We start from the raw sequence: 144,179 nt of genomic DNA, 5'->3' as shown, positions 1-144,179 counted from the left end.
ACAACATCTATAAACTACAAATTAAATTGCTACTAACTATGAGCAAGTTTAATTCTGTTTTTTGCCCAAATGCACCATAACAATTGACAATTTCCTTACATACAGTGTGTCTGTGCTACCTGGGGCTAACCTTAGTCAAAACCAAAGTGGATATTTTCCACAAAGGCATTCAAAGACAGTTACAAAATACGTGTTTAAGAAAAATTCTCCTTGTTCCCAGAAATACGTAAATTAAAACTTCAATCTTCTCCCTTTCCTCTCAAAATACTAAAGTTGCCTTGCTTTTCTGAAACAAAGAACACTAAAGAAGGGAGAACTTATCACCCTCTACAAACAGATGAAGGGAGGTTGTGGTAAGGTGGGAGTTGGCCTCTTCTTCTGTGTAGAACGAGAGGGAATGGCCTCAAATGGCTCCAGGGCAGATTCAAGTTGGCTATTGGGAAATAATTCTTTTCTGAGAGAGAGGTCAGATGCTGCCCAGGGAGGTGGTGGAGTCACCATTCCTGGAGCTAGTCAATAAGTGTTTAGATGTTGTACTGAGAGACATGGGATAGTGGGAAATACTGGTGATAGGTGGATGGTTTGACTGGAGGTAACCATCCATCCAACCATCATATTGGAGGTCTTTTCCAAACTTGGTGATTCCATGACTCTACCATTCTAAACTGAATGTGTGTTGGTTAAAAAAAAAAAAGATGTATTTTCGATGTTGTAAAGCACTGGCCAATTTTTCCAGATTACTTTAAAAATTGTCCTGTTTGTTAAAGATTTGACCAAGCTGAAGGTATGAATCAGTTTGCTCAAGATGGTAAGTAACATGTTATTATAAAAACTTACAATTGCTGCTTCCTTTCTATTCTCCATTGTTAAATATTAATTTATTTCTTAAATTGCACTCTTAATTAAAGATGTCAGGGCTTTATTTTATTACTCCAACTTTACAACCCTTTCCGTTTCAGAAAACTCATATTATTCAGGAAGAATTTCTTTAAAGTGGATCCAGAACTTGCATGTGTTGTTAACCTCAGTTCTCTAGTGTGAATATATATTCATAATATCAGAACAGTAAATTGAGATTCATAATACTACATCTCATTTGTAAGAGTATGTGTTGTCTTCTGCCAGGGAATAAAAGTTTGAAAGCCAGGGAGGTATGCAGGATGCAGCAGTGAAACTGCTGTGATACTGTTCAAGAAGTGCTGCACATGAAGTTGTGAGTAATTTTCTTTCTATAGGATGTGGTAGGTGCTTAATCACACCAAGATAAGCAGCTCTATCAGACACATGGAGGAAATGTTGCAGCGTGTTCATTATGTAAAGATGTTGGGCAATTCATACCTACCTACACCTCCTGGAGGATCGTCAGACTGCAAATCACCTCTGCTGTCCCAGTGGTGTGGGCTGCCACTAACGTCTCATGGTTAGACAAACATTTAACAGGTAGTCATTCTCATGAAAGGAATGAGAATTAAGACTTTTAAACAGCTGTTCCCTTCAGATATATAAATAAATAAATAAATAGATAAGCCAATGTATAATGAAAGTGGTATAACTTTATTTAAAAATACTGTTGATACAGAGGAATCTCCTAGGTATATCTCACTATCTTTTTGAAAGTTGTTCAGATCACAAGGTCAAAATGATTAAAAATAGCAGAGTGACTAGACTAAAGAGACAGCAAAGAAGCTAAGTGATTTATTTGTATGTGTTTTCACAGAGAGAACAGAGAGGAAATATCTAGGTTAGTGCTTATATTTAAAGATACTGGAGGTGAAGTGTCATGAAACACAAAGCATTAAAGAACTGGATAGAAGGACCACAGAAATTGTATTAACTTAAATTACTTAGGAATTAAGCCATATCTCTGAGGGAATTTATGAGTGTTTGGGCTCTGGCTTATGATCTCTAGACATTATCTGGATACAGAGTGACTGGTAACAGCCTCCAAATCTATTCTCTCCTTGTTTTGTCTGCCTACTATGGATGAGACTCTTTTTTTTTTTTTTTTTTTTTTTTTGATATAAGAGGGACAAGCCCTTCAAAAACTACAGCAAAGTAGATGCAGTGAGTAAAAATGGAGAAAAAAAAAAAATGTTTTCCTGGATAAAAATTACACACGATGACAAAATTGAACAATTAATGCTCTGTGGAGAAAACAGCTAGAGAAGTTGTTAGAGCTGAATACATTTTTCCTCGAGTTCATTTTAATGCTGCAGTTAGTTCATTTCAGGTCTATTAGCTTCCTTACTTCCTTTTATTTCACATGAATTGCAAGTTCACTAGAGAGAACTGCAATTATGAATCCCTTAGTATAAATCCACTCTTTGGGAGATATTTCAGCTCCAGTTTCAACTTCTACTTGCAGAAGAAATCTGCAGCAGTGCAGAGCAGAGCACCATCAAGCAACCAGAACTAGCTGCCACAGCACACTGCTAGTGTGCCTGATTTTCAGCCCAAGCTTCATTCCAGTCTTCATGCATCTTCTCATGCCCCGTTCCTTGGGGTGTTCAAGGCCAGATTGGATGGTGCCCTGGGCAGCCTGGTGTGGTATTAAATGGGGAGGTTGGTGGCCCTGCATGTGGCAGAGGATTGGAGATTCATGATCCTTGAGGTCCCTTCCAACCCCGGCCGTTCTGTGATTCTATGATTCTCCACATTATCAAAGCAACACTCAAGATCAAGAGGAGAAAGACCAGCTGGGGAGGAAACCCAGTTCCACTGCTTTGGTCAAAGGCAGGAGGTGCTCTTGACTCTCTCACACTCCACTGGATAGCTGTACCATGGACATTTTCTGCCAGCATCTCCAGCTTTCCTCTTCTCTCCCTGGACAGAAGAGTTCAAATCCAGATTCTTCTCTCCCTCTCCACAACACTAGATGGAGAGTTAGAAGCTGGCAGGTGCAGTGACTACAGGCGAATTTCTAGATCTTACATTGGCTGAACCAAACAAACTGAACCAAATCAAACTATAGCATGATCAGCATTTGTGAAGTCTTCTTTGAAATAAACGGTATGATTTCTTTTTTACCATAATTACTTTATTTCTTCTTATTACTCATTCATCACAACATTACAGATATTATTCTTTCAGAGAATTGTACAGATCTCAGTGAAAATTTTACTTGCAGGGAAAAACTTGTGAAAATCACCTAACCTTGGAGAATTTGTTAGCAAACAACTAAGTATTTGTAGCAGTATTTGAGTAGTGTTCCCCTGATAAAATTAAAGGGGTCTTAGGATGCTTCGCAACATTATCATAAATTGAAACAAAATAAACATCTGTATCTCCTGTGATGAGGCCATGTAATGTGTTTTGATTTGGCATAGAAAAAGATGTGCAGGAAAGAGTTCAGCTGGGGAATATTCACTTGCTCTGTTCTTGCTGCACATTATGTCTGGCTCACAATAGGAAACATGCTCTGATGTAAAATGATTGAATCTTGATTAACATCTATGATGTTCAGTCCATCAGCCCAGGGCAAAGGAGCCTAGAAACTTCTCTGAATGTACTTCACAACTCCTGTCTCTAAGCTGTGTAGCATATGAGGTTTGAGGCTGCAATATTGTAGTTGGTCACTCCTTCTGAATATGTAATACTTTCTTCAGCAAAATAAAAAAAAAGGTGTTTATCAGTCAGCATTCAAGGAAAGGTAGTAACAGTGAGATTAGTAGACACTTAAGTAAAGATCTTGCAATAGTCTGTTCCTTGTCTATATCCAAGATATTGATAAAAAGAGTCTTTGTGCAGCATATTAACAGGGCCTAATGTTAAGTCTGTGTTGTGCCAAGTACTCCTTTAGTAGTATAATGTTATGGCCCTGGACATCCTTTCTGCTATCGATGGTTTCAGTGTAATAATACCCTTTAATCCTGCCTTAGCTTAGCAATTACCATATCAGCCTTCATCTATTGTTGACATCTGGTTTGGAGAACATTACTCTACATGTATTAATGTCACCACAGTAGTAAACATTCTTGTTGTAAAATGCAAAAATATATTAATCTGTCTAAAACCATATAATAAGCATATGTATCTTCATAGGAAAATGATTCTCTGCTGGCATTTAACATCAATATTAAAGGGACAAAAATGAATTAAAACAGTATTTATTCTTGTATTAAAAGAAAACCAGCAATAAGCAATTACATGTGTTAATGATAATACATCAAAACATCTTGAATGTTTTTCTGATTAATGACTAACAAGCACAGTGCAGGTCCTTTTTATATTGTTCTCTAGTATGCACAACAGGATAAACCAGAATGCTAATTTGGAAATAAAGCTGAAACTTCCAACGTGCCCCCCATTTACTCGATTAAATCCATAGGTATAAAGGATGTAAAGCATAACAGACGTAGATGTCCCTGAAGTCATCATTCCCCAGCTAGCAGCTTTGCAAAAACCCCCTTTTCAGAAAACGTAATCCTAAAAGTTAGCCTAAGAAAGTTGAAGAGATATAAGGTTGTACATACCCATCATACTCATCCATAAAGCACAGTTGTATTTTTCTGACATCTGATGGTCTAATGGATGAAGTTTCTACTTCCAAGGATGAGGAGAGATGTGTGACCCCTCCAAAGCACTTAGCACTGTGGCATTGACCACTTGACTTTTGCACTTCAGGCCTTGTTGTGAGCTCCTCTTTAAACTATACCACTGCTTCTGAGTTTGGATATTTGATCTTTCCTTTATGAGCACTGTCTTGTATTTCCCTCTTGGTTATAAATTTCTGTTGTGCATCTGTCATGCAATGGTTAATTACTTAACCTGCATTGAGGATGTCTATCTATTGTAACAGTACATTGCATTTAAATCCTGCAATTATAGTATTAGTCCTGTATTTCTACATCTCTTACTCTGTTTACCTTTCTCTGGGAATATCACCAGTGTCATGCAAACCTATCTTAACACCTGATGGACTACACTGTCCCCATTAATTAGTTTATTATCTAGCTTCTTATTGGTTTCATTCTCAAGCTTCACCTTACAAATAGCCAGATGCTATATCTTTCCAGATTTCGTAACACATCTGAATCTTGTAATTCACAAAAGTAGGCTGTTGTTTAAATTCAGTGACACAAACTGAAAAATAATGGGTCACAAAAATCATACAGGGAAGTTTCCCAGAAATCAGGGAGCAATAAGGAGTAGTATTTTTTCTTCCCATTTTGTTTCTGAGACACTTCAATGTGAAACATAGATCTGAGATTTTGCTGTTGCTGGAGATCTTGCCATGTATCATGCAGATGGCCTTATTCCTGGGAAGATATCTCTGCCTGAATAGCATAAACTAAATAAGTATATAGATAAAAATAAATAGTAACAAGATATAATTAAAAAATACAATAAATAAATTTGGCTTGTCTTTCATGTAAGCTTTGTTTTCTGTGGGCTCTGTAGACAGCTTTGTCTACAAAGCAAATGCGAAGCAGCCAACAGTAGAGTGAGGAATATACTGTTATATAGCTAGGCCAACTAATACATGTAGTGCTGCTTCTAGGAAAAAAAAAAAAAAAAAAAAGAGAGAGAGAGAGAGAAAAAAAGAGAAAAAAGAAAAATAATAATAAAAAGCAGTTCCTGAAAAATCTGTGTTAGAGAGAGATTTCAGAACATTTTAGAACTGGACTCTCATATTGTTGGAAAAGCTTCCTATCAGTATCTCTTTGAGCTAGAAAAACAACCAGACATGGCACTGATGCCCTAAAGCATTTCCTACCTCTCAAAATATATTTGCTATATTCTGTTTATGCATTTACTACTAAGTGCAGTACTTCATTTTGATAGCCTGGTTTTGTATGGTATTAGATCTCTCCTTATACATAAGAGCACTGTTCTCATAGTTAATCTTATTATATATTTATTTTCTCATTCTTGTTGACAGTCAAAGCTAATTGTTTCCAGATGTCAGCTACAGGTTTCTTATATTTTTCAGTATCAAAATTATTTTATCACTAGAGCTATTTTCATCATTCTGAACACTGTCATTTATTCTACCAGACAAGATTATGGCTGGAACAAGGTGCTGTTGTGACATTTCTTGACCCAAATTCAAACATCATAGATTATCTAAGATGAAATATGGATGGTTTGTATGAATTAGGTAAGTTGTGCCACAAATCATTCATCATGTGATATCTTGATTTTTCTCTTTGCTGTTTTTGGATTTCATTGAGATCTTCAGATCAAGATTTATCAGATTTTTCTGATATGAAAAATACTAAATGGTAATTCATAGTCTTCACAGATATGCATCTATGGATATGCAGGCAAGGCAAAGTATTGTTCAGAGCATTCAATTTATCTAACTAGAGAAGGCAAATTACTCTAAATCATGGAGAAAATATTGAATGTTCAGGTGTTGGGTAAGCACTTGGATTGCAAGGAAGAGTAAAGAGAGATAGGAGATCACCAAAGATTTGAGAGGGTGTATATCACTTTCCCCATAGTTGCTACATTAATCAGACCATATCAGGTGGAGAACCATGTCAACTACAGCAAAGTTTCTTTATTTCTTGAATGACAGGATTTTCCTGACCATTCATTTGCTTACATTAATTTAATGTAACTAATATTTTAACTTAAAATTTCTCTGTGGTACAACCTAAAACTGGAGATGCTAAAGTCTGTGAAAGAAAGGACCATTCTTTGGAGCTACAGACAAGGGAGAGGATAGTGAAGCAAGTCAAGTGTTTGTCCAAAATGTTTCTCCTGAAATCATAGCCTACAGAATATTTTTGTTGATAAAAATTTTTTGAAAAAGTGTTGATGCTCCAAGCCACATAATTATCTGATTAATTCTGACCACTTAGAATTCCAGGAAAAATAGGAAGTAAAAAATTTCATCTTTCCAGGTAAAAAGCAAGCCAAGAATGAGGTTTGAAACTAGAAGGAAACAGGATGTTGACCAAAGCAAAAGGGAAAACAATTTTGCATCAGAGTAAAGATCACTGGCTGCTAAAAAGCTGGGCATTCTCTTAAGAAGATTATTCTTAGCTGTAAGAGTACTGAGATTCTTAGTATTTCAGTGGTGTAAAAATGAATGTCTTCATGTAATCTTATGATATGTAGCATGAGTGCATTTTTTTTAGATAAATTTCATCTTTTACTTTCACTCAGAGAAAAGAGTCCGTGTCTTCCTTTTCTAAAGAAACTCATCAAAAGCAAATTAAGGCTAATAGGATATATAGAGATTACCTAAAATGAAGTCAGGCTGTAGAGCCTGAGAAATTCCCTTGTGCATACTATTTCAGTTACAGATAAAAATGAATTAATAGTCAGATATTGGATTCAAACATGCACTAAATATTCAGAGGCATTTCCCATTTGTATTAAATCTTTTTACTACAAGTCAACACTTTTTCACTACAAAAAGTGAAAAAGCTTAAAGAAAATGCATATGATCATATATATTACTCTGCGTGAAATAGCAGATGAATTATGAATAGCCTCTGGCAGGTAGATCTGGTAATAAGTGCAAATTATTTAGAAAAGATGCCTGTACTCAGATATCAATATGTTCATGAATATGGATCTGTTCCTTATTTAACATTGTTTTAAATGTATTTCTTCAGCTTAAGTCTGAAACCAGAATCTGGTACTTAATATTTCAGTTGTGGCTAATTACTCTTTGTTTTCTCTGCAAGGTGAACCACTAGCAGTTGTTTTACATATAATTTCAACAAGCATCTAAAGGAAAGTTAATTACATTTACTTGTCCTGAGTGAGGACTTACCCAAAATTCTGCATTTAGTTTGAAAGCCCTTGGCTGTGATCCAGAAAAGTTTAGAGAAATAGGTAAAGGATCCAACAGAGGAATATTAAAATGATTTGCATTTAGGAGGAAGTGAAAAAAGCTGGACATGTGAACTGAACAAAATCTTCCAAAACAAATATTTTCAAGTTATAATTTCAACTCTGAGAATTGTTCTGTGTTGTGTTTGTAGCAAAGTTTCATTTCAGGAAACCACCAGCAAAAGTTTCAGAAAGAAGTTCCAAGGCAAAACTGTGAACACTTTTCTTTTTAGATAATTTTCTTAAAATCCTTTATGGTTGTTCGAAGCCACATCTGCAGGTAATACTAAAAACTGTGCAGCAGGACTTGACAGGGGAGTGAGCTCCTGACAGTAATAAGTCAGAAAGCAAAGAAATGTAGAAACTGCAAGTTTTGTAAAAATTGGGCACGCAGTCACACTTTCTGTCTGCTCTTGATAAGGGCCCCATGGAACTGTGATGTGATAAACCTCAGGATTCTTTCAGCTGTGAAGTTCTTTCTGTCACTGCCATTGCAAAACACTGCAATTAATTATGCCATACAATAACTATATATTTAAATGATCTGATATTGACACTCAGCTACAGAAACCATTCAATTTGTACTCCCTATATTTTCTGACTTTTATGATGGAAATTTTGTTTTTTTTCACTGTCACTGTTTACATTATTTTAAAGATTTCCTTCAAACACAAATTTCATCAATTTAAGTGTGCATTTCACTGGGGAAAAAAAAAAAAAGAAGAAGTGGATGGTATAAAGAAGTACTCCATCAGTGTTAGAACACTGAATCATAATTTCAATTTATTTACAGCTTTGAAAACATTTCACTTACTTTTCAGTGCACAGTTTGAAGCATCTTAGGTCAAGATTACAACAATGTTCTTTTTGTTATCATAATATGGGAAAAGTGCACGTACTACATCCTTAACAGCAGTATACTAAAACTTAAATCATGTCATAGATTGAAAGGGATTTCCCAAATGATAGTGTCAAATGGGGAAAAAAAAATAACCTAGATCAGTCAGTCACCTATCAGATGAGTGCACCTGGCTGGGACAACACAGTCTACTATATCTCATCAGACACATGGTGTTTAGCTATTTCAGGAGTCATTCAAATACATTAAACACTGAGTTTCAGTTGGCTGAAATGCAGTTCGCATATTTTGTTTTTCTGTCTTGTCTGATTTCCTTTTAAGTTCTAGAGAACAGCCAAATAAGGCACAGAAGATTTTCCTTATGCAAAATGAGTTACTGTCTTATGTGACCTGTGTTTCAGATGTATTTTTCCCAAGAATTATACAGAGAAAATTTGAGTAACATAAAAAAAAATCATGTGTGGGTCAGGCACAGAAAAAGCAGTTTCAGAAAACTAATATAAAGTTGAATAAAAGTTAGTAATGACCAGTCACAAGCCATAACTACATTATTCTTCCTAAACTGGCCACTGTCATGGGCAGAGAAGCTGTGGAGGGCAAACTAAGGAAAGGTTCTTAACGCTTTTGCTATCAACAACAGAATTGCTACTTGTGACGGAACAAAACTGCCAGTAAAGTCTATTATATCCTGATGAAGAATGCACCTTCACAAGCAGGGGTTGGAGAAAGGATTTCCTGCCTTTGGCCTGGAAGTGCATTTAGCCTCAATACCAAGCCTGCCTCACTGCAAACGGTTCGGAGACGTAAAGGCTGTTAATGTACCAAGACCTAACCTTCAGCAGCTTGTTTCTGTCTGCTTCTACTTCTTTCTTCTACAGCAGCAGCAGTGGAGGAAGAGACCTTACCCGAACACTGCAACAGTCTGCATATAGAACACAATGTATAACTGAAAACACAGAAATGGGAGACATGGGAAAGCATAATGTATTTAAGCAAAATTTCAGTGTAATGTTATCTAGGTCCATAACTGCCCTGCGGAAACTATACTTGGTTCATTTGATCATAAGCATAAATTTCAAATTATGAATATATTAGTCTTCTTCTTAACTGCAGTTTAAATATCTCAGGCTCCTGTGCATTCCATTCCAGATTTGCTAGGTCCTAGTAATCCAAACTATTCAGCCCAAAAATCATGGAAAGAAAAACAAATTTTCTCATAAGATTTTCTACTCTGTTCTTTTCCCAAAGATTAAGGTCGTCATATTTTTTTTGCTCATACAGAAGTTATATCACAGAATCACAGAATTGTAGAGGTTGGAAGGGACCTCGAGAGATCATCAAGTCCAACCCCCCTGCCAAAGCAGGTTCCCTACACCAGGTCGCACAGGTAGGTGTCCAGGTGAGTCTTGAATATTTCCAGAGAAGGAGACTCCACAACCTCCCTGGGCAGCCTGTTCCAGTGCTCCGTCACCCTCACCGTAAAGAAGTTCTTACGCACATTTGTGTGGAAACTTCCTATGCTGCAGTTTCTGGCCGTTCCCCCTTGTCCTGTCTCCACACACTGCTGAAAACAGCCTGGCCTCGCCACTCTGCCCCCACAACTTAGATATTTACAGATCTGGATCAGGTCCCCTCTCAGTCTACTTTTCTCAAGGCTAAACAGACCCAGGTCACTCAGCCTTTCTTCATAGGGGAGATGCTCCAGGCCCTTCACCATCTTTGTGGCCCTCCGCTGGACTCTTTCCAAGAGATCCCTGTCTTTTTTGAACTGGGGAGCCCAGAACTGGACACAGTACTCCAGATAAGGCCTTACCAGAGCAAGTAGAGGGGGAGGATCACCTCCCTTGACCTGTTGGCCACGCTCTTTTATATATATATATATATATATGTATGTATGTATGTATGTATGTATGTATGTATGTATGTATGTATATGTATATGTATACACGCTCTATATATATGTAGTTAGATCCTAATTGATCACAAACAACCATTTCAGGTAATCAAACTTTCTTGGCTTTCAGCCTTACGTACACAATGTATCTCAAGCATGTATTTATGGTTCACTAATGTACCATCTCCATATCTTACAGCTTTATTATTTTTATTTGTATTATTTTTATTTTATTATGCAGAAAATCTGGAGAAATATTCTTACATGATACTAATTCAGAAAAATTTCTGAACAGTGCTGAATTTCTATTAGGGGCTAAATATGTAAAATAGATTTTAGCAATACATTGAAATTGAGTATGTTGAAGAATATCTGTTGTGGTTTATAATCTTAGTCCGAGTTTGATAGTGTTATGAATCAAGGAAAACGCCACTAATGTATGCAACAGCAAAACACACTTGTTGATCTTTTTGTTTTTTCAAAGTTCTGTAAAGTCTCCTTCTTTTTCTATGACACTTCACAGTCGCACTTACAGAAACAGGACAAGTCAAACAGGAAACGTGGTATCAGTCCGACTGGTCACAGTCTCGAGCAGCTTTCAGTTTGGACTTGATTCATATTTTGAAGATTATCTTCAGAAGTAAGAGATAATTAACTACTTTAAGAAGTCAGAAAGCTTATGTTCCAAAGGCTTGAGTACAGCACTGAGTAGTATCAGGTCACCAAAAGTCAAGCCATTTAACTCCCTCCTCTGCAGTACTGGATACTTTGAGATTATATGCACAACGCTTTCTACCAGTAACTTACAAACTATGATATTAAAAGGCCTTTGAACTTCAGTACGCCTTTAGGGATGTTTATTATTAATTTTATGGGTCTCGTATTAAGACACCTGAGCCATTTTTGTAATCCGGATCAGCCCACTTACATATACTATCAGGAAATCATCCTTCCATATCATTTGATACTGTAATATTACTCTGCTTAATGTTATTCATTGGAACTGCTAACGCTAATCCAATTACTCTTGAGTTGTTTCCAGAACAATAAAAACTGTGAAGCAAGAGATATTAACTTCGTACAGAGCTGTCATTATGATTACTAGTGTGACTGTAAGTGTGACACAGACTTGCAGAGGTCTTCTCAGCTGTTAATCTAGATGGGTAAATTTGAGGTTGCTTGCGAATTGCAAAAATACCATGATTGTTCATTGCTCTCAATTCTTTTGTCCAAAATAAATTGAAAGTTCCTTAAAATTTGGGGCTAGGGACTACAAATCAACTTTGAAATGATTGACTTTTTTGTAGTATTCTGACTGTACTTCCTTGATATGTAAATACACCTATTGGTCCACTGTCCCAGCCAACAAAAGGCAGCAAGTTACGCTATGCTAAGAAGTTGATCAGACAAAGCCCTGCAGAGACTTGTACTTATCTCACAAGACACTAACACAGCAGAGAACTCTCTTACTGTTCAGTTGGCTAAAAGATCTTCAGACAAGGTGAAGGCACAAGGCAGTTTATTAGTTCAGCTCATATAAATAATACTTGGTCAGACATTCACAAACCATGTCATAAACTTTACAGTAAATAACCCAATTCAAGTACTTCAGCCAACAACATGACTCAGACCAAATCCCTATGTTCACAGTCAGCCACAGCAGAGGATGTAAATACACTCAGATTCTGAAGAAGTATGTAGCATCCTGCTGTACACCATGTCATATCAAGCATAGATACACTAAGGGCCTCAGGAAGTGTGAGTCTCCCAAGGCAGTTGAGGAAGACCGTAAGAAGTCGGAGGAAAACAGGCTATATTCTGATAGCAGAAGATAGGCTGTTGCTAGAGGGACCATGGCTGGAATGTGCCTCTGCACAGAAAGCACAATAAAGCACATGGGGAATCTGAGACAGACATATGTTCATGACACTTCAAAACTCCCAAGAAAAAAAGACAGACGTAACTACTACAAATGGGTGTAAATAAAATTTGGTTGTTATCAAGATAAAGATACATCATGCTGGTTTTCAGTCACCACCTTACTGAAAAACATTAGACATTCACTCATAATGCTCAAGAAGGAGTCATTTTTGTGCTCAATATCAGCGCCAAAACAAAGGAGAAGAATGCATGTTTTATCATTTCTTTGAAGCGTAGCCCAGAATGAAACTGTTGCTTGACTCTGAACATACACTGTGCAGAACATGAGTAACCCCACTGAGATTAGAATGAAAGCTGCTGTTTCCTAAAAGAATGAAGTTAGTGGAAAATATAATCTCTCAACTTCAAATTTTATTTTATGTTTTACATATATCCAGCCACTCCATTAGTAAGTTGACTTTCCCTGAGCCTGCAGAGAAAGTCAATCAACCAAATAAACAAACAAAAAACTTCTGTACGTGGGTGCTGTTTCTCGTTTTACAAGTGTATTTCCACAAAAATTTAATGCAGTGCAGCAGAAAGATTAAGTTCATCATTCAGTTAAATTAGTAGAGATTTCCCATGTGACAGTGTGACAGTGGTACTTTTGCCTAGAGCCTGAATGTGGTTATCTTATACAAAAAGTTCAGTAACTGGATACTGACCCTATTGTCACTTAGGTCTGTTTGGAACAGGAACAATTCTAGTAAAGCCAGAGGATTTTATTTGGACACACGAAAGGAACATCATTATTATATAGAGCAGCTGAGCAGGTCAACTGTTAAACAGCTGTAAATCAGTTCTACTTGCAAAGAAATGTTTTGAATCCGATAGACTTACTTGCATGTGTTTTATCTATATGAACTGTTACAGTGATTTTCATGCATTTTTGCTGGAGTAGAAATTAGATAAAAGAATGAAATAACAGTATTTAGTATTCTGTATCATTTTACACTTCCCTCTTCATGCCAGACAAGGAGAAGCGTACTTTGAAAATAAATAGTCGTTAATAAGATCTCACACATAACTGTAATGCTTTCTGTGAAGGAAGAGATCCTGAAGCTGATACATCTTTTAGTAATAGCTCTTTGCATTATCATAGTGCAAGTGGTAGAAGACAGGGGGAAGGGTGTTGAAACATGTGCTATTATTTTGCTTCAGAGGGCTCTTCAACTCATTTTCTTGCTGCCTGCACATTACAAAATACCCAGTTGGCAACTTCTCTCTGATTTATAGGAAAGGTCAGCTAAACCCAAGCAGGCATTTTGCTAAGTATCAAGATATCTTTCTGTGTGTATACTCTGTCTAGTTGAAAGGAAATTGAAAACTGAAGTATTAGCAAGGCTAAACAATAACAGTGATGCTATCTTTAATCACTGTCACTTTTAGTGATTTTACTTTCTAGAATTGAATAGCTTGTTTATCATTATTAAGATTACAAATTTAGAGGAGTTCTCTGCTTGTCACGATGCTTCCCTAAAAACAGACTGATAGGATGAAAGTTCCATCTTCATCTGGTGTGTTATTGCTATGCTACCAGGTTAACACTACAGAGCAGAGAAAGCATGTTGAAAATAACCTTGCAGTTCTTATCTACACTTTGCAGTTCCTCTGAGGTCAACATGAGACTTGCACCAAAGCCAGTCCTTCCTAGAAACTGCAGTTCTTTCCAGCTGTCACCTCTTTGACATCTAAAATATCAGTTTTTCAAGATGTGCTTAATTAGACTGCAGTAGCAGCACTCAGTGAATGTTTATTTTCTAGATGCAAACAGTATTAGCAGGTTTTTTTACAACAGAAGAAGGAAAAAAAACACTGTAAGGTTACTACAGGGTGCACAAAGAAAGTGAGGAAACCTTATGAAATTAATACTTGCATAAACTTACATGTTTATCCAATCATACCAAATAAATTGAAATATTGGCATCAACGTTTGTTTAAGTAAAGGCACATTAACAAAAATTGTAAGTATAAATAAAAGCTGATAAAAGTTTGGCAATATCCCTGAAGAAAATTGCTGAAGTGTCCAGAATCAACATACCAAAACCTTCTCTATATTAAAATAGTATATCACACTTGCCAAGAGACCAAGGGGAAAAGAAAATCATAGGAAATGATTTTTCAGTATTGGTTTTGTTTATTTTTCTCAATTATCTTCAGCATGGAGACCACAGCTGGACCTTGTGTGTGCACCCTGAAATTCATACAGGAGAAAAGTAGGTTAATCATACATTTATTAAAGCAGAAAACTCTTTTCTCCATGCAGTCAATTCAGTGTAGATGGCATATGAATCTAAGCTTAAAAATTAGCATATACATGTTGAGGTCAGAAGGCAAGATCTGCAGACCAGGACCCTCCACACAATTAATTTTCCATTAAGGCCATGAACACATCACAGTTGCAGCTTGAGAGAACTTCAGTCACCTGGCAGAGCAATAATGATCCTTTGTAAAAGTCCCATCTACAATGTCCTTCACTGAGTTTCACTTTAATCCTCCATTCCTTTGAAGTAAGCTGAGCTGAACATGCCCAAATGTCAGTGCAAAGTCCAGACAGGGCAGGCATATTTTTGAACAGAGAGCACAAGAAAGTCTTGGGAATGTATAAGCCTTTATTTGAATCCCATCTGTGTTCTCTTGTTTGCAAAAAAATAGAGAATTATCTCAGCAGCTTCTTGACAACTCAGCTAGAGCAGTGGGCAGAAAAAATAGTAATAATTCACGGCCAAATCTTCTGTTCCAAGCAATCACTGGAAATATTCCATAAACCACTTAGTGGTCAACTTTCACAGTGCATCTCCAATTAAAAGCACTAACTGTTTCAAGACAGAGTTTTGAACAAACATCTGCTGCTGATTGCAACCACTACACAGTACTTGGTCTTTTCCCTGAGAAAGAGATTTGGGGGTGAATTCCAAAATGTAGCCCTGCAAGTGGCAGGGGGTTGGAGATGCATGACCCTTGAGGTCTCTTCCAACCTGGGCCATTCTGTGATTCTGTAATTCTGTCTCTATATTATTCTGGAAGGGTCCATCAGAGAGTTTTTCTGGTAGGGGAAAAATCACCTCAAGAGCTCTGCTGTATCTTCCCCCAGTCATCAGGACACAACACAGGACATAGGAAGAAATTTTGTAGCATCTCTGGGAAGCAAGGAAACACCAAGCATGCTCTCATCTCTATCTTAGCAACACGTGCCACATCCATTTCCACCAGAGCAGGTTGAAGATGTTATTTCACAAAGTTGTTTTGCCACTCTTTATTTTAAAAGCATAATGTCTTCACAGTTCTGTGTTCTACATCTTATCATGTTTAGTAACAGTGGAACAGATCTAAAGGTTCTTCCCTTCTTTGTTGATTAAAATCCTTTAGTCTTCCCATGAACACTTAAGTAGAAATACAATACTGCCGAGTGGAAAAAGAATGTTGACTCCTCATCCCATGCCTTTGCCAGGAGGAAATCTTTTCAATAGATGTGGCAGAAAACTGAACATGACTTTCTATTCTATTGTAACAACAAAAAGCAAACCTCAGAGTTAGAAAAGTTTTCAGAAAAAGTTTTAAGAAAAATATCATTTTTTCCCCCAATTTCTCTTTTGCCTTATAAAGTGAAAAAGATGGACTTTGACGGTCTTTTGAATACAGCCAACAAGTCTATAGCAATGGACTAACTTTTCTAAACTTTTAACAGCTGCTGTCACTGGAGCAGATAAACAAATTTACAGCGGGTGACTCATAATGACACTTTGCTACTGTGAAATCTACAGACATAAAATTATCATGTTGCACATTTTAAGGACAAATATAATGTCTCCTGGCTGAGTTTTGAGATCCAGCAGAGTTGCATTTTACAGTGTTTGATGGTTTCCATAATTTGCAGGTGTCAGCTCTTTAATACAAGGCAGTCAACTGTAATTTTGCCATGTTATTTTTGATGTTGTCCATTATTTTGGAAAAAAAAAAAAACAAAACAATTCAGCTCAAATAAATCTTAAGATCATACTCCCATAGAATATTAGAGCATGTTCAAGAAAATGCAGCACAAAAATCTTTTTAGATCCCAGCTTTTCAGACCAATTTCAGAAGGCTTGAGATATTGCATTAACAATTCTTTTTATTATTGCAGGAAAAAAACAAAACAGATCAGGGTGAGAAGAGCATTCTAAAACAAGAATTTCTTCCTTGCCTACCCCACAATTATTCTTAATTCTATAACTACCTAAGAAAAAATGGGATAAGAGTTCATTATCTGAGTTAATTGAGCATCTGACAAAAGAAGTCTTACTCGTTAATAACATGATAATTGTTGCCTAAAATATATAAACAAAACTAAATTTAAAGCCATCACTGTGCTGTTTCTCAGCAGTAAGAGCAAATATTTGCTTTAAGTTCCCTTGCTTCCCACATAGACTGCACATTCTGCTCACATTTATAGCAGTTAATGCTTTTCCATCTCAGCAAAATGAAACCACAAGAGTGTAAGACGAACTTACCAGACAGATTGTACTACAAAGGTTTTGTAAAACCTGTGTTTGAATGAGAAAACAAAAATTGCATGACATTTGAGGGATTTAGCCAGTACAAATCCCAAGGCACCAGTTCAGAGTAGTGCATTAATTTGGTTGGCAACTTTAAGAGCAGTTAAATGGCAATAGGCATTTAATTAAAGAAAATGTAATGGAACGGGAAGAACATAATGAACCTAAAAGATACATTATTCTTTGGGGAAAAAAGGTCTTCAGAGATGAAATACATTAATGCAATTCCTTTTTACCTAGAGTAAACGTGCCCAAATTCTTCACTGAAATTTCCTCCTTGAAAGACAAAATATCTTGCACTTGCCTTTCTAAATACATTACCAATCTGGAAAGTACCAGTAAGAAATAATACAGTAGAAACATACTTCCTGATGACATTATAGGTAGATGAAGGGGGTGGTGGGAGATAGAAAGAGTGCAAGGCACCGCTACCAGGTGTCACTAATGATTGCCATTCAATTCCCATAATGAAAATTTGATTGCTTGACTCAAATTTTTCTCCCACAGAACTTAAAAGAAATCTAACCTGCATACCTACTCATGTATACCTTTAAACTTGTTTGATTTTTTCTCATAATACACTAACACAACCTTAATCTGTCTAATCTCATAAATATAGCTTCATTTTCTTTAAACCTTCCTTTATATTCTATCTTATCATCCCTGCAACTGGCAGATCCTTCTTTCTTAACAGCAAAGAACTGCTAAAAATTGCCCAAATGCATGACCAAGACGTGCACACATTCTCAGGAAGTTCAGCTTGCTGAAGGAAGTTTCTCAAAATTCAGTTTCTTTAGAGATCATAGGGTCAAGTGGCCCTTTTCCTATATGAAAACAAATCTTAATGGAAATATAAAGAAAAATATAGATGCAAACAGCACTACAAGCTTTAGGCTACTTCCCCCTCAACCTCAGAACCTAATGCATTCATCCAGCTCATGTCTTCCTCATTAAGTATTCCACAAAGAATCCTTCTGGGCACAGCATACATTTTCAGCACCCAACCACCAGCCACATAAAGTGTACTCAGAGGCTTAAGGGGACAAGTGCACTTAGAAGTAAAAAGAGAGGAATGCATCTGTGGGGAATCATATCCTTTTATCTCTGTTGGAAATAAAGAAGGATACAGTATGAATAGATAAACTTCCAGCAGCAGGTGAATACTTTTGTTATCTCTACTGTTAAATCATCTTCAGAAACAGAAATACCAGTTCAAAAATTTCTAGATTTTGCTGTATTTTTGATATTCACTGTTGAGTATTATCTGCTGTAACATTACTATTACAGGTACATTGTTTTCAGTGGAAAAAATATGATAGACTACTTAGCATTTCCAATTTCAACCTCTACTCTCACTTTCTGGGATTAGTTTCCTAATTGTTTACAGAGACCAAACAGCAGGGTAGGAACACAGTGTGGTGATGAGTGGTGCAAAGAATACATAGCTAATGGTGGCAACTATGTTGAAAAGTAATGCTTTTTAGCTAAGAAATTGCCCTCTCAGATAGTTGTATTATACTCTTTATATCTGTTGTATTTTCCATGAAAACAAATAGGAAATATTACTTTCAGATTGACCTAAGTACTTTGATATCATTTCCTTTTTACCATCACTTGCACTCTGAGAGGCATATAAATGCCACCTTTGCAGCAGTGTTACCTCAAATAAAAAAGTTACTTCTCCTGCTGACAGAAGTAAAATAGTCCTGCCAAGAACGCCAATTCTGAACTTGATGTACACCAGAACAAAAAGGCACATATGCACATGTTTTAACAAAGATCAAATAGAGAATGGCATTTGTTTGGATCAGTAAATAGCTCCCATGTACATTTTTCTGGCTTTTAGGCTCCATTTGGTACTGTGTGACTTTGTGCTCTCTTCATAATCATCCAGTGCTGGCCAGTGTTGCAAACTAGTTGCAGGACTGTGAGTTATATGTGCCTTTGATTAGATTTAGCCCTCTATCACATTTCAATATAATGATTTAGTCAAATCCCTTTTGGGATTAAACAGCTATAAATCCTAATTTCTTTATCATAGAATGACTTGAGTTGGAAGGGACCACAAAGATCATCTAGTTCCACCCACTGTCGCGGGCAGGGTTGCCAGCCACAAAATCAGGCACTAGATCTGTCCAGGGCCCATCCAGGACAGTCCTTGAATATCTGATTTCAGGGTGGGTCATCCACAGTTTCTCTGGGCAACCTGTTCCTGCACCTTACCACACTCTCAGTTAAAAATTTTCCCCTGACATCTAACCTAAATCTCCCATCTTTTAGTTTAAAACCATTCCCCTTTGTCCTACTACTATCTGCCCATTTAAAAAGCTGTTTTACCTCCTGCTTATAAGCTCCTTTCAACTATTGAAAGGCTGCAATGAGGTCTCCCTGGAGCCTTCTCTTCTCCAGGCTGAACAAAACAAGTTCACTCAGTCTGTCTTTGTAGGAGAGGTTCTCTAACTTCCTGAGCATCTTAGTGGCCACCCTCTGGACCTTCTCCTAAAGCTCCACATCTTCCCTACGCTGGGAGCCCCAAGCCTAAAAACATTACTACTGATGGAGTCCCATGACAGAGGGGAACAATCACCTCCCTCTCCCTTCTAGCTTGATGCAGCCTCGGGTAGCATTGGCCTTCCAGTTTACAAATGCATACTGCTGGCTCATATTAAATTGCATCCACTAGGACCTTCCAAGTTCTTCTCAGCAGGGCTGCTCTCTAGGAGTTCTCCTTCCAGTCTATACACATATCTGGGATTGCCCTGACCCAAGTGCAACTCCTTGCTCTTGTTCTTGTTGAAGCTCATTAGTTTCCCATGGGCCCTCTCCTCTAGCCTGCTCATGTCCATCTGGATGGCATCCCTTCCTACTGTCTTATAAACTCCACTCGGTTGTGGAGCTTGCTGTCCTCTGCAAATTTACTGAGGGCGTACTCGATCCGATTATCATCACTTGATAAAGATGTTGCAGAGCACCAATCAGTCCCAGGTTGAACCCCTGGTGGATACTACTTGTCACCAGCTTCCACACGCACATAAAGTCATTGACCACAGCCCTTTGGTTGTGACTCTCCAACCAGCTCTTTATCCACTTAATAGTCCAACCTTCAAATACACATCTCTCCAATTTAGAGATAAGGATGTGGGGTGGGACCATATCAAAGGCCTTGCACAAGTCCAGGCAGATGATGCCAGTTGGCCTTCATTTCTCCACCAATGTCATCACACCATTACAGAAGGCCACTTGGCTAGTCAGGACTAACCTGCCCTTGGTGATGTCCTGCTGGTTGTCTGCTCATCTCACATGTGCATTAACATATATTCCAGGAGGATCTGCTCCATGATCTCCCCAGGCTCAAACATAAGGTTTGCCAGCCTGTAGCCCCGCGGGTCTTCCTTTGTATCTTTCTTGCATATGGGAATAATGATTCCATTTTTTCAGTCATCCAAGATTTGCCTGACAGCTATGACTTTTCAAATAGGATGGTGAGTGGCTTGGCAACTACATCTGCAAGTTCTTTTTGAACACCAGGAGGCATGTCATCTAGGCCCATGGACTTGTATACATTCAGCTTCAGGTCGTCTCAGACTTGTTTCACTTTGGAGGCAGAATTTTATCCTCAATTTGTAAGAAGCTTCCTGACTAAAAGTAAAATAAAATCAAACGACCTATCTAATTAAAATTCCATTGGATGTCAGATAGATCTTACACATGGGAGTGATCAGTTTGACAGCATTTCAATTTCTTCTGAGGTAACACTGAAATTCAGGGCTGGATGGATATGGAACAGCCTCAGAATGGACTCAGAATACCTACTTAGAGGACCTGAATATACTATGAGATTTAATGTGAACTAGACAATGGTTCAGAGTGGCACACAATTAGCCTGGCAATTTATAAGATAATGTTTTGCTTTGGTCTAGTGTTTTACTTTGATTTTTTCTCATTTGCAATAAAATGATACCATCTTTAAATTCAGAAAACCCTCTTTGCTGTTTAACCTGTTATCTAGTTTAACACAATCATGTGGAACATTTGACAAATCACTTTCAATCATCAATTGCAAAATTACATAGAACTCTCTCCTGTTAACTCAAAAGGCTAGAACAGACTCCACCTTTTTTTTCCATCTCAAAGACAGCAGCAGTCAATAAATTCATCCACTTCAAATTCAAGATATATATGGATACATGGATTTTCATACTTCAAGTTTCCAAATGTGATATTTGTATTGCTTGCCAAGACGCAGTAACCACCTGCAACAAGTAATGGGATTTTCTGTGCTTAACAAAATCTGAATCCTATCCAGATACCTGTTAATTGACCCACAAAGAAAGCATTTCATTCTGTGTAGTCAGGCAGTGCTATTTAGATAAATCAATACAGAAGAGAGTGCTTGGGAGTCTGAGTTTTAAGCAGAGGTCAGGGTTAATCTGCAAATGTGTTTTATCCCTTGAAGGATTTATGTTAATCCAGTTTTGCTTCTGATGCTGCTGATTCAAAGCTTACATTATAACAAAAAATCTCTAATTATTTTTTTTTAAATTCTCAGCTGAAGTCACTGGATCACAGGGATTTCAAGTCCAACAACCTGCTAATGCAAGATTCCTACAATAGGTTACACAAGAAAGCATCAGGAGGCCTTTGAATATCTCCAGAGAAGGAGACTCCACAACCTCTCTGAGCACATATTCCAGTGCTCTGTCACCCTGAAAGTTCAGTTTTTTCCCTTGTTCCTATGGAACTTCTATTTTGTGCCCATCACCCCCTGTACTGTTGCTGGTACCACTTGATTTCTACTATTTATATATTTATTAAGCATTGATGACGTTTCCCTCAACCTTTTCTTGACTGAAAACCATGCTGCAATCAAGCATCCCATCTTTCTAAACCAGATTCTGATAAGGGAGATCTACTCTCCTGTACAAATTATCTCATTTCCTTGCTTTCTGGGTTTTTTCCTAAGAAGACAGCATCTTGAGCTACTAGTCCAGCCAGCACAACTATTCTGGAGCATGCCTTCCTGGGAACATATTGCCACACCAGGCAATTTCCTTACCTAGTGCTGGGCTGGCATGGACCACACGCAAGCTACAGATCAGGCATCTTCAGCAAATGGGACCCAGCTGACCTGGTTGTATCTGTGGAAATTATGAAGATATCTACATACATTCAGAGAAGGAGGAACAGGCTAACACATCAGCACTTTTTTTTTCAAGGGATTTAGAAGATGCAAGCAAAAAACTTCTATGATTGGACTGCTACTGATTTCCACACCAAGCTCTTGGAACTGCTTATGGCTAATGATGTCACACAGTATAAGAAACTGCAAAATATTTTAACGTTCCATGTTCAAGTTTTATGGCTAGGGGAAGGAAAAAGAGGAAAATCAGAACAGAGAGCCTACACTTTCTTTCTACAACAATCTAGTCTTTACAACAGACAAGATTTCATTATCTGCCACATATCCATGTTTTATTCAATCAGATCCAGTGTGCACTGTTTCATAACTTCAGCCATTTTAGATGAATACAAAGGAATGTGTGTATGATTTGGATGATATCCCTTGCCCAAGGCACCATAATACACTGAGAGTGTTCATGAAAAATAAATGAAATATCGCTGCCTTCTCACCATACAAGGTATCTCAGTTTGATATGATTTCAGACAGTCATGTCTCCTGACCATTATTTGACATTAATACCTTCCTCTATGATGACATTTATGGTTTCCATTATATTTTGCAGCACTCCATTGATTTTGAAATCTATAGCACCTACATGAATTGTCCTTGAAAACATTGTCATTACTCCTGCTTGTACAAAGGTGAAGACATGCCCAATGATTCAGGATCAAAAATAACCTACCTAGCAGCTGCCTGACAGATAAAGAAGTAAAGACTCCCAGCTCAAGGGGGGCAAGGGCGGTGGAGGGGGGAAAGAAAAAGAAAAAAAAAAACTGAAATTTTAATGGCCAAGAGATATAATTACTACCATATTATCATATCATTTTTGCTTTTCACTACTAAACACCTCAAGTTTTACAATGGTCTTTCAAAATTCTGAAAAACTAATGCCATACTTCATCTCTACCACAGCTAGTTCCCTCAAGTCCTGGATACCTGTCTCCGTGGCAGACAATTTGCCTGGTTCAAATACTAGGCCTTCCTTTCCTTCGTAACTGACAAGAGTTGCCATCACAGGGTGAAAGACTTTTCCAGTTGCTTTGTAATTGCCACTTTCCCTAGAAAGAGATCCCAGCTGCCTGGCTTCACTGCCCACTAAGTCCATTTTACTGAGTTCACCATCCCAGCATCAGAACAACCGGGTGGCCATGTGCTTACCTGGCCCACAGATACTATCTTTTCACAAATCTCGCAGCTTACTCAACATCAGGAGTTGGGTGGTTTCTGTTTCTTATTCCTCCTGCATTTGTGATGGCCCTGTTTAGTCTCTATCTTCTTCTCTGAACTCATAAGTTTATCTGTTTGCTAAATGTCCTGAATTTCATTGACATTTTTTCGTCTTACTCATAGGGCAGCTGATAGCAGTGGTTGGTTCTCTAGTTGAACTACGGGGCTTTCAACAGGGACTGAAGTGGCCATAGGACTGGTTATGAGGGTCATGGCACTTGCAGGGTCCACCAGAATGTTTAGAGTAACTGCAGAGTCTGTCAAAAAAGGTGAGAACAATTGTAAGACTCATAGCAGCTGTTGTAGCAGCTGCAGGGTCCACCATGAGAGTTCGAGCAAACACAGGGTATGTTGTGAGGGCTGGAGCAGTCACAGAGTCCACCATGGGGGTTGGAGAATCCATAGGATCTGTTGCAGAAGTTGGCACAGCTGCAGGATGTGTTGTAGGAGCTGGGCTCATTATAGGAGTTGGATGGAAGGGCTCACTTCAGGAGATGGGTCAACCACGGAATCTGTTGCAGGAGTTGGAGCAACTACAGGGCTCATTCTATTAGTGAGTGTGACTGCAGAGCATTTCTAATCTAATTTCTCACTTGTTTTTTGATTAATGCCACTATGAGACTGTGGTAGTCCCTGTTTCAGAATTTGGAGATGCCAGAGTCTCCTCCACAGGAGCTGGAGGGTCCATTGCATTGTCATCAGATTCAGAATTTTTCTCTTGAGGAAGCTGAATATTGTTGAACAGAGCTCAGTAGGCATAGGTCAGCATGCTGCAATGATTTGTGCTTCTTTAGCATTGCCAGGGCAACAGCAGGCCTTTTCCAAATATTCTGTTAGTTTTTCAGGATTCTGCAGTTGTTCAAAAGTGAAGTTTCAAATCACTGGGGGTGCCCACTGCTTCAGGCACCTGCCCATATTATCCCACACTCCCTGACAATCAAAATTATCCCACGTTGGGGCGTATCTCAGGGTGATATTCTTAAATAATTGTTTAATATTTAACATTACCTGAAACACACTCACAACACATATCATTAGCAGCATGCTGGTATGAACATCCCACAGATATTCAGTATTCTTAAGGGCTATTGCAAGATCTTGAGCTCTAGGAAAAGAAGGAAAAGTGAAAGGAAGGCTGAGGAGTTGGTGGAAAGCGTCGTCCCCTAGATCCTCCATAGCCAGGCTCCCCATGGAGAGAAAGCAAATTGTGTAATTACTGATATTATCAATGATGTGGTTTCCATAGCCCAAAGATGACTGCAATGCAGAATACACTTAAAATACCAGTTTCTCAGCTGGCAATTTTATCATAACATAAGCCAAGGCCACACAGTACAGCAAAATAAAAAACTTTACTGTGAATGGCCTTGGCTCTCTACAACACTGCTTAGCAGCAACTATAAACATTGGCATGTTATCAACGTTGTTTTTCTCCTAGAACCAAAATATAGCATCATATCAGGCATTCTAAAAAAACAATTTCATCCATGCCGAAATGCTGAAACTGTTTCCTATACTAACTCTAAGCTTCAGTGTCAATTCCAAATTAATCAAAGTTATTTTTCTGAGCAGAGTCCATGAAAAAAAGATTGCTTGTTTCATACATGCTGAAAGACAAGTGTACAACCATGTCCAGAGTTCAAAGGGTGACTTACAAATGTGCTCTTGTAAATGGAAGATAGTTGAATTCCTTTCCCCCAGGCAACAATCACTTTGGCATTTCCTAACCTAATTTCTCACTTGTTTTTCCATTAATGCCACTATGAGACTGTAAACCTTAGGATATTTCTTCTTATGGGTTTCTTGAGGTAATATTCTATTTGTGAGGAGGTTTGGTGGTCTGTTGGTCTGCTCACTGCTGGAGGCCTTTTTTTGGATATGAAACCTTGGTAGACTTGATGCACAGTAAATCCATATGCAAAGGTCAATTTGAAATTCATAGTCGCACATTGTCCTGGGACAGTTTCTTGGGCAGGCTGTGTCATCAACAACTTCAGCTGCCATAAAGGCAACTTTTCTAGGCCTTTTTTAATGAGCATTTGTTCCTACAGCCGTATGGAAAAGGAAGGAAAATCCCATTGCTATGCATTTTTTGTTATCTCTTAGAATACGTGGACTAGCATGAACACCTTATTCAATCACAAACTATGGAGATTATCTGAACGTTTCTCTAGAATTCTGAGATAAAATGAGTTTTGGCAATAGAGGAAAAACCGCCTGTTGTTTGCATAGGAGTTTGACTTGATATCAGAAAAAGAGCCAGATAAAGAATTTCAGGTCTTTACACTTGGGGAATATGAACAACTTCTCAGTCCTGCTTCACTTACAAGCTCTGACCGGAGGCAACTCAGAGTAGCAGAGAGATAAGGCTGGAGAAACCTTTAATCTAAAGTGTTCACTACCAGCCTCTGGAGGGTGACCAGAAAACAGCAACATGCCTTTAATCACACTACCAGAATGAAATGGCTTTTACCTGCTCGGCATTATGTGGTTAGGGAAATTGTTCACACAGGGATCTTGACTTCCAATTCCACCATTGCCTTGCCCACAGAGAAATACAAAATTGTCTATAGGAAAGAGAGTTATAAGCAGGTACTGTGGGAAGAGCTGGCCATGAAGCAGCGTGATGTAAGGCTGCAAAGGTGCTGTTTGTAGCACTGGCAGTTCCTTGCCTTGGCATGCTCTTCATACAAGTCTGTGTTGCACACTGGGTTATCTTTACAATTGGATCAAGATGCTGAGTCTGCCACTGTCTGTCTCTGACTTGACTCCAACTGCTGTCTGCAGACCAACGCCGATACCCAATGCCTGAATGGGATCTCTATGAAGCTGGAACTTGCTACAGTCAGCACCACCCTTCTCATGTTTTAGCACTGATTAGATCTGGAGCAGTCTTTTGGGAGCCATCAGCATTGCCTGAGATGAAGAGTTTTATCAAGCATGGATGGGAAATCTCCATTTTAGGATCCAGCTAAGCATTATCAGCCAACAACAGTTCAGATTATGTTAAAGACAGTTTGTTCAGTCTCCCTCATACAAAAATATGCATCTTTCCCATCAACTGCAGAGCTCTCATAAAAAATACACAGCAGAAAAGCTTTCACAGTGGGCTCCTTGTGATTGATGTGCTACACTGCTATACGTGCTATACACATGATACATGTGACTAATGTGTAGCAGCTTGAAACTGCATGGCGTGTTGTGCCATAGTGTCTATATCTGGATTATTCTCTCTTTCAGCAGCTATCAAATACGAGTTTCTCTGTTCTTTTTTTTTTAAGTAATTTTTGCTGACTGAAAGTAATACAGTCTCTCTTGAGGTTTCAGAGGCTTATTAAAAAGGTACTTCATTTTTTCCTTTGCATGCACACACTTGGGGTCCCTACAGTTTGTGTTTGATCAGTGAAAATGAATGGAAATAAAAATGAAAAAACAAAAGACATAAGTCTCATGGATTTATTTTTATCCTGAGAATCTTCAGGAAGTAGTATTTTTCAGCTCCTAATCTTAATGATATATCAGGCAGAAGCTGATTATCTCTGTAAGCTTTGCACATTAATTAAGCTGCACTGTATATTCTTATCTGAACTAGTTCACATTATAACTGTCTTCCAAAAAAAAAAAAAAAAAAAAAAAAAAAAAAAAGTCCTAGTTATAAAAGAATTGATTTAAACAAGGTAATGAGAAGAGCCAACAGTCCTTGGGAATAGCCGATTTGATAGTCTATTAAGAGCAAAAGCTTTTACAGAAAAGTCGTGATCTATTTGTTTATCGAAAAAGTAATCTGAAAGAGAGGATTACTTTTACAGGGTTCTGTACAGGCCTTCTGACTACTCAAATACAGTCAAAGACTCACTACATAATGTTTATAGATATGCAATTAAACACAGATTTGCATTTACTGTAAAGATTTTTTAAGTTACCAAACACTTTGCTGATAGCAATCAGCATATCTTTAATACACCTCAGTGCAGTGAGGTGACTAATAATGCAATTCTCCATTCATTGAAATAACAAGTTCAGAATACTCACTTTAATATTCAAGCTCAACACAAAACAACTGAAGCCTTACTTCAAAAAGCAGGTGGTGTTCTATGAAGTTTCATTTTGAAAGCACAGCCCATGGCCTCTGCCAGTCATCTGTGAAAAATCTAATCTAGATCCCAATGTCAAAGGCTGAGATAGCCAAATTTCTGCTGCAGTGATTCCAGGAAAGGTGTCTCTCTTACTCTTCAAGCTTATCTCACTCTCTGCATCATCTACCCGGCCTCTGCAGCAAAGGGCATACATTCCTGTACAAAACAGGCCCTGTAACCAGAGACTTTCCTTAATTAAAGTCCAACCTGAAGTCCATAATTTTCCAGGTTTTCAACTTCTGATGTGGCCTGAAGTGTTCACCTAACCTTGTGTTCTTAATGTCACATGCCAGCGCTCAGTCGGGCACACCCTGGCAGCTCAATTTAACCCAGATATTTACTAAAATATCAAAAGCACACAGCTGACGAGAACACCAGCTCTGCCACTTCAAAAGGCATACATCTGTACTGCAGCAATAGCTAATGTTCTCCATTACTCATCTCACCCTTCTGTTACAGGAGGTCTCTTGCTTCCATCATGGTACCACTGTGCTCAAAACAGAGAAGGTGCCGCCTTCTACCCTGTAGCGTTCACAACTAGGAATTTCCACTCACTCACTTTCCTGAACATTTCATGTACGTTCCCATAAGTTTGTAATAAGAAGACATCAGTCTTAAAATACTTTTTTCCCAAATTCTTAGAGTATTTGGTTTGAACTGGGAGGAACTATGTGAGGAATCTCTTACAACTTATCATCACCCACAAAAAAGAAAGCACAAAAATGTGATATCAGCATTTCCAAGACTGGAAAACGTTGACTTTCCCATTTTTAACCTGAAGTTTTCTATCTGAACACTGTGAATTAGAAGATAAGAAATGGCCTTAATGTATTATTGTGTTTGATGTTACAGCAAGAAAGCATGATATGTGACTAAGCATCCAAACTGTTAGTAAGCAGCCAGCTGTGATGGCAAGCCACAATTCTGCCATACCTTAAGTTATCGCTACAGTTGCATTCACTCATTGGCTTAGATGCATTTCATAGAACTGTGCAATGTTCATACAGAGTTTTCTCTAGATGTGACATTTATACTGTGCACACTGCCATTTTATTTAGTTTGTTGAAACTTCAGTGGCACTGAAATAGAAATGCTCGATGTTTCTATGGGAAACTGTAACACAGACCTTCTGTTTGGACCAGTAGTTTTCATTTTAACACATAGCATTGATGAGTGTTTTCTTTTGCGTTAATGGGAGGTAAGTGCTTCATTTTACATACGCCTAAAGCTTACTTCTGTGAAGTATGCTTCCAGTGTGAACAATCTTGTGGGAACAATGACAAATCATTCATTCCACAGGTTGGAAGCAGATAGTGGAAACAGAGCTGTACAAAGTTATTCCCCAGATATAACAGATGGAATATGTCTACAATTTACATACCAAGGGTTTGCATCTCTGTAAATATACATCATATTTTAGGTTCCACCTTCCATAAGTTAATTTTATCAAGATTCTCATTTATATGTGCAAGCGGATTTTCCTTCTTTTGTCTGATTTCAAACAAGTTCCAAGCTGCATTACAAGGCAATTAGGCATTTGTTAACTAAAGCACTGTCATGATTTCTTAGGCAAATAATATATTGCACAGTGATGCAAAAAAAAAAAAAAAGAAAAAACAGAAGTGAGATCAGTGGCAACCATTCAGCTCTTGTAGAGTACCTGTGTCCAAGATAAAAAGCTAGATTCCCAAATGGGCTCAATTTGTGAATGCGATGGCCAGAAAAACACTAAATTTCAAAGCCTAAGACACAGATCACTTTCCACAAAGTAATCTGCTCTCTGAGTGCTGCTCCATTCAGAGCTCTTCTAAAACTATTTCTGTTTTTCCTGTTCCTGATGCATCAGTGATTGTACAACTATGACTGAATTTAGAAACAAAAAGATGTTCTCTCTACTTCACTCACAATGAATCCAGTGCTTCTACCAGTCACCAAGGTAATTCCAAACCTTCTTCAAGACTTTAAGCTCAGGGCGAGGAGGTTTAGACAGGATGTCAGGAAGAAGTTCTTCACTATGAGAGTGGTGAGGTGCTGAACAGGCTGCCCAGAGAGGCTGTGGATGCCCTGTCCCTGGAGGTGTTCAAGGCCGGGTTGGCTGGGGACCTGGGCAGCCAGGTACAGTATTAAATGGGGAGGTTGGTGGCCCTGCCAGTGTTGGGGGGGGTTGGAAGTTGATGGTCCCTGAGGTCCCTTCCAACCCAAGCCATTCTATGACTGTGATTCTAAGACTTAGAAATATTTAATGAAGTAATAAACATAATCAGTAATATTCTTAAAAATAATATAGCAAGAAATATCTGGATATATTTTCTTGCAAGAAGTCCTGCTCACAATATCTAGGTCATCTGCTTTCCAGCTATGCAGATCTCATTGCTGTGTTTTGTTTTCTCATGCTTTAATTACATAAGTGCAAATGTTGTTGGCACTGAAGAGTAAGTACCACAGTAAGTGCTGACATACAAGAAAACAAGAGTAAGCATTATAGTACGCCTTGACACCATTGTCACTCAGTGATCTTGCTAAACTAGTCAAACAAGTCCTAATTTGCTAGATAGGTGAGAAAAAAATATCAATAGTAGGATGTCTACAGTTTATCTGATAAAGTAGGTACCCTAAAATTTGGTCAGCAAACACCTCTGTACTTCACAAAAAAAAAAAAAAAAAAAAAAAAAAAAGCCCTCATCCTTCATGTAATTTTGAAAATGTATTTGGGAAGAAAAGATTGCAAAAAGACATCAAAACAGAATCATTTCATTTTCTTGTATACACTTTCTGGCGCCGAGTAAACTGCAACCATCAGAGGAGTTAGAGGAATAAATGAGATAATTCAGGAAAGTTACAACTGCTTTCAAGATACCAAATACAATAAAAGCAGATTTGCAACAAATTCCTGTTAAGCACTTGACCATTTTAGACAAAGCACGAAAGCAATTTCCTCTATTCCTTGTTTAGTAGGGAAGGAAAAGGTAATTTTTAAAGATCTGCTTTTGGTGAAATCAGTGTACAGCATTGTCACTCTTTAGATACTGTAGACTAAGTTAAATCTGGCTGAGTTAAATCTGACTAAGTTAAATCTGGATGAGTCATTCACTGCTACAGAATTTCTTTTTGTGTTCAAAATCTTTTGCTGAGAGCAGAGTAGCAAGAGAAGAAATGAATCAAAATACATTTAGCAAAACACTAAATGACAATTGAGTAGAAGGAAGTACAGTAACAATTAGAGGCAAATACATGCCTCTTATTGCAGGCCCCTAATGCTGACCTGTGCCTTGTGTGCCAGACAAAAATTCTAAATGCTGGTAAGGACATTCTGTGAGGCCCCCAAGAAACTATTACAGTCTTCTCATTTTCCTGTTACTGATGTAATGTCCTCTGTCATCTCTGCAGGAGAAGATGAGTTAATAGTAAGGTATTCCTTCTGTTTCATACACTGATGCAGATAAAGGCAAGAAAGAACATTTCAACATACAGCTCAACTCTTACAGATGTTGGAACATTTAACTGAATCTTGCTGAGCTTGCATGAAGTCTAGCAGAGAAGAGTATTATAATGCAGGCAGGGTCAGACTAAAATATAATTTTTAAATAGTTCTTCGGTTCCAAGCTGAAGTCAACATGGTGGACAGAAAGTACTGTGAAAAACACCACTTCCCCAAATAGGTTAAACCAATGACTCATCGCCATCTCTCAAAGAAGAGAAAATTTCCCCTTGCTTCCTACCTGAATTTATCTAATTTCAGTTTCTAGATATTGGTTCTTTCTTTTGGTCCATTTTTAGACTAGACGATTTTACAAGTCTTTTCCAACCTTGTGATTCAGTGATTCTATTTAAGTATTCTGCTTTGCTCTTGTGGAAACCTTCAGCATTTTAATGGAATTTCCTTCACTGATGATCAAGCTGTAGGTAGAGGTAGAAAGGTAAAGGCCTCTGACAGCAACACATTTTACCCAAACTTCACAGCATCCTAGTGAACAAGTGTCCACTCCTCCTTATTCTTCAGTTCTTTTTTCAAAACACAAACTACAGGAATGCATGCCAAAGTGTCATTTAAAGCCAAATTCATTAAATGTACCCTTCCCTTTATTCAGTATCCTTGCTCATTCACTCCAGAAAGTGCCTACAGAAATTTTTGAGAATTTCATCCGAGTTTTTGTCAGTTGTGACACAGGTTTTTATCTAAAGTGGGTTCCGGATGTTTGATTTTGTTTTCATTTAAAGAAGTTCCATAAGTCATCACTGGTTTTTCCTTTGTAACACAGTAATCTACATGAAAATAAAATAGTACAAAGTGAGGTCACTAAACCCTGTTCTTACCCTATTTACTCTTCACACAGTTTTTCTAATCAACAACTTTTTTAAAAAAATATGACTTCTTTTATTTCTATGTAATATTTAGTGCCCAGTATTATTACTTTTTTTTCCAAAGAAGAGCACAGAACTCGCTATACTACTATTTTCTTTAATCAAATCCTGTGTCCAGCCTTTCTATTACAGTGCGTAAAACTGAACTCAGTTTAATGAGTTACCAACCTCTGCTCATCTACTTCAAATTGCTTTCTAGTATGTTCTTCTGTGTTTACTAAATATTAATGTTAGCAAGGAACACATCTTACCCAGTGGTGTAAGATTGTGTACAAATTGTCCAAGCCTTCTTTATACTATTTATCTTTAAACATTGTTAATTATTATTCTCCTTGGTGAATGAGAAGGCACTATGTCATCCTCAGGTGATGCTGACACACCATCCAATTTATTCTCAATTAAAGAATAGATATGGTTATGCATACTTCTCTCTTCCTTGCATTATCATTCTACCACTTTCATCTATAAATGGGTTTTGCCATTCTTTATCTCCCACATAAGCCAAATTTTAAATCTTTTGCCTCTTTTTTCCTGCTTAGCACAATAATTCTAGATTCTCTTGTATGCTCTATGCATCCCTAATTTTTAGGTTTTATATTAATTCATATTTTTCTCTTTCTCCTTCTTCCAAGTATGGTTTTAATTTAAGTCTTTATTCCTCTTTTGAATCAGGAAGTCTTAATAAATATTGCCCTCTTTCTTTGCTGCAGCACTGCAGGTTTTTCACTTCTCTATAAACTGCAATGTTCAAATCTTACTCATGTTTTTCTGCCAATTTTAATTATAGTCATCCTTATATTTGCTAAATAAGGATTAACTAAACTTAACTAACTTAAAATAAATATACGGGAATTGTCTTTCTTATCTTGAAAGTAAACAGATCATAATTAACAATTTATAACCCACCAACCAACTTCCAGTCTACACCAGAATTTTACCTTAATCCATCAACCTTAAGTACTAAAAAAGACACATATATTTATGTAGATATTTATGTAGCACCGCTGCAGTAAGAAAATTATCAGCATTAGTTTTTAGAAATTTTGTGAACTTTATACTGTACTATACTATATATACTATACTATACTACTAAACTCCTTCCAGGTCTTTTTCAAATTTAAATTCCACAGTATCAAAAGCTTCCATTTTTATGTATTCAAAATAGTACTATTTTGAAGAGTCGTTATCTCCAATATTACAGAATTTAAATTATACATTCCACATAGTTTTTATATCTCTATATTTTATTTTTACTACTTATTGATTACATGGAAGCAATGGGTGTTATTCTTTTACAATGTCATATTCCCCTAACTATATTTCTAAAGCATTCCAAATGTCTTAAGTAGAATTTAGCCAGTGAACTAGACTGGCTTGTAATATTTCAGTACTGATAAATAGTTCCAATCTCATTTTATATATAGATGCCATAATTTTTTTCTCACCATCTGGATTTACAAATTTGTCTTGTTCACTGTTTATATCTATTTCTTATTATTTTTGCTATTCATATTTTTCCATTAATTACTATTAGTCAAAAGCTATTCAAAATCAATGGTTTGTTTTTTTTTTTTTTTTCAATTACTTGAAGAACTCTTTGTTTCACACTTTGGTTCGACTTCCAGTCTGCATCAGAAATTCCTCCCTAGCAATCTCCCTTCCAACTAGACTGCTCCAGGAAGTCTTCAGCAATAAAATGCACACTAGAATCCTAAATCTTCAAATACATTTCCTGAGCAAGCAAAGCTCAATATTTAACACTTTCTCCAATGTTCTGTTGTCCAATGGTTAAAATTTCACCAATCTGAAGAAATCTTCTGGAAGCTTCTGAATGTTTCCATAATCTGGAGTAATCGTGTATGCATAATTTAAAATTTTGCCCTGAAGAAAAATGCGTAATTGTAAAGCAATACCATCCTGTTCTGAATTTTAAGTATTTTCAATGAAAAACTGTCAAGCACATTAGTACTGGAAAGTTTTCCTTCCCTTCTTTTTTATTTTCCTCAGTTGCTGAGTTTCATTTTGAGGAAAATTACAAGATAGTGAGTAACACACTATATGGATGCAAAACATAAAGAAATACTCCAAGCCAATAGCCTTTATTTAATAGGGCACTAAAATTATGGTGTATGCTCATAAAAAGGAAAAGGAAAGAGGCTGACTGTTTGTTTTCCAGGGGAATATGACGTCCAGAGAACATTACGTCTGGACAGACAGTACACTTACAGGACTAGTTTGCCTGCTGCCAAAGAAGTTCTGCATTCAGCAGAACATTGTTCATTCAGAACAAAATGTTAAATCAGACAGCTTAGCTCATTTTCTTGAAAATGCTCCTACCGAAACCAACAAATCATAATCTAAAAGACATTCCCAGTTTTGTGGATATATTTGACTAATATTTCTCAAAGTACAATCTGAAAAAGAAGAAAAAAAAAAAAAGGTTAATGTCTCTGATGCTTAGAAAATAAATGTATAGTAGGATACATGCTCCCAGGATTTTAATACTTGTCAACTACTCTAAAAGCACCGGGGAAAGACAAAAAATACCTACCTTTTTGCTAGGTGCCTGAACAGAAACTTTTTCCATATAGAGAACACAGCAAAAACTCTACTTTTCAGAGTGAATTTTTGTGTTTGTTCTATTTTTGTTATATTCTTCATTCTGATCTGTTTGTATTATTCTTTGTCTCATAGAGTCATAGAATGGTTTGAGTTGGAAGGCACCATTACGATCACCTAGTTCCAACCCCCCAGCAGGCTAGGATATATACTGCAGGAGCTCTGCAAAACATTAATATTATGCCCTTTTGGAGAATTTTCATCACTGGGGTGAGACTGTTGTCATTACACTTTGATGACATTCCCTTTGATGACTTTAGCATGTGACCAATGGGTATGCTGCTCAGCAATAAGAAACTGGTACTTGTCAAATAAATGTCACTGCTGTTGTAAACCTGCACTTCACTCCTCATAACTCCATCATTGTTTCTTCTTTCCCTTTGTCTTTTCTCACTTCTTCACACCCTATCTTTAAGTAGATGAGAGGACTTTGTTCCTCCTTAGCTGAGGAACAGCTCTCTTCCACTGAGTCAAGAGTCAAGATGTAACTCAGTAAAAATTTTGCCAGGTGTTAGAAGCTACAGAGTTGTAAGCAAACACTTAAGAGATGAGTACTTTTCTAATATTTTTCGACTGTAGGCAGTAGCTGAAATAAAATACCTAAAATTTAAAAATCATTTCTACTAGGATGGAATGGTGCATGTGTGTCTCCAATAGTCTAGTATGTGTTCAAACACGTACATATTGAAAGAGATCAGATGCTCGCATCATATGATCTTAAAGCAGGTAAGCAGGTAATTCGTATGTTTTCTTATGCCAAAAAAAAATAAAATAAAATAAAATCCTGAAATACTTAATAGATCTCAGTACAACAACAGCTGCCCTTTTCAGTGGAACTGGGGGACTATTAACCAAGGAATACTTGAGCCTGCAGGTTCTTAAAACTTACTTTACAAGCATGATCTATGAATTTGCAGTTTAACGTGTGTACATCCATCTCTCACAAATCAAGTTCAAATGTGAAATAGTTTTCTTCTGTGTATACTTATGTAATGAATTCTTCCTCTTGCAAAGTGACCTCTGGAGTACGAGAACTAGTTTCATTTCAATTTGTGTCAATAAAATATTTGACAAATTGCTCTATTTAGTCGCACATACCCTGGATTTCAGTGCTGAGCACTGTTACCCCCCTGACAAAGATAAATCAGACTGTAAGTATCTTCATGTCATGACTGCAATTACAGACATGCTTCCAAAGTGCAGTCTGTACAAAGTAGGATGCATCACAGTGACACACTATTTACTTTCATAAAAATTACAGGAATCATATGCAATATCCAGGTTTAAAAATGAGCATTACACAGAGAATGAGGCCCAGTCACAGAAAAGCAAACACACTAGCTAGGTGAATGCATACAGATTTTTTTATTATTATTATTTTCTATGTAGGTGAATGCTACCTAGATGCACTTTCAGCTCAGTTTAGCAGTGAGGGTGTTTATTTAATGCATTTTTCACAAAGCTGACTATTTGGAAGGAAGCTGCCTTGGCTTCTTTTGTGACTCTGCAGGATTTTCCTAGAGAAGCCATAACCTAATCTTCCTTATTAACCAAAATAACAACAAAATTTGTGTACTCTTGATCTGAAGGCAAAGCCTTCATCACAGAGATGATGAAACCATGTGCTTAGGATTTGCCCTTCCATATGCCTCACTAACATGAGCCAATGTTTCTTGGAGCAGTTTCCACTTGTTCTTATTCTTCTTGATCAAAAATCATTTGAGTTTCACTGGGTGTTTTCTCAAAGTAGCCCTGAACTGCTTTTCACTTTAAGGTTTATGCCAGCGTAGCAATTGTACCAAATGGTACCTAGGCCTAAGGTCAGAAAGACATTTTCTTCTGAAATGATGTGTTCGTAATTTCTTAGAACATGATTAAGGTTTTACAAAATATACCCAAGGGTTTTAATAAATGGAAAGTGCTCCTGAGGAATATATATGCGAGACACACCTTGGAAACTTTCTTGCATCTCAGGAACAGTAAATTACGTAATGTCACCTGCCAGAAACTTACCCCAAAAATGCTGAAAACTGTTATGTCAAGTAGCCTGTGAATATGTTTATTAGAAATAGCCTGACTTTAAAATTCCTAAATCAAACTGCCAAAAATTTGTTACTGTTTTCAAGACCACATACAAGTCACAGTCAGGATACTTCTTTCTTCTGTTGCCTTTTTTATGGTATTCTCTTACTGACTCTACAACCAGGGATAAGCTTTACCTTGAAAATATCGGAGCTCTATCACTTAGAGCTAATAGGCAATGTATTATTTAGAATCACTGTTAATCTTGATCTTATAGCAATAGAAAAATCAGCTGTTCATCAGGAGGAAGGTCTTAGAATGCTGAAATATGCATGAGTTACTTGCTTCAAATTAATAGAAATAAATTCAACATTTTATGTAATAACTTTTCTAACATTTTTGGAGACAAGAAGCACAGAACTGTGTTTTCTATAAGTGTAAGTGTTCAGTCTCCTTGCCCAGACTTAATTAAGCAAAGGAAGAATTTTACTCAGACTGAGTTAGAAAGCAAAATAAAAGAAAAGTGGATTTGAAGTCATACTCCTATTTTTCTAACTAGGGTTTGAATTTCAACTTATTTTAAATGATATTGAAGTAAAACTAGGAAAAGGCAAAATGTTACGTGCAGTACCACTAATCAAACAGAGCCTAGATAACGTACACCATGTCTTGCTCAACGGGAAGTAATTACTATAACATTAGCTCTGCAGTGTTTAAACAACCATTTCATGATATTTTTCTACTCTGATTAAATGCTCTCAGTATTTATAATGCATCATTACATCTGCTTTGTGCACAGATAATACAAAGTACAGTTACTCATTAAAACTTCCCCACTCTACTTCATCATTTTAAATGAATCTAATTTGACTGTTTTGGAAAAAGAAAAAAAAAGAAGAAAAAAAAAAGTGAAAAAATAAAAGGTTAGTTCTTTGCTAAGGCAGTACCTTAGACATGAAGCTATATGCTTACCACTAGCCCGAAACACAGCTTTCAGATTCAAGGGCTTGAGAAATCATGCACGTAAATACAGTAATATTTAGTAACAAGCATTGGAGTACTACAGCTGCCTATGGATGAGCTTCACTGTAGCATGGTGGGAGCATATGACTTCAATACAATTCCTCTCATTGCTGGGACATTTTTTCTTATGGATGCAGTAATGGAAAAAAGAGGAATCTCAGTTTATTGGCTCATAATCATCTTCACATATATTAAAGATGCTTCAGAGAACAAGCACCTAAAGAAAAAAGCTCTTCAAACTATCTCAAGAAGATTTTATGTTCTCTCAAATAAAAAGCTGTGCTATTAATCTGAATGTTGTACCAGATGGTTACTCTGTGCTGATTCTTCTGAATCAGAACAAAGTTGTTGTTTTTTTTAATAACAATTGAAAAAAAACATCTTGACTTCATCATTAGATGAAAGACTGTATATATAAAAAAATGATTTATTTCTATTAATCACTCACGGTTTTTGTTTTCAGCTATGTCCCATTTTATTTGTTGTTGTTGTTCTCCTGTTTTAGTTTCGTTTTAAGATGCCCTGCTTTGCATTTATAAACATCATGTCTGCTACCTGGACAGCAAGATAGGATAGCAGAGATGATAGAACTGGAATGCCAGGTGCCTTGCCTCCCAAGTACACAGTTGCTGATTACCAGAAATTTGAAGTTTCTTTCCCACTCACAAAATATTATGAAGTCAGTGGGGAATTTTGTTAGCAGCTTGAAAGTACTCTTCTGATTCTCATCAGAATGAAATATCTATCTGCATTTATCTCTTTATCATGAAGTAACAAGTCTTGATTAAAAAATAAGGCCCAGTGCAAGTTAAGGCATTGATGACATTAATGCAAATCACTCTCAGTTTGAGGGGATATGAAACTGGTATCCAAAATAACAATTTACCCTGATATGTTTAACATTGCTATTATTTTTCTTACAGTAAATCCAAAATTGGGATGCAGCGTAAATTGCCATTTTGATTTCCTTTCTGATACCTGCTCTTTAGATTACTAACATCTGCAGTGGCCCAAAATTATCACATCATTATTGTTACACGTATCAAAGATTGTTCAGCTCAAGGTATTGTGCTACCCAGGAAGAATACAAATTGATATCCTAAGTACAGTAATGTGAGCAGGCAGTCACTTCCAATTGCTGCATACTTGTTCAGTCTCAGGAACAGCCTTAGAGGGGTGGGAGAGTAAAGAGAATACTTTGTAAATCCTTGAAAAGATAAATAAATGTGAATACACCTAGTGATGAACACTTGCACTGGGCAATGTCCTATATCTTATCACTCCCAAAAGCACAGGCCATCATTAAATGCCACTGCAGCCTCTTGTCTTCCTGTGTGCAAACTGATCAGTGCTAGAATTGTTTCTGCTTGATCCAGAGGAAAAGAAAAAGCATATTCTATTCTTGCTATAGATGCAAATATTTTCTCTTGGGAGAAATGAAAGCTTTTATCTGCCCAAAAAGTTATAATTTGTCCTGTCAAAACAGAATACGTATGGTTGGAACTTTTCCTTTGACAGGAATTAAACAAACCAGTGTTTTATTTGATGAACCTGGTCTATACTAAACAGATAGGAAGAGGATTTTTACCCCACACATGAAAACAAAATGTCAGTTTCAGCTTTATGATCATGCTGCCAATAATTACTCCTCAGCAATCTTTGTTTCACAACAGATTGCTCCTCTGTCCTCACCCATCTCTGTAGGTTGAAGCTCTTGAAGTCCTCCTTTATTTATACACAACAATACTGTTTCAAAAGCAAGTGCTGGCCTGCGATCAAAGAGAATAAATACTCTCCTTTTCCTTCTTCTTCCTCAGAAAGGCCACACTATTTGAAGTTCAAATAAGCCAAATATAAAAAATTAAAAAATTAAAAAAAAATTAAAAAGATTGTAAAGGAATGGCCTTTCAGTAGCCTGACACAAAAGATAAAAAAAATAAATATTAAAAGATATAGATAATAGAATGAAAATGCTACAGAATAACATTTGAAACTCAGTACTGTTGTTCCATGTTGAAATAAACTTCTAAAAGCCTTTCTGTAGACACAAGTACAAATTTCTCTCCTGAAGCCACTTAAAACCATTGTACTTCATTTTAAACTCAGTACACCCACACATCACATCAAACAGATTAAGAGGATCTTTCCCACCCATCCTGTGCCTGAATGCTGCCTCACTCAGAAGCAGGGCAGCATTGTCCCAAGGGTGTGTTACTCTCCAAAAGAAGCTCCACTCTGACTTTGCCTTGGGTTCCTGTTTGAAACTCACAGGATTTGTTAGAAGAGTCTATAGATCATTTCTCCAGTAGTCTTACTATACCTACTGCATTCTGTAAGACTAAGAAGACCATGTGAATGACTTTTCCTTCTGTTTTTTTGCTAAAGCCTTTACAGAGGAAAGGGAAAGACTTTTTTTTTTTCAGGAAACTTATGGTCCAATTACCTTGACAAATTCACCCAGATGAGAAGGAGTCTAAGCTAAAGGATGGGAGATTTCAACCATTCAGATATCTTCAGAGGAAAAACAAAAACAAAAACACAACATAGCAAGCTACAAGCAATCCAGGAGAATCTGGGAGTTCACTGAGGATTGCCTCCTGGTACACTATTGAACATACCTGAGGGAGAAGAAGAAAAGGTTTAGGCAGTGGAAGCAGGGCTGTGTGGCCTGGGTAGAATATGGAGATGCCATCTGGACATGCAGAGATGGGTTAAGGAAAACCAAGGTGCAGATGGATCCGAACATTGTAAGGCATGTCAAAAACAACGAGAGGGATTCTACAGCTGTGCTGATCAGAAGAGATGGGTCAAGGACAGTGTATCCCTTTGATAAATGAAATGGAAAAAAATGACCACAAAAAGCGTGAAGAAGTCAGAAGTACTTCCCATACCGCATCCTTATCTCTAGGTTGGAGAGGCATGTATTTGAAGGCTGGACTACTTGACGGATAAAAATCAGTTGAATGATCGCAGCCAGAGGTCTGTAGTCAACGGCTCTATGTTCAAGTGAATGCTGGTGATGAGTGAGACCTAGAGCACTAGAAGGAAATGGAGTTGTTGGTGTGGGTCCAGATGAGGGACACAAAGTTAATCAAAGGGCTGGAGTACCTCTCTTTGAAGAAAGTTTGAGGGAGCTGGGCACCATTAGCATAGAGAAGAGAGAGCTCCGGGGAGACCTCATTGTGACCCTCCAGTACTCCAGTATCAAGCTTATAAACATGAAGGAGATAAGATTTTCTCATGGTCTGATAGTGAGTGCACAAGGGGAGATAGCTTCAAACTAAAAGAGAGGAAATTTACGTTAGATGTTAGACAGAAATTCTTTTCTCAGAGAGTGGCGAGGCACCGAAACAAGTTGCACAGAGAAGTTGTGGATGTTGCATCCACGGACATTCAAGGCTAAGTTGGATGAGGGCCAGGGCAGCCTGATCTGGTGGGTGGCAATGCTGCCTATAGCAGAAGGGTTGGAACTGGAGGATATCAGAGGTCGCATCCATCCTAAGCCATTCTATGATTATTTCATTCTGTGAAAGAGATGAGGTATATTTGAGTATAGCATAAAGGGTGCTAGAATAATTTCTTACTTGGTATTGTAAAAGAATAATTGTACTTATTTCACAGCCATTAAATACTTTATTGAAAGCATGACTAAGGAATAGAGTATTCCTAATGTCCTAGGTTGGGCATAACTTTGCAAGGATTGTAACATCATTCAGGCAAAATATGTCCTGCCCCTCTGCCTCACTACCCTTAACTGTAAAACTAGGTCAGTTACTTTTCCCTAATCACGCTTTAGAAAAGATGCTTAACAGCTGCCACATTGTTTACTTTTACATTCACCTGCAGAAAACTTGCAGTCACTACATCAAAAAGCAAAACTTCAGTTAGAAAAAGCAAGTGGTGAATGAGTGTATGGACAGATGAATGAATACAAACTGAATTTGAGGGCAACTATTGGGAAATGGAGTTCACAGAGACTTTCTACAGATGCAAAGATGGCAAATATTATAACCATCTTTGTTAAGAAGCCAGACTGTTTTCACTCAAACACTAGTCTCAGTGCATTACAAGAGTCTCTTCAGCTCTGCTTGTATTCACACAAACCTCTCAACAACATGATTCCTATGACGTCCTTCCTTAACAAAATTGCATCCGCTGCTCATAAAAATATTCTAAATCCAACTGTGTGGGTGTTTTTTCCAGTGCAAGCAAAATTCTTGCTCTGTTCTGTCTTGTATTACTATACACAGAGCAATTATTCATCAGCTATTGTTAGCTATTGAAAAATTACTTTCTCTTCTTCTACTTTTAGCAAATATCGACTCCAAATATGTCAGCATTAAGGGGCACCAGTGCAGCTGGCAATCCCTCAATGAAAAGACAGCTTGCTAAAAGAAGCAACGAGGGACTGATTAAAATAGTACAAGAGAACATCTCCTATCTGGAAATCTTGCCTGAATCAGGAGAGGAATGCTCTAGAGCAGCAATGCAACAGAAATCAGGAATGAAAGTTATTTCTTCAGATGGTGGTGAGATGCTGGAACAGCCCTCCCAGAGAGGCTGTGGAAGCCCCATCACAGAATCACAGAATCACAGAAGCATAGAATGGCCAGGTTGGATGGGGCCCTGAGCAGCCTGGTCTGGTATTAAATGGGGAGGTTGGTGGCCCTGTCTGTGGCAGGGGGGTTGGAGATTGATGGTCCTTGAGGTCCTTTCCAACCCAAGCCATTCTGTGATTCTATGATAATTCTAATGAGATATATATATATATATATATATATTTATTTATTTATTTATTTTTTTGTACTGAAAGAAAAATTATCCTCAGTGCATATAACAAGGTCTTATCTGATCCAAAATATCAGGAGAAAAAATTTAGATGCAATTCATCCATGGGTGGATAAAATGTGGAAGAACTTCTACCTCAAAATTGTCTCTACATGTCTGCTTTTGTATAGAAATAGCTTTTCTTTTTACTGCCTATTGTACTTAGGTTTGTCGTCTTCCTGTAAAATAGATTTCAACATGTTTATGGTTTCTGCGGTGTACAGAGGACTACAAAGCTAAAACATTTGCTCAAGAACATGGACTTTTTTTTTTACCTGAGCAGAAAATTCACAGAATTTTCCTCATCAGTGCTCTGAACTTTATCAAATAGTTCAAGGGAGAAGGCACAGATGTGTGCATGCTCACTCCTATGGAATGATATCCTTCCTTACTTCAGTTTTTTCATTCATATGAAAATAAGTGATTTAGCAGTACCTTGCTATTTGGAATATTAAGAATAATGCCAGTTCTCTTGCATGGCTAAAGTGGTCAGCTGCAATAAGCTGGCTGCAGTGGACACCAACACAGTCAGTTGGTATGTAGTGGCACCTACTGCTACCATTTTACCCAAGTTGGTAGCAGCAAGAGTATCCCCAGGCACTCTGGCACTCTGCTCCCACCTCAGCTTCTTCCTTAGGCCACCAGAACTTTGGGCAGTAAGATTCAGCTCTGCTAAAGAATTAATAAAATTCAGCTCTAATTCAAGTTTAACCCGGAAAATTGATGACTTTGTGGAAAAAAAAAGAGAAAAAAAACTAGGCCAGCCAACAAGTGTGATTGCAAACAGCCTATTTCTCACCTGGCACTGATAATGCAGCACTGCCTAGCTAGTCTAGCTGTCTAGCTGGCTCAGGCCAGATAACACTCCCTCACTGATGTTCTACAGAGACTGTACAGGCTGCTCTAAAAAAAAATTTATATATATATATATATATATATATATATAAAGAAAATGAGAAAAAAAGAAGAAGAAAATAAAAATAAGAAAAAAAAAGAAGAGAAAGAGGAGGGGGAAGAGAAAAGCGAAAGAGAAAAGGAAAGGAAAAGGGAAAGGAAAAAGAGAAGGAGAAATAGAAGGAGAAGTAGAAGGAAAAAGAAAAGGAAAAGGAAAAGGAAAAGGAAAAGGAAAAGGAAAAGGAAAAGGAAAAGGAAAAGGAAAAGGAAAAGGAAAAGGAAAAGGAAAAGGAAAAGGAAAAGGAAAAGGAAAAGGAAAAGGAAAAGGAAAAGGAAAAGGAAAAGGAAAAGCTTTTGTTATTTTTCTGCTCTGCTCTGCTCTGCTCTGCAAAGGAAAACACAAAGCAGAATTTGGGGTAGAGACAGCAGCACATTCTGGCAGCAAGTATACTCATTTTCTGATAACACTTTCTGTCAAGACCTACCTATAAAGTGTTTCACATACTGCTGTTGCTCTTCCTCACATTCAAGCTGAAAAGATCAGAAATTGTTTCCTAGGGGGATTCTGAGACACAGATCATTTTTTCTATCCAGGTTTCTGTATGAATGAAGACAACAAGGAATAAAAACAATGAGGAATAAAAATGGAGTAAAAGGAAAACCTGAAAAGATGTGGGTAGAAGCACTAATCACAGTGTAAACTCTACACAGCCTACTGAAGAACTTCAGTAAGTGTTGGGAAATATGGGCAAATTGAGTTTAGTGTACTGAACTCCATTCATAGTGATTCTCCTTGGTGGATGTCAGAAATGCAACAAACAAAATTTTCCAGGTAGAATCCCCTGATAGACCATTTTTTAATAGCACCGCTCCAAAAACAAGCTAATCTCAGGTGCCACCACCTCCAAAAAGGAGCACTATTCATTGAACTGAGCTCATAAATCGTTCTGCCCAGATTCTTCTCAGTCTTCGCATGAGAGGCTTCTGCTAAACTGTCTTCTGTTAAGCTCTGATTTCCATGCTCTGTGGATGCTCATACGTAGAATTCTTCATAAGTAGCACATACCACAGCATTAAGAAACACTGAACAACGATCTCTCAGAGGTCATCAGTGACATGTCCAGAGCTACCACAGTGCAATTATTGAAAAACAATAGGGAGATATGAAATTCAGAAATTTGGTCCCACTGACTTTGGATGTGCTCCTGCTTAACTGTTTGAATTCATTTTCCTTGTCAGCAAGGGAAGGCAACTTTCTACTTGCATTCTGGGAATTCACTCCCATAGTATCTGTGACTTAAAAAATGCAGAGCTTGCTCATTTAGTGTTTCTGAATTACACTTATCTGCCCAGAGTATCTGCTCTTCAGCAATTAGCAAAGGATTCATTATACAGGTAACGGTACTCCTGTTGCATAATGGGAGTGCTCAGGAGTCTGGAAACTGTTGGGACTGGAATTCGTGGTAGATCACTGGAACTGATGCTGGAAAACATGTTTTTCATCTAGAAAGTTACTCAACTGCTCAATGAAATTGAGCTCTATTGCCTCATTCCTGAAGATGGATTAGAGCTCCAGAGTGCAAAGTCAACACAACAAACTATTTCTTTACTTCTGCTACTAAAATACCTGCATAAATTTAGTGAAGTCTTTATGTTGTGAATTCTCAGTGCTTCTAATTAAAAAATGGGTACGTAATCTTCCTTGCCCACCAGAATCACTGAGCAGAAACATTGCCATCTCAAAGACACTTCTTATTTTTTTTTCATTCATATTTAACAACAAAGGCAATAAAAAATATTTGTTAACATCAAGTGGACCAGAAAAAGCAAAAACAGAAAAAGAAAAGAATCATGTAAAATGTTTTTATTGCCAGTGAGAATATAAACACCCGATAAATTAGGTACCCAAACAAATTTGGTTGTTTCCTTTTAATATATCTCAGCTTTATCACATCTACAGAAGCCCAAGGGGTACATTTTTTTAAAAAACTTCATGGTATGGAGAAGAATGGGATCTTTCAGCTGGAACTCTTCCTACAATTAGGCCATTCATTTTCAAAGAGGGCAAGAAATAATTGTGTCGGAAGATAAATAAAGCACAGGTTGTCAGAAATTTGGTGATTTGGAGATTACAACTGAATGTAGCCTCCTGGCCTCCATATGAATGCTCATCACTGCTTCTTCAAGTAATGCTGAAAATGTAAATGATTGCCATAGAACAGATTGTCCTATCCTAAAAAGGAGGCAGCCACAGGATACCAAGCATCTCAGTATTGCCATGTTCCAAAGAATGTCACAAGCTACAGAAGGGCTCCATGGAAATCATATGCCTCTTATGAAAGTAGCTCTATTTATGAGCTGCAAAGTGCTCTGAATTGGATGTCTGCTGTTCAAAAGTGTTACTTCTGGCCAGAGTTTTCAATGGGACCTCAGGGAGCCATTCTGGACAAGGAGAGGAATTGTCCATAGAAATTTAGAAGAGATCATTCTTTAAGTATATCCTATATTGTACTTGGTCATTTAGTGACCATTTTCACTGACACACAGCTCCCCTTCAATGAGCCTCACTCACAAAGCCAGAAATTTGTCAGATCTTAGAGATTTCTTTTTACTTGTTCTCCTCATTGTAAGACTGCACTGGACAGCAATACACAAACCCTTTGGAAGCCTGCTCCCTTTCACAGGACTGCCAGAGTACATAAACCAAAACCAATATGTAAGCTTCCCCACTTCGAAATACATTTATACAGAGAGAAAACTCAGAAACTGGGAATTCCCTTCTGTGCACACAGAGTCATCCACAGAGCCATCTGAGACAGAAACAAGGAAACAGTAGAGATAAGGGAAAACTGAAATATTCACTGGATTCTGTAATCAAAATGTGCCCTATCCCGTATCTTAAAGTGTCTTATCTCCCTAAGTAGCAAGTCCCAGCAGGAAGCAGAGACAGGCCTTAACTGAGGTATTATCTTGACATTCAGCAGGAGATTTAACAGACCTCTGAGACAGACACAAAAAGGCAGCAGCAAAAGGGAGTATTACATGTACAAAATGCAAAAATAAAGCTGTAGGAAGGCACACAATAAGAATTTCTCCACTTTTTACATCTTCGATTTCACATCTTTGTGACATAGCACCCACTACCAAATTAATTCCTGCTCTGGAAAGGCTCCAGGCTCTAAAACAGATGTTGATGTCAGTAAGTGAGTCACAGTGGAAACAAGAAGTCCTGCAGGGTAGCCATAAAACAGAAGATGAGGGGGAAAAAAAATAGATTGCTAAACCAACTCTATTATATCTGAGAAATAACTTTTAAAAATAGGCTCAAATAGCAACACTTAAGTCACTGACACCGTACATAAGTCCAAGGAGTACATTTTTCTTTAAAACTTTGTGGTATGGAGGACAATGGGTTCTTGCATCTGGAACTCTTTCCACAGTTAGGTCATTTGTTTTCAGCTGAACATGTTACAGCCACTTAAGTACACTTTCCTTTCTTTTTCTCTGTTCGATGAGAGGGAAAAGAAAGCTGGTTGAAAATCTCCATCTGACCATTCTGACAGCTACTCTCAGAAAGGTGCTCCCATCTAATGTGAAGTCTTGTCCCATTAGAAATTAGAGGTCGTAATCAGGTGATTTAGGCATCAGATTTTTCCTTCTTTCAGTACTACAGTGGACTGTGGCATACTCCTATCTCAGCCCCATCTGTCTTTATAGGATACCACTTTATGTTACCTGGTCATTCTTACCTGCCATTGAAAGATAAGAAAGTTTGGGGAGGGAGCATAAAATCTGACAAAAAATCTCAGGAAAGTAACGTATGAACAGAAGATATACTGCTAATTCTTCAGTAAATGGATTAATGCTGGAAGACAGACTTTGTGGTTGTTGTGCAAATGGCACACGATGCACGATCTTCCAAGTGTGAAGAGTAGAAGTGCTGAGTCACTACGCTATTTCATCCGTGTCTTGATACACCTTTAAAATGAACAGAACGGACTTATGACACACTCTGGCCACAACCATCATCTGAAGCTTCAGTGGCACATGCAAGAAATGCCACAGTTGAGAACCGAGAAATCAATTTAATAAGTCAGTATATCCCTCAGGTATAGACACTGCTCAGATATCAGTTCTGTTTTTGAAAGATAAGATAAGAGGTGCCACATTACGATTATGCCTGTGGAGGAAAAAAAAAGAAGCTAAGAAAGGGTTTTTCACAAGATCAAATGCTATTTCATTGAAGAACAATGTATTGCTCTGTATCTATTTTTTGTATCTAACACAGCAAATTCACATTGTTATTCAGAAGCCAGCTCATTTTCTTCATTATTATTGCACTACTTTTGCTTTAGGTACAAACTCATACATATTTATCTTTCTATTAGTGAAGTATAAACTTTGATTCTATCATTTTGCATCTTTTATTGAAATGTAAACTCGGGCCTTATCAGATGCAGTCTATTTTCTATTTGGTCTAATTTCTTACTCCTTTTCCTATTTCTTGACATGGAATTTGAGTTCTGCATTATATTTGGGCATCAGAGCTTCAGATGCATCTACCAGGATGCAAGAGCTTCAAAACAGCCCTGCAAAAAAAAATTATTTTGGATCAGTCTCCTGGAATTGTTCATCCTCCCAGCAACTGTATTTCAGGCTCTGTGTCATCCACAAGGCTGAAACTGATAAATATGCTGAAAAGGTCATGTCGTGCAGTAGTTGCTAAAGGGATACTACAAAAGAGCACAGGCAGTAAGTCATGTGGGAAAAATTTACACACTCACTCTCACACATTTACAGTCCTTCTTTGCAGAAAGTCAAAATTGCTTGCTGGAACAGAGCTAATCTAATTATTAGTCTAGCTAATACTTTCAGTACTTTATTTTGTGAAGTTTTCTGCTAAGACATACCAGTTGGTACATTTTCACAGTTAACCTGGGGCTTTTACAACTACAGATAAGAAAGGAAGAATGCTTGCAACTGTAATTCAGGTCCATTTCAGCAAGGTAATTACCCGCTTTTCCAAGCTCAAGGTATGCATAAGGTGTTAGTGAAATAAACTCTTAAATTTTAATTCCCAGTGACTCCCAATCTTTTCAGCATATGAGATTTCACAAAGGACATGGCTTTTGTTTTGATACGTTTTAATTCATCCAGTTAGTATTTCACTGCAATCCCAACATAACGTATGTAACAATGCAAGCACAACTGTAATTCTGTTTCTCTTCCTTCTGCTTCCAGATAGCTAGTACAAAATAAAAGCAAAGATATATCTGGTAAAGGGGTAAAATCCAGAAATACTCTCAAAGCACTTATTTATTTATTTATTTATTTATTTATTTATTTATTTATTCATTTTTGCCTCCTGCAACAAGGCTTAAGTATTGGAAACTCACCTTGGATACAGACTTTTTATGATAGATGTGAATCCAGAAACAAAGCATGCCAGCTTACCTCACAAGATAAAATAATGGGAATATTTGCTTTGGCAGAACTCGCAGGGAAATGGGTAATGTTTGGTAGGAAGTTTTTAAAGATAAAATGAGCCCTGGCTCATCAATAAAGTAAACTAAACTTCAATAGCAAGCAACCCAGGAAACTGGGTTTCTTTATTAATCTTTTTGGCTGCTGCTTTTCCTTGCAGTGGCACAGATCCCTTGAAATGACAACCAGCAGCTGAGCCAAAAGAAGGTCCCAAAAAAGAGCAGCTTTAGGAGGACAGGGGACTTTAGCAGGAATACTTGCTGCCGCTGAGAACTTTGAAATGCAAGAGGCATGAAACCTGAGAATCTGGTAGCAAGTGGAGACCGGCCTGACACACCTCTTGTGTCTCTCTCGAAGAACTAGCCCAGTGCTTTATGGCTGTAGAGCTCACACTCAGAAAAGTCTGTGGTGCACACACAAATTCCACCTGAACACCAGAAATGGACAGACCACGGAATACGTGAAGATCAGCCCCGGTTTCTCTGCAAATCCAAAGGATTTGATGAGAAAGAAATCCACTGCTATGAAGAGTAGCTTACCAATGCAGTACTGAACATCCCTCCCTGACATGAGGACAATCACAGCAGAGATGGGTGGGGGGCTTAGGAGGATTTTTGATTTTCATTTTGCCATTACCTAGGAGAGTGGATGAAAACACGGGATGGGTAGAATTGGGAGGGGGAGGAATCAAATATAGGTTTACTGAAAGTAAGTTTCATGAATTTGAGGCAATTTTACACTGGTGCCATACATCTTCAACAGAGTTTTCTTTTAAAAGCATTTATTCTGCTACTAATAGTTGCCAAAATTATTCTGAGAAGCAAATGGGAATTTCTAAGAGTGCAAGAGAAACCAGGTCACTAGGCTGAAGAAACGTTCAGTGAGGGAACAGATATTTTTTAACCTTGTTTTTCTGTGCTCTTGCATTTCCTGGGAAATAGAGCACTTTTTAGGTCTGAAATAAGACCTATCCCAGGGCTGGAGGCCTATGCAATTTTTCTAGATTTATTACATGGTGCCCAATGTGTCCACTCTTGGGTGTTGCTAACAAGGATGGAGACCAGAGTTTCCCAGCTTCTCAGCAAATCCACACTTGAAGTGCAAGTTTTGAGTTCATGCAGTGCATAGGTGTAGGTGTGCTCCTTTCCAGTATCTATCTGCCAGTGCTCTTCCAAAGCTGACCAAACTATTTTTCTGGAGTCTAGTAATGTCAGCATGTATGATTTGCATCTGAGCTGTCTCTCCTGAACTAATCTGTGGAATCTCCCTTACAGCCCATCTACCCTGTCGAAGTACAGCAAAGGTGCAGGTGTAACTGAGATCCAGAACTTGAAACACAAATGGAAACCATGATGTCTTTAATGACTGCCTCAAAGGTAAATACTTATCTTTCTAAATAAATTCAACAGCGCTTTGAAAATGTAATAGATGTTTGTCTGTCAAACCATCTATTCTGCACTGTGAATAATTCTCAGTTAATTTGTACAGGTTTTTCTTAAAACAATTGCAAATTCCAAAGGTCAAGCTACCCATTTCTAAGCCGCTGTTGTTGCATCCATTGCAGTGGAATTTATAATCCCACGCAGACAGGCAGCACAAGTCTTCATTGTGCAGATATTCCTAGAAGCAATCTTACTCCTCTCTAGGAGGCATTGAAACACATCCTTATGCCTCTGTTCAGGGACAGCTGTTGAAGGTTTATGTGCTCAGGATCTTCCAGAACAGAAGCCCTCTTCTCTGTGTGCTGCCTTTCAGACTAAGGATGAAGTACAGATTCTTCTTCAGGCAGCAGGATCTGTGATCTTTTGACGGTTTCAGTTTAATAGGGATTTTCACTTGCTGCCTGAGGGAGAACAACCAACATCTGCCATTTTGGAATTTGTACAAGTGAAAGGTTGGCTGCTCCAAACATTTAATGAAAGGCTATGAATCCCCAGCTAGCTGCTCCGGCTTAGTAGGGGTGACACTGTTTTAAATACCTGTGATTCAGGCTGTCTATATAATTTCTTTTTATAAAAAAAAAATCATGCAGGCTGTAGCTTGTCATTTTCTAGCCAGGTAATACAAATGGCTGAAACAGCCATGTTCTCCATAATATTAATGTAGCAGTTGACAATGCATACTACTACAAAACTTCTGCTCGGTAAGGATGACACAATCAGGGTCTTCTGATGGAGCCTGATGTTCTCTTTATTCATGTTATCCTGCTGGCTTAATCAGCACTTCAGATCTATTTATTTATATGTAAACTCGATTGACAGTCAAGTGGAAGCTGTGCTGACACCACTTAAAACGAAATGGTAAGATTAAAATCATCGCCAGGATGATTAAGACATTCTCTTCACCTTTTGACACTCTAAGTCAACAAATTTTGCCATTACCCTTTGAAAACAACACAAAACAGAGTGTAGCAAAGAAATCACAAACATGCTCCCACAAAGCCCAGAATTTGTCTAGTGAATTTCAAATCAGTCAAAAAGAAAAGGTACAGGCCTGGAAAGGCAAACACATAAATTTTTCCAAGCTTAGATTAATTGTACCAAGGCACAACAATTCTCAGAATTAACTTAAAGGCTGGAATGGATGCCTGAGGTGGTAGGACAAAAGCACTCATCCATTATGACTTTTCAGCAAAGTGTTAACGGAGTACAATCTTTTTCCTTGCACGGAAGCACCAACTGCATTTCTTGCAGGCCAGTTTCTGCTCTCACTGTCATTGAATACTTCGGGTGCCACCTCCTGGATACTCAGCACTACTGCACTGCACCAGCAGTTTCCCATCTGCTTTCCCAAATCTTTTATTTACAGACAAACACGTTTTAACTGTACTCTTATCCTAATCCAAACAAACTCTTGACTGCCTGTATATTTCACCACTAGCAAACAACACAGTCCTAAGTCTGTGTACAAGAGACCAGAAAAGCCTGCACCTCAGATGCAAGACAGATGTGACTGCTAGAGGAGGACGGGGTAGGTGCTGCAGTCCCGCTTACCCAACAGCGTGGCAGTACTGACCTAGAGGGATCTGTGCTCTGCCCAGATCTGCCAAGTCCTATCAAATCTAACCTTCTCTGGAATGAACAGGAAGGTGAAATGAGAACTCCTTTCGAATCAGTAGCTGTGCATCAGAGATTTGACCAACATGATGAGGTAGGACTGGTTGTCAAACAAAAAATGGCCAAATGCGGGTCGGTGGTGAGGAAAAAGAGAGAGTGAAGGAGATTTTGCAGGTATTTGGCATTTGTTTACTATCATGACATCAGACACAAAGTACAGCCATTAGTAAGAGTGAAGCATTTTTAAGACCGAAGTGAGTGTCTCTGTGGGGACAGTGCATTGCAGCACAGAGCTACTGATGAAATTCTGCGTGATGCTCTGATGGAGAACAGAATCTTGGTAGATAGAAAGGAGATTTCTGGTCCTCTGCGAATAGCAGTTTTTAAGGTTGCTGCAGCTACATGTATGCTACAGTGCCCAAATGGAACTACAAGGAAAATGTAGGCTAAAAGAGAAAATAATAATAATTCTGTGTGTCTTAGACTGCAAGACACTGATCTATGACAGGGCATGGCTGTGCTGAGTGTGAGAACGTGACAGGGTATCTACATACTCCTCAACAGTTAACCCCTATGTGACCTACGTGAATAAGACCAGGGGTCATAGGTAAGCATTTGACCTAAACCAGGGGTCGTGCTTAGTTAAAGAAAGTCACAAGCACAACCACTCCTGTAACTGCAGCCACCAGTAACATTTGGTTCTCTCATTACAGATTTACTTACTCCCAGTAGTGTTTAACTCTCCCTATTGGCATTATCTCTGTGCTAAGACTTTCCAAAGCTTGGGATGCTTTGACGCAGTGAAACAAGTATCACACTGCCAGGAAATGTGGAGGCCGTGGCTGGATGCCCTAATCAAAACCTTCTTGTTCATAGACAAGAAGGCCAGAGGCGCAGAGCAGCAGACACAATCCCTAGGTTTATTAAAAAACAGTGCTACCCCATTGTAACATATCACATTTATTTTAGTCATAAATAGGCAACATGCACACATACAAGTACATTTATAAAAAACTTTACAACAAATATTGTTTCTATATTTGAAATTTGCTTTCTACATTCATAATCTCCCTGTGCAATTACAATATATTTTTTTCTTTTTCAGTGTATGGCATAAACTCACCCAGCGCTCTGCATCTGTGATTGTCTGCATATCACTGAACTACAGAACTGCAGAGGCTGGCAGGGACTCAACAAATCATCGAGTCCAACTCTCCTGTAAAGCACGTTCCCGACAATAGATCACACAGGTAGGCATCCAGATGGATGTTGAATATCTGTGTAGGATTCTCCACAGCCTCTCCGGGCAGCCTGTTGCAGTGCTCTGTCACCTTCACCATAAGGAATCTTAGAATCCTTACAGTTGGATGAGACCTTTATAGGTCACTTAGTCCAGCTCCCCTGCAATGAATAGGGATATTCACAGTGAGATCAGGGTGTTCAAACCCCAATCCAGCCTCGCCTTGAAAGTCTCCAGGGATGGGGCATCCACCACATCTCAACCTGTGCCAGTTGCTTCACCACCATCACTATGTAAGAATTTTCCATTATATCCAATCTAAATCTCCCCTTTTTGTTCTTGAAACCATGTCCCATGTTCTGTCACCACAGACCCTGCTAAAGAGTCTGTCCCCTTCATTCTTATAGCTCCCCTTTAGACACTGACAGGCCACTCCCAGGTCACATCGAAGCCTTCTCCTCTCCATGCTGCACAGCCCCACAGGAGAGGTGTTCCATCTCTGGGATCATTTCTGTGGCCCTCCTCTGAATGCACTCCAACAGGTCCATATCTTTCCTGTACTGAGGACTTCACATCTGGATGCAGTACTCCTGGAATTCCTAAAATAACTGGAATGATAGCAGGAAAAGATGGAGAAATGAACATACTCAATCCAGCAAAATCAGAAAATTAAGCTTGGAATGTTTACCTATTTTACCACTCCTCTTTAATGGGATCTAGATAATTCCTCCCCTTCTGACTTCACACAGTGTCTCCCTCCTCCCAGTCTCTGTGCCACAACCTCCAGGCCACCTGCCTTGGATTCCACCTGAGCTATTCCCCCAGCCACTGCCACCTTTTCCTTTTCACCTAGTAAAGACAACTCTGCTCACTAGTAAATTCAAAGCAATTTTCTAAGATGAGATTTAGACCTACATGGCACCTGTCATCCACTGCACAGGTTTATTTACAATCTACTAATTTCCAAGGCAGCCTGAGAATATTTATGATAAAATTCACTATATAAATAATGTATTATTTATTTAAATCCAAATCAATGATAGTCAATATTCAGACGGTTGTGACAATTTACTTACAAGCTGTAATTATTTTTTTTAAAAAACAAAACAACCAAGCAACTTCCCTAAAATTGTTTAGCCAGTCTTTGACCAAACCTCAGAAATATAGGTCAAATTGAATTAATACAATTACCCCTCACCCTCTGCTTCATTCTGTGTTTCAGTCACTCACTTGTCACTATGAAGCATTATTTATGGAAGAAAAGCTTTCCATTCTGTCTGGACGTAAAAGACTTGGTGAAACAGAATGCTTTTTTATTCTGGGGTTGCCCTTACCTTCATTTCCTTTCACTCTTCATCTGCACATTGCTACAGCAATGTTACTAAGGCAGGAAGACAGATGTCAACTGGCTGTTTTAGGAAAATAACAACCAAGCATCTACGTGAAATTTCTATGCAAGTCTGTTAGGACCCAAACTTTTTGAGCATTTTCCTTCTTCTCACTACATATACAGCAAATTTACATTCAATCTTTGGTCTCATCCACTTTTTCTCAGCTTGCATAGAACTGTGGGATGTTTGCTTTCCTTTAGCACTGTTACATTGTACAGGCTTGGTGGAGGGGGACAGTGCTTTACTGCAATTACCCATGGGCATCAATTAGTTTCTCTTCTTTCATCTACATTCTCCCGATATGCAGTAATGATGCCTGGTCACACTGAAGAACAGATATCATCATTAGGCTCTCAAATACATAAACATTTCTGTTCACCTCAGGAGAGCAATGTGAGAAATAAACGTGAACTTGAGCTCAAGCGCACTGTACCTCAGCTGCAGGGTTAAATACATATACGGGTTATTTTTCTGCTTCATCACACAGTTCTGTAAGTAATATAGTTCAGAACTGATGTTGCATCACCTTGTGGAATTCACAGCTATGCAGTATCAGTCAGAGCCAGATCAAACCTACTGCTGGAGGCAGTAACATTTTGGTCTCAGCTTGCCATGTTTCAGAAATGTGGTTTCTTTGCACAAGCCAGACTTACTGGACTAGAAAATTCCTCAAGCTGTTCCTTTCAATTAGCCGTCACGACGCATGGAATGAGTTTCAGCACTTCTTAGCATTCCATACAGGCTTCTGAAGATCATTTTGAAGTAGGCAAAGCCAGGGAGAGGATCAGGTAGGTCACTGCCATTAAAAACACTTTAATCGGCTTCTGTGGAAGTGAAACTGCTGAATGCTTATTAATGCACCCACCATCTTTCTATATTCAAGATTACTTTGAAATCAGATCTTGACATATCTACTGCCTTTACTTTCATGCTTTCTGCTCAAATGAGAGCATGAGAAACTCATTTATTCGGCATTCTCTTCCAGGGTCTTTAGTAGGAAGCAAATGTGTCAATTTTGTTCCTGATTGATGCCATGTCAGTTGAGGTTATGAGTGCATATATATTTACTGTTTGGAAAACAGAGCAGCTCTGGAAAAGAAACAAATCAAACTGAAAAAATGTCAAACTAAAACCTATGCATGCATAATAAATCAAAATACTGATCGTTGAATCACAGAATCAGTCAGGTTGGAAAAGACCTTAAAGATCATCAAGTGCAACCACAACCGAACCATACTACTCTAACTAACAACCCTCCACTAAATCATGTCCCTGAACACCACATCCAAACGGTTTTTAAACACATCCAGGGATGGTGACTCAACCACCTCCCTGGAGAGCCTATTCCAGGGCTTAACAACCCTTTCTGTAAAGAAGTGTTTCCTAATATCCAACCTAAACTTATCCTGGCACAACTTAAGGCCACTTCCCCTTGTCCTGTCACCTGTCACCAACCCTGATACTGAAATAAAGCTGATTAGTTTACTAAGACAGCAGGAAAGTCAATGTAAGTATACACATGCTTGGGTCCTCCATCTTATTATGGGAAAAAAAAAAAAAAAAAAAGAAGAGAAGTGGTTTGTAAGCAAAATGATAGCAGCAAGACTTCAAGGTAACCTTCAGGCTAACAGAAATAGCAGTCTAGAAAAAAAAAAATCCAAACTTTTAAAAGTCTATAATCACGTGTGTCAATTTAGCCAGGGTAAAGCAAGGGGAAAATGAATTATGCAGGTGCAAATATATGAATATAAGAAACATCAATGATGTGCTGAAACACAAAGCCTGCTACACTGAACAATACGACAAAATTAATGTAAGAGCCTTTACTATGCTTCTTACAAAAAGAAAAATTATGGTAAAATATATTAAACTATGGAAAATATCACAAACAAAACTAAAACTGAAAGTGTTTAGAGAAGGAAAAGAGTAATGTTGTTTGTTTTTTTTTTTAATGTAAAGTCATTCTGAATGAGGAATAGCTATGTAGAAATTAGCACACAATACTGACCTTACAGCATTTTTGTCAAAATCTTTTTGTCGACTGCAACAGCCCATGTGTTCAAAAACTGCAGTCATGTAAATGTTGCAGTGGTAACAGCAGCCAATAACCCTTTTGTTAATAAGATAGAATCTTGGCAGTCCTTGTAAACACTGACACACTTTTCCATTTGATGTAGACATTGAGAAATGCAACTTCAGGCTATTTATGCAACTTTTAAAAGCGAAAGTTTTGGGCAATATTCTCTCAGTTTCAGCCTCCCAGCTGATATGCCATTGGAAGGCAGGCCCACGGTAATTAGAACAGCGGGATGTTCTCATTAATCACTACCCCAGCGGCATAGCAGCGTGCCCAAAATGCTGCAACAGATCAATGTCCGCAGCTCTGTGGGATGCAGGACTCTGTAGCAGCATGGGGACTATACCAGAAGAAATTCTCAATGTTTTTAAATCGTCCACAGCCATTTTCATTAACCAGTGCGTTATTACTGAAACAGTGACAGCGTGACAAAGGCTGCAGATTTTCAGATAGATGTGCGGAACAAAATCGTAGAAAGCCTGCAGCATGACTGTACATACAATTAAAATGAACGGACTACAAAGACAGATGTAGTCCCCCCTGACCTTAATGATGTTGATGTGTACATATGAACCTTCCCACCCGGCTGCTGATAAGGAATGACAGACAATACTACAAATTAGTGAAGGTCAATAGAGCAAGAGGCAGCAGTTAGTCAATTACAAATGCAAACCCTTTCCTAAAGCACCAAGTTCTGTGTTTTCTCAGTATAATCAACTGCCTGAGTCACAGAGTGTAATAAAATTGACCTGTTTTTCCTTTGTCTAATTGATTGATGCCTGGAATTGCATGAACTTTAGGTGTGCTAGAATTTAAGCCTTAAAATCATGTAGTAAAAGGCAGACATCTAATTAGTCTGTCTTTGTGTCTAATGGCTGCTTCTGCTATGTACTGGTCTATCCAACCATGACAAAGTCTTTGCTTTGAAGGTGTTCACAAAATTAAAAAAAAAAAATTGTTTACAAGCTATATATGAACTCTACCGGGTGCTACTAGAGTTGCTATAGCAAAATAACTCTTGTGTGAAGAGTAAGGATTGAATTACAAATGAAAGGGGAAAAGAACCTTTTTCAGGTGAGATACATTCTTTTAGCAGAAAGGTGATGAAAATCATGAAGTTCATTTTCTTGAAGTAACAAGGGGTGGTAATATTCTTGATTCATTGCTCAGAATAAATCACCTAAAATCCTAAATAGCTTTAGCAATCTGTTCTTTCCCCTTCCCCTCTATGAGACCTCCAGGTTATTTGAGCCCTTTAGAAAGCTACATAACAATTTTCAAGCGTTGCGTTTTTTTCCCCTTACATTTCCCACAGATTTTGAGCTTAACTTACAATGGGTTACAAATGGCCACAAAGCTTGCTCCCTAGTGATAAGTAACTACAACTGCTGTTGTAGCCTAATAGAGCTGCTGCTTTACACCACATCAAGGAGTTTGTATACATACTTGAGCTTCAATATTATTGCTGAGTTTTAACTGTAACTAAGCATTGGACAATGGCCTCATGTACTATTTGGTACTTGAATTTTCAAAGGAAACTGAGGACCCCCAAATCTCATTGCAAGCTTAACAAAATCTCAACGCAAATTATTTTATGGCTATGTATCTGATTTAAAAAGCAGTTGGATATGGAAGACCCATGGAGTTTACCAAGTTTCTATGTCACTCTTCGTCTGAATTGATACTCACTGATGTTAGAAATTGGAAAGCAGCTGTAAAACTCCACTGCTATATAATCTGCAGTCTGATATAATGACGAAGAATAAAAATTGAATATGTATTCAAAACAACAGTGTATAATTTCTCATTAGGATAAATCAGTTCTAAGCCTACAGTTACCATTAATTAATTTTACTTCGCAACACATTATTAATTAAGGTCATAATAATGCATCAGAAAGTATAGTTCCAGCAAAGAGACTCCTTCTGAAATCAGAAACTACAGAAAAATAGCTTGAAAAGCACATTCTTTGAAACAAAAACAAAATTATAGTCTACATTTATGCACTATTTGGTGACGAAGTATGCACACTCTCTTCCCTCCCTAATCACACTATTTTTGTATATAAATTTATACTTACATATATAGACAGATTAAACATACAAGTTGAAAAAGCACCTACCAAATCCACTGAATTTCCAATTGTTACATTAGCACTTTCTGTGCTCCACTAAACCTTGAGCCACATTTTGTAACTGGGAAATTTCCTAGCTATTTTCCTTTTCTCCCAGCTGCATAGTTAAAAATGCCTCACTAGCATGTTTCCCTTGAATTGATATTTCTTCTCAACCATCTCTGTGTTCCCTAGTGTTAAACTGCTATTTCTGGACTAAACAATGCATTCTATCACTGAAGAAGATTCATTTCCTAAGAGGCAGATCCATTTATTTGCTATTACTCTCTTCTTTTACCAAAGGACTACTTAGTTGAAAAAAAAAAGAAATTTATTTTCAGCATTCTTGATAATGCTTCAATTGCACACCACAAAATTCAAGTTCAACAACACTCTTCTGCCCACACTGAAGTTTGGAGGTGAGGATCTACCATTTCCAAAAATTTAATTAAAACAATATTTCATGTTGCCGGAGAAGGCAATCAAGATCTACAGTAAAAGGCCAAGGAAAGTGGAATTATTTTAGTTACTCACATAATCTGTCACAAATACAAACATTTTATTAGTAGATGCAAAACAGTGACAAGTAAGTGGAGTTTGAGACTCCTGTTGGCCATATCTACTACACTATATATGTCCTATCAGTTTCAGCTTAATACTGACATGTCTTAGAAATCTTCTACAATTTTTTCAGCTTCTATTCAACTCCTATATAGTTCTAAGGAAGCTCACGATAAGCCCTGGTATGAGAACGTTTTTGCGACTACTGTCTTGTGTAGTCAACTTTTACAGAAACATTTCACATTGCAATTCAGCAATTCTGTGGTTTCCATTCCATGGAAAAGCTCTTAATACAATAACTTCAAGAAAAAATGAGTAAAAATCAGAAGTCTCTGTCTCCATCATCCACTTTTTAAAACAATTGACTAGTATAAATAAATAATAGGAGTCCACGGGATTTCCACAAAAGTTTATTTTTAATGGATGATGACGTTAGTTTCTCACTAGAAAGATATGTTAACAAATACTAAGGCAAAATTTGAAAAAGTTAAAAAAACTCCAGCTCTTTTCATTACTAAACATTAGCTATACTTAATCTCTTTCCCAAGGGAGAAATAATGCGGGTTTTGTGATAGCCTAGTCACTTCAAATATAATAACACTTGTCAAGTGAAATTACTTTCAAGAGAATATCTGAACACACATTTCTTTGGACATCAAAGTCTTTGCATCATGTTTAAAGAGGCATGAGAAAGACTGAAGGGGAAAGTAAATAGAGGAGGAGAAACAACCGTTCTTACAGAACCATACTTTGTTGTACCTGGTTCCTTTTGCACACACTGCACTTGCTGGCAGGACCAAGCAGTTCCTGCTATACTGGATACTTGCTACTTGTGGAGGAAGCATACAAACGACCAAGGCTCTCAGCATCTTCACTGTAAAGACACAAAAACTACTTCACAGATACTCTGTTAATGGCTATATCTCTACGATTAGATACACTGTGCACTGTGCATACCAGTTTCATCTCCACAACAGTGCAAAGCACACCATCTGTGTCTCCAGGGGCAAAAGGAAGGATTGTTCTTGTCCAGCGCACACCAAAACCACAGTCATCACATATGGATGACTGATGGTCAAGGTTCGAGTGAGAAGACAAAAGGTCACCAACATGCCTTAGAAACACAACCACGCACATCTCCTATCGTTTGATTAACAAATCTTGAACTGACTCTAATAATTTATTACACAGTAAGTGTTCTATGGATTTGATAAAATGTCAGCTCACACATGAAGGCCAAAAAGGACCACACTGGGAAAATTAGGGAGACCATCTGACAAGCAAATTTTTAAAAATAAATAAATTAATTAAAAGAAAAAAATATATAGAAAACAAAAGCAAAGGCAGCACAAAATTGCATGTTTCAGTTTGAGTTTAATATACAGCCTTATGAACCATAAGCTGTTGCAATCTCACAGTGAGATACAAAAAAAAAAAAGGAATACATTGTTAGTAGGTTTAAAGGCGATGTTAACAGACAGTAGTTAGCACAGTAAGGCAAATGAAAGAATTTACATGCAGTTAAACTCAGACGCTCTTAGAAGTAATCCTTAGGTCTGTCCATTCGAAAAGTAGACAACCAAGAGAAAGAATTTGATAATTTATTCATTGGAAAACTAGGTAATCTGGTTTTTAGCAACTTGTCAGACAAAAGCCAAAGCGTAGATATTTAAACAGTCTTTCTAAGAGATGGGTCAGTGTATGCCCTAATTTGGGAATGGGGCATGTCGAGAAAGAAGCCAAGGAGGTTATGATATAATTCCTAGCATAAAGAAGATGTTGAAAATCAAGGAAATGGCAGGAGAAAAATTTGGAAGGATGAAGAAACATAAGCATTCCTGAAGAGGTATCTGCAGTATCTCATGCTTTTTTAAAACGTGAACTATATTTGCAATTTATGAGAATTAAGGTTCTCATATGAATAAACTGTAGCCTGAATGAGAAACCCCTAGTGAGACTGCAAACCTGATTTCTCTGTTTCACAGACAGACCAAATTCTCCTAAGAGAACAGAAAAAGGCACTGGTGAAATTTGTATGTCTTTATGCTGAAGTTAGCTTTGTGTTTTTTTCTTTCTCTTCCCCAAGAACATTCACAGGGAAAAGCTCAAAGCCTGTGTGATCTACACTGCTGTGAACATTCACAGGTAACCAGATAGCCCACTGACTTGCAAAACGTGATCATGAGATGCTGCCATCATAATGATGTTTTAAGTTAACCATTTTACAGCTTGAATGAAAGATGCGCATGGCCAGTTAACACTTCTCACCTGTTAAGGAACAGAATCGGTCTGCAACATTACCTGAAATCATTTTCTCTCACTATACAAAAATCATGCTTTACCATATATACATTGATTCCTTTAAAAGAAATCAAAAGGCACTTTGAGTCTGAATTCCTGCTAGAGCTGTAATGACATTTCAGTGGGATTACATCCACTTTCCTGAAATCAGGCCATATTGTTCCATGCAGCCTTAAGAAATGATGACTTATGCATAACATCACCATAAATACTGCGTCACTTTATTAGAACACACTTTTGATCCAAGGAGCACTGAAATATAAACATTCTGTAACAGTTCCCTGTGTCAGTGTTCTCTCAAAGTGCCATTAAATGTAAAATCTTTGCATTGCCAAACTCATGACTTCACCAAGGACAAGTCACGCCTAACAAACTTGGTGGCCTTTTATGACAGAGTTACAGTATCAGTGGATAAAGGAGAAACAACTAACATCATCTACCTGGACTGGTGCAAAGTATTTGATGCTGCCCTGTGTCGCCTAAAATGTTGCCAAAATGGCGAAAAATGGATTTGATGGATGGACCACTGGCTGGATAAGGAACTGGCTGGATAGTCACACTAGAGTTGCAGTCAACAGCTCAATGTACAAGTGAAGATCAGTGATAAGTGACATTCCTCAGATATCAATACGGGGACCAGTGTTATTTAACATCTTTGTAGGCAACACAAACAGTGGGATCAAGTGCACTTTCAGCAAGTTTGCAGACAACACCAAGCTGAGTGATGGAGTTGACATGCATGGGATAAAGGATACCATCCAGTGGGACCTGGACAGGCTTGAGAAGTGAGCCCACACCAACCTCATGCAGTTCAACAAGGCAAAGTGCAAGGTCCTGCACCTGGGTCAGGGTAATCCCAGGCACAGATACAGGCTGGTGAATGGCTTGAGAGCAGCCCTGAGGAGAAGGATTTGGGAGTGTCGGTTGATGAAAGACTCAACATGAGCTGGCAGTGTGTGCTTGCAGACAAGAAGGCCAACCACCATGTCCCGGGTTGCATCAAGAGAAGTGCGCCCAGCAGGCTGAGGGAGGTGATTCTGCCCCTCTGTTCTGCTCTCGTGAGGCCCCACCTGCAGTACTGCGTCCAGCTGTGGGGCCTCAACACAAGAAGGACATGGAGCTGCTGGAGCAGGTCCAGAGGAGGGCCATGAAGATGATCAGAGGGCTGGAGCACCTCTTCTACAAGAACAGGCTGAAGGAGCTGGGGCTCTTCAGCCTGGAGAAGAGAAAGCTCCAAGGGGAACTTCTAGCGGCCTGCCAGTACCTGAAGGGGCCTTCAGGAAAGCTGAGGAGGGACTTTTTATAATGGCATACAGTGATAGGATGAAGGGAAATTCTTTCCTGTGCGAGTGGTGAGACACTGGAAACAGGTTTCCCAGAAAGGTTATGAATGTTCCCTCCCTGGAAGCACTCAAGGCCAGGCTGGATGGGGCTGTGAGCAACCTGGAGGGATTTGTCCCTGCCTATAGCAGGGGGTTGGAACTAGGTGGTCTTAAAGGTCCCTTCCAACCCAAACCATTCTATGATTCTATGGTTCTATGATTCAGTGATTATATAGAATCATTAAAATATTTTTTGTCAAACTCAGTAGGTTTCATTCAAATCTGTTATATTGTACTGTATAGCAATAAAGCACATTGGTAAAGACGAAGGCAGCATGCAAACGTTATATGCAGTTCTGCCATTGTTAAAGTTGCCAAGTAGAAATTATCTGCTAGATCAGAAGCAGCTAGCTGTTAAGATTTGGAGCAATGGCAAAATAGTGTAAAGCACTGTTCCAATTAGTTACCTTAGATGTATAGTTGAACAGATTTTAGGTTAAAAACTTTAAGACTTAAAACAAAAAAGAATTCTTAAGATGTGTCAGTAAGTGTAAATTTCCTCAGCGTTACTAATTAGATATTTGATTGTTGAGGTGCTTTTTCTCCACTGGACTGTAGTCACATTCCAGATTTGTGCCACATTTCTTTCATGTTGCACTGTAGTTGGCAGAAAGCTACTTCAGAGCTGCTGTATAATGTAGATGTAAGTCACTTTCCCTTTCTCTTTGCAGCTACCTCAAAAGATTCAAGCTCTTGTTTCTGCATAAGCTCTCCAGGTATTATATTGAGCTTTTGAATGCCACTGCACTCGAACATATTTGCAGCTCTGGGATGTTGAAACAAATTTACACAGTGCAGTGAAGTCCGTATTCCAGTGTAAAAATGCACAATGACAGTATGGCAAAAGCTAAAGGAGTAGTCAGGCACAGTCACTTCAGAGGACCAACTCTAGCCCTGCTAGCCAGCAATAATGAAACAGAAAAACAAGACAAATAAAACTGAGGCTTTTTTGGACAACAAATATATTTGTTTGATAATCACTAAATTAAAATTCAACATTTGGTATTTGCTACGCATTTATTATAAGAGCTACCAGGTTACTGGATTTCTATCAAAGTTTTCTCTTCCTGTTCACAGTATTTAATACACACACATATACGCACACAGTTTAACTCTTCAGGAGGCAAAGGAACGTGAAATGCAGTACCTGCTCCTTCCCTGCAGTTTTTCCAGACCAACATGTAAAATTTTGACAGCACGTGTTCTTTTGAAAGCCAGTTCAACTTGCCTGAGGATTGAAGCCTGGTGAAACTTCAGGCAACAGTGACCATCCAAGTAGCTGTATCTTAGAAGAAACCATTTGTGACAGCTTCAGAAGAGATGCTGTTTCAGATTCAGTCCTCCTGCAGCCCTGGCTACCTGACAGGACAGAACCTATTAATACTTAAACATCAGCTTTAAGAGGATCATACATTTTACATAGGATGCTTTGGCTTCAACATGATTTCTTCATTGAGTCATTGGACAGTGAGGCACTTGCTTCTCTCTTATCTGAATAATTCATGAGGCATTCCCCTGTAGAAATCATCAACTTGGCTGGAAAAATCAGTCAGCAGAACAATCTTGTCATATTTTATTTTTTCCCCTTTATTAAGTTCCAATGCTAACCAAAAGGACTACATTCCACACCCCTTACCCCACCCCAAAACAAAAAAAATATTGTGTGAAGCACTTACTCATGGATGCCTATTACCTGCCATGTATCAGAGACAGCATCTTGGGTTAAAAATTGTGAAATCTGTTCTGCAGAATGCAAAGTTTCTAAAAATTAGTGAGTAAATATCAACTGATTTACACAAATAGAATTTTTTTGTAAATAGGTAAATACCCACCAAATACCTACTTCTAGTCAATAGGGATTTTCTCAAAATAAAGGAATATGATAGTAATATGATAATAACTCTAGAAAAACCTATAAAATTAAAGAAGCTCTGCCATTGCCATTGAATAGACACAGTGATCTGGAGCCAGAAATGTTCTCCATCCTTTATAAGCAAAGAAATCAAAGACATCTATAAACTTAGTTAATTCAGTCTACATTAGAACTTCACCCAAACCTTTGCAAAGGCAAAGTTCATACCACTGCAAAGTGCAGGAAAGGACCTTGCTCTAGAATTGAAGCAGAATATTAAGGCAAAGACTGACCCCAGCTTTCTGAAAGTTTAAAGCATTCACAATGTATTTCTTCTGACTCGAAAGTGCCAGAAAGTCAGAGAAGATGCAAATCATGGGGTTTATGCTCTCAGATTCTGCAATAAACCTGTCTCTACATCTAAACTTTTCTTTAACAGTTATTTTCCAGTTCATAAATTCACCTGCACCCACCTTAAAAAGCAAACAAACAAAGCCTAACATGCACAACTCCCTCTCTCCATACTTCAGTACCACTTTAAATTAGGTATCATTTTCTCACACACATGCTATGAATACAACAGTAAGTCAGAGCAGTTTATGTTTATGGTGAACAGTGTTACCAGGGAGGGTATGCTTCTCTGGATTCCTTTCTAAAAACACCTAACTTCCTTTTGCTGCATAGCCCTTAAAAACTTAAAGGAAGGCATCCCAAAGAAGGCTTAAAGTCAGCCATCCACCCTTTTGATCATACAGTGATAATATAGATAGTGTCACAACCACTCTGATACGTACAACAGTCATGCCCCTTTCCCTCCCTCTCTGAAGTGACACATGCCTCCATCCAGAGATGTAGAACTGGAACTGTTCTTCATTCTGTGCAGCACAAGGGCTGTGACTTTCCTTGAGTCTTCTGAAAGGCACATAAATGCAGAGCTCCCATTACTTGTTCTTAGGCAAGATACAAAATCTGGTCCTTAAAAGCTCGCTTTAATACTTTATCTTTTGACAAATATTGATTTTTAATTTTTTTTCATCTCAAGTAAACCTCTAGTGAATAGTAACTGCAACAGACATTTATATTCAAACTCTGTTCTTCTACCTCCTATCAACAGCACATAATGCCCCAACATTGACAGAACAGCTCTGCAAAATGTCTACAGTGAAAATGGGGTCAAAAAGAAACCATGTCTGCTGTCTAAAGAAAGAGGAGGGAATGATTCAGTTCTGCAGGAAGAGGTATAAGCTCATTTTGACCTGCTGAAGAATGTGAAACTCTAGCTGATCACAGCGAGGCTATCAATATGAATCCTGGAGGAAAGAGCAGTTGTCTGTTGGAGAGAGACAGATGAATAAAGAAAAACAGAACAACAAGCTGGCAATTGTTTCAAATTCAACTGAAACACACACTTTGTCTACTAAAAAATGCATGCTCAGAGAGAGAATTACTCTGAACAAAGAAAGGGCTAAAAATGTGCTGAATATTTTTGGCTAATATCTGACTACTACTACCTTCCATTAAAAAAAAAACATAGCTGGTTAGTGACTGGGACTTGAGCAGAAGGAGAAGAGATCAGTTGAATGAATGGTTGTGTGAATGGTGCTGTGCTCAGAGCTTTGGATATTATGGACATACCTTTGAAAGACTGGGAGTCTTGATATATGATAGGATGCCACTGACCAGGAAGGCCTTGTTCTGGGAAGCAAGCTGGTTGAGCTGATTAATGGACCTTTAAATAACAGCTGTGATGGGAAGAGGATGTGCATCTGAGTAACAGAGAAGAAAGAACCAGGGAACAATGTCACTGTAGAAAGCAGCAGGGGAAAACCTCTGATTTGTCCCAAAGGAACTTTTGGGGGATCCTTAAGAAGGTAAGACAATTGACAGCCCAGCTGAAGTGCCTCAACACTAAGACACACAGAATGGGGAAATAAGAGGAGGAGATGGAAGCCAGGGTGCAATCTGTAGCTAGGGCCTAACTGCTATCACAGAAAAATGGTGGGACAAGTCACACAAATGGAATACTATGACTGAGAGCCACAAGCATTTTAGAAGGGATAGACTAGGGAGGAGGGATGAGGGAGTTACCCTCTACGTTTAAGAAACAGACAGATTGTGAATAGCCGCCTCTGAGAAAAGCCACCATCAGCTTGAGAGTTTGTGAGCTAAAATTAGGGACTAGAACAATAAAAAACATCTGGTGATCAGCAACACAGCAAGCTGTAAGCAATCCAGGAGGTCCTGGATTAGAGGGCTGGAGCATCTCCCCTATGAAGAGAAGCTGCATGAGCTGGGTTTGTTCATCCTGAGAAGAGAAGGCTCAGGGGAGACGTTATTGCACTCTACAACTTCCTAAGGGGAAAACTGATGAGAAGGGCTTTCTGAGTATTACAATCCAGAATGAAGCAGAACAAGTAATAAGATGGAAGTTCTGCATAATTTTATTGTGCTCCAGTGGAAAAAAAAAAGTCTACTCTGTAAGTATTTATAGTGAAAAAGAAAATTCTCATAACTTTTCTAGGTAAAATTCTAACAGGGTATTGTTCCACCTAAATATAGTATTTTTCCCATTGTTTATTCCACATTTGGTACATCTAGTAACGACTTAAAACATCCTACTGAATTCCAGCACCGAAAAAAATAGGATATTTGATTTTGTATAAAATTCAAGTTCCTCAAAGGTTTATTTCAAGCATAATGAAGTACCATAATTGATAAATTAATTTTCTACAACATCACTTTTGCTCAATGCCTACTGTTAATAGCTATGGAGAAGGGTCAAACTCAGATTTCAGCTCTGCAAATGCTGAATTATAATGAGTACATAACCAATTTCTCTACACATCCACTTAAGAAAAAAAATAAATAAATTCCATTAGTCTCCTCTAGCCATCTGCTGTATTTTCAAATACTCATGCAAACATCTACAGCAAAGAGAAGACAAGGAGATAGAAACACTGACCTTTCCTTAATAGAAAGTTATTCTTTTTTTCAAAAGTGATTTAAAAGCTGGTGATTATTTATAACTACTTATGCATTCATACTGAAAACATATTATGTGTATTCACATACATGCATTTACTTATGCAAATAAAGTGATTAATGTATTATTAATTTGCCAAATATTTTAAGTTGCTCTGTTCCACTAACACACAAGGGAAAAGACTTGACTTAATATGTTTTAAAACATTTTTATAAGCTCTCTGATACACATCTTTATTGAGGGTTAGCCTTAAATTCAAACCCAGACAACTTAGTTGCAGTATTCATACAGCAGGCAAATTCCTAGTTTCAGCTCAAACATGTTACCTGTCCTTACAGACACAGCAGGCCACAGCATGGCATATGGTCTGCTGCAACTACTGAGGTTTTTAATTATTGCTTATATGGGCAGAGAGAGCTTTTCAAAGCTACTTCCAGCTGAGCGTCTGCTCCCTCTTACAGCCGTGACAGAAGATGTGCAATATGCAGGCAAGCACAGACCCAGATCAAGTGGGATGTATGCAACACCCTCAGCTGTTAACTGTGCTGCAAGCACTGCAGGCATATATGTACAATAGCAATTTTTCTGCGGTTTAGCAATAAAAAAACCTTTTCACACAGAAAAGAGATAGGCACCAAATAGGTCTAAAGAAGGCTTCTGTGCATCTTAGAACATTAAGACAAAACAGTCACCTGGGATATACTCTGCAAATGAGCCAAACTGTTGGGATAACACCAAGCCAGAGTGATGAATTGAGGTCTGTATCAGCTAGCCTGTAAATTACAAGCAACTTTAATCTTAGGCCCTTAACTAACTTCTTAAAGCACAGTACTTTCCCTTCTTTCTGCCTTTTTGATTCCCTGCCACCTGTCCCCGACTACAAAAGCAGCAGCACTCAGGACATGAACTGCTAGGAGTTTGGATGGACTGTCACAAGGGACACAAGGAACAAACTCATTAGCTGCAGGTACATGGAACTTCCTAACACACATGTTTTACAGAAGGGAGATGAGAATAGAGCTTGCTTTTTTTGTACTTGAACAGAAGAATTTGAGAAGGAAAGGGCATGGGTGCCACAGGATATTTGGATTATTATTGCCAGCAGGACGCTGAGCTGGAGAAGAAGTGTTTGGGGGATGATGCTCATTGGAACAGGCTGCCAAGGAGGTTGTGGATGCCCCATCCTTGGAGGCATTCAAGGCCAGGCTGGATGTGGCTCTGGGCAGCCTGGTCTGCTGGTTGGTGACCCTGCACATAGCAGGGGGTTGAAACTCGATGATCACTGCGGTCCTTTGCAACCCAGGCCATTCTATGAGTCTGTGATTCTATGACTGAGTATGGGAAGATGTGCATGATGGTGGGATAGCAAACAGGAGCAGCCACTTGTGTAGAAAGACAGGAGAGCTCTGAAACTGAAAAGCTTGAAAGACACTGCTGAAAAAAATCAGTCTTGCTGCAGACTTTAACAGAAAACAAAGGAACCCTTTTTTGAAATGGCACAGAAAAAGCCACATCTATTCATCAGCTGAATGGAAGATTCTAAAAAGGCACAACATAAGATTTGGTTTACATCCTTGTGATACTAGAATATGCAAACAAATTCAATTCTGTAGAGAAACAGTAGCACATGACCACAGCAAATTAGATTTTTTATAGCTTTGAAGCAGAAACAAATACATAATTTATTAACGTTTGAGTATATAGGCATAATAAACACAAACCTCAAGAGAAAAACATGAACTGCTACCCTTTTCTAAAAGTTCAGCATTTAATTACATTTCAAAATACACAGGAAGGTTGTGGAAAACAATGCATCATGAACAGTCTTTTATCTAAAACTGCAGCTGAGGAGGAAATCCATGCCTAAAAATAGTTTTCCTCAGTTTTGGAGTCAGTTGAAAAGTTTTGAAGAAACTTATTTGAAGAAAAATAAAGCAGTAAATAATTTCTTCATAATTCTGTAACACCATCTTCCAAAACCATTTATGCTTGTCCTGCACACCTCTTAACTGTTCATTTGAACACTTGATAAACATAAGGATTTTCTTATGTTCTCGATTTGAAAGATTTCTAGCTTTACCTATTTTTTTTTTTTTTAATCTTATGGACTACTTACAGACAATGAAAATACACAGATTTAATAATACCCACCTTTGCAGACTTTTTACATGTGCCCCAAAGGCTGCTATCTACAACACAGATTATCCTAAGCAGAACACAAGAGGCAAACAGAAGGCAGATTTCATTATGGTAGGAGCATTCAGAAGCACAAAGAGGACAAGAACAAAGAAACAAACATCAGAAGTAAATGCTTTCCTTTTTTTTTAATCAATATCTTGTTAGACTGCTGGTTTTGATTCATTAATCTTTTGGTAAGTGGAAAAATGAAACAGATTGACCATTACAGAAAACAAACAAACAAACAAACAAAAAACCCTGCAAATTAAACTCATTCTAATGAAATTGCTTGCAAAGTGTGCTGCTTCATCAAGCACAACTTTCATCAAGGAGTTTGGACTAGAGTACCCATTTCTTTGAAGTAATGTGCTTAGAGCTTTACTCCAAATTCAAAACACCTGAAATTTCCTAAACTTCTACTACTGCTATTTTTTTCTATTGCATGTTTTTAAGGCCAGACAAGTTCCACCAAAAAGAAAGAAGCAAACAAAGTGTGGCACTTTGTGTTCAATAGATTCAAGCAAATCTGAAATTGAGCTTCATATTAGTATTTGTGTTGCATCTAAGTGATCACTACATTATAGCTGTGACAGGGCATACAGAAAACTTAAATAAAATGTCTGGAGGTTTGCAGTGAATAATTTTTTATTTCTTCAGCAACTGTTGCACTGTGCACTGCAACAAGGGGAACTAGCAATTAAAGGCTTCCATGAATCCAGCATTAGATCCACAGATCCTGCTAACTACTGAAAAGTAAGCTGTGCAGAACTTACCCTTTGCTGAAAAACATGAAAAATCTGAATTCAGAGATTGTATGCATAATGCAGGATTATAACTCAATTAAGACAACTGTTTCTCTGATCTTACAATTCTAAGGATCTTGCAGATGTCTGTGAAACCCATGTGTAGAACAAGTATCTTTCTGTTCTCTATAACATAAGCACTCATTCTGTTGAAAGATACACTTAGACTTCTCTGTACAAAAACAGTCTGTGCAATGTAGGTCAAAAGGTACACTGTTGTTCTAAAGGAGTTTAAAATAAGGGGAACAAAATCAACATATACAATAAATATCTTACCTATATGTCAGTATGGCAGTAAGAATAAATCCTAACTGCTAATCTTGTTTCCTTTATAAATGCTCAGACCCAAGAGCATGGGGAAAAGGGATTCCCAGCTACGTCAGCCCAAAACTAGAGGCAGTGTCTCACACACACAAGTTGTACAAGTTCTGATTCCACACGAGCATAGAGATTTCTGCACTGTGCTTCTCCTGCAGGAATAAACACACCCTTCCTCTGCCCCAAGAGTTCATCCACAAGATCATTCATCACTTGTGACTGTTTTGCTTCAGATGTGTCAAAACTAATTCAGGTTTACTGATATTAGAAGCAAATAGAGCACTTACATAGAACAGAAGAGGGCAAGGTTATACAAATTTCACTAGCACAGCCAGACAAATTGAATTGTTAATCCATGGCTACACAAAAGGTCACTGTTAGCTTAGGGTTAACCAGAGCTTCTTAGCTTATCTCTGACCTGGTTTTGACCTCTCTTGTTAATTGTAGAAGTGTTTTCAGTTCAATTGGTGAGTTGTGTTTACATCTCCCACTTGCAGAGTTTTTTTCACTTGCTTTTGAAAAATTAGAAGCAAAATATCTTTCCCTTGTCAAAAACTAATTAGTATACAGTTATCTCCATGTTGTTACCTTGAGTGGAATAGACAGTAAAATAAAGAGTAAGCAACTTCACCCGTTTCATGATGGAGGCATTTATGAAGAATGGAACTTTAAAATCTTTTCAACTTTTTTTTTTTTTCCTCCAGATCATAAGCCATTAATTCACAAAGCTTGTAAAAATACTCAAATTCTCTGCTTCTAGCAGGTTTTTTTAGAAGGAAGTGCACAGATATCACTGGTAAAAGAGATAACTAGTCAAAGAGCGCATAGAAACTTACTGGATTTGCAAACATGTTAGTAGGTTGTACCCAGAAATAACCGTTTGTCATTCCATCATACTTCTGAATGGGCTGTCCACACAGGACTTGTTTAACTCCTTTACTGTCCCAATAGCTATTTGTAAGGGTATGGATATGATGTATATTGCTGGCCCGAAGCAAAAATGTCCCCTTCGTTCCTTTCTGCAGAAAAAAAACTTTAGTTTTAGCACCTGAGTTATAATCCAAAAAATGATTTTCTACATTGACTTTATTGTTTTGTCTAGTTTGTTGTTGTTGTTTGACCAGAAGGGTTCAGGTTCACATAAAAATATGTGGACTTAATTTTAACAACTAAGTTTAAGAGACAAACTAAATCTGGTGGCCTTGTAAAATACACATTCATTTTAAAAAGGGACAAAATATAAATCTCATCACTGAAAAGAACTGTCCAAAAAACATGACTTACACGTGGCGACCTAAATAACATAAGGAATTAATCTTTGAAAACCTTCAAAAATTAGATTCTGAAATTAAAGTAACCAAGATTCCATATACTTCTAAATTTTGAAGTCTTCCCAGTCCGTTACACTGATATTCTGTTTTGTGATCAAACTTTTCCAAAAGAAATCGAACAGCTACTATTCATCCAAGAGATAACATAAATCTAAACCAAGCTCCAAATTTTCATTTTTTTTTTTTTTTTTTTCTAAAGGAAATTAGGATAATCTTCAATCATCTGAACAAAGGAATAAAAAAGCTTCTCCATTACTGTTCATCTTATTGGAGGTAAACTCTTTTTAACTATGAAGGGCCTCCAAATTGCTTTGTTACAGTACGCACAACTCCTTGGATTCAATTCAGATCCATATTCATTGGCAAGCTGCAAATACATCCCACTGTACGGTAGGTACAATTTTCCTATATTTTTACATTATTTAACAAAAGTTCCATTCTTCTAAGTTTGCGCTTATTCTTTGGCATTGGCTTGTCATATAAGCCATTTTTAAGAAGATGCTCCTTGCTGTGGTGGATCTGGGCTCCATGCTGAAGCTGGAAAGAGCACAAAGCTTGAAGAGGACGTAGTATGGTCTGCAGAAAAAAATGGAAGAGAGGGAGAAGGAAGAGATGAAAAAAAAAACAATCTTTTCAATCTTCTAGTAGGCTATCTTAGAAACATCATTTATTCAAGGTTTTTTATTCAAGAACTACTTTAAAAAAAAGATGAACTACAACCGTTGGAGCCACAGAGAACATCTGTGATTACGGGGAAAAAAAGCCACACATCCACCTACCTGCTACAGTTCCTTACTCCTTCCTTTTACACACAGACTCTCATCTCCAGTTCCAGCCACATTCTTTAACTTGACCTTAGCAACCGACTACAATCACTGCTGTGACTCAGCCAAATTGTAATAATAATAATAATAAAAAGTAGCAGTAAAGAAACTGCTTGTGATTGCATGAAAATAACTTGAGGCAGGGTTTCAGAAAGCAGTCTTGTGATCAAGGTAGCTAGACTGCTGTACTAGGGACTAGACTGCATCGCTGCTTCTGCTTAGGAATACTATGCAGGATTAATGAAGCAACTTAAAGCCGACTTAACTCAAATGGTTACTAACTGTGCATTCTTCATTTTCTGGTTTTCTGGGTCTGGCTCTTAACTACTACTAGATCTGTTTCAAAAGGCTTACTAAATTGATATTATTGTCACCCAAAAAAGAACGTTACCTCTTTCATCACAGACTAGTGTGATCTAAACTCGCAAGGAAAAGGCTAATGTCCAATTAGCTTCCTTTGACCTAGGATAAACTTTAAATTAAGCACTGTTACACCCAAATTCTTCAAATGACACCTAAGTGTTGTGAGCACAAAGACACAAGCCAGTGGGTTGCATTCCATGCCTGCAGAAGTGCAGGAGGTCAGTAGGAAAGACTCACAAAAGCATTTCTCTCCAAGTTAGCTGTAACATCTGTAGTCTACAAGCTAGCTTCTGCAAAGGAAAACTTATTATTTTCCATGAACTAAAATACTTAATTGTCTACGTCAAACCAGATCAGCTATTGGGTTCTTTTTTTTTGAGAGTTACAGAACACCTTGTTGCTCTTTGACTTCAGAAGATCATATTTACCTATTTTAAAAGATCACGATTATTAGACTTCAGTAAATATTTTGAGACTAGCTACAACTAACTTAAACAACTTGAGAATGACCAGCAGTCATTCTCAAAGACTTTTATCAGCTCAGTAATTTTAAACTGAGATCGTAACTGAACTTAAAGGCAGTTAAGTACTTGAATATACTAATTAAGAAGAATAGAAACTTACTGAAGCCAACTGGCAAATTCCCCTACCTTCTCACATCTTGGAAGTAGTTTTCCTTTTTTAAAAAATACATTAAGATATATTTTAATAATTCTCAAGAGCTTCCAACTGATAGTACCTGAAATAATACTACTCCCCCCTGTCAGACTATGTAGAGACTGGTGAAAATATCTGAATGAGAAATCAGATGTGAAAATTGAACAAATTCGTATTTGATCTCAAATGATGTAAATAAACTTTTAAAGGTACACATACACATACAAACATACATAAAATGTCTTACAGGATGTGTGATTTAAGATAAATAGCCTGTACTGACTTTACTTAAGTTTACCTACTGTTCAAAAGAAGCAGAATAAAGTCAAAGGCACAAAACCTTCTAGATCCAGGCCTAAAATTCCAAACGTTGCCTACCGTGCCATTCAATACCAATGAATTAAATAACCAACATGCCTTTCTGACTTCAAGAAAATTAATGATCGATGTGATTGTAGGTTATATAATCACCCCCAAGTTTACTAACATTTTCTGCTGCCACAAAATGCTAATCATACTACAGAGTAAATATAACTTCAGTAACATAGGAGTATAGTATGTAAATTCCACACATTACAACAGAACATACAGTAAGCTAACACTGCACGTAAAATAAATCTAAATGCAATATTGTTAGGAAATAGCCCCCCAAAAATATGTTATAAAAAAAAGAAATCAATCCAACATTACACTTATGTAAATTAGAGTACACATAATTGGTAAACAATCTGTGATCACCTGTTTTGAAGTTTTGCAATAAGAAATGTCAAAAACACAGGAGGAGGTAACTACCACATCTACGGTGCATCTGTGCACCATGTGCACATACAACATACACCACAGTACAGCACAGTTTTGGACAAAATCTTTGATTTTGTCATCTCTACAGGTTTTTATTCTACATTGTGGACAGCAGAACATATACTTGGTGCTTTATCAAACAATTTCTTTATAAATGCATGGATTAAGAGAATCTGAGTAATTCTTCTCAAGACATTTCAAACTGCAGGAAGATACATGCAAGGAAGTAGCATAAGATGACAGCATGTAATGAGAAAGAAAAATGAGATAGAAGAAAAGAACAAACTGGACGAAACAGAGACTGCTGAGTTAAAAATACGTAAAAGCTACAAGAGAGGAACAGTGAATAAAAAAGTCAAATAAAAAAGAGGGAAGAAGAAAAGGGAGACTGACTAGCAAGTACAAGAAAAACAAAACTCAAATCAAGAGAAAAACAAAAGTGAAAACCGCACAGCACAAAAGGAAAGTTTGATAAAGACTATCCCTAAGACTAGTTGAATTGTCTCAGGAAAGCAGTAGATAAAGGAAGTAAAGCAGTAGATAAAGGAAGTAAGGAAAAAAAGGAAAAAAAGGAAAAAAAGGAACTGAGAAACTGAGTTGGCAATAACAGTTGTTATCAATGAGCAATCTTCTCCAAATAGAAAATAGAGCATGACCACAGGCAAAACTGGTCTGTAAAGCAAATTCTGCATTCATCCACGATAAATATTTCAGCACTAAATACATTCTTTTTTACAGGCGATGATCTGACAACATCATTAAGGCAAGATTTTTATCTGTGAGCTCTCCCCAGGAAAAGACAATCCTTAGTGGCTAAAGAGCCAATTTAATTCCATCATGGGACAAGACAAAAAATACTGTACTGCCATTTACAGTTCTGAAAACAAAACTGTCAAAGCAATCAAGACCAGTAAATCTAATAAGTTCCATCAGCAATCTGACAGCTATGTTGAACACAGCATAGGAAAACTAAACAGACTTTTCAGGGTTACAAGAGTCACAGAAAACTCAAAATACTAAAGTCAACAAATATTTATCTGTAGAAAAATAGTTTCTACTGGTAGCCCCTTTTTAGTTTGCTGTCTAACAAAACTGTCAAATGCAATCTCATGATTTTCATTGTTAAATGCTGTATTAATAGCTAGGTAATTTTGCTGCCATTCTACTACTCACAACAGAAAAAAACTTGAGAATTTGAAATTAGTTACATACCTCTTGTATATTCTTATTTTTTTCCATGATAGTGAGAGCAACAGCCGCACATTCAAGCGTAGAGAGACAGTTGTTTGTTGGCTGTGTACGAATTACATACTGACTTGAAATGTTGGTTTTTAACTGCACCTGGAAAACAGCAAACTCTACTAAAATGAACTATATCAAATACATTTATTACCTTTATGCAGTTTTGCCTCCCAGTAGACAATGACCTTACAATCTGTACAGCCTACAGGTTACTGTCTGAGACAAGAACTGCATATTCATTACTGTACAAACACATAAAGAAAACACAAGTGTATGTCAGAGACAGACTGAATGAAACAGAGGTTGTACAACACACTTAAGTTGTTTTTCTTCTGTGCTTTTCATAAGCAAAAAAAAAAACAGAAAACAATTTTAGCAACTAATTTCACTTGCTATGCACATTCTATAACAAAATTAAAATTATTCACACACGTTTGTTTATTACAAACTTTAACACAAAAATGATTCTATACAGTACCCAATGGACACACATCATACTATAAAATGACTGTGTAATCACTGACACTATTTCCCCTGGTTAAAAATTGTCATTTTCTAAAAGACATTATACATTTATTCATACAATTCATTAGATCACTGATTAGAGCAATTTGCTTATTTGTATCGTGTTTGAAATTGATTTATTGGCTCTGCATCTGGCAATAACCACTTTATACTACCTCATAATTTAAAGGTACATCAGAAGAGGAAACTTAATTCAACCAATTGCCTATTTCATTAACTACAAAAGCTTTTACTGCATTTCTAAACAGCCATAAATTTTTGAGTTTCTTTTAAAGATATAGTATGGTGCAACAAACCCTAATGAGTTACTATTAAAGTTCAAATCAATTCATTTTCCCTTTCTGAATCTCTAATAAACTACTGTTTATTTTTTCCATCTTCTATGGAAAATGGATTACTTTTCTCCCTGGCTATCATGATATTGCTCCCATTTTCCACTAGCAGTGGAAAAACTAGAGATTTCATTATTACTTGCTTTATTCAGACTTTTCCCTCTTCTTTTTATTTTCAGTGAATCATTTTCCTTCATCTCTATCACATGCAATTACCCCATTTTAAGAGTTCAAGATCTCTCATTTACAAAAGGAAACCTCTAAGCTAGAGGGGAACCCTGAACAAATTAGATCAAATTCTAATACTTTCCCTGGCCTCAATTTAATGGAAACTAAAAAAAAAAAAGAAAAAAAAAAAAAAAAAAAAAGCTATCAGAGCAAAAGCAAAGTAAACCACCTGATTTTGAGACAGAAGGTCCTGACTTTTGTCAAAGGAAACTGCCTTGTCATTTTTTTAAAATGCTTTTCTTCTTATTGGATAGGACAAAATTGAAGGGCAAAATTATGCATGCGTCAGAATGTTTTTAAAGTTTTTAGTATGGATTGTTTAATTTGGAGAGGTCATTTTCAGAGGCACATACTCGCTTTTATCAACCACTTCCTGCAACTTCTTATAGCACTAAAAAGTGAAAGAGGAGAAACAGATTAAGGATAGAAAACGCAGACTTTGGATTGTGGTGTATATAATGAGAAGCAAACAGAAATGAAATGAATATATTCACATTTTCATTTGTCATTCCTCAAGGCTCACTTTATGCTTACTTTCTCTTTCTGCGATCATGTAAGGATGTCCAGAAATCTAGTTAATTGCAATTATACACAGATCTATTCTAATGGGAGCTTTTAGTCCCTCAGAGCTGCTTACAAGATTATCAAAACAAAACCACAGCATAACCCCAACACAAACCCTGCTGCCCCAGGACTAGCCTGAGCAGCAGGGCAGATACCTCCCCCTGTTTTCTCACCACCAGACAATCACTGTCTCCACTGACTTCATCACCCACCTGAAGGTGCACTGGCTTCCCCCTCCTCAGTGCCTTAAGGTTTCTTTCATTCTTTTCATTGTAGGAGCCGTCTGGAAAAATTTCTACCTGCTAGTTTCTATGTTTCATTGCTTTTGGGTCGTGCAGAATAACTTTTAAGTCGTAAGTATTCCAGAGAGAGGAAAATTATTCATGACTGCAAAAGAACTTTTAGGGAAGAAACGCTGCCTTACACTCTGAAGTCCAAAAGTCTGTAAAGTACAGAATTCAAATGGCTGACACTGTACAAAAGGGCAAATTTGTATTTCTAGGAGCAAAGGGAAGCAAATTCCTTCTTCTTTCTTGGGGATAATGAGAGGATGGAAACAAGTGGCTGGGAGGCGGATCACACCATCCTTTCCAGCCAGCAGGCCTAATCCTTTCCTTGCCTTCTGAGCAGCTGAATTAATGGTTTCCAATGTCCTTTCAGGAAGTTCTCCAGTATCTAGACAGATTATTTCTTTGTTATGTGTGTATCTCAAATCCAGCTGAACAAATTTAAGTCTCACTTAAGGAAGCAGTGTAAATGAAATCAGACTGTCTACCCCAGTACTATAATTCAAAATCTCAGAATGGGTGTGCATAAGCAATATATTTAAGTACATTTCAGAAAGGGAATCATAGTATTTTATAATCGTTTCACTACAAAATGCTGAAGGTATAGTGATAAAAAAATAACTTACTCATAATAATTTTACGTAGTCAAAGTAATTTGCAAACCATATGCATGTTTTGGAATGTTTTCAGTTACTGACAAAATACAGCAATGTCAGGTTGAAAAAACAGCAATCCATTTAACACTGCTCATCAGAATGAATAGCATAAGAGAGAAGATGGAGATATCTCAACTAATTCAAATTAGAGAGAGGAATTAAGATAAGCTGAATGGAACAACTCATTGGAATTCAGCCAGAACACTGAAATTAGGGTATCTATACAACACATCCAACCGTTTTCTATGTGTAAATCAAGACCCAGGGTTTCCAGAAACCTGCATGCTAGCAGTTCTCACACCTTATTACACTAACTAGCTGAACACAGGATTCTGTGTTGGCTCCCCAGTGTCTCTGAGCACTTGCAGAGCATTCGAGTCACAATAGAAACAGCGATCCTTCACAATTTCTTGGGTGCTGGGTTTTTCTTCAGAGCTCTCTCTGGAGATGCACTGGACAGAACATCCTAGTGGATGATCCAGCTGAGCTGTTGAGAACTGAGGAAAGCAAAGATTGGCCTTGACGTGGTCAAATACTTACTGATGGAAATAATCCAAAATTCAATCACTTAAGGCAGCCAAGTGAACTCTGTTCTTATTTTAAATAGTAGGACTAGAAGTCTTGCAGAAAGCTTGAGTGTTATCCTCAGTCCCCTCCTTAATGCCAGTTTCTTCATCAGTATTTTTAATAGCTTTACTCTCTAAGGAGAATCCAGCATTATGCACAATTATATTTGGAAAACGATGCATCCCAAAGAACAAAGAAAAGCAATAGGATTACTACATCTGTCTCTGAGAGCCCTCTTTCAACAGCTCTTAGTTTCCTCAGCTATTTTCTGCAATTAGACCATAGGTAAACCAAAATACAAAGAGGAACAAAATATCCTTCTATGGCTTCAATGAAAATCCTAGCACTTGTTTTAAAGCCCCCTCTTCCTTTACTTGTGTTGACAGAAATTCTAAAATTTAGGCTTATGTTTCAGAATTGATTTGCTCTGCTCTAAGAGAAGATCAAAGAAAGGGCCATCAGTCGTACTTTTTAACTTAGGCTGTGGTAACAACTCACAGATCCTGTTACTCCAATTATCTTCCAGAAAAAAATACCATATAAATACCTTTTTTTTTTAAAGAAACTCGAAGAGCATAAAATAACAGAAAGATTGAAAAAAACCTGCCATTTTGGTCTTCATTCCAGAAACTAAGGAAAATCGCTTTTTAAGTTGCTGAAAAGGAACAGCACTGTGTGTGTGCTACTTCACAAATAAACCCCAACAGGAAACAGAAATGGGCATGGGAAAGATCAGCATCCATTTGGCAAGTACTTTTGGCCTGTAAGCCAATACAAACTGTGTTCTATATATGAAAGCACAGAAAACTCAAGCAGTTAAATAAAGTTGCCTTCGTGACAGAGAAAATAACCTGAGCAAAGTTAGCCTCAGCATGCCACTGAAATTTAGATCAGAAATATAAATAAGTTATTTCATTCAAAATCTTGGCTTTAATTTAAAGTGACATCTTAAGAGCACTGTTTTTGAGCATTGCAGGGAACGACTGTCATGAAACTGTCACAAATGGATAGCCTGAAAAAGTAAATGGATGCTACAAAAAAACCTGTGCCCACTCTCCATGTTTTTTAATTGAATACTTAGGCGTATCTGTGACATGGCTGTGTGTGCTCCATGTACCATTTGCTGCAGCAAACCACAATCTTATTCTGATTTTCAGGTACGCCTTAAGAAAGCAGTTTGTTCCATTTCTATGAGACAACAGGGTATTTTCCACGTTTTCTTGGATATTTCACAATGACCACCCGAAATCACTCTGTGTTTGTGTACCCCACGAACCTTCCTCTTGGCAACATATGACTTGTACCACTACAAGGCTAGGGATATCTCCCTGCTACTGTGACTAGAAATGTGATAAACATAATATTCCCTTTTGCTAGAGGAGCAAACAGCTTCTGTAGTACAGTACAATGTGGCTACAAAAACACTCTGTGTGCCCAAACTACTTCCTTCCTTCCTTCCTGAACTGCAGTCCCAATTCAGTCTTCCACATATCCAACACAGAAACTTTCTTATACTCCTGTAAAAAAGTACCTGTATAAGAGCAGCACCCTGAATTTCTTCCCAAGGTCATTAAATATATGGCTAAAAGATGAAAATACATTGTACTTCTATGCACTTTCAAGAATGCCCTTATTTTGCTCCTGCAACCAAAGCAGTTTAAGAAACGAACTGTTACTCCAGCAAGCACTGCACAGTGAAGATAGCTGGTCCGAAACAAGTCAGTAGAGCTACTCATTGAATTACCTAATACTCATCATCTGCATATGATCCTAGAAAGAAGTTTCTTTGTTCCCTATGTTTTCATGAAGAAAATTAAATTTGTACAGAATATTTCTGTAGTCTTGCTTTCACTTTTAGATAAAGTTGACATGAAGAAAGGAAGTTCAGCTGCAAGAGGAACATGCCCTTCACAGACAGATTACATGACATTACTTCAGAAAATTTTGAAGCAAAAAAAAAATAGAAATTTTCCAAAAAAGCCCCACAATTGTATTTATCATCTGCCTCCACACCATCCCCTCAAAACTGACATGCTCCTACAGCACTTCACCCACATTTAATCAATAGCAAGTCAATATCCAAAACGCAGACATGGAAGCAGTGAACTTACAAAGAAACACTGCCCTTAAGGAGGAATCAGAATAAATTCAAAGTTCCTATGATCTTGAAAGACAACATCACAAAATTCACACTTAAAAATGGTGGTAAATAAAACAAGAGCAAGAATAAAATACTGTAAACAAACAAACAAAAAGAAAGCCTTACAGAAACATTAAATTATCTGTAGAAGCCTAATTTCCCATGTAGCACAATTCCCAGTTTGTAACTTGTTTTTGTTTTTTTTTTAAGAGTCTGTACACAAACAGGAATCTTCTATTTATTAGATAAAGGTTTTTGTGTTAAATACTTTCAAAAGTTAAAAAAGAGACATCAAAGTAGATATAGAGAGTTTCAAATTTACCTGAAATTATTAAAAATTAAATTCATGACTATATTTACCATCTTCACGTGTTATTCCATATGAAGTTAAGGGATTATAAAACACAACTTTCTCAAAGACGAAAAAGGTAACTCAAGATATTTAGTACCACATCTGCAGACTGTTTTGAGTAAGTCCAACAACTACCAGTTCCTTATGATAAACAGTTCTCTTCACACAGTACAAAGCAAAAGAGCTACAAAAACACACAGAATAGTTTTCAGTGTCCTCATCTGCTTCATAAAACTATTTACAACTGGTTCTTCTCGCCTACGGGATCAATCCTGAAGTGTTCTTTACCAGGAATCTGTCAGTGAAGTTTTCAAATAAAATTCTGAGCATCTTCTCAGAAAACCTAAGAGAGAATCACAGTTCAGCACTTGTCACATGTTAGAAATATCAAATAAAACTGACTCCTCTTCAGAGTAACAGAGACACCTGCAAACTTCAGTAGTTTGGAAGTATCACCAAAATCTGTATGCATGTACCTTAGGCTAGATGTCAGGGCATACCCTGAGCTCATCAAATCCCAGTGCCAATTTAGGCAGGTCACCTTCCTTTTCTGGTCACCAAGTTTTCAAACGATAAAAAAAAGAGGGAAGGGATGGTGGAAGATCTGAAGACAAAAGCTTAACAGCAAGTGCTACTGAAGATGCGTAGTACTTCCTTCCTCCTTTGTATGCATCAATCTGTGTGTGTGACATGTTGTTTAAAAACCTCTGAGAATAGCAAGGAGAAAAAAAGCAAGAATTATTTTCGTCTTATATGGGAATAAAAGAAAACAGGGTTCCCTTTATTCTTTTCCCTGTATTTCTTGTATGAATAGCTACAAGAACAAATATTTGAAAACAGTATAATAATAATAATGAAGAAGGTATTATTATTCTAAAATACAAGAGCTGCTCCAAAAGTAATGCCTCCTATTATATTACATTGGCCCATGACATCAGAGGTAGATGTTGGTGGACTGGCAGTAGAGGTTGAATCTTCCCACCAATATCCCATTTCATGTTGTTGTTCTGTGAGAGATGGCAGCAAAGGGGCAGGCTGACAGAATGGCGTCTGACATGGAAGTGTGTATGGAGCAAAGGTGTGAAACTGAATTCCTCCATGCGGAAAAAATGGCACTCACTGACATTCATTGATGCTTGCTTAACATTCATGGGGACCAAATAGTGGATGTGAGCACAGACAGGTAGAGGGTGGTGTGTTGCAGCATTGGCAATAGAGTTGTGAAAGACAGCCACGCAGATTTTTATGAGCACAGTATGCAGGCTCCTGCCCATCTCTGCCATAAATGCACAGCTAATTACTGTGATTACACTGAAAAGTAGTTTTTTGTAGCTGACAATCTCTCTATCAAGCAGCATTATTGTGTTCTTCGTATTTGTTGTAGTTTCCACAGAAATAAATAGGAAGCATTACTTTTGGAATAACCTACATACTACAGACTTCAGTGACACAGGTAATGAAAATGAAGACCAGGCACACAAAAGGGAAAGTTCTAATTCAGTGGTATCTCGAATTTCTGAAAGGTAAGCTAAGGTTGACCCAAATGGCTAACACAGAATCCAGAGCTAGCAGTGAAACTGAAAAGAAAGGAAAGTCCTCACAGCTCAGATAAAATAAAAGACAGGACCGTTCTAGTAGCATCTAGACTATGCTTTCTCCAAGTAATTGAAATATCATCTGGTTTTGGTCTCATTGCTATTTTTAGCTAAACCTAAGAAATGATGCAATTATTATGTTAAAATAATCACATTTTAATGTGAGTTTTACTGGGCACTTCATAAAATACCTCTGCATTTTTAGTTAGTTTCCATTCATTGCAGTTTTGTACTCAGAGCAAGGAAAGATACAGCAATGATTTTTGGTAATATCCCTCTTGCTCTGCTTACATTTCAAAAACTAATGTCAGGCAACAGATCTATGTTTTATGCAGCACTATTCTTTTAATAATTAATACAACAGGAAAGTGCTGCAAGTAAATTTAGCCAGTGAGCAGAGTACCAATCTAGAGAATGGGGTCATGAAATGAAGAAAGAAAAGTTAATTACATAAATTGTCACAGCCATTTAACTTTAATTACCTGTAAATATCAGAAAATTGAAAAGAGAAATTAAATACCTTAGTGTCATAAAGTAGCATTAATGCAATGGCATTGTTCTTTGGAATCTACTAATTCTGCTTTTTCTGGTTTCTTTTTTTCCTATTAAATTTAAATAGTCCTTCCATGGAAGCAGGAAAGTGCATGCAGGAAGCCTTGAGAACTTCAATGGTGCACAAGGGAGTGTGTAAAGAAAGACTAAGAGAAGAAAAAATTGCTTTTTTTCCCTTGTTTTTGAAAGAAAGCTCAATCAAAACAAAAATCACTTCTAGCTTCTTTTTCACAAAGTGTTCACATCCCATTAGAATTTCAGCATGTGCACAGTGACGCAAAGCCTGCAACTGCTTCTGAGTTTTCCAACAGCAGAATATTCTTATTTGTAGACATGAAATACAAGCAAAGAGTTTAACAACAGTTACGAAAGAAATGGCAGAGAAATAAATTCAAAGCAAAGCTTCCGCCCACAATTCAAGAGTGACAGTGGCATACACGACTGACGTCTGGCAAATCATTGAGACCTTTCAGTCATAAAGGAAATGTCACCATATTGAGGCAATAAACACATACTTATGAACAGAAAAATGTCAAAGCAGACAAGTGTAATTCAAATTAATCTAAATGTCAGACGGACAGGCTCCTGTTGATTACTCATATCTCCACCTGCATAAAGTCTTCAGTTGAGAAAATTCTCCAGGCTTGCTCACTGACCTCAGTCTTCTCAGAAAGCAGTTTCAGTCCATCCTTGCATAGAATACTTTCTCCGTAGAGGCCAAGATATTCATTTAATGTTTAAGTCATGATGAGATACTAACTAAAACATACCAAATTTCAAACATATCAGAATATGTAACAGATTTCTTTCTCTATTGCTGAAATCATTAAAAGTCATTTTAAAATACGACATCTCAGTGCTCCCAGTCCTTCCACCCCCCATTTTGTATTGGCAATGGAAGTTGCCTCAACCCATGTGGAAAATCTTGCATTTGGATTAAATATCCCTCTGTGCTCTCAAAAAAAAAAAAAAAAAAAAGCAAGCAGTGGGATTGGAAACATGATCCTTAAGCTCTCTTCCTTTTTAAAGCATTCTATGATTCTATTACCATTTGATTCAAAAACACACTTCCTATCACCCAAAAGGGCACGCCTTTAGCCATTACAGCTCATCAACCCACTCTTTCAAGGCTATACCCATCATTACTGAAAATATAAGAGAATGAAGTTCAGTTTGTTCTCAATTACGTATGCTGCCAATTTTGCACTGATGATTACAACAGTGCTGCAAGCAGAAGAGCTGGCCAAAGCCCCTGATATCAACTAAAATTCTATGCCTTACACCAGCTGACATTTTTTCCTATCTACTATACATTAAACCAGATGGCATTTTTTTTATGTCTAGCATTTAATATCTCCTTGCATTCCCATCAGCTTCTCCAACCAAGCAACTCCAGCAGCAGCTGCTGCTGAATAAACTGCTGCAGATAAATGCCTGAAAGAACTGATTTTCTTCCTTCCTTCCTTTCTTTCTTTTCTTCCTATCTCTCTCCCTTCCTTCCATTATTTCCTTCTTTTCTTCCTTATTCTCTTTTTCAAAAGAGTGTTTTGTGCCAGCTTGCTAGATGAAAGGTTTCTCACCTTGCTCTTCCATCTGTCAGCACACTGCCTCCTGCTCTGAGTTCTGGTGCAGCACAAAGGAAGGTTCTGGTAATAGTCTGAGCAACCTTTCACTGACTTACAAAAGAAGGATGGGAAGGCTCTTCAAAGTGTCTCTGAACCTATGCTCATCCGCCAGAGGCTGCACAGAAACTATGAAGTCCACCTAACAAGTGCAATTCACTCTGGACAGAGTGAAGATTTGATGTGAGAAACAAGGTAAACTGCCTATAAATTCTTACAGCTGATCTTGATGTGAAAGATACTGTGGAAGTCAGAACTCTGTAAACTAAGGCAGCAGTTTGTGTTCACAACTGAAGAAGCATACTGAAAGATCATCAGTGATTAACAGGGAAGAAACAGAAATACTCGAATGCTGCATAAATTCTTTATCACAGTTTTCCAAACTGTAAGAAAATGGCCATGCTTCTCCAAAGTTGAGAATAAGAACCATAGAACGGCCTGGGTTGAAAAGGACCACAATGATCATCCAGTTCCAACCCCCTGCTGTGTGCAGGGTCACCAACCAGCAGCCCAGGCTGCCCAGAGCCACATCCAGCCTGGCCTTGAATGCCTCCAGGGATGGGGCATCCACAACCTCCTTGGGCAACCTGTTCCAGTGCCTCACCACCCTCTGGGTGAAAATCTTCCTCCTAATATCCAACCTAAGCCTCCCCTGTCTCAATTTAAAACCACTCCCCCTTGTCCTATCACTACAATAAGCAGTACAGTACATTACAATAAGGAGTTTCCCTTTTTTGGTCAAAGTTCTGTTTCACTGACTGCAGTTTAAGACAGCATATCACTTTGATGATTCGAACCCCTTGGGCCATTTTAAAAAGCAATATGTGAACTGTGAAGTGGCATCAGTTCCTCTAATTCACCAATTTATGAGGTCAAAGATCATAACTTTCTGTCATAAGGAACATCTCAGGTAATACTGTCCTTTCTATTGAAAACAATGAAGTTTTTTGAAGATTTTTTTGAAGTACTGTGGAAGTATAAATAACGAGCAGATGATATTATTTAGAAACTGAAGCATATTTTGCAAACTGTGCCCATCTTATGCATGGAGTAAGCCCTATACAAAAAGGTCAAACAGAACAAACTGCCCTGAAAGTCTTCATTTAAAACAATTGTTTGCCTGGAAAAAAATGCGGCTTCTTGAAAATTTTAATAGTTTTAAGGCTACATATTTATAAAGCACCTTCTACCACAGGTTTTGTATAAATATTTGCATCTGGAAATAAAAAATAAAATAAAATCCATCTATTGTGTAGGTCAGTTTTAGGTCACTTCTTTCTACTTCATTTTATAGTTCATTTCAAGTCCATAAAGTTGTTTAACAATGAACATTTAATTCGGCTGGAAAAATTAGGGAAACTGATTTGATGAGAATGTTTAATTACTTTGGAAGAATTCAGCAAGGGTGCTTGAGCTAACAGACCATAACATATTGAAAGACATCATAAAAACCTTGTTGGTTTTTTGTTGTTGTTGTTTAAATGAGTTGAAAGCACTAAAGCAAAACAGTATCTCCAACAACAGAGCATCCCTAAACTCATCTTCTTTCCAGACATAAAAATAGAGCTAGAAAGTTGGTCTTCCTTGAGAGAAACCTGCTGGCTGCTTTGTGTACACAGCACTGATTACATGGAATAGCTTATCTTAAAGGGAAAACATCATGCCATAAAGCTTGCCTCCTATTGCACTTGTCTCCCCACATCCATTGTCACCCTGATTGCCTCGAACAGTGACTTAGGAAGGCATTGTCCCATTTCACTCTTGGGGAAGAAGTAATAGGATGCTTCTCGTGCCATTTCTGAGCTTGTGAGAGTCCCCACAAGTTAAGGTCATGGACCAAAGATAAAGACCTAGAACCTGTGCATCAGGGGCAGCAGGGCAGACCTTGGTGTGAGAAGGTACCCTGTGCTGGGCACAGCTGTTTACAGACTGCTCCACAGGTCCTGCTTTGAGGCCATGGCACAGTGAGCATGACCATCGCTACAAGCAGACCAGGATAACTTAGTAAATCTGGGGAATACAGCCAACAGACATTGCTGGAGTACCAGTGAGTGCTCAGTGCAAAAGGGAATCAGCAGCTACTGGTGCTGAAGCTGTGTGGCAAACTGTGAAATTACAGAAGGGAGGTTCTGTTGCCCCTGAAAGAGGCCTATGTAATGACAATGCAGATGCTGGGAAACCAGAGCAAGAAAGATGACAATGATGACATCAGAAAGCAGAGTCCTGGGGACTGTGGGCCTTTGATACTGCAAGTGCTGTCCTCCATAGGAGAAAAAGCCATCAGCTAACAGAGGGGTATCACAAAACCACAGAACACCCTGAGTTGGCAGGGACCCACAGATCATTGAGTTCAACTCCTGGCTTCACAAAGAACTGCCCAAAATTCAAACCCAAAGTCTGAGAGCATTGGCCAACAGCTTCTTGAATTCCGTCAGGCTTGATTGGCCAGTGGATGTCAGAATTATTTTTCAAATGCTTCATTTTACTTTAAAGGAAGCTACAAGTGTAGCCTCTATGTGGAGCAATCCTACTGCTCCCACAAATGAGTCATCCCCCTGGAATGCTACAGGATGGAAGCTGTGGTTGTAGATATTCAACCAGCTGTAATATTACAGATGTGTCTTTTGTAGATACAGAGGTGGATGCTGTTGAAATATTAAACTCCATCCTGGTGCACAGCAACACTGGGCAGAGACTGTAGTGGATACAGATGTCAAAACTATTGTAAATCCTTTCGGGTTTGGTGTTGCACAAGGAGCAAGAGGTGGAAGGCACTTCACTAAATGCACGTACACATCGCTACCAAGTCCATTCCTGTTATCCAATGGCAGGGTAGAATTTACAACATGTCTATTAAAGTTGTGATGATGCTAAAAGAGTTGTGCCACATGTAGCTGTTCCAGCTGGACCTGCAGTAGACCTACTGCTAAGTCAGTCAAGCACACAACACCTCCGGACCAACCACAGAAGTTTGTAGCTAACCCTGGCTCTGATCAACCCCTCACTAAGTGCTTAGTTGAAATGAAGGGTGTAGAGTGCAGAATAAAATCGTGGAGAAACTCCCTTAAGTCTTTGACTTTTTTTTTTTTTTTTTTTTGATAGAGTCAGAAATTAGAAATGCGTTAAATGACAATAAATTAAACTGAAATTAGTGTTTTCCTCACTTCCAAGAACTCACGGATTTCACAGGCTTGAGTGATTTCTTGGCATTCAACAATTTAACACCTGATGTTTTTTTCTGCCATTATTTTGTCCAGTTGCATTCTGATCTTCCAACCCACCCAAAATAACACCAAAGAATTCCATATCTTTGTAAAGCATGTGAAGATCTATCATTTCTTCATCCGAATTTCTGAGTTCCTGTTGCTTTTGATGACTTTTAGTTCATGTATTAGCAGAGACGGTCACCAGTTGGTGCATATTTACCCCTTTTGCGTCACACGTGCATTTACAAAACTCTGCCAGTTGTGTGCATAGCTAAAAAGTCATGGAGCTTACTCTCCTTATTAGCATCACCCACTCCATACTTCAATCACTTGCTGGCTTTTCTTGAAGCTCTTCTACATGTTTGCCTTTTTTCTTCGGCCTTTCTTTCCATGCTGTGTGGCTGAGTGAGATAGTGAGCATGAAAGCCAGAAGTTCTGCAACTAAACTTAATTTTTCATTGTTTTTTTTTTTTTGGCACTGAATTGAGGAATATGCATCACTTGTTTTATATACGTATATCTACATATACGCATATAAAATTAACACTTCTTTACCTATATACACACATTTATAAAATATCATTATTGTTATTTCTCCCTTCCTTTTCTGTCTTAGTAAATAGTTTTATCTCAACATGCAATTCTACTTCTTCCAACTTTTTTCCTCCATCCCATAGTGAGGGGGAAGAGTGACTGTAAAGCTGTGCAGTGTTTAGCTGCTTACTCCTTAAGCCAACAAGCAGGATTTTAACATTTTTAAGAAATGATAACTTTAACATTTTTAAGAAATGATTCTTTCTTTCTACGAGTATACAATTTAAACGTAATTATCCCACTGAGTTCTTCACTGTCTGTTTAAAAAACAGGAAAACAAGATAGTGGGTGACAGAAATAATCTGTTCGTGTAGGTGAACAGGTTTTTTTGCAGCTTTTTTTGGTGATTAAGTAGGAGAAGGTCAAATACTCTTTTTAGCCATCTGCTCCCAGTATGCTCTGCTTATCTCCTCATTAACAGAAGCAGCTTTACCCACTGTGCTCTGTGACTACTTCATACAATATACCAGCAGTCTAACTGAGCCAAACATGCTGGCTGTGCAAACCAGCTCATTCATCCCTCTGAACTAATTGCAACCGCTGGCCCAAGTTAATGCAATACTTTTCCTGTATCAGCTTTGCAAACCACAGCAGCTGTTGCAAGAAAGCCTGCAGTGCATACCCTAATACTTCTGGACTCCTTCTCAGTGGTGACTATCCAAAACATCCTGGGCTAATGCACTTCTCGAAAGGGTGCCAGCTGATGGCATAGAAGACACAATCATTACAACCATATATAAACTACAGAAGTCACCTTAGACCATATGTCTCCTACGTTCCTGTTACAAAGTTTTTCCAAGCTCATTATTTTTCATTAAAAAAAAAAAAAAAAAAAATCAGACAAAAAGAATGATTCTGCACCAAGACGTAAATATTTCTTATAAAGGTAATATGCTATAGATGTTTCCTGTCAGGTGCTCTGGAAGAGTAGAGTCAAAATTTCTTTAGACATTCCTTTCAAACCAACCAACCAACCAAACAAACAAAAAATAAAACAAAACAAAAAAAACACACAACCAACACTTCTGAATAAATAACTTTTCACTGATATTTTTAGCTTCTAATGTGAATTTAAAAGAACAACAGAATTTAGCCTGCACCATCTTTAAAAATATTCAATATAGCAGCTCATGTTACACAAAATCAGTGACTGAACAGAATTAAATGTGGTCTTCTAACGCCTACAATTTAATGTCTTTTTCTTGTGTATCTTGCACTTAAGAGACTGTAACCATCTCACTATTAGAAAAAGCCTTTTGTTCTGTTTCAATGGTTTGTATTTCATTTACAGGTAGCCTCCATAGAAATCAAACTACTTTAACATCTCCTTTAGATTTACCTCACTCTCTTTCTACAGTAACAAACTTCCAAATGTCTAGATCCAATAGCATTCTGATCACTGTGATCTTGCAAAACTGCATTACAAACCCAGACGTGCAAAACATGAAACAAAAATTATTCAGCAGAGAATCATTCACGGAATATTTAGACACAAATTATAATGTACATTTGCCCATGAGCGACACTTTCTTTCTTTCCCCCTAATTCCAGCATAAATATTTCTTCAACTGAATGTACAGCAAATTATCTCAGTCTGAAAGCAGGAGGAACCACATGCTCAGAACAGGAGTCAGCAGCTATGAATCCACACCTTTACATCTCTGCCATTACAGCCCAAGCTTGGACTTAATAATGTACTTCCAGAACAAGCAAAGAAGAAAAAACACTCAAACTGCTAAATATAACCTTTAAGATTTGATAAAAGAGATGAAAGTCAATTGGGTGACACTTCAACAGGGCACAACTTTTTTTTCTGCAGGAAGCTGCGTATGCACTTGAGTTTCTAACTAACAATATCACTAAAAGCTATGGACAGCTGAAAGCAATCTAAAGAACTGCAAGTATCAACTGGCCTATATGTAAGACTAAATATTGGTCTTAGTTCTGGTATTTCATAACAACCAAACTAACCATCAGTTCCAAAACTACCTTAATCCATACATTAATTCTTAATACTTCAAGAGTCTTTGTGCTCTTCATTTTCAAAAGAATTTAAACTAAAGAAGAAGTTGCTTTGGTATCCCAGTAGGATAACATAAAGGTTAAATAAGAGCTGAACTTACAGAGATACCATATTTACCAAGTGCTATGATTGCCAGTTCAAGCCAAATACTTCAGTTTTATACATAATAAATATCCTTTTCATGCCACTGCATTTACATTATGAAACGATCAGTTTTTTTGCTCTGTTGGAGATTTCAATTTTGTGCTTAAACACCTCTTGTTTTTTAACTATTATGAAAAAGTGGTTTGGATATAACCCTTCTGAGTTTTTAGCGCTAAATGAATTCTGCTGGTTTGTGCATGTCTGACTACGTTCTTTATATTCATTCAATAAATTTGGAATCTTAGCACAGGGGAAAAATTTCCCTGTACAGTAGCATGAAGCCATTTAAGGAAAGTGTTTGAAAAACACATTGTTTCCAATACCTTTCCATAGTGGAAATATGATGTCCTAATTTTCTCAGTTACACTGAAGTGTTAACTGTTGCAGTCAAACCCTGCTTCAGTGGCACTGGGTTTTTTTGTTTGCTAGTTTGTTTTTATAGCAGTAATTTGGAACAATGAAGCAGTGAGAAATAAGTGCTAAGAAGGAATAAAATAAAATGAGCTTAAATTCATTGCAAACGTAAGTTAAATAAGCAAATCAAATCAATAAGACAGGTACAATAATAGGCAAAATATTAGCTTTTTATGAGTAAAGAAATACCAGCAATTTCTTTCACATTCTGATATTTTTAATTCAATGAGTCATTTAGAACATAAGTTTACCTTAAATATTAACATTTGACTGGACAAAAACAAATTTGAGAGCTATACCAAACACGAAATTGGTTCTACAGCAGCAATGTACTTTCATAGTTTACGAATGAATGGAGAGCTTATGGGCAAGAATTAAAGGGCAGGCCAGTGTGGGTTAAACCACTGTGGGTGTTTACTACAGGCTGCCTGATCAGGAGGAGGAATCTGATAAAGCTTTCAAAAGACAGCTGGAAGTAGTTTTGTGATCCCAAGCACTGGTACTCATGGGGGGCTTCAACCACCTTGATATTTGCTGTCAAAGCAACACCAACAGGCAGATGAAGTCCAGCAGTCTATGGAAGATAACTTTATGATGACGGGGTGCTTCTTAACCTTGTTCTTACTAAGAAGGAACACATAGGGATGTGAAGGTTGGAGGCAGCCTTTGATGCAGTGACCACGAGGCAGTGGAGCTCAGGATCTCACGTGGAAGAAGCAAGACAATAAGCAGGACTGCAATCCTGGACTTCAGGAGAGCCAACTTTGACCTCTACAAGGACATAGTTGGAGGTATCCCATGGGTTAGAGCATGGGAGATAATGGTGCCCAAGAGAGTTGGTTAACATTCAAACCTCATTTTCTCCAAACTCAAGATGGGTGCATCCCTAAGAGAAAGAAATCAGGCAAGGGTGGCAGGAGACCTGCACAAAGGAGCAAGGAACTCTTGGAGAAACTCAAATGCGAGTAGAAAGTTTACCAAACACTGAAAAAGAGCCTGGTCAGTTGAGAGGAGTACAGAAATTTTCAGGGCACACAGAGATGCAGCAAGGGCATATTGTAGAGAACCTGCTTTAGCAGAGGAGTTAGACTAGATGAACTCCAGTGGTCTCTTCCAACTTCTACCAGAAGAAAATCCAACTGCCAGCAGAAAAGTTAAAACAATTATTCAACTTTATAGGAATAAACAGCATGAACCTTGGACCTTCAAAGAAAGTTGAACGGCAGAACAGAAAAGCTCAAGTCAGTTTTAAAATGACTGGGTGAATAAAACATTTTAGAAAACGTGTGATACACTTCTACTTGTCCCAGCTTCTGCAGAGACTGTGTGCAGTCAATGCAGCCACTGAGTAGAAATTCTGCCAGCAACAAGGGCATAAGAAAATGGAAGCAAAAAGGAAGGCCACCTTAAACATCCAAGCTATACCAACAAGTAAGGGACAGTAATCACACTACAAATTAATAGGAAAGATTTGTGGGATTGTGGGATACTCATCTTGAATTACAGTTCAATTGTAACCATCAGATCTTATTTTTCAAGATATTAATCTATTTCGCAGAATCATAGAAGCATATATTCTGTTGGGTTGGAAGGAACCACTGAAGGACATTTAGTCCAACTCCACTGCAATGAACAGAGACACCTACAGCTAGATCAAGATTCTCAGAGCCTGGTTCATCCTGGCCTTGAATGTGTCCATGGTCACAGCATGTACCAACCCTCTGTACGACCTGTTCCACTACTTCACTACCCTTACTGTAAAAAAAAGCTCTTTTCCTACATTCAAATCTCCCCTCTTTTAGGGGATTTCCCCTTCTCCTGTCACAACAGACCCTGCCGAAGAGTCTGTCCCCTTCTTTCTCACAGCCTCCTTTTAGACACCGAAAGACTGCCAGCAGGCCTCCCTGGCCGTCTCTTCTCCAAGCTGAACAATCTCAACTCAGCTTTCTCATAGGGAAAGCATTCTATCCCTTGAATCATTTTTGTAGCCCTCCTCTGCATGCACTCTAATAGGTCCACATCTCTGCTGCACTGAGGACTCCACATCTGGATGCAGTGCTCCAGGTGAGGCCTCACCAGAGCAGAGCAGAGGGGCAGGATCACCTCCTTCACCCTGCTTTTGATGCAGCTCAGAATACAGCTGGTCTTCTGGGCTATGAGGGCAGATTGCTGGCTCATGTTCAGCTTGCCATCCACCAGGACCCCAAAGTCCTTTTTGGTAGGGCTGTGCTCTATCTATCCCTCCACCAGATTGTATTGATCATGGAGGCTGCTGCAACCCAGGTGCAAGATTTTGCACATGGCTCTGCTGAACCTCAGGATGTTCTCTTCGCCTCACTGCTTAAGCCTGTCTAGGTCATTTCTCCTATTTGAAAAAATAAAAAATAAAAAGCAAAAGCACAGGAATAATTAGTGACATAAATAGGCTGTGAAAAGTGTATTTTCAGGAATACTTTCTGAATTGTTAAACATCCACTTTACAGAATTATAACCATTGATGTCTGACTCCTTTGCAAATTTGGTAGCTTCCAGCTACAGGGATTATGCATGAAAACACTGCTGAACTTAAAGGCAGGTCACGTATCAGTGATCAGGTATGCCAGTGTAAGACAAATGATCTGCAGAATTTGAAATGAATTGCAGTGAAATAAATTCCATAAAATCTATTCATAGAGCTGCAGTTAAATTGAAATACATTAAAATGAGTCCCATAAGTTCCTAGCTGCAAATTCCATCTTCTTCTGAAAGCCAAAATAATTGGACTAAAACCAAGAATCTACTCTTCCATTTAACTTACACTACTATAGTTTGATTGCTAAGAGCTTAAAAGCAATTCCCTTATTTGATAACAAACAGATTTCAGCACCTAAAGCAAATTATTTATAACTTAAGTAGTTACATTAGTAGGTTTCTTTTTTTTAATTACCAGCATGCTGAAAAACAGTATTCCATCTAAACTATTCAAACATTATAGTCAACAGAGGCTTGGATATATATAATTTTTCATATTGCCTCTCCCTTGCCCCAGAAGAGTTAGTCAGATTTTCACTGATGAAAAGGTGATCCAACAATGATATGTTTTCTGTTAGTAAAAATGTCAGTGGTAACCCCTTTTCACAGTATACTTTTACTAACATTTCTGAAAGAAAAAGAAGAGGAAAAAGGTACAGTTGGACAAATAATCCTATTCTCGTGGAAGTACATAAAAAAGTAAAACATAATCTAACCCAGCGTGCAGTATTCGAGTATATACTGAAAAACATTCCTCTAAGAGGCACTATTATAATAATTTATAGGAGGAAACAACTCACAGGCACTATGCCATCACAAGAAACCAAGAGATAAGGACAAAATAATGCCTTCTGTTTTGATCTGTAGAAAAACCACACCTATATGTGATTTCAGATAGCCAAGCTGAGCTAGCTGATGAAACAAATACTTCAGAATGCTCACCAAAAGAATTCAGATGAAAATCCTGTACTACACAGAAGTTTCAAAAAAGTACAATAAACAAGGAACTGCACACAAGTTAGGAACTAGAACAAAGACTGACACAAGTCTTACACAAGGGCTGTGTGCATTGCCTTTGACAGCTCAAGCTGCTGTGTATCTTTTCATTACAGAGGGCCAGAGGCCATTAAGCTCTCCAGGGTACAGGTGCTCTATCTCACTATTTCAGTATCAGTATGAATGTAAGCGAGCTGGTAAGGAACAAAATCAAGTATCGTGTAAGAACCAACACAACAGGAATCCTAAAGCAATGGCACCATTCAGGCATCAATTTGAATTTCAAACAAATTCAAACCTATGGTATTACAGATGAGTTCTCTGGTCACAGCAGAAACAAAGTCTGACCAGTTTCAGCATGCTCCATTGACAAGCAAACTTATTCCAAAAAAAAAAAAAAAAAAAAAAAAAAAGTCGTGTTTCTTTTTGAAAACTTACAATCAATCAAACCACTAAAATTTTCAAGCTTCCAGATTTGGAAGTTCATTATTACAAATGATGCACAACATACAGAAAGGACAAATAAGCATAATGGGAGCTTTTTATAAAAGTCCATTTCTAGAATTCCAAAATCTATTTCTGATCTAATTCAGGTGTTCAACCCTGAGAAATCATTGTTATGCATGATGAAGTGCCACCTACTGTGTTTACATAACATGAATATAAATGAGTTCAATCTAATAGTGGGAGAAATTCAATCCTCAATGTCAGTGACTCAGTTAGACAAGATCTAAGTTTTACTTTAAAAAGTTACATTTAAGACTGCTGTGCTAAAGCCACACTCAGTTATCTCCTAAAAAAATTCTTTGAGAAGAAGTTCAATACCTTTTATGAATGCAGCAAAAGGAACATATGTCCATTAATGATATGATATTAATATCAGTGGTATTTTCATATGTGCAGGAGAACTGCAATAATTGCATAAACACAGCACACGACATCAACAGTTTTTAATACGCTGGAAAGCAAGTTCATGAATACAACTGTGGATTTTCATGAGACTATGAAATTCAACTTTCACCTTCTCTGTTAGTGCAATGCAAAATACTCAGCCAGGAAAAGAATGCATGTTTCACTGCAGGTGGTCTAACGCTTTTGGTAAGAGCAAAAATTTTCAACACAAACTCATTTTCAATTTTATTAAAAAATTGATACACTGAAGTTGTGTTAAATGAAAAAAAAAATTTAAATGACAAAATGAAAACCTCACCAATGTCAAGTCAACTTTTTCATAAGCTCACGCTTTTTTTCATCATTAAGTTCTCCTTATCAGTTGGTACCAATCGAAAAGGCAAAAAAGATTTCTATTAATTTCCTTAACTAAAATCCTCCTTTTGACATGGTCAGAAAGTAAACATCTTTTATACACATATCTTTAATTTACATATTGTAACTTACCTGCCTGGGAAATCGGAAAAGAGAATTTTTGTAAAATATATCTTTAGCCTGGCTCCAAGTTCCATCAATGATGATCATAACTGGTGGGCTAGAAGACATCACAGTGACTTCTTCCAAATTGGTCGCTTCAGCTCCAGGATATAAAATAAGAGTACTGGGATTTCTGCATACAGCTGCTAGCTCAGGATACCTTCAACGTACACACAGAAGAAAACAATAATTACTACAAGTGTCCATGACAAATATGTACTTCCAGATATTCTATATTGCTAAATCCAATTAGTCTCCTCCAAAGTTCATTTGAGTTTTTACAAAAGGTCCATCACTTAGTTACCAATCTCTCTTTCCAGTAATTCAAGAAAGTATTTGGAGTACTGTGCCCAGTTTTGGAGCATGCAGCACAAGGACATGTAGCTGTTTGGAGCAGGTCCAGACAAGGGCCATGAAGATGGTCAGAGGGCTGGAGTCCCTATGAGGACAGGCTGAGGGACTGGGGCTCTTCAACCTGGGCAAGTGAAGGCCCCAAGGAGACCCTGTAGCAGCCTGCCAGTACCTGAAGGGGGCCTAGAAGAAAGCTGGAGAGGGACTTTTTGTAAGGGCACACATTGACAGGATGAGGGGAAATTGCTTTAAACTGGAAGAAGGTAGATTTAGGCTAGATATTAGGAAGAAATTCTTTACTATAAGGGTGGAGAGACACTGGAACAGGTTGCCTAGAGGAGCTGTGGATGTTCCCTCCCTAGAAGCACCCAAAACCAGGCTGGATGGAGCTGTGAGCAACCCCATCTAGAGGGAGGTGTCCCTGCCTATAGCAGGGGGTTGGAACTAGGTGATCTTAAAGGTCACTTCCAACCCAAACCATTCTAAGTATTGACTCCTCCCTTCAGTTCTTAGGAGGAAGGAAAAAAAAGCCACAAAAAAAATCACGGGAAACATTACGAAATAATTTGTCAGGAACATTTTTCAATACTTCAAGTCTGAGAATATCTTCCACAGTATATTTGAACCCAAGATGTTATGAACTGTTTACTAGAATTTAATATATGTATTCGTGTAAAATTTGTTTGAGAGCTAAACACAGAATTATTACAGCTTCCTCATTTTCAATTTTGTATATATAAGGAATAATAGCAATCCTGATTCATGTCTACAGGAAATTTTTGAGAATTTCACCATTTCAATTTTATTTATTACTATTTCTCTTGCTACCATCCCAAAATATATACATTCTCTTTTTCCTTCCTGTAAACATAGCAACAGAATCAGGAAATCCAAGCTATTCTCTATTAAGTGTTAATACACACAGAAATTCCTGAAGTTTTTGCAAAACTACTATAAGTTAGTTTATAAAATCCATGAGAAACATTATTAGTAAAGTATCACATTGGACATCTTCAAAAACACCTAGTAAGAAAGATTAGATGGTAAGGGACGATCTGAGAAAAAGCTAGCAATGCTTAATAATGATTTTTGAGTTGATATATAGTAGGTCCACTTCAAACCTGTGCAACCCATTATCAATCTCTGGGGATGTACGTGAAAACAGATTTTTATCAGTACGAGGTTTCAACATAATTGCACTGTATAGGACATTGAGACTCTCTCATTAAGACCAGAAATGAAAGAGGAAATGAATTCAGTGTATCAGTATGTTCAAAGCCAGTATAGCAATATTTGACCATTCTCAGCTCCCAAGCAAACAATCGAGGCTGATTTAACAACACATAGTTAATTACTGAAGAGAATATTTATTATAAAAAGAGAAGCTATATTTACTTACAAAACAAACAGTATAAGAAGCATAAACACAGGCAGGAAATACATAAGATAAGTCTGTGGCAAATAGAACGACACAGAAATTTACCTGCCCATCATTTTTTTTTTTTTTTAACCTAACTTCCATTATCACTTTAGTTTAAGGAAAAATCATGCTACACAAAATCAGAGCCAAGGAGTATCTCACTACAGGCTACACTGTACTCAAGGTTTAAATCTACAAAATTGTTCACTAATTTCAGATGTTTGTTCTGAGAGCCCAAACCCTCAGAAGTGCTAAGTACCTTAATTGAGGGTTGGGAGAGCTTTCCAATAATTAAAAACTCTTAGACAGTTAAAATTAAAAAGTCTTTGAAATGGGTGTTTAGCCTTGAAGGCAGGAGAAAATGCAAATTTTCTCTTAATACTAATGCAAAACCATAATCATTCTGCAGCACTGGAAGTCATGTTTTGCTTTTAAACAAGTGCTAAAAAGATGATACTGTGTACAAACACAAAATTTAACACAGCATGGTTAAACTTAACAACTTCTTTCATGTAGGGCACACTTGTTACATACTTTGACTTTAATTTAAGAATTTCTTATTTTTCCCAACAAATCATTTAAAGGCCATATGTACATATAGTTTAGTACTAATATAAGAAATGTAAATACTTACATCGCTAAAAGTATGAAAATACAGTAAAGAAATGAAAGTCAAGTAAATAAAGCATTTCAGAATGCTAACACACATAGAAATCCAAGATGATCAGGTTTGCAATGACCTGAGGAACCTGAACATCCACAAGTCTACAGCTACTGATGAGATGCACTCCAGAGTCCTGAAGGAACTGTCTTATGTTGTCACCAAGACACTCTCAATGATATTTGAAAAGTTCAGGTAATCAGGTGAATACTCTGGTGACTGGAAAAAAAGGCAGCATCACACCTATTTTTAAGAGCAGAAAGAATGACCCTGAGAACTACTGACCTGTCAGTCTCACTTCTACGCCAGGAAACATCATGGAACAGATCTGCCTGGAAGCAATGCTAAGGCACATGGAAAACAGTGAGGTGTTACAGGAGAACCAGCATGGCAAATCCTCCTTAACCAATCTTCTATGATAGTGTAACTGCATCAATGGACAAAGGAAGTGCCTCTGATGTCATCTACCTGGACTTCAGCAAAGCCTTTGGTATGGCACCCAACAACATCCTTCTATCCTAATTGAAAAGATTTGGATTTGATGGCAGACTGATCAAAAGACAAAGAACCTGCTGCAGAATTGAATCCAAAGAGTGGTGGTGAATGGCTGGATGGAGATCAGTGATGAGTAGTATCTTCAGGGGTCAGTGCTGTGACTGATATTATTTACTATCTTCATGGATGTCATCCACAGTGGGGTTGAGCGCACCCTCAGTGAGTTTGCAGATGACACCCAAACTATAGGGTGCAGTCAACATGCCCAAGGGACAGGATGCCATCCAGACAGACCTAGAGAGGCTGAGCAGTGGGGCCAGGAGAACCTCATGAGGTTCAACAAAGCCAATTGCAAGGTCTTGCACCTCCATTACCAATACAAACTGGGGGATGAAAAAACTGAGCACAGCTCTGCTGAAAAGGACTTGAGCGTACTGGTGGATGGGGAGCTGGACATGAGAAAGCCTCAGAGCCAAGAAAGCCAACCATATCTTGGGCTGCATCAAAAGAAGTGTAGCCAGCAGGATAAGGGAGGTGATCCTACTCCTCTGCTCTGCTCTGGTGAAATCTCACCTGGAGCACTGCGTCCAGATGTGGAGTCCCCAGTACAGGAGAGACGTGGAGCTGTCGGAGTGCATCCAGAGGAGGCCACAAAAATGAGGGATGGAACACCTCTCCTACGACGACCGAGTGAGAGAGCTGGGGCTGTGCAGCATGGAGAAGAGAAGGCTGTGAGGAAACCTAAGAACAGCCTGTCAGCATCTAAAGGGGAGCTATAAGAAAGAATGGGACAGACTCTTTAGCAGGGTCTGTGGTGATAGGACAAGGGGAAATGGTTTCAAACTTAAAAAGGGGAGATTTGGATATAAGGAAAAATTATTTTACAGTGAGAGTGGTGAGGCACCAGAACAGGCTGCCTAGAGATGCAGTGGATGCCCCATCCCTGGAGATATTCAAGGTCAGGCTGGACAGGGCTTTGGGCAACTTGATCTAGCTGTAGGTGTCCCTGTTCACTGCAGGGGGGTCAGACTAGATAACGTTTAAAGGTCACTTCCAACTCTTAAAGATTCTATGACTCTATGATTCCCGGAAGCAAAAATGAACACCCAGTGAAAAGCTCCTTAAGAAAACTACACAAGAGGAAATACAAACATTACGTCTGAAGCCCGAGTCTTTGCAAAAATTCACAGGAAAACAACAGCTTTTGATGCACTGGTATCTTCAAACAGCTATCACTGACTTCAGCTATCAACTGATTTCACCCTAGAATGACAATCAGCACATACAGAGAGCTATTCAGAGCTATTTAGCTTTCGTATTAACAGTTTCTCAGAAATACAAGCAACCTTTTCCAGGTTATACTTCACACAAACAGTACCTGCTGCCATCTGTCACACAGCAACAAAATGTAACAATACTGGTGGGAAGGTTCAACCTCTACTGCTGTACCAACAACATCTGTCTTTGACATTTTGCCAACATAATAAAAGAAGAGGCATTACTTTCAGAGCAGCTCTCACACATATCAAGAATACCAGTTTTCACAGCATCTGAACAACAATATGCTTCTAATGAGTTTGCTTTGGTAAACACTATAATACACTCTATTTAATTACACAGTGTTTATGAAGTGCTGCTATATATTGTGGTAAGAAAGGATTTTCTCTACTAGTGTCAATGTTTTCAAAGGAAGCTTACAGGAAATAATTGCTAAAAATTAGCAATTTCACTGTATTGCTGAAATAGAGCTTTTGCTTAACAAGCTCTTTTGAAAACCTTATCCACGCTCGGGGCACAACTTTTTTTTTCTACTCAAGTTTTGTCTTGCGTGCTTAAATTTACAAAAACATGAAGAAAACGTCTAGGAATTAGATCTAATCTTCAGCTTTATTTCTAAAAAAAACTGCATACAGTCCTACTTTAAAATACTGATTTCATGCTGATTTCATTTTGAATACTATTCATTTATTCCAATGTTTAAGACTGATTTGAGACAAATACTATGGCTTATTAAAAACGTAAGAGATAACTTCATTAAATGTTGATGTTTATATTCATGATGATTCTAAAAATACTGAAGGATCTCTAGAGATATTAAAGGATATCTGCCAGCTTTGAAAGTCTCCTGAGAGCCACAAAAGAAATAGGTCAGTGCTATGCTACAAATGGTAATATATTTTTGCAAATTCTTAGGGAGACACATGCCTGATTCCAAGCGTTTGAAACTGGCAAAAGTTATGAGGAATTGGGTAAGGCTCACAAAAGTCAGGTCCACAGCTACTTTTTCTGTGCACGCTTTACTTTGGGGTGGGCTTTTGTTTTGTTTTGTTTTTTTTTTTTTTGTTTCATCGGTTGAGTTTTTTTTTTTTTTTGCATTTAATCCTAAATTACTTTATTTAAACTCATGAACACAATTTTGTAGTTCAACCATTGTAAATGTGGGGGAATTAAACCCAAAGGAAACACAAATAGGAGCATGGAGAAAGTCAGGAAAACCATGAGCAGAGACCCCAGGTAAAGTAGTCCAAGCTCCTAAGAAATAGCAGAGTTTTTGAAGGAAGAATATCACACAGCAGCTGCTTACAGCCAGAAATTGGATCTTCTTGCTTTTGTTGACATCTTTTGATATACAGAACTTAAGAGCTTTTACAATGACTTTTATGTCTGCCATGAAGTCACGTAGCTCTGGCAGTATAGACAAAGAATGGGAATGTTTGTCCAGTTACAGGCAAGACAGGGGGACCACATGCTTGAAAGCCAAGCCTTCTTTAAGAAGCATCTTCACAAACAAATTTGCATGGTAGCTTATTATTTCTGGAGCAATTCAGTGAGATAATTTCCTCCTGCAATTATCACTTCCCAGCCTTGTTCAGGACGTCAACACTTCCAATACTTGAACGTGATGATAGCCTACTACCAGCAGACATCTCAAAGACAACGATAAGGCTGGGCATGGTGGAGTGCTCTGCAATTAGCCTAGGAGGTTAGACTGACAGAGGAAGAAAGAGGTAAAGTGCAATGGGGCCACTGGTCAGCACAGTAGACAAAGCTAAATCGTATACCTACAGTTTTTATCCTAGATCACAGAATCATAGAATCATACAATCACAAGGTTGGAAACGATCTGTAAGATCATCTAGTCCAACCGTCTTCTCATTACCATCACTACCACAAACTGATATTTCAGTAGCACTTTTGTTGAAGACTTTCCTAATGTGAAGCATGACTAACTTCAGAGAATTAATGGGGACTTAAATTTTATCTTCCACTTCAATCAGAAGAATTAACAGGCTGATGGCAGACTCTTTGAAGCTACCAAATCTGAAGAAAAGGCTAGAAAGCTGAATTTCTAAACAATAAGTATTTCTCTTCCTACAGATCAGAGGTTGATTTTTTAAAGAATTTAAAACCCTATCAATCAGGGGAAAAAAAAAAAAAAGAAATGTTACTATATATGAAAAAAAATTCTTAAAAAGTTGCTCCTCCTGAGCATTTCTAAAGAGGCTGCAAAAGAAGGTAGTAACTGCTAACTGAATGAAAATGAGAACTCGTTTCTTAAATTAGGAAAAAAATAAAGTGAGGGCATAAAAAGCATCATGAAAACCTTCAGATAACTTGGAGTGTCTTTCCTAAGACACCTGTCTAAACAGGTAACATCAAATTTAGATAAAAAATAAACAAGTTAATTAAAAGCAGAGGAAAAAAAAACACATCAGTCTTTAACTCAGAAGGAAAAAAAGCAATGAATAAAGTCAGCAATGAGTAAACTTCAAAAAATGAATTCCATAGTTGTCCATTTCAATGGAATCATGTGGGTAGCACGGTAGGCATCAGTAAATAAATCAGCTCTGACTCAAGAATATAGGCCACATCAAAATGTACTCTACTGCAGTTAAAACACCGTGTCCTTTCTTGTACAAAAAAAAAAATCACATGGCAAAAGCTGGTAAAGGTCTGTGAACAAGAAGAGCAAGAATCAACGGCTTTACAGATAAACTACATAAACAGTGGTTGTAAACTTTAGAGAAAAGGCCAAAGTATAACCTAGTTAATACTCCCCAAAAACACAAGAGGAAGAAAATAATCTTTTCTCCATGTCTACAGAGGACAGAAGTGTCACTGCAGAAATAAAGGTCCAAATTTAACAGAAAAAAATATCTCAAAGGCTTTCTGATCGTAACGAGGTTAAGTTCACATGCTGAAAGAAAACAGACGCTCCAGTATTCAACTGTACTGATAACATACCTATATACCTATATTTCACTTCCACAAGTGTGTAACAGCAGCACCCTCAGCATCTTCCCAGCCCTACTTCTCCGAATTTACAGCTAAACGTAATTAATATCCAGTGCCAACACTGGTCTTTCCTTTAATTTATTCTTAAACTTAGTGGTTTTAACTATGCTGTAAAAATATCTTGTGTGTATGCATGATGATACTCCATGCATTCACTGCTGGCACTGCGCTTTTTGCATTTCTGTATGTTACTAGCTTTTGAGATTTCATCATCAGTTTGTGGAGTTTTGAATACGTTGAAATTCATGAGTAAAGAAACACTTTTATTATTTAAAGTTATGGCGTTCCAATTCATTCCAGTCAACATGTTTTTATAATAATTACAAATTAAGCCAATCTGAAGATCATCACTTTCTAAAAATATATCAAATATTCTTTGTCTTCAGTTTTCCTTGTCCTTCCATGTTAAATTGCTAATGTAAAGTTCAAGATGTTGTGATACTAAAAAAAAAAAAAAAAAAAAAAAAGGCTTTTAAGGTAAAACTATGGCCTTTAACTTGTCAGAGAAATACTTGCAGTACTTACTTCTCATGGAAATCACCACTCAGCCTTAGTTTTAGTATCCAGCAGGCACTGCGGGCCCATGTAAATCCATTCGCTCTGACAAAAATCTCTGCTAAGCAGAAACATTCAGATCTCTGATTTGTATCTGAAGTGTACCCAACTGCTCTGTCCTACAAGATCTATATGTTCTTAGGACCACATTTAAGATAAGGAATGTTTCATTATTTCTGGGATGCATGGTCTTGAGATGTGTAAATTAAACTCTTTTATCTCATTATAATCTAGTCTTACTATCATAAACATTTTTATTATACTTCTATATTCAATTTTTTTTTTATTATTTCTAATGTCTGTAAGTAGTTGCAGTTCAAAGGGATTTATTAAACATTGCCAATGCCAAAGGCAAGCATTACAACTGAAACAAACAAAAATCCAACACAGCCATTAGTTGCATTAGTAGTCATATTATAGAACACATGCTAATGTAATGTCAGTTGAAAACCATTAAGATAATAGAAACTTCTGTTTTTTTCATAATTTGGTCACAAACAAGGGACTTTACTCATTTCCATACTTCCGCACTTGGAAGACGGTAGGAATATTGATCAACATAATTCACATAAGGTAGTTAAAAGAATACAAATAAAGGCAAGCCTCCATAGTCTGTACACTAAGAAACTGTTCCTCGGGATCAATACTGAAGAATAAGAGAAAAATAAAAATCTGATGTTTTCATAAAAGAAACAGTACTTTTTTTTTTAAGGGTAAGTGGTATTTAGTTGCTAATATAATCTGGACTTGTTCATCCTGTTAATCAAATCAGCAAACTGATTTTCTAACTAGTGTTGTATACCTCTCTCACCTTAAAAAGATACTTTTTTATTTAGCATTTCCCTTATTCCTGAAATGTTTTCAGTTCTTGTTCTATTATGCAAAAGCAGCACGGAAGATATGAAGATAATTATTAAAACATGAGTTTTGCTTTCATTTTTAATTAAAATGCACTCATCCCAGTGTTTGCACCATCGTGGTTTTTATTACTAATATACACTATAAACACCATAAGAACAAAAATCAAAACACATCTACATAAAAATCTTATTTTATATTCTTGATATTTATTCAGCTACTTGAAGAATATCTATTTAAACACTGAAAAGAAAATCATGCCAATATAGAGGATAGGAACCTAATCAGAAGAAATTATTCCCTTCCTCCCTTCACAGACCAAAAAAATAGATGAGTTTTTGTACAAAGCATACCTTTAACTGATGTAATGCTCTATGCATTATCAGAGAGCTGAAAAATTTGGGCTCAGTCCCTCAAACATAACAGTACCCACAACATGTACCCTATGAGAACGTTCTATCTAATTGTCACCTCTGCTGTCCTGTATGGTAAAAGTGGTAGATTATTTCTGACAACGAATGGAATGGCAGCCAAAGGTATTGTCCTGTCAAGGAATGGAAAGCAGAGTCATCATCTTGGCAAGCTCTTCATTCGTGAACCTCAGTACCAGTTCCTTCAAATACTAAGCAATTTTGTAAATGAAATAAGTTCATAGCAAAACAAAGCAAAACCACACAAACCACCCACCCTAACACATACATAAAAAAAAAACAGGTTTCCGTATTCTACTGATGGAGACCTTTTTTCTTTTAGTCTGCATACAGTATCTTCTTTCTACCTGTGGTTCACAACATAACCTAAAACTTACCAAAACATTCTATGATTTATGTAGCTTCAAGTTTAAAAGTGAGCTAATATCTGGTTTTCTTACAAAGAAAATGAATATTCTCAATTAACCATGAAGGAATCTACCTTGTATCTCACAGAGCAGTACCTGATATTACTAGATGCTGTAACCATAAACCAAATCAATTCCCTTCTGCACAACAGACACAGACCAAAGTCTAATCCTCTCTCAAGCAGTCTGTGGGAATTGGTCAGAAAGGCAGACAGAGAAACTGCAATAATGCTAGCAGACTTTTCCAAGTGTTTTGCAGTCTCAAGATGCCTTTGGCATAACACAATCCAGCCACCCATGAGCATTTCTAAATACCTTAATTTCCGTAAAAGGTTTCTCACCCAACCCCCCTCCAAAAGGCAGTAAAATGTCTGTTAAGTATTTCTCTGTAATACCTGTATTGCTCGTTAGCATGTTAAGCATATATACTTTAAAAGCCAGTACTTCTTCAAAGCACTTGTTTTGTTGAGAAGCGGTACGAAACTGAAACAGAAGGCACCAGAGACAAAAAATAATCTTCCATTCCTTCTGCGGGAAAATAAATAAATATAACCAAGTCCAAATATTTCTCTATGAACTCAGGACAAAAAAAAAAAAGAGAAAAAAAAAAAAAAAAAAAAAGACATTTCTCAACCTACAGTCCTGGAACGATAGGAAAAGGTCATATCATACCTTAATTCTAGCCCAATGTATGACCAGAAAATAAAGTAGAAAACTGTACACACTATTCACAGCACAGCTTCTCAATACAGCAAAAATATCCAAGCAAATTTGGAACTGAAGCCCAGGAAGAAAAGCACATATTTTAAATGGCAGCCACAATTAATATTTAGAATGCCACATCCCCTTAAACAAATGGCACCCACAACTGCTTCCAAGTTTTGCATGAGGGAAGTAATGCACCTCTTTCTCACTTGTAACCTGGGTTAATGCAACTTACTTCATTATTAATATGAAGAGTCCGTGACAAATGATTTTCCAAATGAAACAAATGAAATATTACTAGTGCTAGATAACCGCTGATTTTATTCATTATGAAAAAAAAAAAGTTCCATTCAAATTTCATCCCTAATTCACAAACTTTTTGCTGGGATAAGACCAGAGGAATCATTCCGTGAAGCTTAACGAGGACCATTACATCATTAGTATAAAGGTGGAGAGACATGAGCACTGGTCATTGTGTTCATGTGCTGCAGCCCATGGAGAGCTTGTGGTAGAGGGCAAGATGGTGAAGGGGAAGGAGCAGCAGAGTGGAACAGCTGTGCACTGACTGCCAAGCTGAAGGCCTGCAGCATTCAAGGCAAAACAGCTAGAAAAAATGTTTTCCAAACTAGAGGAATTTGACATTTGATATGGTCAAGTACAGTTTCAGAAGTAAACAGGCAATAAATTGAAGTCTCTAGCTGTGTCTACTTGTCGATTCAGATAAAAAAAAGAAGCAGAAAATCTAGCTTAGTTAACGGATGCACTGAAGCACATGAAAAAAGCCTAATAAGAAAGTCTACTTGAATGTCCTACAAATAGCCTTAAGTTATTTGATAAGTGATAAGTCCTCATTAGCTTCTGTTTGATTCTGTAAGAGTATTTTTATTTGTCAACAAGTATGAAAAAGTACCATATCTACAGCATGTCGTTAACAGAAGCAGCTTTATAAAACTGACAGAAATAAGTTGTGTTTTATCACTTCAATACTGTGTGAAGAGGCCCAATTATTTCTACCCAAATTACTGCACTTTAGCAGAGCAAGCACCCGTACAGTACAGAAAATATCTGCAACTTGATTTCTGAGAGCAGTGTAAATAAACATGCAATTGCTCCATCTCATAAACAACAAGGTGGTGGAGGCAGAGATACCTGAATTGGTTTCAATCTGTTATTGATCATTCATTGCAGTATATAATTTTATCACAGTGCACAGAATTTGCAAACTACAGAAGTGTGACTATTTGCAGAGAGAGGTTTAAGGAGAGAAGGGGACTAGCACTTGAATAAACAAATAAACAGAAAAAAACAGGTCAAAATCACTCCTCCTAAAGTGTGACAAAGTATTAAATAAAATCCAAAAGCAGTAGTAACATGGCAGTTTACGTATACGTTTTCTCTGTATGTGTGCAGGGCCTGAAAATTAGATCTTGTAAACCTAACTTATTACTGAACATATTTCAGAGACGAGACTTTAGGATTTGGTCTTTCCTTCAAGTGCATCAGCATTTTGAACAAATGGGTATCATAGATCTATTTTATCTCCTTAATCATTGTTATCATGCAACTTTACCAATCCACTTGGAGTCTGATGGTCTTTCTTTTCCAGAGTCCTCACAGAGCAAATTTTACTTAGAAGAAATGGGCTTCACCTAAAGATGTTTACATCCACTTCAACTTACTGCTTGTCATTCCCAAGTCGGAACACTGGGACACTGGAGAAACAGCCTACGCCCTTTCTTATAGGCTATTTTACAAAAAATCCAGTGAAAAAATTTCCAAGCGGCATCTTTTGAACACCACTTGTTGCTAAGGAGATATAATGTACAGAAACAATTTTAGCTAGCGAAGTAGAGGGAGAAAGAAAAGGATAGACATTTAGGGTTCCCATGATACTATGACCATGATCAGATCTGATTCAGGAAACACTCATTGTTGCATATGTAACCACACACTAACATACTTAGAAAACCTCAAATAAGATACATTAAAAAATCGACCTTGTAAATTAGCATAGCAAATGCATACACAGTACAACTGCATTCACAAGCTGCAGGTATAAATTCTTAAGCAATAATTTGCATTATTCAAGCAATGAAAACTCTTACCTTTTGAGACTAGACCTCAGAGAAACTGTAAAAACAAAACTGAAGTGAGCTAATAACCTATCAAAGGATTAACAAACCTGATGCAAAACGGATTAAAGAAAGAAGTAAGAAACCTATAATAATAAAAGAGTTCAGAAACATCAAATAAATACTTTATCAGGAGCTCGACATGATTCTATATGCACATAATAAAATTTATGGCAAACTGATTTTTTAGGACGGATGAAGCCCAGGCTAATTACCTCTGCAATTGTTTCCAGGAAAATTAAAAAAGTCTGAATAAACATATGGCAAAAATCTGAAAAATAATCAAAAAGAAACAGACGTCTTTGAGTAAAAATAGATGTGAGAACACATTTCAAGAGTGAATGGGATGACAGGACATCAGACAAAGAAAAGCTGTAAAAGCAACAAGCTTATTTTCAGTCTGACAACAGGAGATAGCATTGTGACTTGTCGAACAATCAAGGTGAGGTAGTTCAATAAGCTGAGAAAACAGTTGGTCTGTAGGATTTTCAATAGGCTTTCGTGGGAAAAGACTTACACTTGTCAAGGTCAAAGAAAAGCATGCTATAATATTTGCAACACATGAAAGTCAAGACAAGAATTTTAATCTCAAGCTTAGGAGTCACCAGAACATGTCAGAAAATTATGACCTCTCATTCTATTTCAAAAGAGATCTGCAAAAATATTAAAAACAAAGAAGATATTCTAAAATGAAAATAAATATGTGAAGAAAGGGTAGAAGAGAAGATGATTCTAGGGAAAAAAAAAAAAATCAGTGCTACTACATGAAAGACCATAGCTAGAAAAAAAGAGAGGGGCAAAACAAGAAACTTTTGCAGAACAGAGGAAAGCCAAAAAAAATCAAGAATAAAAGCCACACTATTACACTATATCATTATTGAGGAAAAACAGCAAAATAAATGGAGAAACATCAGCCTGTTTTGAGAAATAAAACAAGAGCTATGACAACGTTGGTTGCAAAATGGACAGGGCTGATTTAAATGAAAATTCCCAATCTGCAACTAGCAGAGCTGAAGAAAGAGAAAATAAGATGTTAAAGAAAATAAATTCTATCATGGTTTAAGAGGTCAGTTATACAAATAGAGAACTGAAAACTAACTTTGAGACTGATTATCTCCATCTTGAACACTGATAAACTGGAAACCATCTGAGGACTGAGTAACAGCAGAAAGGAAGAAACTGCTTAGCAGTACTCAGAGGAAATTTGGAGCATGCAGAAATCTGAAAGAATAATAAGTTTGAAAGATTACATGTAACTTCAGTAAGGAGAAGCATTAAAACAGACATATAAACACACTAAAAATAGTTTTTGATGAAGGACTATAAACCAGAAGTTGACCCAATGAAATACTAAAGAATTTGAGATTCCACCAAGTAAGTAATTACCTATAAATGGTAGGGTCAAATATGAAGGATTTGGATAGGTAGTAGCTAGTGAAAATAGTAGGAGTTTTGTAAAAGAATCAGATGCAATGGTAGTAGAATGGGATTTGGGCTGGATTTGTGCTGCTAGAAAACTTCAAGAATCAAAACAAAAATAAAAAACTGCAAACATCTTTTATTTCTAACATGAACCTGTCAAGAAAGGCAGAGGAAAAGTTTGCACCGTTTGCATGGAAGTTTGCACATGTAGGGTTTAGAAGAAGGGCAGAAGGTGGACCACTTTCCTCTTACCAGGGAGCAGCAGGGAGCGTTCTTCACGGTCATCCCAGTTGTAGACTGCAAAGCAGGCAGAAGGAGAACAGCAAAGCAGCTGAAGGACCGGCTGCATGGATGGTCTCAGACTCAAGGTTTCAGATACTGTGATCCTGGACAGTAGACGCTAGAGAGACTGGATGTACTGTTGTTGGATGGGGTGCAACTGACACTGGACAGCGTGCTGACTGGGCTGGTGAACAGAGCTGTAATTGACATTTGATGGGAGAAGTGAATGTACTTCTGAGTGGAAGAGAAGAGCCAGGAATGCTGTCACTTTAGGAAGCAGAGGGGGAAAACATCAGATTTGTCCCAGAAAAATCTGGGAGGGCTCCACCAAGGAGATAACGTGGCCAATAGCCCAACTGAAGTGCCTCTACACCAAAGAATGCAGCATGGGAAATACACCAGAGTTGGAAACCACAGTGCAGTTACATAACTATAATGCCCTCAGCATAGAAAGATATAAACTACTGGAGTGGGACATAAGACATAAGAAAGACATGGAGATGTTGGAGTGGGCCCTGAGGAGGGCCACGCAGATGATCAAAGGGACGGAGCAGCTCTCCTATCAAGAAAGATTGAGGAAGCTGGGCTTCTTTAGCTTGGAAAAGAGAAGGCCTCATTGCTCCTTTCCTGTAGATGAAGGGAGCAGAAGGAAGATCAATTTTTTTTACATAGTCCAATCGTGTTAGGACAAGGGGCAATGGCTTTGAACTAAAAGAGAGGAGATTTAGGTTAGATATTATGCAGAAATTCTTTATTCAAAGGGTGGTGAGGCACTGAAACAGGCCACTTAGAAAAGCCGTGGACCTACAGGTGTTCAAGGTCAGGCTGGATGGGGCAGTCTGATCTAGGTGGCTGGCAACCTTTACCCACAGCAGTGGGATTGGAACTAAATGAGCTTTAAGGTCGCTTCCAATCTAAGCCATACTATGCTTCTGTGATTCTATGGTTATGGATATGTAGAGTATATTTGAATCCGACGAGCCAAAAAAAGAACTACATGAATGGCATGTGTCAAGTCAGTAAGAAAATACACTATTCTGTGAAAAAAAGATGTGAAGCAAAGAGAATCTTACAACTATGAGATAAGCAGTCTTTCTAAGCAGGAAATATGCAAAGTAAAATGGATACAACAGTTAAAAAGTCATATAAACATTTTCCTAACATTCCCAATACGAGTGATTAAGTAACATTATGATTACTACAAACTGTTAAAAATCCATTTATTTTATAAACACAGAATAAGAGCACTGAGATATTAATATAAATTAACTTCCACGCTTTCAATTCAGTGAGATTTGAAAATCAAAGGTACAAGGAGTTAGAACAGTCCCTTGTCAAATGTCTCGGTAAAATGCAATTTTTTCACATTATAACCGATTCACATATGCACATGTTTTGCAGCAATAATAATATGAATCTAACAGTCTTGTAACAGAAATGAATAATCATAACTGAAATTACTGGCAATCCAGAAACTATGCAGAGTTCTCGATGCTGTTTTGGCAGGTCTTGCTAGCCCTTTTATCAACATTTTAGTGTTTCACTGAATGTTAATTGGTCATGTCATAGTGAAAACTTCAGTTTCCATGGAATATGCTTGACCTTTTGCAACGGAGGAAGACTACTTTTACATCAATGCAGAAGAATGTGTACTTCACATTATTCCTCTATCTGGCACTGTTTACATGCAAGACCAGTGCACTCAGACTTAAATTGTTTCTATTCCCTTCCAACCTACACACTTCTGATGGAAGCTGCAGAGAATGTAAGCATCAAAGCAGAACTTCAAAAGAAGCAAATGGAAGGCTTTAATTGCTTCAAAACAATAATGTGTGAAATGCATCAGTAGGCATACATTAATGATTTTTTTTCCTCACTCAAAATAACAAAGTGTACATCCATGTCGGGCAAGGTTGATTAAGGAGCTTATATAGCAACTAACAAGTTACTTACAAAGCATGGCTGTTACGTAGAGGGGAAAAAAAAAAAAAAAAAAGTTTAGCTTAATATGCCATAGACTGCAGCAGTTCAGTTCACATTTTGACTTTTTAAGAGTCCTGTTAGCAAAGATTTTCATCCTAAAGCAAGCAGGAATCAGTACAGCCCTCCACATTCACTGTAAACACTGAAAAGTTTCTACCTGTGTCTGCAGATGCCTACTCCTAGAACACACCACAGCAGTGAAGGAAGCCTGACAGGATGCTAACAAGTACAAAACTACATTGATACAACACATTTGCCAGATATTCCAGCAACTAGTGCTGCTTAAAAGTAAGGAATATAGAAAAGAACAATGAAAAGTTGAATAGAGAGCTAAGAAGAACAAAAGAACTGTAGAAATGGCATGTTGTAAAAATGGAATATGCTTCTCAGGATGAAGAGAATAAAATTCTATGAGGACAGGCTGAGAGCTGGGGTTGTTCAACATAGAGAAGGCTCCAGGGAGATGTTATAGTGGCCTTTCAGTATCTAAAGGGAAGGTTGTAAGAAAGAACAAGACCGATTCTTTAGCAGTATTGCCATGATAGGACTAGGGGAAATGATTTCAAATTACAAGAGAGGAGATTTAGATTGGATTGAAGGAAGAAGTGGATGCCCCGTCCTTGGAGACAGTCAGGCTGGACTGGGTTCTGAGCACCTGATGGAGCTGTGGCTGTCCCTGCTCATTGCTGGGGAGCTGGACTGGGTATCTTTAATGGTCCCTTCTGACATAACCAATTCTGTGATTCTAAGAACTCAATGAATGAGCATTCCAAATTTCTGTAGTCTCACACTCACAAAGCAGGTATACTGCAGATTCTTCCTAATTGTTTGCAGCCTTGAAGCACTGTAGATTAAATCAGCAAAATCCAAATTAATCTCAAGAAAACTTATTTCAATCACCACCTTCATCTTGCCGTCTTATGGCAGAAAGCATCCTTCTCATAGGGACAATATATTTAAACTATTTGGTAGCTGAGATGTGCACACAGATTCTGACCTAAATAGGATCCTTCATGTCAGAGAAATCTCTGTATTCAAGCCTGAAGAAGCTTTAAAACTGTAATCATCACTTCTAAAAAAAAATTCTAGAAACAAGACTGCATTGATGGTGTTCCACTCTGCGCACAACAGTATGAAAAGCTGCTTCATTTTCAGGTTTAATGGGAAGAGAGAACAATTTCCCTGTGGCCTGGAACTTCTTAGATAATTATTATTGTTATTATCATAGAAGACTAATAGAAAAGTAATATATTTCTAACATGCTTTACTTACTATACGGGCAGCACAAAGGCATGGGAGCAGCATTCTGAATCACCTTCTGATGTTTTTGTTCAGTGAACTCTACAAGAAGTTTTCTCCAAAGATTAAACTCAATTTTAGAATTAATTTCCTTCATCAGTATTCATGATTTTTGTTTGCATTTATTAAAATGCACGTAGTAAAATGTCATTAGCATTTGTTCCAAGAACTGGTTTCTAAGACTTAGCTCCATCTAATGAAGATGAAAGACATTACCTAGGAGACCAATATTGTCCAAAATCTCAGAGTACTAAAAAAAAGAAAGAAAAAAAAAGGATTAAAAAAAAAAAAAAAAAGGATCTGAGAGCTACGATTTCATACAATTAATTATAAGAGAAAAGGAAGACCGTTTGAAGAAATTACATTCTCTAAGAAGGTTTCACCTCTGGGCTGCCTTCTCAAGTACAATGTCACACACATTAGTACAAAATGTTACTTGTATTTGAATAACATCAAGTGGTTTGTCAAACAAAGCAAATAAGGAAAGAAGCACAAGAAGATAAACCGAGTAACAGGTCAGAAATGAATTTCAAAAAGCTTTCTAAGAGTAGCAGAGTGAAGGCTTGAAGCAGAAGCATCATAGCTGAAGGAAGTGACCTGACAAACTCAATGCACTGTAGTTTACTGAAAGAGCAAGGAAAGAAGGAGTCATCTCACCACTTGAAATACTGGTGACATGGTACAAATAAAGAGAAAACTGAAAATGGAAGGAAAGTAGCCCATTATGAGAGAGAAAATATTGCACTACAGAATCTTGACAAATACTGAGACAGTAAAAGCCACAAAGTAAAGGAAGATACATTAAATGTTTCAGACCATCACGCCAAATTTTACTGGCTTATTTTACTGGCAATCAAAGACACCAGAAGTGAATGAACAGACTAGAAATAAAAATAAAGAATGCTGCTTGCTATTAATAAAGATACTGGAAGAAATATCTTCATAATTTAAAGCAACCCAGAAAAATGCATCAGCAGTCCTGCTCACCTGTCTTCACTAAAACGCCGACCAACCAAAATTTTACATTTGTCTGGAGGGAGACAAGCTGCTAGCAAAGGCACTGTCCTTAATACCCGACTTTCCTGTAAAAAAGAAAAGTCACTTTTGAGTAAAATCAAGGAGGGTTTCTGTGAACTGTTAATATTTCTATCTACTTTGAAGATTTTGGACTACACACAGAGAACATGCAACAATAAAGTAATACATACATACAAAAAATCAGTTTCATACATATTGTTTTTACCAAGAGTAACAAATTTAATTTTGTCCTAAACTATGACCATTAGCAAGAATTTGAGCTAGGTTATCAGTAACAAAAACAATAAGTGGAATAATAACGAAATGTAGGCAAAAGCAGCATTAGCATTAACATAACAGGTTGGAGCATTAATTTCTCTATGCTGGAAAATAAGGGGAGGGCTTGGTTTTCACAGACAAACGCTAAAAAATATGAGCAAAAGGTGTGTCAAAATGGTGTAAAACATAAATATCTGCACTTTGTTACCACTTCACAATAGCACAGTAGCACAACACTGAAGCTGCTGTGAGTGCTCTACCTCCTGCCATTCGGAGGCATACATCTTTCTTGCAGATAAGGAGAAGATTGCCATGGCTGGGAGGGGAGCAGAGGCTCTCCAGATCTCAGAGAGCATGCAAGAGAGCTGTGCTGTGCTAGGGAATGCCTGCTTCATAAGACAGAGAAAGAGGGAAGAACTGACAGGTGGACCAAACCATCTACATACTAAACAGAGAAATTTGTTTCCATACGCAACGTAACTCATTGTTATCTAGACAAGAAGCATTGCAAATTGAGCTAGAATATTTAGGACATCTTCAGTAAATGTTAAGAGTAGAGAGAATGTGTCAATTTGTGTTTCCAGGCAAAGGAGAGGGAGCAAGGTTTATCTTGAATTTAATGGAAACAACAGTGAAAACTGAAAGATAAAAATAAGTTTCAGTTTATTTCTCTATAACAAAGATGTACATTAGCTGAACCTCGCAGAAGGCTAGACACTAGAGACTGCATTAGGATTACAAAAACCCCAAACACTTAATGTACTCTCAGTTTCCATGTCTTACAATTCAGACACTGAAAATCCAAAGTTCAGTCCCTAAGCCACGAGATGAATTAATAAAAAGCTGGGGAGTTGATCCGTTTTTTTAATATATGAGTCATATGTCAACAGTTCAGTATTTGCAAACAAGTAATGCCCTGACTACTTCAGCTCCATGATTTCTGTGGCTCTTACTCTCCATAAGTACCAACATGCAACCACCTATAGCCCTGACATCATCAAACTGCTCTTAAATTAGTTCTGTGGATCTTTACATCACTCTTGCCTAAAACCTTCACTAATTTTGCTTTTTCTGCTCCATACCTACTGATTCTGTGAAGTATAAATGAAACACTACAGAGTTAAAGGCAAACGTTGTCTTACTATATGCACCACCACTTTGCTCTGCAGTAGCAGTATGATGTGTCCTAGGGAGAGATGAAAATCAAAGTACCTGGTGAATGGAGTGCAAGAAAAGTGAGGGAGAAATATCCTTCAGATTACCATCGACTACTATCTTGACAAAGCTGAATAAGTCACCACTGGCAGTACAAGATCATAAACACCCTCATTCACACAAATGTAAAAGGTAGCAAGAAAGGAACTGGAAGAAAATTAATTCTTTATCTCTAATCAGCAAAAATTTTAAAAGCTTATCAGTCATGGGAAAGCCATTCAATCATTCTCCTCAATGTTGTATTATTTCAGAATTACCTTTCACCAAATAAACGCATTCTTTTACTAATACAGAAAAAGTTGCAGTTTTCCAATCTAAAAACCAATCTATGTTTACAAGAAGATATAATACAGAATTCAGAACTGGGAAGGATTGTTAGAGAAAAGGAGTTTAAGAATAGCTAAACAAAACTACCTCTAAAATATGTTCCATTTGTTTAGAATTTGCATCACAAAAATGTTTGTATTTAGCTATTTCATATACAGCCTATTAGCACGTCAGCTACTTTCCATTATCTGCTTTGAAAGAGAATAGTTATTGTCTCCTTTGTTCTTCTCAGCATCATAAATTTAATACACAATTCTTTGCTTATTCATTATTTAACCACTGAAGTATATCTATACAAATAGGTTTGGAGAAGTTGCTTTTAGATTGTTTTTTTTTTTCCTTTTATGGGAATTCATGATATTTTTTGGTAACACTGCAGGGGCGTTCTACCATGAACAGAAAGTTCTAACTAATAAAAACATTTATTTGAACCAGTAAATACACTTTACTTCATTTTCTCCTGAACTTGTAAAACAATTAGCAAATTATATTTTATTTTTACCATTCAATAAAGAATGTTCTTAGATCCATGTACAAGCTCACTAAATACACGTTTTCTTTACAGGTGCAGAAAAATGAAAATTCCTACAATTCTGGAAAGAAAGAAGGCAGAGAAACAGAACAATCCAAGCAGATACTTTCTGCTGTGCTCTAAGGGCTCTGTCTTGAGTTATAATCACCACCCAAGCTCCAAAAAGTATACAGTGGCCTATGCTCCACTGCAGATCACTCCATAGACAAAAAGGCAGAGGTAAGAAAAAGCTGCACAGCAGTTTGTACACACCTGGCTATGCCACAGACTGTCAGGTCTGCAAATGGAGGCACGGGAGAGAAGAAAAGATGAGAAAAGCAGTTTATCTACTTACATTTATTTATATTCATATGTATGTGGAAAGAAGAAAATAGCAGAAATCATGCTATGCAAATAGATTCTTCACTGTTCCACTATTATAGGGTTAGGATCCTTGGTTTGTATCTACTTTATTTTTAAATTACTCCCATTATTAACAGTAGTGCACTAACACTATTCCAGAAACACTTGCACCTAGATGTGCAACGCTGAATTATCTTCACAAATGAAATTTGAATTAATCCATGGATCTATTATGCAAAGATGAATGCTGGATGGTAAGATTCATAATCTGGTATCTTAGAGAATCCTTGTTGCCATGCATTAGGAGACTACTCTCTTTCCCAGCACCTAAGATTTGTGTGAATGTATCCAACAGCATGCCTTCTGGATTGAAGGACTGTGGAGGAGCAGGAAATCCTGTTCTCACTGCCATGCCTTACGCTCTTGCCCAAATATAAGTCACAATGCAATAATCACTCCACAGTTGGTGGTCTACTTATTGCACTGGAATGTGCAAAAACCAATAAATAACAAAGCAGGTAGAGGATGGAAGTCATCACTGATGCACAGCAGGAGAAATACATTCTCTGTTTGGTGATTTTAATGATACTTCTGAAATGTACTTCTGTAATGACACAGCAGCCTGAAGGATCAGATGCTGTTACTACATTCAAAAGGTTTATCTGCCTCGAAGTCTGACTGAGTTTTGATTAGAAGCAGCTACAGCAAAGGGAACCTACCCTTTAGCAGGTATGCCTCTGCCATTCTGATATCAAAAGAATCACCTGTAATCAACTAAGGTCATCATAAGCTATATTCTTTTCAGCTTTTGTTTGGATTTGTCTCCTACAAGCCAAGTTCCCTTTTACAGTCTGATAGTTAACTTTTTCTGCTCTGATCTTCGTTACTTCGTTACTTGGATAGCACTGCTTTAACCATTTGTTTCCATTAACATATATCTGTGCAACAGTTGCACCCTCTTGTAACAGAAAGCTGCTAATTAAACCTAATTAATAAAAAATGCAGATAGCATTTCAGAAGGATAATCAGGGGACCTAAAAAGACCGTGTAAACTTGTAGTTTTCAGCACAATACATTCAATACAATTCAAATATCAGTGTAAAGCTCTCTGGCACATTTTGCTGCTTCTTTTTTTCCAGCAGATGACTTAATGTGACACATACTTAAGTACTTTCCACATAAAAAGTAACACATAACAGTATTTTTACTAAAAACAGTCAGTTAAAAATCACAGCTTTCCCATTTAGGGACTAAACACTTATTTCTCTAGACACTTTTCTCTAATTTGGTCATTTATATTCTGCTGAAGTTCCTTCAAGCAAGGATTCTGCCTGTGGATTGAGCTACTGTAAGTACAGCTGGATCATAAGAATACAGGTTCTGAATGCCATGGTCTATTTTGTAAAAATACTGTCTATCCAGATCTGTGTAACTGTGATTCATCTTCCAAAACTTGCGATCCAGCACAATACTGCATTATTAACAGAAAATAAAACATCAGTATAAACGCCTCTACTAGCTAAATCAAAAATCAAGAGCCAATTAAACCTCTGAAGGCATGAAATAGGCAAAATCATAAAAGGATGCAATGTATCAAGTCCAGTGCAGGACGCACTTCAAAGCTACTCAGAGTCTCTGAAAAGCAAAAGTACCTTTACCAGGAAACAATGCAAACTGCAAAGAAAGCTGCTCCTCCAGTGGTTCTTTCATGTGCTTCACTTCAGTAAGTGAAACAAAACAAAAAAAAAAGTCACAGAAACAGACTATTTTGAAACTAAACTATAGATTTCCATTAGCTAAATACTCGGAGTCACTACCAAGATGCATTGCTTAATTCATATTTATAACAGAATGCTTCTGTGTTGTATCAAGATTCCCTCCTGAAACAGTTTGTGACAAGCCAAGCAGACCTCCAAATCTAGTAGGATTATCTGAATGAAAAAAGATGTCTTGTGTATATGAAAACCACAGAAGTCAAACATGTTTCCAGAAGTCACAATAATTCAGATGAACTGGTATCTAGCTCTCTGATTTTAAAGGAAAAATTATTATGTATTAAAAACATGATTGCTTCCTCTTGTAGACCATTTGCTGCACTAAGATGGTAGCTGAACTCTTACAACAGCTTTACTCACCTCTGCAGGATGCTGAATTATATACAAGCAGGTGGAGATTTTTAGTGGATGTATCGGCAGGAATGGACACAAGCACACCTTCTGAGGGCGGCTACATGACAGAACAGAGGGGGAAAACAATAAAATTAATCAGCAATGGCATAAATATATTGCACCAGCCCTTACCCTACCCCAAAAGGGCCACTAAGGACTCTCCCTTATGAAACAGTATGTTGAAACATGATAAAAACTTCTGAGATCTCTGCTGCCTTTAAAAGAAAAGAAGGTTTTCATTCAAACTGAATTTTGAAAACGTTCTTCAGACCTCTCCCGTGGTCTGGTTAGCATTAATGCACTTTCAGAACCCTTTCATCACCTTCAGGAGGAGCAACCATACTCCAATTACATAAACCTGTTACTGCATTTTATACCAAGTTAGCGTTTCAAGTTAGATGGAATGCTGTAACAGAATATATAATTAATATAGTTGAAAGACTATCCATAATATAATATTCATAATAGAGTATTTTAAAGTATACTCACAACAAACCCCAAATACGCTGTGTTTATGATCAAGTTTTTATCATTTCATTCATTCTGAAACACACAGCAGACAAGAAGTATGAAAACAAACACTACCACCCATTTCAAGCTGAAGTCTAATTGAAGCCTGAAAAACTAGCACAACTATTTGATGTTTTTTGGTGCACTGCGTGCATCGTTAAAATTATTAACAGGAGAATCGTATTCAAATAACTTAACCTACATATCATTTGGCATTAAACTAATATGCTGAACAGTCAAGAATAAACAGAAGTGAAGAATTAGGCTTAAAGCTGCACAGAATCACTGAAGTTGTTACAGCATACACAGAGCAATTACTGGAAAAACAATGGACTTCCTTAACACTGATCTGATTATCATTACTCACAATTCACTTCGCCTGCAAAACAAACTCTCCAAGATTAAGAAAATAAAGTTGGGATTTTCAGCTGAATCCAAGCAACTCCGAATACAACTCGACCTGCAGCCTCCTCCTTATTTTTGTCATTAGCAGTTTTTATGTTGATCACACATGAGTCAATGTAAGCAGCCACTGTAGCAGATGTGATGTGTTGAAGTTAATTCTCAGGTCCAGACCCAGCCCATGGCCAGCCCCAGTGACACCACAATGCTTGCCCACAAGAGCACTCCATTAAGCAAGCTAAGTGATCTAAGGCAGCATAACTGTTCTTTGCTCAGACCATCTTAAAATAAAACATTAGCTCTTACCTGTAAATGGCAACGCAGTAAAAAAGGCAATAACAGTGGATAAATTGGTCTTTAACCGCTTGCAAGTTGTGTTAATTTAAGACCCTTGCCTCTTTCTAGCCCTAACTACTGCCATACAAAGATTACTTTCCCTTGCCAAGGGGAACCAGTTAGAAGTTATCTAACAACAGCCAAAATCTGAACTGGGCATGAGGGAGGAGGGGAAGAAATTGCTACTGATCAAAGAAAGTATTCTAAAATATTTACACTAAAAAGCTGATGAACAAAAAAAAAATGGCAAAACGGAATTATTCCCACACACTCTTCCAATATAATGCTCCAAAAATCTGCCTTCTTTCTTTCCTTTCTAGAGCTGGCATTTTCCTCTTGATACGCCTCCGTAAATGTGGAACTGGGGTATCAGTTAATTATTAAAAGGCTTTGAAACAACAATGAAGAGCTCACCAACTTCAGCATTCAGTGGGGTCTAGCAATGGCCTTCCTCTGAACCACAGGAAACCAACCTAACTTCCAGATCTGACAAGTCATGTCAGAGGATCTCCAATGCTGTGACAGTGCCTTTCTTCCAAATTTTAATCTTCTCGTGTAGATAATTTAAACAAACACATCTGCAAACAGTTTCTTAACAACCTGGAGGCAGCAGATACTCCCATGGGTTTTTTGATGCCTGCACCTAGGGCACTAAATAAAAGCTCATCCTCTTTTGATCAACATATTCACTCTTTTCCCACAAAGTGTGATCCCTTAGCTTCCCCTCATTATTGAAATGAAACCATCCCATGCCTGGTTTCATTAGCAAGAGAATTCTCCCCACGACTGTATGTTCTTTTGAGGAGAGATTACGATGTGAAAATCTACTACATAAAGGTACCAAAACAGTCAACTGGCAACTTTGATACAAAGAGCTGCATTGTTCCCTAGCTTTTACAAGCAGGCAGAAACAGTTTCTGATGGTTTCTGACCTCAGGGCATTTACTATTACAAAGTTGGACAGATATAATTTACTTGTTTTCAAGTCTCCAAGTTTCCCTTTTTCTGGTGTATGTTCTTTGTATTTTCCGTGGCTGGCTCATGTTCTTCATGGGTTGTTTTTTAGCATTATTAATGTTGTAAAAAAGGAAATTACCCGAAGGCAAACATTTCTAAATCATCACAGGATCAACTCTACCTATACTTTGATTTGTAGGGAGCAGAGCACACACAGTTACAAACAGAATACTTTCCAATATAACTTAATGGCATACATATGTATATACATTAGTTTTAAGTACTCAATTAGTGCCTAATTATGTTGAATGGGTAGGGTACTTTTACAACCCCCTCCTAAGAGACAAAGACTCATTTGTGTGCTCTCACTTTGGTACTTAATGGTTATTGTACCGAGACAAAAAAAAAAATACAACACACACTTTATTCCTACACGAAATCTACGTTATGAGTTTATACCAGTAATCATTTAGGAAACAGTTCTGAACAGGAGAAGTCCTGTCCCACTACCACAAAAGATGCCTTTACTCTCAGAAAGGCCACCCAGGCTGAAAAGGCTTTTTTGTGTTTTTCTTCTGTTGAAAGCGTGTGCTATGTCGTGTGCGATGTATGGCACTGATGTTAGAGAAGAGCAGGGGCAGAGCACCAGGGGACTCAGTTAATGACAACTATAAGTTTTCATCCATTTCTGGAAATGAAAGCAATCTGCACCAGTCTCCAGGCAAAACAGCAGTATTGAGAATATTAGGGAAAAGCCCAGGGGTAGGAAGAGGAATTCGAAGGAGAATAATTTTTATGGTAATATTCACCTGTAAGCAATTTCACTATAGCTCAAAGCCATCCAACTTCTTTCTACCTGTTCTTCAGCATTTCTAGTTTAAAAACTCACGGCAAAGCAACCAGACATACTGGCAGGACTCAAAAATTATCCTCTGTCTTCATATACAACAGAGAATCATGCGCTGAGCTCTCACAGCTTTCCTTTCATTCTTTACATCTAAGTTATGATGTTCTGCTTCAAAATAATGTGGTCTATTTTCCCTGCAAAACTGAAACAAGACAATGGACTGTGCATTGTGATTAGTATTTTCTGGGCAAAGGTAGTATAGAAGTGAATATCACAGAATCATAGCACCATTATGGTTGGAAAAGACTTCTAAGAACATGTGGTTTGGCACCTCTTTTAGGCTGCTTTCCAATCTGCTGTCTCCACCAAAATTACAACACAGCCATAAACGCTGCTGATTGGAGTGAGGCTGATTGGAGTGAGTGCTAATACACTGTGAACAAAAACAAGAGGAATATACAAGAGAAACAGAAAGCATATCTTCCAACTGGCTAATTTTCGATTTCCACTCAAGTGCTGAGTGGCCAGGCAACCACACCTCTGCCACACATTGGAGCTGCAGGGCTTCACCCGAGTGAAAAGGGTGGTAACTGAGACACAGGAGGGAGGGCAGCAGGTTTCTATGGCTTACAGTGTTTGAGGAGCATAATGCAACAAAGACTGAGGACAGTGATGGAATCTCACATTTTTACGTGATTATGTGAACAGCAACTAATGAAAGCAAAAGCATTTACAGGATGAGAGAAGCAGAGACGCCTCTAGTGAGCTCTGTGAACAACAGCTAGAAACAAAAGGATGCCAAATGTGGGTAGGAGAGTTCACACTCCATTTTTGGAGGCTGAAAATGGGAGAGTTAAACTCCCAAAAGCAGAGGTGAGCACACCTGGTCCAAGAGAAAAGGGACATAACTAGATTTGTTCCCATAGCTCTGTCACATGCAGGTAAACTGGCACTCTAACCCTGGTGTTACTTTTCACTGCCCGGTGTCCTACTGCAATACCAGGGTCAACTCCTCACTAAAAAAGTAGTAGTACCATTTTTAAATGCCAAGGTTTCTTCCCTGTGATAACACTATACAAATGCAGTGACACACTGCTACGTGAAAAAGTCTAATCAATAAAAACATTTATCACAGAGCTTCAGGGACGGAGATTTTACCCTGTGCATATCATAGAAGTGAAAAGAACTCAGATCTCCAGTCTAGCCTGGCAGTAGCAGCGCCAATCGAGCCAGATTTTTCAGCCTGGTGGAGTCCTTAGGCAAGGAAATCAAACAGCAGGTACTTTGTGTTACAACCAGCTTTACTTCTCTGTACTGTTTTATAGCTTAGTGGCTTCTTGACCTGCTGCAGTACCTGTCTTTAAGATTGTCTTTTTATTGTTCAGCTCCAGTGAAGAAATTAAGGTAACGGATGGCCAGGTTAAAGCAGACCTGCCTAATATATAATGCTGTTGCAGCTAAGTAGAAAAGACAACAGCTTCAGTTTCAGTGAAATAAATGCTCACAACTTCCCTCCTTTTTCATGTCTCTAGGAAGGGTGGTTAATACCACACAGCTGAAGATTGTAAAATCCTGCATGTACAAAGTTCAGAGTCTGTGCATCTTCAATTAAAAAAAATCAGAGCAGAGAAATTAAAGAATGGTTTGAGATGACAACTTTAAGAACCTCCTTTTGAAAATCTTTTTTTCTTCTTTTTTAATAAGCTTTTTGCATTCTCACTTTGGAAATAGTTTAATGAACCATCCAGAGTTTTCAGATGCAGGCAGCTGGTTTTTTTTGGTAGCACTGATTCTAAAGTGGGTCCTTGGTTGGATCAACCCAAGATACATTGATTTTTGACTATATACAAGGGCTTACCTGAAAGTTATGTCTCATATTTTATTATGTTGACCCAACACATCAGAGGCCAACATAATGTTGGCGGTATGGCAATAGAGATTGAACCTTCCTGACAATTTCCCATTACGTTTTTTTTTGCCATGCAACAGATGGCAGCCGAAGGGCAGTCTGACAAATCTGCATCTGACATGGATGTGCCTATGAAGCCAAGGTGTTCAAATTCCTCAGTGTGGAAAAAAAAGGCACTGACTGCCCTTCATCAATGCTTGTTGAACATTTATAGAGAACAAACAGTGGACGTGAGCACAGTGAGGCAGTTGGTGGAGTGTTTTGGCAATGGTGACAGCACCAGTGGGTCACCTCTGCTGGTGCAGATGTTCCAAAGAAAGGCTCTTGTTCCTAACAGGAAAAAATGCAGAACTAATGGTGGTGACTGTGTGCAAAAATAGCATTTCGTAGCTGAGAATTTGCTCCATCAAACACTGTTATTGTACTCTTTGCATCTGTTGTAGTTTCCGTGGAAATAAACAGGATGCATTACTTTCAGTGCAACCTGAGAAGAAAGGATGTAAGAAAATAGTTTTTTTTATGATAAGGGTCGTGAAGCAGTGGAACAGATTGCCCAGAGAGGTGGCGGATGCTCCATCCCTGCAGACACTCATGGTTAGCTGGACCAGGCTCTGAGCACCGTGACTGAGCTGTGGGAGTTGGACTGGATAACCTTTAAAGGTCCCTTCCAACACAAACAATTCTGCAATTCTACAGAAGATTTCAGCTGCCTTCAGCACTCCAAAGCTGAAGCTCTCTAAACCTGGTATGTTATGTGAAGTTAAATTACTGAAAAGCTTCACCTATTGTTATTTCGTGGTTGCTTTTTTGATTAAAAAGAGATTATTACAACTTCTCATTATGTGAAACCTTGCAAGAATCTATGCAAGAGTAAATACTTCTAGCAAACATTTCTGGTTTTTCCAATTCTTTCATGAAGATTTTCAGCTTTCTTCCAAAGTCAGTTTTCCTAGGGTAGTTCTACAACATTCTCTTGTTCCAAAAGCATCAGACCATGTGATTAACACAACTCACTTTTGTAATAATTTAACCGTATATGTGATAGCTCTTTCCACATTTGAAATTCAGGTCCAACTATGTAACACTACCTTATTTAATACAGTATTTAGGGACAGACAGGAAGGGCAGACCCTGTTGGTATTTATTTACTCTGTAGACAGCAAACTATGCCTGAATCCTAGCTTGAAACAAAGCAGATATAAAAGCAGAGTTAAATGGTCTCTCTCACACCAAGTAACCTCAGGGGTGAATTCTGCCACTGACCTCAAGTGAAAGCAGACTCAGAACACACACATCATTTGGACATCAATTAAAAGAAGAGCTAAGTATTTCCATTTCCCAATCCACTCCACTGTGCCATATCTCATCACTTAGAACTATGAATGTAAGTATTTTTCCTCTCACAAATAATTAGAAAAGCAATGAAATTGAATTATAAACTATAATCTGTTTAAGTTAAGCACATGAACACATAACAGAAAGCCTACCTACAGATAGCACAAACAGAAAAGCGGATGCCTTCTAACAAGCAAAATTACTTCTTCAAACAGTAAATATTCACATTAGAAAGAAAACCCACCGTTCTCTGCAATCTATCTGTAAGTGAACATAAGCTTGAAAAAAAAAAAAATACAGTTAACAGCTTTGTAACCAGTTCTAGGAGTTGGTTAAATATTAAACAAGATCTTCAATTTCAGCATAACCATTCACTTCAGTTATGGATGGTAGAAAAACTGAGCTTTGTTGTCAGAGAGCTTGAGAACTCAGAGTCCTAATATGACATGAAAAAGGCAGTGTGTGGGCAGATTAATGTCCTGCTCAGAACTTACCCACAGCTCAGAGCTGCAGAACTACAAATGCTATACTACACTCTAGTGTCCTTTTTCTAAATAGCAGGCACTTCTGTTGAGCACACTTTCACTTCAATTTTGAATCCACAATCTCCTTCATAAACGTTATTTTAAAAAGCCAGTTTCCTGGTGTTACACAACAAATAATGTATTTTAAGATCATACACCTGTTATTAAAAAGGTAACAGTTAATAGATTTCATTAAAATGTTGGGATTTTTGCTCAATACTTGGCATTTTATTTATATTAGACATCATTAAGTTACTCTAAAGCTTTCCGGGATACTATGAGATGCTGTTCTTAAGATACACAGCCAATTAAACTTTTGCTTTGAAGTACTTGATTACAGAATCAAAGCATATCCAGTAATATTTCATTTTGATTAAAACAGTTAGAAGCCCAACGCAAAAAACTAACCTTTCTTCCACAATTTGGAAACACAGCTTGTATAATTAACGTAGTTTGTTCAGCAAGTGTGCTCATAAAAGCTAACAAGACAGTAGCCAGGTACCTCATGGAAACACTGACAGGAACAATTTGCACTGTAACAGTATGATTTTATGCTGAGAAAATTAGCATTGCCCGTTCTGAGAGGCCACAGGTACGAGCTCACACAGAGCACAACTGTACAAAGCTATAAACAGACTCAAAGTAATTCAGACTGCAGGGTCCTTCTGAAAGTCATCTGCACTAGCTTCCCACCCAAAGTGGGAATAATTACTAGCACCCTAAGCAAGCTGAACCAAGCACTTCCACGGACTGAAGCTTTATGGTTATATTATACCAAGCAAGATTGAGATAAAAAGTATTTACAAGATAAAGAAAAGGAATAGGAAAAAAGAATAATAGTTACAAGAATAACATCTATATTTATTTATACTTAGATGCAAATAAATATATACAGACCAACTGATGCACAAGCTTCAGGCAAGAATAACTAACCTAATAGCGCAGATGGTGGTGTGGCAGTAGAGGTCGAAGTTTCCCATCAATCTTCTGTTAAATTCTGCCAACAAAAATCTCCAGCTAATGGTGGAATTTTTGCGTTGAAACACAGTGTTTTATAGCTGCTCTATCAAACAATATTATTGTGCTCTCTGTTGCTGTTGCAGTTTCCATGGATATAAATACAAGGCATTACTTTCAGACTGGCCTACATAGATATTTCTCCATGCTGGTTAGCTGCTTATTCTTCACATACTAGTGTTTTCAAATCAACTTCAGACACTCAGACTCAAAATTCAGAAGAATTTATATGCAAGTCCCCAAGAGAAACAGCACATCTGGATTTAATTGCTCATCTCTTTGGCATTTTAATGAAGAAATTCCCTATAACTGAATTCAATTAACATGCATTTACATTGGAAATAGCAGAACACATGTAAACTGTAATGATTTTAACGACTAAAACCTCCACCTAACGAAAAATCCTACTCATCAAGCTTCTAAATCAAGTTCCATTAAACACTGAGGAAAAACTTAATGGGATTATTCTCAAAATACTTAGGTGTACTTCACTACCAAGACAACAAAATTTCACACATTACAAAACTGAAGACCACCACCACTGCTGCACCACACAAGCAATAAATCACAAGAAAGACCAACCTGCCCATTTGAGCACTCTTGTTTATAGAGTACCATTCCTGATTTATGATTTTCTAGGATTTAAGGACATAATGATAGAATGGTTTGGGTTGGAAGGGACCTTTAAGACCACCTAGTTCCAACCCCCTGCTATAGGCAGGGACACTTCCAACTAGCCCAGGTTGCTCACAGCCCCATCCAGCCTGGCCTTGAGTGCTTCCACAGAAGGGGCATCCACAACCTCACTGGGCAACCTGTTCCAGTGTCTCACCACCTTCACAGAAAAGAATTTCTTCCTTATATCTAGTCTAAATCTACCTTCTTCCTACTTAGAACCATTTCTCTTCATCCTATCACTGTATGCCATTATAAAAAGTCCCTCCTCAGCTTTCCTGAAGGCCCCTTCAGGTACTGGCAGGCCGCTAGAAGTTCCCCTTGGAACTTTCTCTTCTCCAGGCTGAAAAGCCCCAGCTCCTTCAGCCTGTTCTTGTAGAAGAGGTGCTCCAGCCCTCTGATCATCTTCATGGCCCTCCTCTGGACCTGCTCCAGCAGCTCCATGTCCTTCTTGTGTTGAGGCCCCACAGCTGGACGCAGTACTGCAGGTGGGGCCTCACGAGAGCAGAGCAGAGGGGCAGAATCACCTCCCTCAGCCTGCTGGGCGCACTTCTCTTGATGCAACCCAGGATATGGTGGTTGGCCTTCTTGTCTGCAAGCACACACTGCCAGCTCATGTTGAGTCTTTCATCAACCGACACTCCCAAATCCTTCTCCTCAGGGCTGCTCTCAAGCCATTCACCAGCCTGTATCTGTGCCTGGGATTGCCCCGACCCAGATGCAGGACCTTGCACTTGGCCCTGTTGAGCTTCTTGAGGTCCACATGGGCCCATCTCTCAAGCCTGTCCAGGCTCCAGATGGCATCTCTTTCCTCTAGTGTGTCAATGCAGACATTCTTAGAAGAAGTACTGGAACTCAGTCTGTTAAGCTACGGACACCCATTATCCAGAGAATATCTACTTGCAAATATCTACAGTATCAAACACTGCAGCTTCCACCAGATGTCTCTACTGCTAGATGTCTCACTTGTGCTACTATTCTCCTACTATTGAGGCTAACTCTCATTATCCATCCAACCTCTAAGATTTGAAAGCAATTACTAACAGTTTTCCCTGTCACCCAAGCAAGAAGTACTCAAAGACAAAAAACAAGTTTCTCTGATGGTCAACCAAATAAAAAATGTTTTAACTATTTTTCAATGTAAACGTTCATCAGTTTTTCTACTCTAGTAGAGTACTCTACTTCTTTCTTCAATGGAATTTTTTACATCAGCATGTTTACCGACTTTATTTAAAAGCAACTAAAAAGGTAATAAGTTTTCCCAGGTCTAAAAAAAATAAAAAATAAAATAAAAACTTGCTTACTAAGCATTCATTGACAAATATAGCTCAATGTTAAGTTTTACAGTATCTTAAACATTAATGTCCACAAACATTGTGTCAAGCTGGTAACCACTACAACAGTGAGCACCATCATGCATCGGTCTTCCACCACTCCCTCAATGGCGCCCTATTCAAGACTTAAAAACTTTTTTTTTCAGTTACCCAAATAAGACTTGAAGTTCTGACATCTCTTCTGAAATATTTTTGATGAAAAATATACTAGGTCAACAAAAGAATCCAGCCTTAGTAGCTGCCATTTTAGCATGCATTCAAAGCACTGCTAGAAAGGCTACCATCTGAAATAAATATCTTATTTTCCTTCTATGCTTTTTTTTTTTTTTAATGTCTTTTTAATATTTTTAGGAATACAACAGAAATGGAACTGAAGTAACTTCTTCCTATGCTTCACAGCTTTGAAAATGTCAATAGATCAACTTTTCTGGCAGTAGATTTCTCCAGATTGGTTGGCTTCAGTAATAAACCCAGGAACTGTTGGTACTTTATTTAACACAAGGAGTGTTTTCTTTCCACTTTCTTATGTGAGCATTGGAATACATCATTCCTGAGCATTTCCTATTCATTCCAATTTGGTCCATTTATTCTTTCCACAGTGCACAATTTTGAACTTCATTAGCCCAGACTTTGGAAATAAGCAGAACTGTTGAAGTGCTGAAACTAAACAGAAGTATAAGGGAAAATGATAATTTTAGTAACACCATAAGAAAAAGAAAATACTTTATAGCATACATTCTGAGGTTCTATTTACAGATACCAAAAAATTCATACAATGCTCCTCCCAAAACCTAAGGAACATGCACACCGAATTTAACATTTGAAGTCTCCAGTCTTTTGGATGACAGCTGACTGCTTAAAAAAAAACAAAACAAATCAACTCTGAAAATTATTTTCTCAATCATGAATCAGTTAAGAAAACCATGCAAAAAGAAACATTTGACTCATTAGGCAAAAAAAAAAAAAGGTACCATTCAACTTTAGAGTATAAATTATATACAGTCTACTACTGATGACACAGAAAAAGCCACAAAACACACGACTCCATCTATTTCTGGATGTTTGCAAGTGAATCAAAACCTTTTGTTACAGTTTGTGGGTCTTCGTACTGACATAAAAGTTTAATAGCTTTAGAAACTGAGGAAAATGACTTAAAAAGAAACTTGACAGAAATTATAGATAAAATTAGTATATTTCACAAAAGGTATGTAGAAAGACAGAGGAAAAAGTAGTCGAAGCCAAAGGGAAGTTATACTTGCAATAATAACATAGCCAAGTACCAGGGTGACAGCCAGGAAGGATGATTTTTTTTACTACAAAAAACATTTCAGCAGCAGAGTCATACAGACGTATGATCCAGCTAAAGCTATGAAATGGGCAAGGGAAAACTGAATATAATGCGGACATTATTTGACTTTAAAAATTAGGAAGTGACAAACAAGTGCACTGCAAGGAGAGGACAGATGATGGAATATAATATAGAAATACAGTCACTGAAAGGAGAAAAGAACAACAACCACCTTCCTTAAACTGAAGGAGAAGTGCAAAAGTGAAAGGCAGGCAAAAAAAAAAAAAAACCTACAAGTGGAACAAGTCAGATTATCCTGATAATTCATTCTCAGGAAAGAGAGAGGAAAATAAATAAAAATAAAAATAAAAATAAAAATAAAAATAAAAATAAAAATAAAAATAAAAATTAGGCATACCAACTCAAGAATAAAGTAAAGTTTAAGCTATGCATCTGAAGTGATAGGAGAGCTCAGTTTTGCAAAAATGAAAGTTGATTAGTCCAGGGAGGGAAGGGAGAAGATGGTGGAACAGAAGAAGAATCTCAATTTGATACCAGTCAAAGGACCTTCAGACATCATCAGCAGCAATCAAATGCTATAAGCAGCTCTGGGATTTGCCAGAGCTTACTTTCTGCAAAAGTAAATACCTTTTCTATTTCAAGAGATATTTCCAGTGAAATTCACCTATGGCAAATTCTCCTCCATAACAATCAAGTAAAATTACAGACTTGGCTGTGCCTAAATCAAGTCTTCGAGTACACAGATAACAGCCTTCAGCTCTCATCTACTTACACAGGCATTACCATACAAAAAGGAAAAAATATATATATATATTATATGTGGTTATTTCTGCTCTGTGTTACATTTACTAAAATCAATAACAATTCTTGTAAAGGAACCACTTATGGTTTTAGATTCCTGATGATTAAACTGAAGAAGTTTGATCACTGTTAAAACATCTTTGACTTCTCTTTCAATAAACTACCACCCTGAAGGCAAAGCCACAGTTGATGTAATTACAGAGAAACCAGGAAATCAAAGGCACTAGAGCTGCTTTAATTAACAAGATTATTCTGCTGCAGGTCTTGTCTTTGGTTGTGCTCTTCCTAGCCCTTAGTCATCCACAGTCAAAAGGATGTGGCCAGCCTGACACTTGGCTTTTTTTTTTTTCTTTCTTTCTTTTTTTTTAATGCCAGCAGATCAAAATGGATGTTAACTGAGTTGGTCACACACAAAGTAAGTGGCCTAAAAAGGTCACTACTCATTAGTCTGTTTGGAATATTACAGCAAATGAACAAGTGCCTTTGAAACTTAGCCAAGCAGAAAGAAGTAGCATTAAAGTCAGTAACATTTTTATTTCATCAACAGCACTAGCAGCACTCATTACTGCTAATACAGGCCAAAGAAACAACAGCATGAGGAATTTCTAGAGATAAAGTAAATACTAAATGCAGTATAAAAATATACTGAAACTTCCATTTATGCCATTTTATGATTCTATTCTACAATTCACATCTCTGTCTTTCTTACATTTCTGGTTTTCTGTAACATACGTGTTTGAGATGGTTTATTTCTGTAACAACTACAGGAATGAAAAATTATTTTATATTCACAGTAATGAGATGAGAAAACTTTGCCAATGCTTCTCATTTGTTAAGAAATACAACACACAGGTAACAAGGCTGTATTTTCTGTAACTACTCAATCACACTTAGCTGTGCTGAAACTAGCTTACAAAGGTGGTATCAATTCATCATTTTAGGTAATTATGTGCCCAGATTTGGACTAACCCTAACCCTGTCCCTGCTGGCCACCCTTCTTCACCCAGGATACCATTTGCTTTCCGAGCTGCAGGCACACACTGCTGGCTCACATTCAGTTTTTTATCCACCAGGACCCCCAGGTTACTCTCAAGGAGTTCTCCCAGTCTGTATAAGTATCTGGGATTGCTCTGACCCAAGTACAAAACCTTGCACTTTGCAATGCTGCACCTGATTAGTTACACATTGGCCCACCTTTCCAATTCATTAAAGTCCCTCTGGATGGCATCCCTTCCTTCTGCTGAATCAACTGCACTACCCACCCTGGTGCCATCTGCAAACCTGCTGTAGATGGTAACGCTGCAAACAGTCTCGACATACTGCCATATGAAGTCCAATATCATCAAAATGTAACCTTTCCCTGTGAATGTTATCTAGAAAGTCCATTTCATGTCTTAACAAGGTTATTTCTAGAGGGTTTTCCTTCATCCCAGGATTTTTTTTTTAAATTTTAAAAAGTGTTTTTAATTGTAAATGTATAACTATGATAAATACTTTTATTTAAGTCACTATAGTTTTATTTAAAATATTTATCTTATTATTACAGCTCGCAGGATCTCCAGATCAGGGAGGATGGGATGAAGCCTTATGCTCAGAGGCCTTGGTCCTCATGGGTAGCACTAACCAAAGGACCCAAAGAGAAGGGAGCAGGGCATAGTATATTCTGTATATACACGCCATGTATGGTATGAAAACTAATAGTGTACTGCTTTGATTTAGGAGTTTTTAATAGTTACTTACAACAAACACCTTCAATAAACCACTCAAGAACTTGGAATAATGAAATCTATTCAGGACTGTCACCTATCACATGTATTTCTTTATTTGTTTCTTTTTCAATACAAATTTAACAGGAAATGCATGGTATGACCTCAGAAACACCTTACACTGCAGAATAGTTAGGCACTTCTCACAAGTCATGAACCATGGGAAAATACATAAGTTTAGTCACCTAAACAGTTTATTCAAACAGTGATAGGAAATCAATGCTTTCAGAGAGTGAAAAATTGCAATAAACTCAGAGCAGTGAAAGTAAATGCCTGGAGCTCCTATTTGAAGAACATCAAAGAAATGAAAGAAATGAAGCAATTCCCAAGCATGAGGCATTGCTGAAAGAATTAATACATGCTTGTTTTGCTTTCTCTGATATCACCAATTAAACATTAAGTTCATGTTTACACTTAACTACCTTCCCAACATGCTATAAAGCAGCTGCATCATTTACTTGTGTGGAAGACAGAACACATTACCTCTTCTCACTCAGTATGCATATAACTTAATTGGATTGTTAATATACATGGAATAGTTATGTAAGAACATTAAATTTTTCCTAATGTATGAAAGAGGACTGTTCCATAATGTCGTTACTCATCTATCAGTCTTAGCAAATGAATGCATAAATAAACAGTACCCCAATGAAGCACATGTAATATTTTAGATACAGGTGAAGAGAGCCATTGGATTAAAGTTCTTCTCATTTTTACTAGGCATACAAATACTGTTTCACAGCTTATAGCATAGCTTAAGGGATGTCCCATCCCTGGAGGCATTCAAGGCCAGGCTGGAAGTGGCTCTGGGCAGCCTGGTCTGGTGGCTGGCAACCCTGCACACTGAAACTAGACGAGCACTGTGGTCCTTTTCAACCCAGAAAAGATTCTAGGATGAATGTGAGAAAGGGTAAAATTAGGATAACATCTAGTGAATTAGTCCTGCATGCATCCGGCAGTGTTTGCAGCAAAGATTTTTGCTTGCCCACAGACCGAGACCAAACAGAGATCACGAATGACCCTCACAGTTACACGCCTCAAAACTTCTCCTGACAACATTCCTCAGAAGTTCTCCATCCACATTAACAATCCGCACGTGCACAGTCAGCAACGCGTGGCTGTACACTGACAGCTCTTACACCTCCAAAGGGCTTTTTGCCTGTGGGCACACCGGTCATACAGACAGGAGTTGAACCTGCACCCACATGCACGCGACGTCAAAACACTCCATTGCTCCAAGAACACAGCATCAAACTGTGATTGTGAACGGCTCCAAGTGCGGGGCTTGCTTATTTTGTTTTGCATATGGACAGACACAGGAGAGTTGTATTAAGCTTATCCCCCAGACGTCTGCAGGTGCGGATTCAATTCCTGACTGTAAATGCAATGGGCCTGGTGAGGAAACCCTAAAAAGTGACCAAACAGCCATGGTGATTCAAAGGGAACCATGATTCACCCGTTGCTTATGACAGGCAAACGGAGCATCTGTTAAGCTGTAGCCTGAAGAATAAGACCATAAGAAGTGAAGTGCAGTGCACACACTTCCTTTGCACCAGCAGTTTGCTAATGCTGACAGCACCCATGAGTCGGGTCATTTCTCACAATCTCACACAACAATACTACATTTCATTCCCGTATCTCATTTAAACCTTCCGCCGTAAGCCACTGCAGATATCGTCCCTCCGTCTGAAAACGCACGGGCAATAAAAGGTTTCTAAGCCGTAATATTTACAAACACCCAACTCCACAAAAAGAGTCAACTCATTCATTTTACCCAGAACGAAAACCGCGCTGCAAAAAGACACCAACTGCACGGCGCTGCCTGCGATCGCAGTAAAAGTTACGAAACGCGGTGACAAAACGCACGGCAGCGGCACCGCACAGCGCTACTACTCGTGGCTCAATGGCCGAAGGACGGTGGGCTGACTCTTATTTCACAGTTCCGCGTAAGCGGGAGCCCCTCATCACAGATACCAGCAGCGCCAGGCCGGCTCAGGCGGAAGCAGGGCGCACAGCGGGGCTCAGCGCAGCCGACGGGGCGGGGCGAGGCACGGCAACGCAACGCAACGCAACGCCCCGTGCAGCTCTCCGTTCCAACCCTGGAGCAGAGGCCAGCCTCCCCGCTCACCTGCAGCGGCTGCATTCCGGCCGCCTCTCGCTGCGCTCCACCGGCAGCTCCCACAGCCCCGCGCAGCCCTCGCGCTCCTCGCCCTCCTCCCCCGCGGACGGGCCGGCGGCGCTGGCGCTTTCTCGCTCCATGCCCGCGCGGCGGGAAGTGGTGCCACCTTTCCCCGCCAGGGGGCGCCGCCGAGCAGAGAGAAACGCGAACGGATCTCAGCCAATCGGGGCGCGGGGACGACGACGCCCCGCCTCACGGTCCTCCATCGGGATGCGGCGCGGTGCGGCCGGCAGGGGGCGCTGTTGGTGCTCGGTTTTTCCCGAAGCGGCAGCGGTCCGGCTATGGGTCTCGTCTCGCCTCTCCCCCCCTCCCTACACCTCCAGCCTGACTGGAAGCAGTGCTTTAAGAGCTGGGATGGGAAACAGGTCCTTGCTACCAGTGACAGTCACGCTGGAGGTAGAATCATTATCCATTTACTGTTAAGACAACATTGTCACTAGGTGCATGAGCAGAGAATTTATTTAGGCTGACTCTTGGAAAGTAACACCATTGTAGTGGGCAGGAGGAAAAGTGCTGAGTTTGCCCAAGGTCACTTTCCCAACCTGTGTATTGGAAAGAGTCCCTGTGCAATGCTCCTGCTAGTATGGAAGCCTTCACATCTTCCCATGGGTGTACACAGAAGCAAGCCTCGTAGGAATAATCTGGTGAAGCTTGAAAGCAAACGTTGCAAACGCTCCTGGCATAAAATAGATAGATGCATTAAAAGAACTGGGATAACAAGTGTACATATGGTCACTTCACTGACAAGAAAATGGATGAATGTAGCAGGGATTAGCTATGCGCTGAACAGAGCTGTGGATTTTGTCTGTATACATCCTTCTGAGTAGCAAGGTGAGCAGTTTAAGCCAAAGGAAAACGTTGGTAGATCAAGGTAGGATAAACTGCAGATGCCTAAAATGCAGGCTTGAAGCTAGGGGTTCCTGTTGTCAGAACATTACTGTTCTGCACTCCAAATAAAAGCAGAAGGGATTGAAACCCAGACCAACCTTAGCTTTTTTGTGTGTATGTGTGGAACAGAGTGTTTGCTGCCTGCATATCGTACCAGAACTTAACAGATAAGTGACTTCTGTAGTTACAGGCCAGCAATCTGCAAATAAAAAAAAATAATTAATTAATTAATTTTTAAAAAAAGCACAATTCTAGGTCAAAGGGCCAAAGTCTAATGCAGCAGAACTAGTTTAAGAGAAATGCCTCAATATTAAAGATTGAAGCTAAAAGGTAAATAGTTTTCACAGCCTCCTGATAATCAGTCTTGTTTTGTTTTGTTTTTGCAGGCTAATGTGAAAAGGTGTGTTCACAATACCAAAGTAATGCATACCTACCTTGAGTATTTGCTGTGCATACTTAAATCTGAATTAACACCTCCCTCGTTGTACTGAAGGCCTGAGGAACTCCAGGCTTCTTTTTGAAGCAATGTTTGCAGTTTGTGAATTCATCAACTTGATTGAGAGCATGACTGGAAGCTTTTTATCAGTATATAATACTCCTTGATGAACTGCTCCATTTCCTTTTTTGAGATTGTTGTCCCATTATGGAAAGTGCCATTCCTCTACGTGTCCAGTAAGTTCACTTTTAATCTAGAGTGAGGCTTTACTAAGAACAATCTCTATTTCTCGCTGCTACCAGTGGAGTAGTACTCAGAATCTGAGTCTTCCAGAGAATTTCAATCCAGTGCATCTTTGTTTCTGAAAGTCGTGAAGAAGCTGTCAAAACAGCAGCAGTTTTCAAACAGCATATTGAGGGCTGGAGCACTGCTTCTGTGATGAAAGGTTCAGGAAGTTGGATTATTTAGCTTGGAGAAGAGAAGGCTACAAGGAGACCTCACTGCAGTCTTCCAGTGCTTGAAGGGAGCTTACAGCTATAAGGGAGACTGACTTTTTACACAGCTAGATAGTGATAAGACATGGGGAAGTGGATTTAAACTGAAAGACTAGGTTAGATGCTAGGAAGAAATTCTTCACTCAGAGGGTGCTGAGTGCTGGCACAGCTGCCCACAGAAGCTGTGGATGCCCCATCCCTAGAGGCATTCAAGGCCAGGCTGGATGTGCTCCTGGGCAGTTTCATCTAGAGGGTGGCAGCTGAGTCTATGGCAGAAGGGCTTGGAACTGCATGATCTCTGAGGTCCTTTCCAACCCTAGCCATTCTGTGATTCTATGGTGTGCTTAGTTCCTAAGCAGCTCAAGCAGTTTAATTCACCGAATTTAAGTGCTGCATTTCTACTCTGGCTCAACTCAGTTTCAAGTACCAACACAAGGCACGTGACATTCTTCTGAGTTTCTGACCTGCTTTCACAAAAGCTGCAGCCTCCTACAAAATGTGCTTTCATGGCAGCTAACAAATGTTGAATTCAGACTTCTTGTTATTCTTTCCTGCCCACGCCCTATATATTTCTGGGATAGTTCCAAAGCCAGCAGCTGAGCAGGATGAACTTCTGAGCAGGGTCACCAGCATGAGGTATGGGGTGTAGAAGAAGAAGCAGAGGCAGAGCTGGGAGCCTGGAAGCTCTGACAGTGGAAGCTGCTGTCTCAACAGTGAGGCTGGGGAATCCAGCAGCATACAGCAGTGTGAATCACACTCAGATGCTGCAGAACAGCATGTGGGGGGAAAAAAAAAAAAAGAAAAAAAAAAAACCACGCTGGGAAGGAAGAAATGTGAAACATTTTTATCTGTTCTGAGATATTTTCACAAAAGAAAGCAGTTGCTGGTTGTATGGAAAAATAACATTAACATTAACCTTCTCAGCTGGGAACATTTGTGACAGAACCCTACATGGACTTAGAGAAGCCAGAATATTAGATAGGGAACTTTATGAGTAATGTTGCTAAAAACTGCTGTGTCTGAAAACAAGTACAGGACAAGTTTGGGAGTGTCTGAATTCAAAACCAGGAAAGTGAGCTCTGAAGAAGAGCTTGCTTTCTGTTTGACTTAAGCAAGTGCTGACCTGGTTTGCCAGTCCACTTGCATATTGAGGCAAGTCTTTCTGATAAAAGAAAGAAGGAGTTAGTGGAACAAGCTATCTGGCTTGCACAATACAATTGCAACCTCCCAACACGGACTTTGAGATTACTGCTATCAATGGTGCTGTGTTTTCCACATACATGGTGATGCTGGGAGGCTCGAGAGCAAAGGCTGACAAGGTTTTTCACGAGGAAGCACCATATTGTTATTGAGTTACAATGTGAAAGCTGGGAGTAAATCACCCTATCTTATCTTCTGCACTGTTTGCCAAAATAGAGAGATTTTCCACAATATTGTTTCCCTCTGAGAATCACAGTATTTGGCAGATAATAATATTCATCCGTTCTCTGTGGAGGGAAACCTCAAGATACCTTGTAAGAAAAACTTGTTAAGAACTATTGCCAGGTGAGGCAGTAGTTGGAAGTGTCTCACATTAGGTCATGCGTGTGTACATTAAGGTAAATAAAAGCAATGCCTCTTTTTTATTTCCATGCAAACTACAATAGATACAAAGAAGCGCAATAGCACTATTTGAGAGAGCAATTCTCAGCTACAAAACACTAGTTTTCAGTACAGTCGAAACCATTAGCTATGCATTTTCACCAGCGATGAACAAAAGCCTTCATGTTGCACTTGTGAAAGTTCTGCACCAGCTGTTTCACATTTTTGGTAGGAAAATGTTGCCCATGCAGTCCATTTTCCATCCGCTCAAACAGGTGGAAGTCAGAAGCTGTCAAACCTGGATTATACAGTGGCTGTGATAGGACAGTGCAGCCAGGATAGGCAGTGTGTTCCAAGCTCTGCAAACTGGTGTGGGGCCTGGTGGTATCACGTTGCAAGAGAAAGGTTGTCTTCTTCACTGGCCTGGCTCTGGAAGTTTGAGCCTTCAGCTTAGTCAGTTAGTTAAGCAGCAGTCAGAGCTGATGGTTTGTGTGGGCTCCAGGAAATCCAGAAGGATTGCCCCTTTCCTATCCCAAAAGAGAATGCACATCACTTAACCTGCTGAGGGCTGCATCTTGGACTTTTCCTTTGATGGAGAATTCACACGTTGCCACTCCCTGGACTGCTGCTTTGGCTCAAGCTCATACTGTCTCACTGGTAATATTGCAGTCCAGGAATATTACCAGTCACCTTCAGCCTCATATTGGTTCAGTAGGTCCTGGCAAACTTGCATACACTGTTCTTCTTGAAGTTCCTGCATATGTGTTTGTGGGACCCATCTGGTGTGAATTTTGTGATATTCCAAAATTGCTACCATCGGCTGTAACACACCACTCTCTGCCTCACGGTGCCAACATCCACTGTTCAGTCTCCGTGAACATTCAGAGATGTCAGTGCATGTCAATGGGTACAATTATTTCTGTGTGAAGGAATTCACCCCTTTGCTCCATACACACTTCCATGCCAGACACCATTCCGTCAGACTGCCTCTCTGCTCCCATCTGTCACGCAGCAATGGCGTGGAATGGAATATTGCTGGGAAGGTTCAACCTCTACTGCCATACTGCCAACATCTGCCCTTGCCATCATGGGCTAACATCATAACATAGGAAGCATTAATTTCAAGAGGCATAAATTTCAATTTGTAGCTTTGGTTTTGATGACACAAGTGGACTAGCATGAAATAATGAGGGTGTGACTTCAAAAGGCAATTACTACATTGCATCACTGTCCCATGTTCCCATGTTTTCACATGCACTAAATGTGAGGAAGTGTTTTTTCTCGTCCCTTTCACTCAGGGGTAATTATCTCCCATTTTGCAAAGGTAATGATGTGGACTGATAAGTTTTTATGAGGTCCATTATTTCTCTGGTCAGTCTTACAACTGAAGCCTTTGAGAAATGCGTTAGAACTAATTTCAACTGTATTATAGAAAGGTATATATTACAGTATTTTTCTTCCAAGAAGATGGAAAGTACTAGGGCAGGACTAATACAAGTACAGAGTATGCTTTTGCTTTGTAAATATCTCTCAGCTTAGTTTCAGCAGTTTATATAATTTTTTCCTGTTTAGAAAAGACAATCACTTACGAGCCTGAAGACCTATCTGCCACTACATAGCTCTGCAGGCATCATTTATCATTTGCAAATAAATACATTTTAACAAAAAGCAGCTTTTGGGCATTTTGTTTGCACTTGTTACTATAAAATTTTACAAAATTATGCAGAAAGATAGCTACTCCAAAGGAAATCAGTAAATACTAAAATGCTAGCAAGGCTGTTTGCAGTCTACCTGCACTTGGAGTTTAGTGTTCTGTCTTTGGTGGGCAGGTGCCAATGGATTTGCAGGTATTTGTATTTGTCAGACAGTCACATTTAATTGTGGAGAGCTTTCAACAAGCATGCACACCTTGAACAATCCATGAAATAATGTTTTGAATGAAAATCAGTGTTTCTCCTCTAGTACCATCTCAGGTACCGGTGGGTGCAGTCTAAGGAGCAGGTGTAGGACAAATGTCATTTGCCAGCTCTGTCCAATCAACCTCCACCAAGCTTAAATGGGCACATGGCTCAGTCTGAGACGTATTTTGCAAACTTGAAAAGCCTTGGCTTATTTATAGATGGCAAGCAATTGAAGGATAACTGCAAACTGTTGCTGCTGCTGTAGGTGATGATCTTGCCATTTTTTCCACTGTCCCAGTCACCACGCATGCTAACACTAGGGCATCATGTGGCCTCCCAGCTGCTCAGCAAATTTGTTTCTCTTGTTTATCGTCATACAGATTAGTTCAGTTTGCCCTCTGGCCAGACAGGCAATGTGCAAGAAGGAGGAAGGGAAAGAGGAAAAGATCCATTACTTGGGAGTAGCCCAAGTGATGCATTACAGAATCACAGAGGCTAAAAGGGACCTCAAGTGACCATCAAGTCCAACAGTCCTGCTAAAGCAGGTTCCCTACAACAGGTCGCACAGGTGGATATCCAGACAGGCCTCTAATATCTCCATAGGAGACTCCACAACCTCTCTGGGCAGCCTGTGCCAGTGTTCCATTGCCTTTACAGTAAAGAAGTTCTTCCACATGTTAGTACAGGGCTTTCTATGTTTGAGTTTTAGGCCATTACCCCTTGTTCTATCTCTGCACACCACTGAGAAGAGCCTGGCCTCATCCATTTCCCTTCCACCTCCCTTTAGATACTTTTAAGCACTTACCAGATCCATTCTCAGTTTTGTTTTCCCCATGCTGAACAGACTCAAGTTACTCAGCCTTTCCTCATGTGGGAGATGCTCCAAGCCCTTCATCATCTCTGCTGGACTCTTTCCAGGAGATCCCTGTCTTGTTTGAACATGAAGCCACAGTAGCAAGAGGGGAGCAGCCAGGTAAAGCACCTCCTTCCTGCAGACTGACGCAAGGCTACTGCAGACATGCTGCCTCCCTCCCTGCTGGCATTGTTCATATCTCTGGTGATTGCAAAAAGGTGAAATAGCAGTAAAAATGTTCATGCTGGGAAAAACGTGCTGCTTACTCAGCCGATGCCAGGCAGGAGGCACTGCACCACGCTGTGCTGTATCCCAGTCCTCCATCCAGCCTCCCAGTGTGCTTGGACTTCACCCTGCAGAGAGCTGCAGATGCATAAGATGCTGAAAACAGTTTGAAAAAATAAAGCATTATTTTGGATGCCAAAGTCGGCTTATTAATTTAATGTTTTTAAAAACGGTCTTCTCAGCTGCCTTCCTTTTTATATATTGCATATTAGTATACAATATTTATATATCTCACATAAGAGACTGGCATCTAATTTCACAAAATTACTTACTGTCATCTAACAGGCTGTACATCCAAAATAAATGAAACACTTCATGTGAGAAGGTATTTGTTTCTGTCTATCTGCTTCTTCTAGAAAAGATGCATATTTGTAACAAGTAAAGACATCTTGAAGCGGAATTATCAGCAGTGGCTTTGAAGGTTTTGTAACGTGCCCTCACTCATGATACTGAGCTAATAACAGAAACAATTCTAATCCTATCCTGTAATTGCAGTCTGCGATTTCTGCAACTCAGATGACCTGGAGCACATTACAGTAATAGCTAACTAAGAACTTCCTGGTAGTTTGGAAATCTCTCCCTAAGATCAGATTTATAATTCAGAATCTGTGTTGATGCAAATACAGCTGGTTTTTTAACCCTTGTGTGTTGTGTATGTTCTTTGGTGTCTGTAAAATGCAGTTGAAAAATACTGACGGCAATTGCAAAACAAAACACTCAAAATTAAGTGGCTGAGATATTAAGCAGGCAGCAGAGATATGGTCTTTGGAGCAGTATCAGCTGGAATACTGCACGTAAGAGCCAGTCTCCCTGTAGCTCTGGAACTTCAGAGCAGGTACCAGTCAGTTTTCAGATGACCCAGTGTCTCTGCAAAGCTAAAAAGCACATAGGGAAGACCCCCTTGTATCAGCTTGTGTGGTGCAGAAGAGCACATAACTGAGAGAGAAGGGAGAATGAGCTCACAGGTTTAGGTGTAGTGATTTCTTTAACTTTTATTAAGGCCCATTCGCATCAACACACAGTTCAACTCTGATTTTATAGGGCACTTGTATTGCCCTTCTTCCAGTCAATTTACAGACTTTGCATTTGGAGAATCCTTTCAAGCATATAACAAAACCATCACCTGAGTTTTTGTTGTAGAAACATGTACAGACAATCTGGCCAACCATCACAATTACTGTGTTTCTTTACCACTTCCTGCTTTTGTGTCAGTAATGGTATGCCCTTCCCCGAGTGAGCAAAGGAGACATGCGTGGAAAGTCACAAGTGGAAACCACTCCCTGTTCCTTAACTCACCTTTCAGTGCTGCCCTGCCTTTGGTCCAAACAAACAAACAAGGAACAAGCTGGAAGGAGGAAAGAAGTACAAACTTGCAATGTAACGTGTATATGTTCAGTGTTACTTATGCATCAGGATAGCATTTGCAACCAGGAGACATGATGCATGTGGTTTATTCGCAGACGCAAGAATGCGCCTCCAAAAAAAAGGAAGTACTTTTTTTTAAATCTGAAAGGTTTTGGTCATTTGGAGAACATGACAATTCAGAAGGGGAATGCCAGAGCAGCTATACTCATGCCCATGTGCTTAACAGCACCTTGCTATTGCTTCGTTTGGGAAATTTTACAGAATGGCCAAGTCTTCCATAGGTCTGGTTTTCTGGTTCCAAAAACCCAGAATCC

The 144,179-nt window shown here is 38.2% G+C and overlaps 1 protein-coding gene and 1 long non-coding RNA gene across 2 annotated transcripts; both read right to left on the bottom strand.

The window, feature by feature from the left end:
* Positions 1 to 63,839: 63,839 nt before the first annotated feature.
* On the bottom strand, positions 63,840 to 136,209 carry DTWD2 (DTW motif tRNA-uridine aminocarboxypropyltransferase 2). The gene is made up of 6 exons (XM_085213544.1): positions 136,012 to 136,209; positions 120,129 to 120,219; positions 115,269 to 115,363; positions 96,955 to 97,144; positions 76,219 to 76,347; positions 63,840 to 72,937 (listed from the first exon to the last, which is right to left on the bottom strand). The coding sequence occupies exons 1-6, from the start codon at positions 136,140 to 136,142 to the stop codon at positions 72,767 to 72,769; spliced, it is 807 nt and encodes a 268-aa protein (XP_085069670.1). The 5' UTR covers positions 136,143 to 136,209; the 3' UTR covers positions 63,840 to 72,766.
* Positions 136,210 to 136,532: 323 nt separating this feature from the next.
* On the bottom strand, positions 136,533 to 143,092 carry LOC146542382 (uncharacterized). Its single transcript, XR_014880564.1, has 3 exons — positions 142,773 to 143,092; positions 142,168 to 142,578; positions 136,533 to 137,149 (listed from the first exon to the last, which is right to left on the bottom strand). It is a non-coding gene; the product is annotated as an uncharacterized LOC146542382 (long non-coding RNA).
* Positions 143,093 to 144,179: the final 1,087 nt, after the last annotated feature.

This window comes from Meleagris gallopavo, chromosome Z (assembly GCF_905368555.1).
Source record: "Meleagris gallopavo chromosome Z, MGAL_WU_HG_1.1, whole genome shotgun sequence".
Lineage (NCBI taxonomy): Eukaryota > Metazoa > Chordata > Aves > Galliformes > Phasianidae > Meleagris > Meleagris gallopavo.
Note: the sequence above shows the minus strand (reverse complement) of the source record. Positions and strands in the feature narration are given on the sequence as shown.

What these genes read in the sequence shown, in the direction of transcription:
- DTWD2 (XM_085213544.1), bottom strand. Translation starts at nt 136,142, where the DNA reads ATGGAGCGAGAAAGCGCCAGCGCCGCCGGCCCGTCCGCGGGGGAGGAG. An exon ending in TAATTCAGCATCCTGCAGAG is followed by an intron (nt 115,364 to 120,128) that starts GTGAGTAAAGCT and finishes TCTTTTTTACAG; the next exon opens with GAAAGTCGGGTATTAAGGAC. An exon ending in TTTTCCGATTTCCCAGGCAG is followed by an intron (nt 76,348 to 96,954) that starts GTAAGTTACAAT and finishes GCTGTTTTCCAG; the next exon opens with GTGCAGTTAAAAACCAACAT.